Here is a 144,179-nt window from a genome sequence, read left to right on the forward strand (position 1 = left end):
CACAGTGACCCTGGACCTTCTTGCCCAGATGCTTCCGCACAAGACCCAAATTCTGGTCCAATGCTTTTGGTTCAGAACGATGACCGGGGCAGCTGCCTGACATCATCGATCACCTTACATCAGGATGGCACACAGCTAACTGACCCCTGACTAAATCAGTGATCCTCGGAGTGGGTTCTGGAGCTGGGAAGGGAAGGGAGCAAGAGCAAAGAGGAAGGGCCCCTTGATCGGAAGTCATCCTAAACATTGTAATAGCATTGGCTCGCATTCCAGCCCCTCAGATTCCACAGCTTCACTTAGTCCAGATTTGATCAGCCTGCTTGATGCTTTAAAAGCATCCTTGTTATCATCCCTGGATCTCAAATTAGCCCCCTTTCTTCATCGCTTGTCAGCTATTGAAAAGGATCTTAAAAAGCTGGCGGCAATTCACTTATGTTACCTACCTTGTCTTTAAGCTCAACAGCCCCGCCTGCCACTGCGTGTCATAGTGTGGGTCGAAGTGTGCAGGAGCTTGGTACAAAGATCCCACTTAAGGCAGCAACGGAGGGTGCATCTCAGTGTACATGTCGACAAGCGCCTTCCGCACACTCATCTACACTGGCTACAACTTTGAACATGACTTTGCTACCAGCATCGACCACTTATGGTGGTGCCTCTTCAAAAATAAGCAGAACCCAAACCCAGGAACTATTGCAAGCAGGTCCAACACGATGTCTGACGGAGAGTCAGGAGCACCCATCCAGGGGACTCAAGCGACCCTGTCCCAAGCTCTTGCACTTTACACCACCCACCAGAGTCAACTGCTCTAGTAGTGGTTTTAGCAAATGTACCCCGACTTCCTGCGGGCACTAAGGAAGACTTTGAACAGCCAGGAATAAAGTTGTGCATTGTCTAAATTCTAACATTGGGACTGGGTTGTGGGTAGATAGTTACATCATTATGCTGCGCAGACCATCTTGGGTGGGCAGAGTCAAGAAAAATTGGGATAGGGATTGTGTTACCATTAAATTCAATAGCCCCTTTGTGGCAAATAGCATCCTCAGTATGATTTCCTAACTTAAACCCAGGGGTCCTAACTCGGCCATTGTGGCTCTTCCTCTAGGTTACTTTTATAGGCCCCAGACCCATCCACTGGTCCCATACGGTAGGTTCTAGGGGGGCCATCGGACTTGGGTCAGGAAAGTCAGCATGAGGGAACTTTAGGTATAGCCACATCTAATAGGTTTGGGCCTTTTAGCTCATTAGATTTCTGTGATAATAATGCAGATCGCCCCAAACTACCTGCACCTCCCCTACAGTGCTCAGGGGGACTTTTGGGTTATTATTTCCTGGAATGTTGCAGGGCTGGCAAGTACGTGTGATAATTCAGACTGTGTTCTTTTTAGGAAGGTTTGATGTGATCTGCCTCCAGGAGACATGGGCGACCGTAAATAGTTTTTATCTGGAAGGCTATAAAACCTTCTTTGTGCCAGCCACACCCTCTACAGCAGGAAGAGTGAAGAGGGGTTTGATCAGTTTGTTTCTTAAGGTGCCCAAGTCAGCTCTGTCATGTTGCCTCCAGACACCCCCACCTTACAGGTGCTGTCGTTATCCAGGAGGACAAATAAGTTATTGCTTTCAAATTTCTACATCACGACAGTTAGTCTTTCAGAAGTATTCAATATTAAACGGCTGGGTTGGGTTGTTGTCTGAGAAACATGACCCGGAGTAAGTAGTTGTGCTTGAATGTTCTAATTGCAGGGGACTGTAATGTCCATATATGTGGGGACACCAGGTCTGGGGGGGTTAAAGACATGGGGTGTGCACACCACTCTGGTCTGAATATGGAACACACCTAACAGGGCTTTATACTTAACGATATCTTGAATGAGTTTGATCTGTTGTCTGCTATGAATAAGTTGCCCCTGGACAAAACAGATGTTGTTCCCACTTTCACTATGAGAGGGTGTGATTTTATCTCTGTTTCTACGCATTTTGTTACTTATATTTTGGATTTTATTATAAAGGAGAGCATGTGCAGTGACCCTAACCCGGTGTGTGTCTCGACTGGATGGCCCCAGGTAGAAAAATTAGCTAATAATGGAGCAAGGGGGCACTTACAGCCGTGGACGGGGGGAGGAAACTGAAGTGGGTACAGATTATACCAGACCAGTTCTATGAGTCCCTGCTCACCCAGTGTTCCAAGGATTTCACCACTTGCTTAGACAGGGCAGCAAAACCTTCAGACACCCTGGAGGCTTTTAAAAGTATGTCAGGAGCTACAGCCAACCTATTGCGGTCCTCAGGCTGGCCCCCCTCTTGTACTGGTCCAAGATGGTTTGACTGTGAGTGATCCCGCACCTATAGGAGATTGAAGGAAGCTTTGAGCACCACACCAAGAGATTCCCTGGCTATCAAGAGGAATCGCAGACAATATAAGGCCGCCTGAAAGAGGAGCCCTGTTCAGAAATGGTAGAGGCCAGCATTGTGCGCAATACCTCTAAGTTCTGGAGCATCATTAATAGCCCATTTTTAGCAGGCTACAGAGCAATATACTGGATGCCAATATTTACGAGGATGATTGAATAAGTCATTTTGAGGGCATGTTCTAGCATGAACCCCAGTTGAGGGTAGTCATGGATATCGGTGATGGTAAATCTGGGATCATATTGAGCGCACAGGAGGTAAGAGCTGGTATAATGGGTTTAACTAAAAATAAGGCCCCTGGCCCTGATGGGATTCCAACAGACCTCTATATTTCTAACCCGAACATTTGGGTACCCATACTCACTGCAACTATTAATGCTGCAGTCATTATTGGACGCCCAGACACTTGGGCATTATATACCATTGTCTCGGTTTTAAAAAAGGCAGACCAGGGCAGCGCTCACTGTTATAGGCCCATCTCCCTTTTGGATTCTGTTGTAAAGGTGGTGGGCCGCATGGTCCTTGATAGGCTCGCTACCTGGATAGATGAGAATAATATCCTGACCAAGGTCCAATATGGTTTTTGACTGGGCTGTTCAATGGTGGACCAGGGTTTAAATTTGTATATGCTCTTGAACAAGTATACAGTCGCCTGTACTGGCACCATCTACTTAGTTCTCATGGATCTGTCTTCCGCATTTGATCGCAAAAACAGATCCAAGTTTCGGCAGATAATGCGCTCTATTGGCATTGATAGAGACATTGTTCTATTTTTAAGGGATCTCCATAGAGACACCAAAGCTGCAGTACGCTATTTTAAGAATCTCAAAGTATTCCGTCCTTCTGTATGCTGATGATGCTGTCCTCATGGCGAGGACAGCAAGGGATCTACAATGTTTACTGAACTCCTTTGTATATTTTATGGAGGACTTCGACTTGTTGGTCAATAACAGAACATCATTTATCATGCAGGTGGGCCAGCGTTCAGCTAAGCCTTGCACTTTTTGGTAGGGGTTATGCTGGTCCCGAAGACCAACGTCTTTTCATACCTAGGGGTGGTTTTGATGTAGCCCTGAATTGGTGCCCCTTGACAAGTCAAAAGAAAGGGGATATTGCTAGGGCTATTGAGTCAGTTCTTAACTTTACCTCCATACTAGGAAGTAGACCGATCAGGGCACTTTTGGAGATTCACAAAGTTAAATTTATATCGAAGGTCATCTATGGGAGAGAGATTTGGGGTTATATAGAGCACGACGCATTGCAATCTGTTGAAAACACTTTTCTGAGACGGATTATCTGCTTACCCCAGTGTATTCCATCGTTTATAGCCCACAAACAAGTTGGGGTGGCTTTCCTCTCAGATGTGCTGGCCTATCATCCATTGTCATTATGAATGAAAACCTGGATGAAGAAGGGAGCTAACCAAAGTAAAGAATTCCTGAGGTATTGTCTTTCCCTAACTGTATTTGCTGGTTAAATTATATCAGAGAAAGTCTTTTCAGCATGGGAAGGTCTGATCTATTTGAGAATCCAGAGGGAATACGTAGAAGGGATATATACTGGGTAAAGGAGAACTTCTTCAAAATGCGCACGTGGGCCAGGGAAGAAGAGGAGTTGAGAAATCCCAGTCTTCGTAGGTATTCCCTGTTGAAGACTATGCCATTCACTGAGCCCTATCTCTTATGGTTCAAAAGTTCCCATTACCTCTTTTTACTGACTCAATTTTCATTTGGATTTATTTTATTATCTCTTAGCCCATCCCCGTGGTGCATATAGAGGGCAATGTCTCTTACCATGTGACTATGGTGGAAAGTCTCCACAGGATATGATTCACTTTTTAATGTTTTGTAGTTTTTATGAGATTCCAAGAAAGTCTTTTTATTATTCCTATTCTTAAGAAAGCTAGCTTTAGGCAGGGTAGACAGACATTTATCTTTTTACAACTGATTTTAAGCAACTCGGTATTACACACTCTTAGGTATTTAAGTGCTGCAACTAGGCTTAGGTCCAGCTGCGATACATTTTTATGGTTACATTTGGGTTACTGTGGTAATAGGAAATCGTTTTTACTATGGATCCATCAAAAGTGTTTGCTATTTAACTTTGTATTATGCTAAATTATTTGATGGAGTCTTTTCAAAGGTGTTTGTTTGACTTTTATGGTTTTCTTGTAAAAACCGAATAAAGTTGATGATGATGATGATGACTAGCTATTCAAGAAAGTGAATAGGTTTATAAATGCTCATGTATGAACCTATATGTATTGGTTACTAACTGCAGTAGTGCCTTCTGGGGTGTGTAACTGCCGCTGCAAGTGACTCTACTAGTGATGGATACATAACTGCTGCATGGATGTGTGAGTACATGTATATGTGTTTCTGTCTAACTGGGTTTGTGAGTACTTCTATGGTTTTGTAAATAGCTGCATAAGTTGTTGCACAGATGAGAGACTAAATGTTTAATTGAGCATATGGTTGTGCAAGTGTGATCATTGTATTTGTCTTCATTTGCTTTATATCCTGTCTTTCTTTATACTCTGTTAGTTCTCCTAAACATCCTACTCACATCCATCCACCTTTTATGCACACACTTGGTCTTTATCAAATACTTTTTTATGCTAAAGCTAAATTCACATACCTTTTAGATGTGATTGTTGAACTGTTTTCACAAAGTACACAGACACCGAGCACAAGAATGGTATACCGCTCTCATACAAGGGAACCATTACTGGCAAACGTTTCAACTTTGCTTTGAAGTTTACACATGCTGTGAACAATTCATATCATACCTTTCATATTTTAGTATTATAACACCTCTTCTGAGTGGTCACAATTCTTAACCCTTTCTTACCCTCCTTTAAAGAAAACCTAATTTGGTAGGTGTTTTCAGCAACTCCACAGATCCACAGCAGTGCTCAGCGCACCCCCACCTGTAACCACATGGGGGAGCCAATGAAACATGCGGGAAAACGAAGTCTTTTTAATAAACTACTTACAGTGACCATCTCTTACACAACAATTAGTATCAGTGCCTAAATGTGGACCCAAAGACATGTCATCCACTAATTTTTCATGAACCACTCTCCCTTCACAGTTACCTTGTAGGCTTTTAGCGACTCTTCCCACCTTGTTCCTGTAGCTCTGTTGCTATGCTGACCAAAAATGAAACATTCTCTGCTAACAGAAGGTCACAAGTTCACAACACTTTCTAGACTAGTGTGCTAACTCCAAAAACAAGTGTATGAAGAGTGGTTGAGTGTTTGGAGTTTCAGCCATATCTGATACTTCTTAACCTTTTGTAAACATCAGAAACACCATCACAATTTCTGCTTAAGTTTCACAACTTCTGCTTATGTTTTTCTCAATATTACATCCTACGTTTAACCACTACCATATTTAATACCAGCCAATTAATTTTCTTCTTCTGACATTTTAGTGACTATCATTCTTTTTAACTGACTTCTTTCTCAACTCTGTGTCATTCCTCACCAGCCTTCTTCTGTTTGCTGCTTATCCTTCCTTTGAAAATGTTGAGTGTGGATTTTGGGTCATAGCTATGTGTTTTGGGCCAAAGAGTCTTCTAGAAAGAGTCATATTGACAGGAACCTGGGTTTGTCTAATGTGGATAATACTTGGGTTGGCCAGAGAGGCTTAAAGTGACATCTATTAAATTTAGCCACTCGTGATTTACACTACTTTGAAATGAACTGTTGTCTTATATGTTGTTGCGATATACGTCTCATATGTGAATGCGATTTCATTATTTTTTTTTACATGTGTCGGTATATTGTTTGTGATGTTATTATTATGCCAATGTATTAATATGTCAATATGGATGTTGTCAGAATTTTAACACTTGTATGAATAAAATAATTGGTTTTTAACTGTTTAATGGTAGTACACTGAGCCTGTGTTTATCAAGTACCATGTATATGACCTGATTTGTGCTTGGTCCTTAGTTGCCTAGGAATGTTACTATAATAGGAAGGGACATTTCTATGCATCATTGCTAGCCATTTCTCATACATTGTAAAATGAAAGTTCCTGAATTGCTCTTCACCATTGCTTTGCTTACCAAGTGGCAAACACTCAAACATGGAACATGTTGCAGTGCCAAAGTCATTAAAGGTGTCGCCCAGCCTACTCTCAAGGAGAGGTTTCACATCTGCACCAATTATGCTAAACACTTGGCAGACAAGGGTGTTTTCAGACCCTAGTTTTTTTTTATGATGTCCACTACAGCAGTTATGTTTTCCTGTAAAAATCTAAGAATGCAGTAGAATGTACTTTATTTTCAAATCACTATCAATATGTGACCAAATATCCTCACATTTCTTGTCTTTGTCATCATCACTCAGCAAAAATTCTGTATACGGTTGCCACATGGATAATATAGCATTCATAGCCCCTTGGACTGAGAACCATCCGCTAAGGGACACAGTTGGGATAACTCTTTCTTTGATGCCACACAAAGCACAACATGATAAACATTAGCACTTGAGTTCCTGTGCATAAGAAAACAGTGCACCAGAATGGACTACAAAGTCAACAGCATTCCTCATTAACTCTGAAGATTGTAAAGATGCTTTCAACATACCATCGAACAAGTTGCAATGATCTCTTACAGGGAAGCACTTCAGCTCAGGTATCAATTGCCTGTGTGGGCATGTAAGTGGGTGTGTCAGTGTGTGTATGGATGTAGGTAGGAATTTGACAATATGTGCATGGGTATACAGAGGGTGTCAGAGAGTCTATATGGGTGTAAGTGTGGGTGTGAGAGTACCTGTATGGCTCTGTAAGTTGGTGTGTAAGTGTCTGTATGGGAGTAGGTATGAACTTGACAGTATGTATATAGGTATGTCAGACCATGTGAGAGTGTCAGTACGGGTGTAACTGTGGGTATGACAGTGCCTGTATGAGAATGTATGTGAGTTGACAGTCTCTGTATGGGTGTAAGTGTGGGTATAACAGTGTCTGTATGGGTATGTGACTGTGTGTGAGAGTGTCTGTATGGCTATGTAAGTGGCTGTGAGAGTGCTTCTATTGGTGTAAGTATGGTGTGACAGTAGATGTATCAGTATGTCAGAGGGTGTTAAACTGTCTGTATAGATGTAAGTGTGGGTGTGAGAGTGCCTGTATGTGAATGTAAGTGGGTGTGACAGTGTCTGTATGGATGTATGAGACTGTCTGTATGGCTATGCAAGTGGGTGCGATATTCTCTTTATGGGTACAAGTATGGGTGTGACAATATGTGTATGGGTCTGTCAAAGGGTGTGAGAGTGTCTGTATGAGTATAAGAGGGGTGTAAAAGTAGTTTTATATTTTTTTTGAGTCACACTGGTTCTGCGAATACCTTGCAGAGTTAAACGTGGGACTGGCTGGGCCCCCCTTGCTGGGCCCTATGAGGGGTCTGTGGAGCTCACGAGGGGGGAAAATGGATTAGGTTATTTTGTACCCCCGTAAACATGCTAGTTCCTCTTTTTTAAGATACCCAAGGGGTCAGGGAAAATCTCACCTACCTACTTACTATCCAAACCACTTTTTATAATGGAGCACCATTTTCCAACATATACATTTTTTTTAAATTTGTTTTTATTTCAAATTAAAGACATATGCAAAAAACGATGTTGTATGATATTTCTACCTCACACGACAGTACAGTAACGATTAGATATTTCAGTTTTACAGTACAGATCTGAAAGATACATTAGGTAAACTGCATCTTATAGTATGTAAGCAGCCCTCTGCACCCCTCAACACCAAGAAGCTATAATACAGCTCAACCCTAGTCACAAAGCAACACAAAGTCAAACTACATATTGCTAAACACCATAAGATCCAATATCACAACAAAACATCCCAGAGCACTCAGAATCAAGCTTCCTACATCACTGCCCAGTACGATTGCGTGCATTACCAGTTTGGCTTTCCCCTTCTGTAGTTTTGCCCTTACTGACCCTGGTGGCATTGCATGTACTGTGCAGGACCCAGAAGTTCTTAGTTCTATTGCCAGGCCCACATGGGGCAGCCAGCTGCACCATTCCAGCGGGGCCTGGGAGGAATACATGGTAGCTCCAGATTGTAGTTTCAAGAGGTGGTGCCATGCGTGTATGGCCGCGTTGACTGAATCTAGTATACAGGTCCTCCGATCAGGCGAGGAGAAAAGCAGCATAGGCAATGGGCGAGGGGAGGTGACTGCTCTCTCAATGCGCAAATGAGGAGTGTCTACCGAACTGTGCATCCAATGATAAGCATTTGCACATTGCGCCACCCTGTAGTACAGATCGAAGTCAGGTGCTCCCAGGCCCCCCATATGATAAGGTAATGTGAGTATCTGCCATTTGACCCTGGGTTGTTTGCCCGCCCAAGCCAGCCTAACCATCAGAGATGTGAGCTTCGTAAAGAACACACCCGGGAGGACCATCGGAATGTTAGTAAAGAGGAACAGGAGGCGAGGTAAAACAATCATTTTCATTATGGAGATTCTGCCTAGGAGGGACAATGGCAGCCTAATTCATCTTTCCACTTCATCTTCCAGCCCACTGATCAGAAATCCATAGTTTTCCTTCAAGACAATGTCAGCATCTGAGTGTATTTGAATGCCTAAATAGCTCACCGAGTCCGTCATCCACTGCAACGGGTAATCGGGGTTGAACTGAGTAGTGGCCAGAGTAAGCGGAAAAATGATGGATTTTGCCCAGTTGACCCGCAATCCGGACACTCCTCCAAAATGCACTATTTCTCGGAGTACCGAAGAGAGATGGCGTTCAGGGTCACGCACGTATAGGAGGGTGTCAACGGCATAAGTCGAGACAATAAATTCATAGCCTGGAATACGAATACCCTTGTACCTGTGGTATTCGCGGAGCACGCAGGCTAATGGTTCAGCGACTAAGGCATAAAGCGGATAGCCTTGTCTCGTGCCTCTAGTGATATATATCGAATCAGTCCCCAATTTGTATTATGGCTGTGGTCTTGTAATACAGCACTCCCAGCAACTGCAGGTATACCTCACCCAGGCCCATCCTTGACAAGACCTGCCTCATAAAGGGCCATTCAACGGAGTCGAAGGCCTTCTCCATATCAAGAAAGACCGCAACTGCCGTCACGTCAGGCTTAGTATGTTGGAGCACTCCGAACACCAAGCGAATATTATAAGTGAGGTTGCGACCTGGGACAAACCCTCCTTGTTCCGGCGCGATCAGCGTCGGTACCAAGGGTAGCAATCTGTTTGCCAAAATCTTCGCATAGATTTTAGTGTCAACGTTGAGCAAAGAGAGGGGGCGATACGACAAACAGTCTTCCGAGGGTTTGTTCGGCTTCAATATGGCAACAATAATAGCTTCTCTCATTGAAGGTGGCATCATGCCTGAGACGCACATATCTTCAAAAAGAGTAGTTAGGTGCGGTAAGAGTAAATCTAAGTATGCCTTAAAGTAGGCAACAGTCAGGCCGTCCGCCCCTGGGGCACCACCTGGCTTCATACTGGCGGGCGCTAAAGTAATTTCCTCTTTCTCCACAGGACGCATCAAAACTCTCAGTGAGTATTAGAAAGCCAGGGAAGTTTAATATCAGACAGATAGTCCAATATATCTTCCTCCATACCTGTACTACGAGAAGTGTACAGGTTCAAGTAAAATTGCCGGAATCTCTCTGCTATGTCTGTGCTAGTAGTGAGTGTCTCCCCTTCAGCAGATTTGATTTCCGATACTGCTGTGTAGTTCCACCGCTTTTTTAGCAAACAAGCCAGTACCCCATCCGGGCGCTCACATTCGCCGTAGGAACGAGCCATTGCGTATTTACCCAGGTGCTTAACCTTGTCATCAGCGATATCATGATATTCCTTTGATTGGGCCTTAAACTCCCCCATGACCTCCTCATCATTTCCCAGCAACAGACGCTTCTCCAGGTCAGCTAATACTGACTCCAGATCCGTAAGCTTTGTGTGCAGTGCTCTGAGGACTCCTAAATGTTTAGACATAGCCACCCCCGTATATAAACCTTAAATGCTTCCCACACAACCTGGAAGCTCTCAACCGAGCCAACATATTTTTCAAAGTATATTTCAATCGCCTCTGCTAGCTCTTCTATAAAGACCGGGTCTAACAGGGAATACGGAGGGAATCTCCAAGTAATTGGGGGATTGTTTTCTGAGTGCATCCAAGACCAGCAAGACAGGGGAATGATCCGAAAGTATACGGGGTAGGACCTCACATACTCTTGTGTGACTGTACAAGTGGTCAGAAATTAGCCAGTAGTCTATGTGTGTGTGTAGCTCGTGAACCCCCCTTTGTCAGGGAATTTCTGCCTCCATACATCTTGTGAATCCGCTTGGGTCATAACATCTATAATCGGTTTGGCTGATGCTGTAGGTCTTCTGTCTGGTTCCCCCAAGCGATCATGGTTAGGGTCTAGAACCAGGTTAAAGTCACCGCCCCAGAGTTGCTGTTCTGCCCCACAGTCCGTCACCCTGTTGTATAGTGCAGTGAAAAAGTCAGGGTTGTCGTAGTTAGGTCCATATACATTAACTATCAGGGTATCTAGGTCTTGCCCTCGGCATCTAGAAACGGTATATCGGCTGCCTAGGTCAGTAAGCAAAGGTTCAAGGGAGAAGGTCTAGGTCGAACCCAGATAAGCACACCACGGGCATGTGTAGTAAATTCAGCCGCATGGGCAGAACCATGCAAACCTTTTGTGCGAAGCATGGGACTGTCAAGGGGTAGGTGCGTCTCCTGCAGGAGTACGATATCTATGTTATGCCTTTCTAAATACGCCAATACTTTTCGTAGCTTCCTGTGATTATTAAGTCCTCTCACATTCCACATGAGGGTACGTATTGTCATCGGCACAACAAACTTATGGGAAGGCCCACTAGTAGGGTCAGGAGAAGGTGCTGCTGGTCTATTTATGTCGACCATAGGTTCTGACTGCGTGTATACTCATTGTGTGCATAGCATAATGTCTCCAATATACAACAAACCAACCAAGTCCCCAAACCATCCATCCCCCCACCCACGCCAGGCTATTCCTTACTATGTCCCGTCGGTAAACTGATAGCCCGCCCTCAATTTGGCATCAGAAGAAAGTGTAATCTAAAGAAATACAAGAAATTCAAAAAGAGAATGATCCCCCCTCCCTAACCCCATGATTCAAATCCCGGGTGTGTAATTCATGCGGGGGCCGAGGTTGCTTGTTCTACTGCAATTAGAGAGACTAAACTGAACAACTTCAATCCGGCCACCGCCCCGCACACCATCAGCAACTTTGAAGTGTCTGAAATAGATAGGGTAACTCCAGCCTCTTCTGAGGGCTACACAGTATTTGTGACAGAGGTTATCCATGTGGCCAAAAACATCATCAATCTTCGCAACCAGCCAGAACCCCATATGCAAGCTCCAATCTATACTTGTAATGTAACAATGAACATAGAAAGCATAGCAATTAGCATGATCAGGGTGATATAACCAAGGGATCATACAACAAAAACCCCATGAGCGGTATGCTTATCTGTAAGAAATTAAGGGAAAGTAGTTCAGTCCTGGTCACTCAGCTGGCCACCGACTGCCCCTTCACCGGAGTCCCTCTCCAGGCTACGTCGTTTATCCTTAGCTCAGTCTTTCAGGGCCTTCTGCAGGGCCTTAGGGTCGGTGAAGATTCTCGACTGGCCTTGACGGTTCACTCGAAGTCTAGCGGAGTATAGCATCGCATAGTCAATACCTTGTTCTCAGAGCTGCTTCTTCAAGGGAGCAAACTGTCTGCGGGCCTCTTGCGCCCGCAACGTGAAGTCAGGAAACAGCGAGATGGTAGAGCCTTCGTACAGCGTCAGGGTGTATGTTCCTGGCAACCTTCAGCGCCACATCTCGATCACAATAGTTAAGTAGTTTAGCTATGATTGCTGGTCACGGGGTAGCGCCAGGCGGGGGCCCAAGGACCTGTGAGCTCTCTCGACCACAAACATAGCCGAAAACGTTTCACTGCCATGTAGTGTGACCAGCAGTTTTTCTACAAATTGCGCCATGGTGCCAGTCGGGGTCGACTCTGGCAGACCCGTGATCCGTAGGTTGCAGCGCTGGGACCGCGCTTCCAAATCCTCCATCTTATCCTGAAAGATCTACATCACTTTACCCAGTTGTTTGTGTTCAGTATCTAGTGCAGTCTGGGCCTCCTCCACTTCTGTAACCCGGCGCTCTGACATGTCCAATCGTTCTGCATGTTTGTCTAGCCTTTCAGACATCCTGTCCATGCGATAGGAAAGGGAGTCCATTTTAGTGCCTAGGACAGAAAGGCTGCTCTGTAATCTCTTTTCCATTGCCGCCAGTAAAGTACGGATATCACATTCAGTGTCTTCATGGGTAGCATCCTGCGCATTCGTCCATAGTAACGTCGCAATTCCTAGATTTACGCTGATCAAATGATAGTTTCGGCTGTGTTTTATGAACTTTGCCCATCGCTGCAGCGGGCGCTTCCTCAAGTTAGACCAGAGGTAAAATATCGGTGCAATAGTCACAGCACGACCCTGCAAGCGCAGCAATCCAGAAGGGCGAAGATTAATTGATAGGACAATGCGCAGTGCGTCTGTCACCAGGCTCCGGGTTCAAGTGTCTAGGCAATAAGGGGCTCGCAATAGCGCTAGGCTCAGTACAAATTACTAACAGACAGATACAACCTTCATCCAGTGCATGGGAGAGAAAAATGAGCCAGGAGTAGCGCCACCGCTCCAATTCTAGTGCCAAGAGCATTGTACAGATCCTCACATGCAGTGGGACGAAGAAGATAGGTGGGGCTCCCAATTAACAGGCGCAAACTTCACCACAGCACACGCGGCCCGCAGGCAAAGCACACGCTACACCGTCTCTTCTAAGGGGGAAAAGACCCTATGGCCTCGTCAAGTGGTTCGCCAGTTCTGCAGCATGCCTTTCACTGTTCCCGAGTCACCATAGCATGCCAAAGCTGGTGGAGAATCTGAGTTTCTCTCAGAAATAGGCGCAGAGGTCTACATCAATTATCGAGCTCCCTGTGAGGGGTGGGTGCCGTATGATAGTGGCTTCGCAGTCACTGGCACAGTCTAAGCAAACAGGGAAGGTCGTCGCTCCCACGCACTAGATGGCGGACCTCCTCATCCCGGTATCGCCGCACTCTGTGTACACAGGCCAAGGTGTCAGGTATCCAGGCCGCCCAGCCCACAGCGCAGCCACAGAAATACCGCGGCCTCACCTCAGATAGCATATACTGGTGGCAGAGCCGTCCTTCCAAAGTCACTGCGCTCCGGACTCAACACTCCAGTAGCGCTTCTCACCCAGCACAGACCGGATTTTCTCAGGTAAGCAGCTTGCCTAGAGAAAATATTTGTTCTTCCCCTAAACCTTGTGTGGAGGGAGAGTTGCAGCTCCGGGTCTCACCACAGTGGGCAATCTGTGTTCTCCACACCACAAACTCTGCAGGGCTGGTCTCCTGGATAGCTCGATGCACCGAGCCACTCCACCCAAAACTTGAGCCCGGGGATCGCGGCCCCACACAGTGTCAGAGACACCAAAGACTTCAGCTGCGTCGACTAGGCAGCTTCAGGGGCCAGAGTGAGCCCACACTGTACCGGGGCACCGCCAGAGGCGACGACTGCTCCAACGTGGTAGGTAGCACGCTTCTAATGCTGGATTTATGCTGAATATGATGATGGTCATACGGAGCTTTGCTCTTAGGCAGCCATTTTCGCCACGCGCTAGCTCCGCCCCCAACATATAAAATTTTGGCTGCAACTATTCTGTGAAGTTGTGCCCTTACAATCAGGGTGCTGCTATGGAACGTGGACCCACGGATTCCTTGCAGGAGATCCACTGAGGATCCGTGCTCCAAATATACAAATTTGGATTTCAGTTAATGTCTTTAAAACTACTGAACAGATTTATACCACACTACCCAAAGGCACTACTCTGGACCAAGATCTAGCTTCCTGTCAAATTTGGTGTAAATCTGTTTTGTGGTTTGAGCTGTAGACCTTTTTAAAAAGCTATGGGAATTAACATGGGCAAAACATGTTTTGGGACCCCCCATTTTTCTCAGCCCCCACTTGACGGATCATCCCAAAACTTTCTGGATAGCAGCTGAAGTGAGTGTTCTATTAGTTGTGAACATTTTGTTAAGATTCGTCAAATGGAGCCAAAGATATTGGCAAAAAAGATTTCCTCCTATGGAAACTTGGTCCTAACTATAACGACCAAATGGCGACTGCCAGTAGGTAACATATGCATGGGGCCATGACGAATAGCTGTTTAGGTTGAAATGCGTAGCCTGTAATAAATCATTTTGAAAGAAGTACGCTTAGTGCCATCATCTTTGTGCACAGCTGATACGTGAGGCGCAGCCTTTTCATTGTTCACAGACCCGTACCCGCTGCATTGCACCAGCCCCATCATGGGGACGTGGCCGGGCTCTTACGGGACATACGCTTCTGATATATATATATATATATATATATATATATATATATATATATATGAGAAGAAAAGAGTGCCCCTAGGCGAAGCGCACTCCTCCAACAGATCAATACCACAGGGAGCAGTTACTGGAGCATCGCACCACACAGCAAACAGATGCCTGACGCGTTTCAGAAGATAAACTTCCTTTCTCAAAGGCTGCATACGTAGAAAGACTGCGCATTTGGAAACCACCATTTAAAACACCAGAATTTATTGTCCTCAGGTGAGTATTTCTACAAGTGCAAAGCATTCTGGGGATGGTGGTTCAGAATAATGCCCATGTGGGTTGCCAGTCTCTCACCGATGTAAAGTACATATCGTTGCAAATGCGAACTCTCTCCAGACGTCGCTCCATCTCACAGGGATCTGTTAGTCCGTGATTTCCGCCCCCATTAAGCAGATCACAGCCCACTTAGATTGCGTGGGGGGTGCGCTTCACGACCGGACCGGCCGCTATGTATGAGAAGAAAAGAGTGCCCCTAGGCGAAGCGCACTCCTCCAACAGATCAATACCACAGGGAGCAGTTACTGGAGCATCGCACCACACAGCAAACAGATGCCTGACGCGTTTCAGAAGATAAACTTCCTTTCTCAAAGGCTGCATACGTAGAAAGACTGCGCATTTGGAAACCACCATTTAAAACACCAGAATTTATTGTCCTCAGGTGAGTATTTCTACAAGTGCAAAGCATTCTGGGGATGGTGGTTCAGAATAATGCCCATGTGGGTTGCCAGTCTCTCACCGATGTAAAGTACATATCGTTGCAAATGCGAACTCTCTCCAGACGTCGCTCCATCTCACAGGGATCTGTTAGTCCGTGATTTCCGCCCCCATTAAGCAGATCACAGCCCACTTAGATTGCGTGGGGGGTGCGCTTCACGACCGGACCGGCCGCTATGTATGAGAAGAAAAGAGTGCCCCTAGGCGAAGCGCACTCCTCCAACAGATCAATACCACAGGGAGCAGTTACTGGAGCATCGCACCACACAGCAAACAGATGCCTGACGCGTTTCAGAAGATAAACTTCCTTTCTCAAAGGCTGCATACGTAGAAAGACTGCGCATTTGGAAACCACCATTTAAAACACCAGAATTTATTGTCCTCAGGTGAGTATTTCTACAAGTGCAAAGCATTCTGGGGATGGTGGTTCAGAATAATGCCCATGTGGGTTGCCAGTCTCTCACCGATGTAAAGTACATATCGTTGCAAATGCGAACTCTCTCCAGACGTCGCTCCATCTCACAGGGATCTGTTAGTCCGTGATTTCCGCCCCCATTAAGCAGATCACAGCCCACTTAGATTGCGTGGGGGGTGCGCTTCACGACCGGACCGGCCGCTATGTATGAGAAGAAAAGAGTGCCCCTAGGCGAAGCGCACTCCTCCAACAGATCAATACCACAGGGAGCAGTTACTGGAGCATCGCACCACACAGCAAACAGATGCCTGACGCGTTTCAGAAGATAAACTTCCTTTCTCAAAGGCTGCATACGTAGAAAGACTGCGCATTTGGAAACCACCATTTAAAACACCAGAATTTATTGTCCTCAGGTGAGTATTTCTACAAGTGCAAAGCATTCTGGGGATGGTGGTTCAGAATAATGCCCATGTGGGTTGCCAGTCTCTCACCGATGTAAAGTACATATCGTTGCAAATGCGAACTCTCTCCAGACGTCGCTCCATCTCACAGGGATCTGTTAGTCCGTGATTTCCGCCCCCATTAAGCAGATCACAGCCCACTTAGATTGCGTGGGGGGTGCGCTTCACGACCGGACCGGCCGCTATGTATGAGAAGAAAAGAGTGCCCCTAGGCGAAGCGCACTCCTCCAACAGATCAATACCACAGGGAGCAGTTACTGGAGCATCGCACCACACAGCAAACAGATGCCTGACGCGTTTCAGAAGATAAACTTCCTTTCTCAAAGGCTGCATACGTAGAAAGACTGCGCATTTGGAAACCACCATTTAAAACACCAGAATTTATTGTCCTCAGGTGAGTATTTCTACAAGTGCAAAGCATTCTGGGGATGGTGGTTCAGAATAATGCCCATGTGGGTTGCCAGTCTCTCACCGATGTAAAGTACATATCGTTGCAAATGCGAACTCTCTCCAGACGTCGCTCCATCTCACAGGGATCTGTTTAATACTCACCTGAGGACAATAAATTCTGGTGCTTTAAATGGTGGTTTCCAAATGCGCAGTCTTTCTACGTATGCAGCCTTTGAGAAAGGAAGTTTATCTTCTGAAACGCGTCAGGCATCTGTTTGCTGTGTGGTGCGATGCTCCAGTAACTGCTCCCTGTGGTATTGATCTGTTGGAGGAGTGCGCTTCGCCTAGGGGCACTCTTTTCTTCTCATATATATATATATATATATATTTTTATTTTTTATTTTTTTTCACTGAAAAAATAAAAGATTACAGAGACGTTATAGTTAGGCTCACGTATCACTCATACAAAACCAGTGAAATTCAGCAGTTATAGTTAGCTGAGCTAACTGTAACTCGTGCCCCCGCAATGCTCTATTTATGACCTCACATATTACATCACTCATGACATGGTCAGTGACATCACTGATGACATCATCCAGTGACTGTGTTTTTTATTATAAACTTTGTGAGTGTTAAATATATATACCAAGGTTTATTGATGAATCATTGGGTGTATGAGGGCCTGTATGGATGATTCAGTGGGTGCGTGACTGACTGAATACATGAGGTATTAGGTGTCTCAGTGAATGTATGGGTTAATTACTATGTTGTCTGAATGCCTGTATCAGTCTGTCAGTTGGTGTGTAAGTGGATATATGGCTTGGTGAGTGAGTATGTGAATGGCTGTATGGGTGATTCATTGGTTGTCTGAGCACTTGTCTGGGTGTATGAATGTCTATGTGGGTGGGTGAGGGTGTGTGTGTCTGTCTGCATGGATGAGTGATTGGGTGAGTCAGTGGCTATTTGGGTTAGTGAGTGTATCTGAGTTGTATGTGTGACTAATTCTGTGTATGGCTGTGTTGGTGAGTGAATGGATGTGTCAGTTAGTAACTGTATATGTAAAAGGCAGTATAGGTGAGTGTTCGAGTATATAAATAACTGTATGATTGTGAGAGTGGCTGTATGGATGAATGTGTGCTTGTGTCACTGACAGTATGAGTGAGGGAGTATGTGTTTGTATCTGTATGAATATGTGAGTGTGTGTGTATAACTGTATAGATGAGTAAGTGGCTGTGTGATTGACTCTATGGGTGAGTGAGTAGGAGTGTGAGAAGCTCTATGGGTGACTGACAGTGTGTGAGTAGCTGTATAGGTATATGAGTGGATATACCAGTGGTTGTATTAGTGAGTATATTGGTGCATGAGTAGCTGTATGTGTGTATGAATGTATGAGTGGATGTGTGTGTAGACCTATGAATCAGTGAATGGGTGGTTAAGTACTGGTATGAGAATGGTAGTGTGGAAATTGGAGTGGGAGTATATGAAAGGTTATATTGGGATGTGAATAGGTACGCCAGTGATTCTGTGGATGATGCCTTCAGTGATATCATAAGAGATATCATTAGTGATGTCATGAGTGATGTAATAGGTGAGGTCAGAAGCAGGGTATTGCAGGGTGTGAGTTATACCTGCAGAATTTCACTGGTTTTGTAAGAGGGAAATGTCAGCCTAACTATAAGGTCTCTGTAACCTTTAGTTTGTTTCATTGAATTTCCACGTTTAAAAACATATTTTCTAATTATAACGACCCCGTAACCTTTGATTTTTTTAAATGTATTTCTAAGGTTTTTTTAATAGTTAATTCCTAACTAAAATGTCCCTGTAACCTTTGTTTTTTTCAGTGAAATTTGAAGGTATTTTTAATTTTATTTCCTAACTGTAACATGTAAACTTTGAGAGTGGTTGTGTGAGTGGCTGTATAGGTCGGTAACTGGGTGTGTGAATGTGTATGGGTCTGTGAGTGAGTGTGTAGTCTGGGTAATTATGTAAGTGCATGAGTAGTGCCTTGGTGATTGCATAGGTAGTGCCTGTGTGATTCCATGATGCAATTGCCAAAGACACACTGCGAATACCGGAGGTTTTTAGCAAAGTGTGAAACACATAAATAGACATATTTTACATAAAATTTCAGTGTAGCTATTCAATAAGATACTAATTTAATTTTCCCCTCTGTATTTATTTGTCAAAATAACTACATCAGAAATGAATTTTCCTTCATCACAGCAACATCAGAGGTCGCCATGGCGTCAGTAGTCACGAATATAAATGACAAAGTGTAAAACAGATATATAGACATATTTTACAGAAAGGTTGAGTCTAGCTGTTTAGTAACATAATGGTTTCACTTTATTTTAACAATACATTTGTAAAACCAACACATTAAAAACAAATAACTACCAACAAAATATGCGTAATGCACAATATATATTACACAACATTGCCAAGGGATACTAATAAAAAATATTCTTGTGGGACTACATACATGCTTCCTCATCTAAAAGCATACCATGGCAATCGTGTAAAAGCAGCAAGAAGGCAACGAGAGGCTGAAGGACCCTCAACTTCAATAGCAGCCGCAACAACACCAGGGCAAGGAGTCCCTTCAAAGGTCCAATCTCAACTTCAATATTTGGCTTCAGAGTTTTCCCAGATGGCATCATACTGCATTGATTGTGGAGCTGTAGTGAGTGGTGGGGAGTAGTCCATAACAGCCCTTCGCAATGCTGTAAAATTTCAGAAATGATGATTTATTTTTCATTTTTGGCCCTTCATTGTTTTTCTACATTAGCAGTTATTTCACTAGCTTCTAATTTATTGTAACAAAACTTACATAAAACTTGCCATATGGACAAGTCAAAGTATTCCTCTACAAATAAATACACAGCTAACTTTTTCCAGCTATTATTATTTTCTTTTTCATTTTTTAAATACAAGTCAACAGTCCATGTTTGAATCTTGTAGTGAGTGCCTCAACAAAATATACGAACATACTCTGTTTTTTCAGAACACACTGTGTTATATTTTGTAATCTCTTCTCCTAAACTATCAACTGTAATATCTGTGTCCTGTTCAGCAATTCCTCCTCTTAACAACTCTTCATTTTCCCTAGAATCCTGCTCAGGGCCAAAGAAACAAAACTACACATCATCACAAACCTTTTCTACCTCTGCTACAGTACCATGCAAAAGTGCTCTATTCATTTCTACTAAACAGCCTCCTAACTAAAGTTTGCATTGTTGAGTGATTTACAGATAACATCCTGAAATTATGAAGGTGCTTTGGTACACTTTCTTTGAAGAACAAGCTAGTTCCCTGCAAACGTGTATGCTTTCTAATCTTGCAAGGATCTAATCCTTGAAAAGTACTTATTTTGTGTTTCAAACTTCACCTTGGAAAGATACGTAGAAATGTACTTAATATATCAATGGATTGCTGTTGAATACTACAAACACTACTACAATTCCATTTGTATACAGGCGCCTGACTCCACCTCCCTTGTAGCTTTTCTCCAATAACTTGTTTTACATTTCTAGGAACCATCACCTCTTTTGCTATAGGAGTGCCATTCTTCATTTCATAACAGCGTCCTCTGTAACCAATGTCATGAAATAATCTTGTTAGACGGACCGGGAGGGTCGGCCGAGGACAAGGGGAGAGGTCTCCGGGGAGAGCCGTCTCCAGCGATCGTACAGACGAATAACTTCCCCCCACCGAGGTACACCACACAATGATAAGGTTTAACGTTCTTTATAAGCAATCTTTAGGTACGATAGAATGGTACAAGGAGGTCAGGACTCAGGGGTCCCCTCGATTCTAGTCTCTTGGTTGGGAAAGGGGGTAGCGGGACAGTCTTGTTACCAATCAGGTAGATGCGATGGTAGGATGGATAGCTCACAATCCTCGAGCTCGGCGTTCGAGATGGACGGACCGTGGCAGCGCCAGCAGGTCCCGGTGAAGGTGGTAGTTACAACGGTCCGCGGCAGCGCCAGCAGGTCCCGGCGAGGATGGTAGTTACAACGGTCCGCGGCAGCGCCAGCAGGTCCCGACGAGGATGGTAGTTACAACGGTCCGCGGCAGCGCCAGCAGGTCCCGACGAGGATGGTAGTTACAACGGTCCTCGGCAGCGCCAGCAGGTCCCGACGAGGATGTAGGATGCAGAAGGTTGCGGCAGCGCCAGCAGGCAGGATGATAGTTCACAAGGCAGGGCTACGGCAGCGCCAGTAGTCCGTCAAGGATGAGTTCTTCACGGTGTCTCTCGACTCCAGGATACAACTGCCTTCCTGCTCTGGAGCTGCCCCAGTTATAGGTCTGGCGCCCTTTGATGTCCGGACCCTCGCACTTGGAGGTCGGGAGGTCCGGGATGAGGGAGTCCAGACACCCAGCAGGGGGGTGGAGCCAGCGCCCGGGGGAGCTGGGGGTGATCGGCACCTGGCGGGGGAGAGCCATCGACACTTCTTTCTTCCATTGACCTGCCAAGTGGTCCGTTCACCTCCTGGGTGGATGGTGGTGCTGGGATGTCGGGGCCTGGCCAGGCCCAGGGTTAGGGTCGAGCTGAGGCCATGCGGCCTCGTGGTGCAGTGTCCAAGATGGCGGCCGGGCCGGGCGAGGGAGCCGGTAGTGGTTCGGCCCCATGATACAGAGATGTCCGGGGGCAGGAATCCCGTCTTGGGACGGGGTGCGGGTTGCTTCTGTGGGTAACACCTGGAGGGCCGGGGCTCGGGCCCTGTCATGCGGGGAGGGAGCAAGCCCTTCATGTGGCCTGTCCAACATGCGTCCCCCCCAGCTGAAGGCGGGGAGAGTCACCCATCCTCTTGGGGACTCTCCTCGTCGAGGCGGAAAAAGCGTGACAGGCCATCCGCGTTGGCGTGGTCTTGGCCCGGTCGGTGTTCCACAGTGAAGTCCATCCCCTGCAGGGAGATGGACCAACGCAATAGTTTGGGGTTTCCCCCCGCATCTGCATTAGCCACTGCAGGGGCCGATGATCTGTTTGCACCCGGAAGTGGGTACCGAAGAGGTAGGGCCGGAGCTTTTTGAGGGCCCACACCACTGCGAAGGCCTCCCTCTCGATGGTGCTCCAGCGCTGTTCTTGGGCCAGGAGGCGTCTGCTGATGAAGGCCACTGGTTGGTCAAGTCCCTCGGAGTTCAACTGGGAGAGGACCACCCCGATGCCATGGTCGGAGGCATCTGTTTGTACGATGAATTCCCGACTGTAGTCGGGGGCCTGGAGCACAGGGACAGTGCACATGGCGGCTTTCAGCTTCTCGAAGGCCGCTTGGCAGTCTGGGGTCCAGTTGACCTTCTTCGGGTGGTTTTTGGATGTGAGTCCCGTGAGGGGCCCCACAATGCTGCCATAGTCCCTCACGAACCGCCGGTAGTAGCCGGTGAGCCCCAAGAAGGCTCGGACCTCGGTCTGCGTGACTGGAGGTTGCCAGGACTGGATGGCAGCGATCTTGAGTTGTAGAGGGGCCACCAGACCGCTTCCCACCTGGTGTCCGAGATAGGTCACGGACCCCTGACCAATTTGGCACTTGCCGGCCTTGATTGTAAGGCCGGCTCGTTGGAGGGCCTGCAGGACCTCTCGGAGGTGGTGGAGGTGGTCGGACCAGTGGCGGCTGTACACAGCGATATCGTCCAGGTAGGCGGCGCTGAACTCCTCGAGCCCCGCCAAGACCTGGTTCACTAGTCGCTGAAAAGTAGCTGGGGCATTCTTCATGCCGAATGGCATGACTTTGAAGTGGTAGTGGCCATCGGGGGTAGAAAAGGCGGATCGTTCTTGGGCCCGGGGTGTGAGACCGATCTGCCAGTAGCCCGCTGTCAGGTCGAAGATGCTGAGGTAGCGGGCAGCCCCCATGCGGTCGATCAGTTCATCCGCTCGGGGGATGGGATGAGCGTCGGTTCTGGTGACAGCATTCAAGCCCCGATAGTCGACGCAGAATCGGAGCTCAGGAGTGGTGCCGGGGGCAGCAGCTTTGGGGACCAGCACGACCGGGCTGGCCCAGGGGCTGTCCGAGGGCTCGATGACCCCGAGCGTGAGCATCTTTGATACCTCCTCTTGGATGCAGGCCCGTACCCGATCTGGTACGCGGTACGCCCGGTGTCTGATAGGGGGTCTGTCCCCAGTGTCCACGTCGTGCAAGCACCAGGGGGTGACCCCTGGGGTGAGGGAAAACAAGGTCGCAAACTGCAGCAGGAGGTCCCGGCAGCCTTGGCGCTGTTCCGGGGTGAGGGCATCTGAGAGTCGGACCCCGTCCACGGAACCATCTTTCTCACGAGTCTTCAGGAGATCAGGGAGATGCTCGGAGTCTTCTTCCGCTCCACTGTCTGTAGCCATCAGGAGGCTGAGCTCCGAGCGCACAAAGTGGGGTTTGAGTCTGTTGGTGTGGAGGACCCGGAGGGGGTTCCGTGGAGATTTCACATCGATGAGATAGGTGACGGGGCTCTTGCGCTCGACCACTTTGAAGGGCCCCGTCCACTTGTCCTGCAAGGCACATGGCTCGGTGGGGGACATCACCCACACTTGTTGGCCAGGTTCGAATTCGATGGAGGAGGCATTTTGATCGTACCATTTTTTCATGTCCTCCTGACTGGCCTCAAGGTTCGCTTTCGCTTTTTCTCTGAATCGCCTGCTCTGATTGCGTAGGGTCAGGAGGTACTTGAAGACGTCTGGAGGGGTCTTTAGGGGGGCCATCTCCCAACCTTCTTTGACTAGGCTGAGGGGCCCTCGCACAGGGTGCCCGTACAAGAGTTCGAAAGGGCTAAAGCCGAGGGACTTCAGGGGGACTTCTCGATATGCGAAGAGGAGGCACGGAAGTAGCACATCCCACTGGCGACGGAGGGGCTCTTCCAACCCCCCAATCATTCCCTTGAGCGTGCGGTTGAACCGCTCGACTAGTCCGTTTCCTTGAGGGTGATAGGGGGTCGTGAATCGGTAGGTGACCCGCACTGTTGCCAGAGGGACTTCATATATTTCGAAATAAAGTTTGTGCCTCTGTCGCTGACGACTTCTCGGGGGAAGCCCACCCGGGAGAAGATCCCCATTAAGGCCCGGCCGACCACCGGGGCTGTTACAGTTCGCAGGGGCACAGCCTCGGGGTAGCGGGTGGCGTGGTCCACCAGTACCAGGATGAACCGATGTCCTTGTGCTGTACGGGGGTCCAGGGGCCCCACAATGTCTATTCCCACCCTCTCGAACGGGGTGGTGACAACTGGGAAGGGTTGCAGAGGTGCTTTGAGTTTGCGGCCGCTCTTCCCGCTGACCTGGCACGTGGGGCAGGACCGGCAGTGGTTGAGGACGTCGTTTCTCATCTTTGGCCAGAAAAAGTGGGTCACCAGGCGACTGTAGGTTTTGTCCTGGCCCAGGTGTCCAGCCAGAGGGACATCGTGGGCCAAATTTAACAGGAAGTCTCTAAAACGGAGGGGCACCACCAGCACTCGACTGGCCCCTAACTCTGCGATTCTCTGTTCACTGTACAATAGGTCGTTGTCCCAATAGATCCAATGGGCTCCGGTGGTGTCCCCTGCGCTCTGGGCGAGGGCTTGCTGGCGGAGTCCCTCGAGGGAGGGACAGGTCTTCTGTTCTTGACGGAACTGTTCCTGGGTGGGCCCCCCTTCTTGACGCCACTGAGCCAGGTCGGGAAGGTCCTGGGGCTGGGGCTGAGCGAGCCCTTCGGGGGTTTGCTCTGGGGGGTCGGTATGGTCGGTGTCCTCTACTGGAGCGATCGGGGGAGGAGGTGCTGGCCATTCTGGTTCTTCTGATCGGGGGATGGCCCGGGCGGCCATGGACCGGGTGGTTACGCACGCCCAGTCCGGGAGGCCCAACATCCCCAGGTGCTCTCTTCTTTCTACGGCGGCCCACGGGGAACTCTCAAGATCATTCCCCAGGAGACAGTCCACGGGGGCATCATCTCGGACCGTCACCTTCAACATGCCGGAGACTCCTCCCCATTCGAAGGGGACGCAGGCCATCCGACATAGACTCTCTGAGTTGTCGGCTGAACGGACGGGGCAGAGAATGTTCGGCAGGATCTGCTCTGGTTTTACCAGGTGACAGCGGACGGCCGTCACACTGGCCCCCGTGTCACGTAGTGCTTCGGCCCGGCGTCCATTAATGTTCACCCACTGACTATATTTTCTGGTGTTGGCGGGTAGGGGAGCCCGCGGGACCATGTCTCTTCCCCCTAGGCACGCTAGAACCATGGCGGCCGGTTCCCACTCTTGTCGTTCCTGTTCGCATTCTTCCTGTTCTTCGGAGATTTGTTCTCCCCCCAGGGCGGCGGCAGCTACCTTGCGGGGTCTCGGAGTTTGGTTCTGTGGACAGTTCGGGTCATTGGTGTAGTGGCCGACTCGCTGGCATCGGTGACACGTGACATTGGCTCGGAACCCCGGGCGCATCGGGGGGTTGCCCCGGCTGGCCGGGGGTGGGGTGCTGGCAGCGGGAGCGGCCGGGACGGTGTCTCTTCCTCGTCCCTGGCCTCCTCCTCCTCCTCGGGGACGGTGCTGACCTTGATTGTTCCGGTTCTGTTCGTGCGGCCCTCTCCGGCCTACTCGGGTGCTTTCCCACCGGTCAGCTTCGGCGGCGAGTTGCCGTGGGTCAGTCAATTTACTGTCGAGGAGGTGCTGCCTGAGCTTGACGAAGCAGTTGTTAGAGAGGTGCTCCCACACCATGAGATTAAAAAGTTGCTCGTAGGTCGTTACGTGGCTTCCCTTGATCCAACCCTCGAAGGCTCGGCTGAAATAGTTGACATATTCCACCCAAGTTGTACCCGGGATCCGGGTGCAGTCTCGGAACCTCTGGCGGTACATTTCGGGTGTGAGCCCATATCGGGTGAGGAGGGCAGCCTTCATGTGATCATAGGATGACATCAGATGGTCTGGGAGCTGTAACAGGGCATCGCGGCCTTCATTGACGAACCTCCCCCATAGACCGGCTCCCCAGTCACTTCGATCGATCCGGTGGGAGGTCATGGCGATCTCGTAGGCCTTGAACCACTGTTGTATGTCGTCCTCTCGGACATACTCTCGAACGACATCCTTGGGGATGTGGACTTTCTTTTCTGTCGCTCCTGGGGTGCGCGGTTGCTCGGGCACCTCCAGTTCTTTGTTCTGCTTCCGTAGGTCTATTTCTGCCAGTTTGCGCTCGTGCTCGTACGCTAATCTCTTTTCTTCGAGCTCTCTCTGCCTCTGTTTTTCTTCCCGTTCTTCTCGGAGCCGCAGATGTTCTAGGTTCAGTTTTTGTTCGGCTAATTTTAGTTCACCGTCCATTTTGAGCCGTGCCATTTCTAACTCATGTAGTCTGTTTTTCTCTCTCTCTTGGATCTTTTCCTGCGAGAGGCCCGTTCTTCGCTCCTCGGGAGCCGTGGTGTTCCTCTCTGATGCTGTAATGTTTTGGTCCGGGGGTCTGGCGGCCCCGGTTTCTGCCCACGACTCAATGGCGTGCTTGAAATCGTCTTTAGTACTCAGACCGGTGGTAGCAATGCCTAGTTCAATGCAGAATTGTTTCAACTCACGATGGCTGTACTCTTCCAATTTCTCCATTTGGAATTTCTCGGTGGATCCGCTCTCTTTGGTTGTCATTGTGGTTTCGTCGTGGGGTGAGTTACTCTCTGTACGATTACGCGTTGATTCGGATCGCGCCGCTGGCCACCAATGTTAGACGGACCGGGAGGGTCGGCCGAGGACAAGGGGAGAGGTCTCCGGGGAGAGCCGTCTCCAGCGATCGTACAGACGAATAACTTCCCCCCCACCGAGGTACACCACACAATGATAAGGTTTAACGTTCTTTATAAGCAATCTTTAGGTACGATAGAATGGTACAAGGAGGTCAGGACTCAGGGGTCCCCTCGATTCTAGTCTCTTGGTTGGGAAAGGGGGTAGCGGGACAGTCTTGTTACCAATCAGGTAGATGCGATGGTAGGATGGATAGCTCACAATCCTCGAGCTAGGCGTTCGAGATGGACGGACCGCGGCAGCGCCAGCAGGTCCCGGTGAAGGTGGTAGTTACAACGGTCCGCGGCAGCGCCAGCAGGTCCCGGCGAGGATGGTAGTTACAACGGTCCGCGGCAGCGCCAGCAGGTCCCGACGAGGATGGTAGTTACAACGGTCCGCGGCAGCGTCAGCAGGTCCCGACGAGGATGGTAGTTACAACGGTCCGCGGCAGCGCCAGCAGGTCCCGACGAGGATGTAGGATGCAGAAGGTTGCGGCAGCGCCAGCAGGCAGGATGATAGTTCACAAGGCAGGGCTACGGCAGCGCCAGTAGTCCGTCAAGGATGAGTTCTTCACGGTGTCTCTCGACTCCAGGATACAACTGCCTTCCTGCTCTGGAGCTGCCCCAGTTATAGGTCTGGCGCCCTTTGATGTCCGGACCCTCGCACTTGGAGGTCGGGAGGTCCGGGATGAGGGAGTCCAGACACCCAGCAGGGGGGTGGAGCCAGCGCCCGGGGGAGCTGGGGGTGATCGGCACCTGGCGGGGGAGAGCCATCGACACTTCTTTCTTCCATTGACCTGCCAAGTGGTCCGTTCACCTCCTGGGTGGATGGTGGTGCTGGGATGTCGGGGCCTGGCCAGGCCCAGGGTTAGGGTCGAGCTGAGGCCATGCGGCCTCGTGGTGCAGTGTCCAAGATGGCGGCCGGGCCGGGCGAGAGAGCCGGTAGTGGTTCGGCCCCATGATACAGAGATGTCCGGGGGCAGGAATCCCGTCTTGGGACGGGGTGCGGGTTGCTTCTGTGGGGAGGGAGCAAGCCCTTCATGTGGCCTGTCCAACAAATCTATTACCCTGGAGATAGATTTCTTCATTAAAGAAAGGCTCCGAACCCACTAAAAAATGTACAAAAGTTACTCCTATTCGCTAATCTTTTTTTCTGGTATTGTCTCCACATGCCCAACACCACTTTGTCAAGAGTCTTCATTCTATTTATACTCAAAATGAAAAGCTACCTTTTCAGTGCAGAGGCCTTATCAACTACTCTCTCAACTCGTTCTTTCTGTTTCAGTGGCTCTCTCCTTCTTCTATACTTTTTCATAGTTCTCAGTAGATTATAACTACTCTACTACAAAACATTCTGGCTCTGATTTCCTAAAACTGCTTCTGTCTCCTGGTTAAGGTGTGTCATTCTTTGTTACATTCTTTACTGTTCTTGTTATATAGATCTTGTTCATTGTTATTCATTCTCATAGTTTGAATTTTATATTAATTAATTTGGAATCATTAGAAAAATCCACATATTTTTAAGAAATGACTTTGTCCTCTTACCAGCAGCTTTTTTCTTTCACCACTTTTCTTTATTTTGCCCCTTTTGGGTCTCAGTTCTGCATAGATCCTATAGTTTCTTCTATTCCTTTTTCCTCCGAGCTTTTGTAGGCATTCTGTCTGTAGTTATGCAGATATTGTTCAGTAAAAAAATTAAGTATATTGGAATGTTTATTCTAGCCAATGTACCAACTACTTTACTACTGCCATACACATAACACAACATCTGTTTTTATGTTATCTTGCAATTTTAAATCTATAGATGAACCTAGCTACATAACTGCAAGCACTTACTTTAATGTACCAAACCCAAAACAAAACACAAAATTTAATTTATTATTTACCTTATATTATTCTAGCACCCTCTCCTACAGCACAGCTGCATCGTATATCAGTTCTCACATATAAACACTAAAAGACCACTTTATCCTTTTCGTAGGAAATTTAAAATAAACATCAACATTGTGTAAATGTACGCACAGTGTCTCAATACTGTAAATCCGAAAACACACCATAAGAGTTATTTTTCAATGTCTCTCTACCACTGCATCACTGGTAGATTTAGTTTTTCAGAATTTTTCTACTCAGATGTGTAAGATTACAATTTTAAGAAACACTGTATATAAAATCTGCACATTAATTTGTATCACAGCATATAGCCCATTAATTCTTATGAGTACATGTATGACAGGTTCCATATATAATTCACCAGATGGTTCTAAAAAAGTACATATTCTTCACTAAAACTTACAATACATGTGTTTGTGGTTGAGTACAACAATGCTGATTGAATGAGTGCATGGATAGTGCACAGGTGGTTCCCTCAGAATATAGGTAGTGCCTGGAAGATTCCCTGAGTAGGTAGGAACTACATCCGCGGTTCCATATGTGTATAGGTAGTGCCTGTGTATTTTCAGTACTATATTACTACTATCTGGGTATTTGAGTGCTGCCTGAATGATTAGATAAGTGCATAACTAATGCCTTAATGATACAATAAATTCATAGATAATGGTTGGATGATTAAATGAGTGCTACTCTAGTCCCTGGGTGGTAACAGGACTACATGCATAGTATATACGTGATTTATTCAGTGCATGCATAGTGTGTACATCATTGTTTAAGTGCATTCATACAACCTGGCAGATTGCATGTGTGCATGAGTAGTGTTTCCGTGATTTAATGAGTACATGACTGATGCCCATGTGTTTTTTGTTAATTGAACAGGTAGTACCTGGGTGATTATAAAAGTACATGGGTATTGCCTGGATAATTGAATGACTGCATCAGTAGTGCCTGGCTGATAAAATGCGTGCATGACTAATGTCTGAGTAATTTTATAAGTCCATTGTTAAAACTTGAGTGATTGAAGAAAAGTGAGTGTGCTGCTGTGGTGATTATATTAGTGCAAGAGTATTGCCTCAGTAATTGGATGAGAGCATAGATACTGGATTGGTGATAGGTTCACTGCAATGGTACTTCTTGCATAATTGTATGAGTGCATTACTAGTTCCTGAGTATTTGGATGAGTGAATGGGTTGTGCATCAGTATTTAGAAGAGTGCATGGGTTATAAGTGAGTGTTTGGATGAGTGCATGAGTTGCGCATGGGTGTTTGAATAACTGCATACATACAGCTGTGGCGACTGTATATGTGAATGGTTAATGCCTGGGTGATTGGATGAATGCATGGGTGTTGCCTGCGTAGTTCAATGAGTACATAATTAGTTCCTCCATGATTGGAAGAGTGCATGTGTAGTGCTTGGGTGAATGGATAAGTGCATACATAGTGCATGAGTGCTGCCTGAGTAGTGGCTGAGTTATCCGATGAGTGCCTAAGTAATGGTTGGGTGACTGTAAAGTATGTCCATCGCTGTTACATACATAAAAGTTGTGACTATATCTGTAACTCATTGTTTAACTCCTTCTGTCAGTATCAATCTATCTGTTTTAGTGTATCTATCCTTTTCTAATGACCTATGTGTCAGAAAAGTCTAGATATCACACGTTATATATATTTGGACACATGCCTCTCTACAAGCATACATTGCTCTTTTACTTAACACGCACATGCATCTTTAAGTTCTAGAACAGAAAACAACAAATCTCACTTTTTCAAAGCACATAACCTTTTCTTAATGGCATACCTACATCATTTCTCAATTTTTTTCTTCTGTGTTTAAAACATATATTCAGCATTTCTTGAAGAAAAGTTACACACCAAATACAGGTAGCACAAGAACTCTCAACAGACATTATACACTATAAACTTTCCTCAATTTTAAACAGAGCATTTTTAACTAAATATATCACCCTGGAATGTTGTATATATGTGATTCCATAAAAGATATACCCCTGCAAGCCATCTTTCCCAAAATATATAGTTCTCTACATTTTTAAATAAACTCAAGAGTCCCACAGTACATATAACTATCTTCAACCACAAAAAATCCCAACATCTAAGCATATGCAAACCACTCATATAAGTAAAAAAACACATTGACAAACACTTCCTAATACATACCTAACACATATTACTTGTTTATAATACATACACAGGCGCTAGACATTTTCTTATGTTTTACTTATGACTATACTACTCCTGTGTAATACTGTGACCAAAAGTACCACAACTCACAGAATGCAAATAACATAGATGTATCTATTATGCACATGATGCTTAGATGTTTAAAACATTCTTAGTTTTACATTCCTCATTACAACTTTGAACAATACTATACTGTTATTTTTCTATAAACTACACAATGGAATAAAGGCACACTAATTCATTATTCTCTTACTTACCAAAACATTTCGTACTAACATCTTAAACACATACCCTCTGATAGATACAGTTCATCTCATATATTTTTTTCATATCACTGTGATACTCTTTTTTTATCAAACTTACATTTACATCTTCATTTCATGTGATAATTTTTTTAAATAACCAAAACATTATGTACAAACCAGTGAATAGAGTTTGTAGATTATATTGTTGTCTAAGCTCTTTTTTCAATAGGTTTGACACAGTTAGGATTTGTAAAATACCGAGCACAAGAATGGTGCACCACTCTAATACAAAGCAACCATAAAATGACAACCTCTTCAACTTTCCACTCTATGATAATGAGAAAGGCAGCAAATGAAAACATATCTTAAATTTTCGACTTGTTATCTCCAATTGTGAATGGTTAGCGTCTGTTAACCCATTCCCTCTCTTTCAAAATGAAGTTCCTGTCGCCGCGTGCTCACAATTTTTTCGCGATGATCATGAAAATAAACGGGACTCCTAACATAAATGTAGCTTAATTTTTGGGAAATTTAGATACTGCACAACCGTTTTTCCCACAGTCCTCAATTGGAAATTAAAATTTATCATTAGTTAAATTATGTCATAACTTTTCAACTATACATTTTTTTTATCTGTCTCTTTAACACCATTCCCCTCAATTCCCCCTTAGCTTGGTGTATCTAGCAACCCAGGGGAACCAGTAGGTCACAAATTCACAGCACATTGTAGAAGGAACAAGCTACTTCCAAATTAGATACAGCAGGTGTGGTTTACTGCACAAATTCAGAAGCATATCCATGTCTGTATTATATTCCTTGTTTAAAAAAAACAGCCAATAATAGGACTTCTTACTAATGCATCCAACATACTTCCTAATTTTATTCACTCACTTACTGGCAGAATCCAATGAAATATACCTTGTTTTCAAAAAAAGAAAACACCTCAATTTTAACTGCTTTAACTGCTTTTCATTTGGACATTCAGGTCCAGCCTTCTCCTGACTCCTTCACTTCAAAATGCTTAGAGTGTGGATTGCTGGCCACAGCAATGTCTATTGGGCTAAAGAGGCTGCAAAAAAGAGAGGCATTGACAGGGACTTGGATTTGCCAAACATGGAGATTACTTGATTACTTGGTTTGGCCAGCGAGGGTTAAAGTTTTATCAGTTGCTGGCTTTGGTTAAAACCATGGTGAATTGCCAAGCTCCTCAACTCATGATTGTGCACTGTGGTGGCAATGACCTAGGCACATTGACTGGGGTAGGGCTGGAAATCCTAATGAAAGATAACTCTGCAGAACTGATGCCGCTTTTCCCTCACACTGTCTTGGTGTACTCTAATATATGCCAAAGACAGAACTTGAAATGGTCAAATCAGTTCTGCTCACAAGGCCAGGAACCATGCTCATAAAACTGTTTCTACATTCCTCAGAGACCATCGTATGGGCTTTATCTATAACAACAATCTGCGTTTTGACATGCATAGAATTTATAGAAATGATGGAGTGCACTTTACAGATGAAGGCAACAGGGTGTTTCTAAGCAACCTGAAACTCTGCATTGGTCTTATGTGTAGTATACACACAATCAACACAAAGGGTCAGAGCCACACTAGTACCTGAAATATTGTTTTTGGGAAGAATGATTCACTGATTCTTTTTATATTTCCACCAATATTTGTGGTGTCGCCATGACAGTCACGACGTCCCCGTGACGGTACACAGGAGACCACGCTGGCGTCGGGGTGTCACTGTAAATATCGCACTGGATTAAAAAATCTATTTTGGACACATAACTAATGTCACTAACACTTATATTTCTGAAACAATGGTTCAGAGTACCTTGACCCTTTATGTTTGCTTTCACAGAAAATATTAGCGCCAGGACCCCTTCCCAATAGAAAAAATGGCAGCTGCAACTTTATGTTCAGGTTGCGTCCAGCCAATCACAGCATTCCTGTTATTGCGTGCAGGAACGATTAATCGCGAAATCGTCAGTACATATCTGCAACCAGAGATATCACTATAAATTTCAGCTTATTTGTCAGAAACTACTGTATGGATTTGCACCAAATAACAAAAAGCACAATCTGTGTAACAACATCTAACTTTGGTGTAATTCGTCCAGCGGTTCGGGCTGTAAGTTCGACAAAGCGTTCCTATGGGAATTACTATTACAAATGCACCCTTATTTTGCACCCCCATTTCTCAGTCCCCACTGCAGGGCTCACCCCCAAGCTTTCCATAACACACAGAACCTACTTTGGCACTTTTTGGGGAAAGTCTCATGCAGATTGGTCAAATTTATATGTATGTATATATCCAAGAAAGAAGTGACTCAAAGAGATGGACTCACCAAAGAACAAAAATATATTTCCACTACAACTTTTCAGCTTGTTAAGGCATGCATGGTTGTATTATATTACCTACTGGCGATAGCCAGTAGGTAGTTATAGTTAGGACCACGTTTCCATAGGAAAACCTCAACATTCTATTTTGAATAACTTTGGCGCCGGTCGACGAATCCTCGCAAATTTTTCAAAATAGGTGGGGCGCTACGCTCCGCTCCTACCCTGAAAGTCTCGGGGGGATCCGTCAAGCGGGGGCTGAGATAAAAGGGGGGTCCCAAAACGCGTTTTTCCCATGCATTTTTCCATAGGACCTTTAGAACGAGCTACAGCCCGAACGGCTGAACAGAATTACTCAAAATTTGGCAGAGAGGTAGTCCCTAGGTCAAGGAAGTGCCTTTTGTAGGTTTGGTGTAAATCTGTTCAGTAGATTCTGAGAAAATAGCCTTTAAATCAATATATATATCTGAGCCAGCTTACGGTACGCTTACCGTACGCTTACCGTACGCTTACGGTAAGCGTACGGTGGCGTGCGCGAGCGCGATTCTGATTGGCTCTTAGATCTTAGTAAACATTCGAATCGGCCGAAACCAGGAAGCGGCGGCCGCCATTTTGTCTCTCGCACTGAGAGTGATTTTTAAAATATCAAGCCCAAAAACATGTAAAGGGGCTGTTTTGACAACTCCCTCCCACATAGTCATGTTGAGGGAGTCCCCAAACATCCCCCAAGTGCAAAAACGGTTTTATTTTTTTTCGGCAATTTCGCGGGGTACGCTTACCGTACGCTTACCGTAAGCGTACGGTAAAAAAGATAAAAATAAAAAAAACACTATCCACACTTACCCCACCCCCTGTGCTTTTGGTGGCCGAAGGCCACCAAAAGCACAGGGCTTATGTTAAGGGCAAAAAACACTATCCACACTTACCCCACCCCCTGTGCTTTTGGTGGCCGAAGGCCACCAAATGTACAGGGCTTATTATAAGGGAAAAAAACTTAGCATTTAAAAAACCGTACTAATTCACTGAAAAAACCATAGGTTTCACACACGTTATAGTTAGGAATTAGCATTTAAAAAACCTTGCTAATTCACTGAAAAAACCATAGGTTTCACACATGTTATAGTTAGCGGAAATTTTACTGATAAAAAACCAGTGAAATTCCCCCGTTATAGTTAGCGCAGGCAACTATAACTCACGCGACTGCAATCTTCTGCTGATGACATATGTGTCTTTATGAAAAAAAAATATTTGTAATATATGTATAGCTAAAAATGTATGGAAGAAGACATGGGCAAATAAGTGTCTAAATACAGTATTAGCATCAGCAGAGGATTGCAGTCGCGTGAGTTATAGTTGCCTGCGCTAACTATAACGGGGGAATTTCACTGGTTTTTTATCAGTAAAATTTCCGCTAACTATAACATGTGTGAAACCTATGGTTTTTTCAGTGAATTATATATATATATATATATATATATCATCAGTGATGTCATTTGAGATGTCATCAGTGATATCACTGACCATGTCATGAATGATGCAATATGTGACGTCATCAGCAGTGCATTGCGGGGGCGTGAGTTATAGTTAGCTGAACTAACTATTACAGGGGAATTTCTAAGGTTTTGTACAAGTGAAATCTCCAATTAACTATAACATGTCTGAAACCTATGGTTTTTTTCAGTGAATATATATATATAGCGTCCCCGCAATGCACTACTGATGACGTCACATATTACATCATTCATGACATGGTCAGTGACATCACTAATGACATCACTGATTACTTCATCCAGTGACTGTGTTTCTATATAGTTTAAATATGTTTTATATATATGCCAAGGTGTATTGAGGAATGATTGGGTGTATAAGTGTCTGTATGAAGGATTTAGTAGGTACGCCACTGACTGTTTAAGTGAGTTATTACATGTGTCTTATTGAATGCATGGGTTAGTGACTAAACTGTGTGAATGTCTGTATCAGTCTGTCTGCTGTTGTATAAGCTGCTCCATGGGATGGTTAGTAGCTACATGAGTGTCTATATGGGTTATTGATTGGTTGCCAGAGTATTTGTATGGGTGCCTGAGTGTGTGTGTGGGTGCGTGGGAGGTGTGTGACTCTGTGAATACATGTTTGAGTGATTGATTCACTGGCTGTATGGGCTCAATAGTGCATGTGGAAACAGCTGTATGGGTGGGTCAGTGTGTGTACGGGTGTTTTACTGAGTGAATGGATGTCTCAGTGGTACATGTCCAAGTAACTACATATGTAAAAGGCAGTGTATCTGAGAGTTGGAGTATATAAATACCTATATGTGGGAGTCAGTGATTGTGAGAGTGGCTGTATAGATGAGTGTTTACTTGTATCAGTGATTGTTTAAGAGAGTAATTATGTGTTTGTTTCTGTTTGAATAAGTGATCTGTTGTGTGTATAACTCTATACATCAGTAAATGGAAGTGTGATTGATTCTTTGCATGACGGACTAGGTGTGTGAGTAACTCCATGAATGATTGGCGCTGTGTGAGTGTCTGTATAGGTGTATGGGTGCATATGATAGACTTGTATTCATGAGTGACAGCATGTATGAGGGACTGTATGGGTGAATGAGTGGATGTGTATCTAGACCTAGGAATCAGTGAGTGTGTATGTAGTAACTGGCATTGGTGTGTCGATGGTTTTGAAAATGATACTCTATATTTTAGAGTGGAAATATCAAAGTTTATATTAGAGTGTGAGGAGGTGCATCAGATTTTCACGTGGATGATTTCATCAGTGATGTCATCAGTGATGTCATTTGAGATGTCATCAATGATGTCACTGACCATGTCATATGTAATATGTCAGTAATATGTGACGTCATCAGCAGTGCATTGCTGGGGCGTGAGTTATAGTTAGCTGAACTAACTATAACAGGGGAATTTCTATGGTTTTGTACGAATGAAATGTCCAACTAACTATAACATGTCTGAAACCTATCGTTTTTTCAGTGAATTGCTAAGGTTTTTTAAATGCTAATTTCTAACTGTAACATACCTGAAACCTATGGTTTTTTCAGTGAATTTCAAAGGTTTTTTAAATGTTAATTTCTAACTATAACGTGCCTGAAACCTATGTTTTTTTCAGTGAATTTCAATGGTTTTTTTAATGCTAACTTCTAATTATAATGTTCATTTAAACTATAGTTTTTTCCGACACCCAAGAAGGACACAACACCCACTGCCACAACCCTAAGGACCTCCCCCCAAGTACCACCTCACTCCCTACCACCACCAAGGCAGTGCAGAACAGGACAGCGAACCCTCCAAAAACGGCATGGTCCCTCAGCCATATATTAGCTCAATGTTGGGAAATGTGGCAATCGTTTTTTCAGTAAATTTGAATGTTGTTTCTCAAATACTAATTTCTAACTTTGATGTTTCTGAGACCTATTTTTTTGTGAATTTCAAAGGTTATTTAAATACTAATTTCTGATTATAATGTTCATAAAACCTATGTTTTTCTCAGTAATTTTGAAAAAGAAATGTGATATTTTGTAAGTTTATCCTAAAAATAGTTTTTGTAATGTTTTTCATTTGTTATTTAAACTATATAATGTCTTCTTGTTTTTTAAATATTAAACAACTACATACAGTATGAAAGGGAGCCCAGCCCAGAGCCACATCTGAAGACCAACACATGTCATAGACCTACTGATCAAGCAGCTCCGACACCTAAGAACGCCACAACACCCACCACCTCCCCAGGACCCCCTCCTCTACCATCGAGGCAGCGCAGAACAAGACAGCGAACTTTCCGAAAATGGCATGGCCCCTCAGCCACACAATAGCTGAATATTGGAACAGGTGTGAACAAACTTTATGTGAAGGAAGCAATTCACCAATGAATAACAATGCACAAAATGCAAAGTGTAGCGGTGATGTGCTGGACACATCTCAGCATGCAGAACACACACCTCTCCATGTGCACAAATACTACTGGTGCTTGTAGTGTTGTGGTCAGTGGACCCAACCATGTTACGTCAAACACTAGGGAAGATCTCAGTCATGTAGCTGTGTCATCCCCCCTGTAAGCATAAGCGTAACCGGAGTGGGCTGGTCTGATGTACACCACTTCAGTGTAAGAGTGTGAATAAATAGGCCGGGGCTCTGGGCGTGGTTCCCTTGTGAACTGTGAAGACCAACGAGTGTGCCAGAGCGCCGGGCCTCACCCTGCCATGAGGTTGCCGCCATGAATGCAGGTCTCCTCGACACAGGCCCCCTGCGAACCCAGCGGCACAGCACCGCAGACTTTTGTCTGCACAGACTACTGCCTTCGATCTACACTGCGGACAGCAGGCATCACAATTCAGATGGAGTAGCAATTGCAGATAACGCAGTCCAGTACGCAAGATACATTGCTCCCAGTGTGGCCCTCTTGGATCACGCATTATTGCAGGGTGCACACACGCTGAGTGCATCAGGTGCCACTACCTCAGTGCACCACAAGTCATCGCCACGTGGCCTTACTGAGGCATAATTCAATAGACAAAAGACATTGCTCCAAGTGTGGCCCCCCCAGACCACGCATCATCGCAGAGTACGTACACGCTGAGTGCCAAAGGTATTACTAACTCAGTGCACCATAAGTCATCGTCATGTGCCCTTATTGAGGCAGAATTCAATAGAGAAAAGACATTGGTCTGAGTGCGGCCCCCATAGACCACGCATCATCGTAGGGTATGTACACGCTCAGTGCCAAAGGTACTGCTAACTCATTGCACCACAAGTCATCGCCACGTGGCCTTATTGAGGCAGAATTCAACGCAAGCAGCAACACATGGTGTCACTAACCCTGTTCAACACAAGCTGTGACACGTGGTGCCACTAACCCTGTTCAACACAAGCCGGCGACACGTGGTGCCACTAACCCTGTTCAACACAAGCCGATCCCACATGTGGAACTGTGTCCTGAGTCCTGGATGGCAGTGACGCCAAGTCAGTGGCCGCGACCACAGCACCAGGCTCCCTATGATCAGTGAGGCATATTTCCATATGCAAGGCCGGTGACACGTGGTGCCACTAACCCTGTACAGTACAAGCCGATGCCACATGTGGAACTGTGTCCTGAGTCCTGAATGGCAGTGACCCCAACTTCGTGGCAGCGACCACAGCAACAGACTCCCTACGATTAGTGAGGCATATTTGCATATGGAAGGCCGGCGACACGTGGTGCCACTGAACCTAAACTACGCAGGCCGGTGGGGCCACCAACCTATGCACGTGGCTGTGGGCCCTTGCTCACCGCTACCTCTGGCCTACAAGGCGATCAGCAGGGCTCACAATTCAAACAGATAGAGTCACGATTACAGATGACGCAGTTCAGTAGACAAGAGACATTGCTCCAGTTCGCCCCGTCCGCACCACGCATCATCACTGGCTCATACACCCTCAATGCTTCTGGTGACACTAACTGTGCACCTCAACTCAACGCCACGTGGCTATGGGCCCTTGCTGACCGCTACCTCTGGCCTACACTGTGGTCATCAGGGCTCACAATTAAAATTAAGTCTTTAAAATTAAGTCTGCAATGCACGAGGGGCCGGTGCCCAGTTCCAACTGTGGGCTCCTTTTTGGAGCAGTCTGGGGGGCAGATTTGCGCGATGTCGCTGTTCTTCGGATACAGCCAGTGGACCAGTGAATGTCTAAATGGCCTTTCTGGAGGCAGATGGGTGTCATTACCTCACGTTTAGCAACAGGCAGAGGTGTCACTTTCTTTCTCTTGCAGGGCCGGCCCAGTAACCTATACATACCTACCAGAGCAGGGGGCCTGAGCAGAAGTGGCTTCACTTGTTTTTAAGTCACCACTGTAAACAAATGTGTGCATTTTTTGTATCTCCCCCACCCCCCCTTTTTTTAAATAAAATTTCTCCGAAGCAGTGTTTTGAGGAAAGGCAATATGCAAATGTGGGCCATTTTTTTTAGCATGCCCGGAACGATTTTGAATCCTAAACCAACCCTACCATTACTAAATCTGTACTATCTTTTAGATGTGGGAGCTTTAGGATACCACTAGGTCGCGGCACATGGTTAGAGACACAGCGCTGGCATAAAAGATGAGCTGTGATGATTTTGTACACAGTGTGCGCACTCAGTATCCATCCTCATCTCTTTATTTCTCTCCCTGACACTCTTTCTATCTCCCTCTTACACTGTTTCTCTCTTCTCTCTCTCACTCTTCCTTTCTTTCTCTGTTCCTCTTTCTCACACTGCTTTCCTCTTTCTCTCTCTCTCTTCCTCTCTCTCTCACTATTTCTCTCTCTCTCACACTGTTTCTCTCTCTCTCTCTCTTCGTCTTTCTCACTCTTTCTCTCTGTGTTCCTCTCACTTTCTTTCTATTCTCTCTCTCTTCCTCTCACTATTTCTCTCTTTCTCTCTCTTTTCTTCTCTCCTTTCATGGACGCATGACACACAATTTTATCTTGCTTTTTATCTAACAGGCTGTGAATCATGAATCAACGTTCACCCCCCAACACCACCAGAGCTGAACGCGCGACAAATCTGCGATGATGCATGGCCTTCCTGACAATCAACACCCAATCTGAATTGTGAGTTCAGCTGGACCCGGTGTACGCAAAGGCTGAGGAGGTTGCTTTGGCACGTGGTGGACCCTCTTACACAAACGCCGGTGCAGAAGGTGAACAGAAAGACTTCTTTCCGCAGCAGCGGGCAATCACCTCTGGGCGGTGGGAGTGGATAGTGTGCAGCAGTCTGTGTGCACAAGAGCGCACAGACACCTCCAAGCAGTGGGAGTGGATGGGGTCCACCACCCTTATTGCGCATTACCGAAAAATAGAATTACACGCGTGCAGTTGTATGTACTCTGCAATTACTAATTCTATACTATCTTTCAGATCACTAAACTTGAGGGCTGCACTTTCTCCCGGCATGTGGTTGGAGACACACCTGTGGCACAAAGGTGAGCTGCAAAGATTTTCTCCAGTCTCAACACTCCCTCTCCATCTCTTCCTTTCCCTCTCTCACACTTTCTCTTTTTCTCTGTCTTATTCTTTCTTTCTCTCTTCCTCTCTCTCACTCTTTATCTCTCTCTCTCACACTGTTTCTCTCTTTATCTTTCTCTTCCTGTCTCTCACACTGTTTCTCTCGTTGTCTTCCTCTCTGTCTCACTCTTTCTCTTTTTGGCTGGATTCCTCTCTCTCACTTTTTCTCTCTTTCTCTCTCTCTCTCTCTTCTTCTCTCTCACTCTTTCTCTCTCTCTTCCTCTCTCCCACTCTTTCTCTCTTCCTCTCTCACTCTTTCTCTCTCTCTTCCTCTCTCTAACTCTTTCCCTCTCTCTTCCTCTCTCTCACTCTTTCTCTCTCTTCCTCTCTCACTCTTTCTCTCTCTTCCTCTCTCACACTGATTCTCTCTTCCTCGTATCTCACTCTTTCTCTCTCTTTCCCGTTCTTCCTCTCTCTCACACTGTTTCTCTCTTCCTTGTCGCTCACTCTTTCTCTCTTCCTCTCTCTCACTCTTTATCTCTCTCTCTTCTTCTCTCTCACACTGTTTTTCTCTTTATCTCTCTCTTTCTGTCTCTCACACTGTTTCTCTCATTGTCTTCCTCTCTGTCTCAGTCTTTCTCTCTTTGGCTGGCTTCCTCTCTCTCACTCTTTCTCTCTTCCTCTCTCACTCTCTCTTCTTCTCTCTCACTCTTTCTCTCTCTCTTCCTCTCTCTCACTCCTTCTCTCTTCCTCTCTCACTCTTTCTCTCACTCTTTCCCTCTCTCTTCCTCTCTCTCACTCTTTCTCCTCTCTCACACTGATTCTCTCTTTCTCTCTTCCTCGTATCTCACTCTTTCTCTCTCTTTCCCTGTCTTCCTCTCTCTCACACTGTTTCTCTCTTCCTTTTAGCTCTCTCTTTCTCTCTTCCTCTCTCTCATTCTTTCTCTCTCTGTCTTCCTCTCTCTCACACTGTTTCTCTTTCTCTCTTCCTTGTATCTTACTCTTTCTCTCTCTCACTCTTTCTCTCTTTATCTTTCAGATCACTAAACTTGAGGTCTGCACTATCTCCTGGCTCGTGGTTGGAGACACACCGGTTGCGCAAAGGTGAGCTGCAAATATTTTTCCAGTCTCAACACTCCCTCTCCATCTGTTCCTTTCTCGCTCTCACACTTTCTCTTTTTCTCTGTCTCATTCTTCCTTTCTCTCCTCCTCTCTCTCACTCTTTATCTCTCTCTATTCCTCTCTCTTACACTGTTTCTCTCTTTATCTCTCTCTCTTCCTGTCTCTCACACTGATTCTCTCATTGTCTTCCTCTCTGTCTCACTATTTCTCTCTTTGGCTGGCTTCCTCTCTCTCTTCCTCTCTCTCACACTGATTCTCTCTTTCTCTCTTCCTTGTATCTCATTCTTTCTCTCTTTCTTTATCTTCCTCTCTCACACACTGTTTCTTTCTTCCTTGTAGCTCACTCTTTCTCTCTTCTTCTCTTTCACTCTTTCTCTCTCTGTGTTCCTCTCTCTCACACTCTTTCTCTTCCTCTCTTCCTTGTATCTTACTCTTTCTCTCACTCTTTCTCTCTTTCTCTATATTCCTCTCTGTCACTCTTTCTCTCTTCCTCTCCCTCTCTCTCTCACTCTCTCTCTCTCTCTCTCTATCTCCTTTGCTGGATGCATGACGCACCATCTTATCTTTCTTTTTGTCTTGCAGGCTGTGAATCACAAATGGACCAGCGATGACACGCCATGGCTGTACATAGTTTTATTCGTTGTTGTTTTGATTAAATAAAATGTTTTATATGTAAATCTATATATGACTAAGATTCTTGTTTGTCCAACCGCACAGGGACAGTTCTGGGCCCAAGAAGGTTGTTGGGGGTATGTTGGTAAGAGGGTGGGTTACCTGCTGATGTGGGGAGAGGCAGCGTGAAAGGGGTATCTCTCACAGAAACAACTCCGGTATGTTTTCAGAAATGCCTCGGACAGAAACCAGCTGACGGACTGAATCAGAAATGGCTTTTCAATGCTTATGTAGTGTGACTTATGAACAGTTCGCACCCATGCTTGCAGAGGGACAACTGCGGCCCATCCGCTCGACTCACAGATGCAGAACTACGAGTCATCCGCTCCCAAAGGAACAGCAGAATAGTAGCTCGCAGAAGTACAGGCACAGCAGCGTACTAGCTCGCAAAGGTAGAGAGCTGCGAGCCGATGGACTGGCTTCTAACAGCATAGCTGCGAAGTGGTGGTGTTGGGCACAAGAAGTGTGAAAGGGTTATCTTCCTGCTGCTGTCCTGGAGTGGAAGTCGTACTGCCTGGCGCTCACCTGTTCTCCTTTATTGTTAATAAATCTTAAGCCTTAACTGCGTCTAAATCATCATTACACAGAGCTCCGCTATATTAAATTGCCCCCGGAACCTTTCTTTTATATTTTCACTCGATGCGAGGCTCAAGATGGCTGCTAACACTTCCTGGTTAGAAGTGTCAGCAGCCAATCAGACGCAAGCTCATGCTCAGCAGTTAGGCACCATCCAGATATATATATGTTTTTCCTTTAATATCTCAAAGCACTACTGAACGGATTTACACCATTTCTACAAAAGCGTGCTTTCTGGACCAAGACCTTTCCCCCTGCCAAATTTGGCGTAATTCCGTTCAGCAGTTTCACCTGTAGCCTTGTCTAAACTTTCGTATGCATTGAGAAAACACGTTTTGGGACCCCCTTTTTTCTCAACCCCCCCTTGACCAATCACCCCTAAACTTTCAAGCTAGGAGCTGTTCAAAAAGGAGTAAACATTCGTCAAACGATGCCAAAGTTCTAAGCACATGAAGGGCTCCAGGAGAGGGCTCGCGCAGCACCCCTTCCAACATAGTAAAACCCCGAGTTTGTGAGGACTCCAGCGGGCCCCCGCAGCCCCAGCAAGTCCCCGCAATTTAAAAAAAAAAATAATTCCCCCGAGACGTAGCCCACCCCGGGATCTCATGAAAGTAAAATGCAGGAACCCGCAAAAAGTTATAACCACATGGAGGGCTCCAGGAGAGGAGCCGCGCAACCCCCTCCCTACATGAGTAAAGGCGCAGGACTGCAGGGACCCCAGCGAGCCCCGGGACTGCACAGAACCCAGCAGGCCCCTGCAGTCCCAGCGAGCCCCGCTATTTTTTTCTAAAAAATTCCCCCGAGACCAAGCCCACCCCATTGTCTCATTAAAATAAAACGCAGGAACCCACGACCCCAGCGCGGATTGCGCAGATTTTAAAAAAAAAAAAAATGTTTTTGGGGCCCTGGGGGTCCTTCTGGGACCCCCTGAGCAGGCCTAGGGGGTCAGGGTGTTTCTACCCTGCCCCCTTCTCTTGCGTTCTACCTTTGTTTCTCTGTTTTCTGGTGACTCGCTTCTACTGACAAACAATATGGCTGCCAACACTTTCTGGTTTGGAGTGTTCGCAGTCAATCACAGTGAAGCTTGTATACGGCACTTAGGTTCCACCCAGATAGCGAAACTTTTATTTTTGTAATTTCTCAGCAACTACTGAATGGATTTACACCATTTAAGAAAAAGGTCACTTTCTAACCCATGCACTACCTTTGTGCCAAATTTGGGGTAATTCCGTTCAGTAGTTTCAGCTGTAGCCTTGCACAAAGTTTCCTATGGGAAATTGATTTTTTTACTCTTATGTTTTGAATTTCTGAAAAACTACTGAACGGATTTACACCATTTTAAAAAAAAAGGTCGCTTTCTTAACCAAGTTATACCTTTCTGCCAAATTTGGGGTAATTTCGTTCAGCAATTCGGGCTGTAGCTCCTAGCAAAATTTCCTATGGAAATTAACATAGGGAAAATGCCTTTTGGGACCCCCCTTTTTTCTCAGCCCCTGCTTCACGAATCATCCCAAACTTTCAGGACAGGAGCTGACCTGGATAGACTTTTTTTGGGGAGAATTTCACAAAGATTCGTCAAACGATGCCAAAGTTATCTGCAAATCAAAAAATGCTTTTCCTATGGAAACTGGGTTCTAACTATAACTACCTACTGGCGTAGGTAATATATATGTGCGTGTGTGTGTATATATTATATATATATATACCTTATTTCCTCCATTTTTGTTTTTTGCTGAATTTGTTTTTGTTGGCTGTGGGACTCTCTGCACTTTACCACTGCTAACCATTGCTAAACTGCTTGTGCTCTCTCCTTTAAACTTGGTAAGATTACCTTAGACCTGATTGTCGTATTTAATTTATGTATAAGTCCCTTGTACAGTGGTATACCATGTGCCTAGGCCCTGTAAATTCATTGCACTAGTGGGCCTGCAGCAGTCTGGACCTGTGGAAGGACTCTCTGAATAATTCCTGCTGCTGAGTACTCCACAAGACTGTTTTGCTGCCCCTAGGAAGGATTGCTTTGCTACCTGGAGCTTGCCTTAAACCCACAGAGGTCAGCCCTGCTGTTTAAACCCCACATGTTCACCTGAACCAGGGACTACCAGAATGAATCCAGGGCTTAGTTTGCTGGGCTCCTGTTCAGAACCATAGGGACCTAAAAGTATCCCACCATCCTTAACCTTCAAATGGACACAGCCTGAGTGAGTCCTGAACCCCCAAGTGATGTCTCACCAGTCCAGGATCCTTGATTGTAGTGCTAAAGGTGCCTAGATAGCCAAAATCTAAAACTTGGGACTTGGAAAATGTTTGGCTAAAGACTGAAACCAACCTGCTTGTCAATCCAACCAAGATGCATCGCCAGTCGCTCTGAACTCACTGCGTCTCCATGGACGTTCGTCTCCACAGCATCAAACACTGTTCTGCAACTTTGCCGAATAGGTATCCGACGTCCTGAAATTGTCTAAGGCTACAGCCTCCTGCCTCATCCCGCTGGGTATTTTGGATTCCAAAGAAGTAAAAATCTTCACTTCAACTTCATCCAGAGGCTACCCAGCAACGAGGCTCCCTCCTCAGAGAACGCCTGCAGCCAAGCCCCGTTGAACTTTACTTCCTCAGAACATTTTCTTCAAAATGTATTCTAAGTACTAAGGTATGCGCTGACTAGGGCCAATCCACTTGTATCTGATCCGCGCTCCATCGCAGTCAGCCACATTTTTCGACTTTGACCCGGTCTCGTGCAACTAGATGTCTGCAGTTTTCACTTTGATCTTTTAGGCACTAGTTTTTAATATAATCTTTAAAAAATCACTACTAATTGGATTTTGTCGTTATGGTGTCACAACATTTATTAAAATGTACTTTATGTTTCTGAATTGGTGTGGGATTTTTCTTGTGTTGTCACTTTATCACTGTTTGCATGCTGCATAAATACTTTACACATTGCCTCTAAGATAAGCCTGACTGCTTTTTGTGCCAAGCTACACAATTTTAAGCACAGGTTAATTTAGTGACCTTTTGTGGTTCACCTTGCCAGATATTTTGGCTATGCTTGACCAGGGCTCACACCCCAGACAACCAACAACTCAATTTCCCACATATTTAAATGTACTCTACTTTTAAAATGTTGTAAGTAATAATTATAAATATTATTATACTTATTGAATTATTGCTTAAATAACCCGAACATGTTTATGATAACATAAAAAACAAAGTTCAGCAAAAAAGAAAGAGAAATCTAACATATATAGTATTCACAGTCTTCTAAATAATTAATAGAAAGAAAGTGTGTGGGGGTGAGACAGATTTACTAATGTAACTGTATTTCTGCTTCCATGGGGAAAAGCTAAAAAATTGGTGGAGGATCAGATGTACTATTCTAACTTCAGGACCACAAACATTGGGGAACTTGTATATATTAGGGTGATCAATATAACCTTCTAACTCTAGTCTGACTTACATTGGGTAAAACTGATAATTTGGTGGGGTCACATTTGCTATTCTAACCCCAGGCCCACTTACAATGGGGATATATTTGGGGAGAGATTCAAGATTACTTTTCACAATTGGGGTCCTTTAACAGTGGGGTAAGAATAGTTTTTTCAGGGAGGAAGTAGGATTAAGTTTCAATATCCAATCTGAAAATATTATACAATTTGTAATTATCTATGTATAATAATTATATATGTACATCATCATCAAGCATGTATATAGATATATATTTTGTAAACATGTAATATAAATTAGATATTTTAAAATATTTAAAGTAAAAGTTCATTTAAATGAATTATACATTTTCTACAAATATTAAATTTATTTAAAATACTCATTGGTGAAATTTGACAAATAGTTGAATGCAAATACATACCTAAATATATTTAAAAAGAAATATATCCTATTGTGCTTTTGATTCAATAATTATTTCCTTTCATGTGTATCTTAATGTAATAATTGCATACCAATATTCTATTAAAATGAGAAAACATTAGGTTTTAAATATTAAATATGGCGCAGAGTTATGGGGCCACCAAAATTTGACAAAATTATCACAGGTGGAGAACCAATATTTAAGACAGTTATTTAGATTACCTCGTAGTACCCCGTTGGTTCCGTTACGTCTGGACACAGGTATAATACCAATAGCTGAAGTAGCGAGCCTCAAGCCCATAATGTATTGGCGTCGCCTTTGGACCTCCCCCGAACTTATACCCTATAGGGAGGAATTATTAGAGGTATTGAGGTCACGGGGTGCTGTAAAAATTCCGTGGCTTGACCATATAAAATTCCTCTTATCCAGCATGGGTTTAGGGGATTGCTGGCTTGAACCTGAGTCAGCCTGCCTGTTAATATCTAAGGGTCATATGAAGGCATGCTACAAAGATTACAGACTAACCCAACTTAATACCTCTTCTGGGATCGGGAAATGTACTAGTGTTTTTTTTAGAAATAAAAGATTTCCCTTGCTTTGAATTGGCAATAGATCTCATTACTCCACCAGCGGCTAGGAAGCTCTATTTACAATTTAGATATGGGGTACTCCCACTCCGCTGCTTTACATCCAAGTGGAGAGACCAACAAATGACCCAGTGCCCGGCTTGTGACCAACCCGAGGAAACAGAGCTCCATGTCTTTTTTAGTTGTTCTGGCTATCAGAAGGCAAGGAGACGTTGGTTGGCTCAGATTTGCAGGAATCTTGGCAGTAGGCGCTGCCTTGAAACATTTAGGATACTGAAATCTGACTCAGGCATTCCAATAGTATACTCGGTGGCTGTTTTTTTGTTTTCAATGTGGTGCACTAGAAGGGCTTATCTGAGATCTCGTAATAATGAACTGATTGCCCGGTAGCAAATGTGCAAATCCATTAACCCCTTTGCTGCTTCAGGTATAGTTTTATATATAGGAACTTTTTGCTTCCTTTTATACAGAGGTTCTTTTTTAGCTAATTTATGTATTTATTGCACCATGCACTTTCCAAATGTAATTGTGTCATCTTTGTCCAAATCCTATATCCCAAAACTTAATGTATTTATAATCTGAAATTGTGTGTCTAACTATCATTGCTTTTTATTATTATTAACCATGACTGACAATATGATGGAATTTTAGATATAAAATGTTTGCTCTGTGATGTACTTTTTAGGACATTTTCCGAAATAAAGTTTTTTTGAATTGAATTGGTTTTAAATATTTAAATAAGAAAATGAATTATCACATTCCAAAACAATAATCTACGTTTATACCATGAGTAAAATAAAGTACAGAACCAATACCCCATAAATAACATGAGCCCATTAAAAATATGAACTATTTTTCTCAACATATTACATTTAATAAAACAAACCCTATTTTATTAAATTTGCTCATGTTATAAATAATATGTACAATATTACTATGAAATAAAGAAAAATCTCTTTTAACAAATCTGTTAAAATAGCATACTAGAAATAAAATACTCGAAAACCATTCCCTCAAAAAACTTCACCCTATAAAATAGTTAAAATAAATTAATTACAAATTAATTAATCACAAATAAAATAAATGTATAATAAGTAAAAATGTTAGAAATATTAAACAATACCCACTGTAGCCTCAAATGTTTCCACAGCCCCAAAAATGTAATCCGATGTAAAAATTTTATTTAAACATTTTAGCACATATTTTAACATTTAAAATAAACACATAGAACATAAAGAATTAAATAACTTGATATTTTAACACACAATATTATGATTGATAATATTAACATAGATAAAAACGTATACTTAGCCTTGATAAAATATTCCATAATATTTCAGCACTGACAATATTTTGGCTTCAATCTTATGGTCAAACGAGATTTTGGACTCGATAATCACCTTCCATAACCCAAATTTCGAGTTTACCTGTGGTTCAGCATTATCTGTCTCACAGGCAGAGATTGTGTTCTCTCTAGATGCAGGGCTTTTACTTTATGGCTGTTCTTAGCATGATTTAGTAGTTTAGTTTTATTTGCATAGTTAATTAAAACCATTGCAATACAAGCTTTAAAAATTGCATCTACATGTAAAAAAAACAATATGTCACTACAAACTTTAAATTACATCTATATACAAAAGAGCAATATGTCACCACTCACAATTTTTCCTTTCAAATTAAAATCATAAGATCTCAAATTTTGAATGACCGTAAATAGATATAGATTATATCATAAAATTATCTAAAAGACAATTAAGAATCAAGTGTTGGCAATTTCTTTTCCACTACCTTCATGAACTTCACAAGACTACATTTCAGCTGAGGATCGTGGAGTATGAAAATTATCTAAAAGACAATTAAGAAACAAGTCTTAACATTTTTTTGTCCACTGCCTTCATGAGCATCACAAGACCACAGTTCAGCTGAGGATCGTGGGGTGCGAAGCAAGCAAGAACTGCCTGTCTTCGTGAACGAATTCCACGTTGGTTAAAATTGAATTTTAAGCTGATGCTTTCGTTCTTCCAACAATTTGTCACAGGAACACAGCAAATGCGGCATGTCGTCAGACACCGTACCACATAAGCGACAGAGGGAGCCCGCCTTATCCTTTAACCAGTGTGGAAGGTGCCAGATACAGGGTAACAGACCCAGCCTGTACTTTAAAAATGTCATTTTGGTTGTTTTTGAGTAGCCCAAATCGAGGGAGCTCTGTGATGCCTGTGTGGAATACGAGTTCAGGATCATCCAGCCGTGTGACCTTTTTGCGAGTGATGCCTTGTCTTCAACCCATGAGAGATGTTTAATTGTTTTCCTGACCAATCTTTTAAGCGTAGTATGGCTTGTGGGGGTGTCCCAAAGCTGATGTAAGCCAAGATTCGACAGGCTCCTTTTGAGAAACTTCGCAGCTGGTGAGGCTGGGTGTTGTTCTAGTTCCTTCCATAAATAGTCATTTAAGGTTCCTTGTTTGGTTTTTCGCATTTTGTCCCAAACAGTTATATACGCCCCCTGTCTTGCCAGGAGCTGTTTCTGGAAGCCAAACTCTAGCCTAATTTGAGCCGGTGAGGTTTGTTTGGGCAGGCTAAAAATAATCCTATACGCAGCTGTGACTGTGTTGTCCAAAATCTTGGCATCTCTACCTCTCAGTACTTTGCTCCCATAAGTTATTGTTGGCAGCAGTTTAGCTCATATTACTTGTCTCAGAGGCAGGAGAGACGGGCCAGTAAGTTTACTGATTAATGCTTTTAGAGCGATTGCTGAGGCAACGCCTTTACCTCTAATGCTAGTTTTCTGTACAGTAAACTGGCCACTGTTATCAATTTTTACACCTATTTATATACTGACCTATCCTCAATATGAGTATTACTCCAAAACCAGGTGTATGACTTATTCCTTTTCTTACTGATTGTCATTGTCTGTGTTTTCTACAGGTATACTGTCAGTTCATTTGCATCCGAGTATCCCTGTGTTGCATTCATTCACACATGTTCTTGGCATGATGGTGGTCAACCTTGGAATAAATTGGGGGCAAATGGTTGGCAGTCTTGGCATGTAATTGTGATGCATTGGCATGTACAGCAGAATTCCCATATGAGTTTGCAGCAGTACGTAGGAGTACTTGAGTAAAATAACACACTCATTTTTAAGGTCCCAATTATATATTAACTTTAAAGGGAAAATATGTACTGTTCAATAAAAATAGTCTTTTTATTAAAACGGGGTTTTGCTTGGGTGGAGTTAAGTTTATGAGCACAAAATAAAACCTATATTTTATAGTTAAAAGTGTGAATTTTCAGAAACTGACATGTTTTGTTAAGAACAAAATTGTTGCATTTCAAAACATATTTAAAGTGATATCTTAGTGGTAATTCATACAGAGTTTGGAAGATATTGCAGCTTATGACTCTGGTATACGTATTTTATTAATTATATTCATGAATGTTTTATGTCACTATTGAGATTATTCTCTGAAGCGTATACTTACAAAACTGGTGTAACATGTCTACTGGCCATGCATTTATAGTCTCGATAACAGACGTGATAGATTTACTGGAAAAGCCCATAAGTGTGGTCTATTTCCACTGACTCTATGCAGCGTTTGTCTTTTCCATCTGGCTCATCACAAAAGGATAATTGGAAGGGACCACAAATTGGGTGGAATGTAGAACTGAAAAATGAGAGGCCATATGAAATGATAAAACAGATTCGTTCAACAATCTGTAACACCTATGAGGTTGTGATCATTTCTAGTGAAATTATGCTAATTATCAACTATTGCCATGAGTGTGCCAGGTTTGCTTCAAAGCATTATCATATCAGATTATTTCATGAGTGCCCTGTCCAAACCTATTGCTTCTTTCAATTTGTGTGGAACACTTTGCTAGGAAATTCACAATTTGTCCATTTATTTCTCTGAGGGAGAAGCTCTCTTTTCTCTGGCTGGCCCTGGGCAAGGTTAGATTTTCTCGCTCTCTGTTTTTAAGAGGCCATTTCAGGTACAATATTCTAAGACAATAGTCTATGTTTACTTTTGAAAATCAGGCCCACAGGTATTTGTGTTCTAAGGATAGTGCAACCTTCTCCATTGCCAGTATTTTCCATAGTCTGCGCAACCAGTTCCCCAGGTTGGGAACTTTCGGCCCAACCGAGGGTGCCATGATCATCCTAAATGCTGTGATCAAGGCAATCATCTACATCTCCTTCAGCGATCTGTTGGATTTTTCTCCAGGGTATTGCATGCCTAGCAGGACTACCCATGGATCCCTTGCAATATGACCTTGTCAGTCTTCTCTATGATGGATTACCTTTATCTATGTAACTTGGGACATGTCCAAAGCAAGTGCATAAGTGTTCCCTTTGCACCATTACCCCTCCAGTATTGATCAGATTTCAATGTATTCCACCTTTCTATTTTATCTGGGGAGTGGTACCAGTGTGTCAGGTTTGAGTATTGGTTTCTCTGATTTTAGCATTAGGAGCTGAGATACGTGCTCTGTCATATAGCAATTCCGTCTAAGTGATACCATCATTCCAAGATTCTCCTCCCACGGTTTCTGACCTGGGATTTTCCCTATTGGCTTGGGCCCATCAAAAATTGGGTTGGATATCAGATGGCTCTTGTGGGGTCCATCCTTGAGCCATTTTTCAAATGTAAACAGTCTAGAAGCCAGTGGCAGACTTATGTATAAGCTAATCTATCAGCTTCAGTCAATTAGCATTGGTGTTTAATGCTCTCAAAGGATTTAATCTGGTCATTCTTGAACAGAGATCTTATCATTATCTACACATTTGTTTTGCCTCCAATTTTGGGAAGTATGTGGGGAGTGAGACAGTGCAAAATCTGAATTAAAGCAAACAGGTGTTAAAGGTGAGGGATAAGAGGCTAGCCCACAACCCTTAGCCTCCAATTGTTCAAAGCCCAGTATATGCAGAACCTTCGTCATGAAGGACCAGTACACTCAGTCCAATGCCTTTTTGGCATCAAGAATGACTAGAAGGGTATAACTTCATTTTCTTTGGGTGTGTTCTATGATGTGAATGAGTTCTTTGGTATTGTTTCCATATTTGTGACCAAAATAAAGCCTGAAAGGTCTGGATCAATCAGATATGGCATACGCTTGCTTAGGTGTGCAGCCTAGATGCCTGTGAATATCATAGGGTATAGGTGTAAGAGAGATGTAACCATGTAGAAGGAGGAAAGCTGCAGATACTTGCCCTGGTTGTGAAATAATTGTTGTGTCCCTCATCTAGGGAGTTAATATGCTTGTATTCCCAAAAATTTGAATATGGCTAGTCAGAATTGGGGCCAGACCATGACCGAATATTTTCTAGAAGGTCAACGTCTAGCCATCTGGCCCTGGCGCCTTACCAATTTTCAACATAGCTATTGCTGTATTAACTTCTTCCTTTTGAAGTGGGCTCATCTAGTGCAGGTATTTGATTCTAGCGCAGGCTCAGTTTTAGGTTAGCCTCTACATAAGCCTCCACCTGAGATGAATCCACATTCTCCCCTTTGTAAAGATTTTGACAAAAGAGGAGAAAAGCACTGGCGATTTCCATTTCTTTTGTTACCCAGTCACCGTTTTGGGTTACCCTGTCTTTTGTTATACATGCTCTGAGTTGGGAGGCTCTTTGTATGTAGCAGTGTTTCTCATTGGTATAATTTAGAAGGTTAAATAACCTAATGCTAATTGGAGAATCGTCTTCCAGTACCAGATTGGATTGTTGAGCCTGCCTTGCTGCCATGCGCAGTTCTGCCAATTCCGGCTTGATATTGACAACCGTTCCATGTTAGCTTTTCATATTTATCCTTTTCTGAGGCAATAATAATAGAAAATTCTCCAACCCTCCACTGCTCTATGTTAATTTTTTTTACTTTTCCATCTGAAGTTACTTTCAGGGGGTTGGCCCCCCTTGAGTAAGTACTTCCCTACATTATCTCCCATATTCACTGAGGTGAATCTGTTGTCTTTACATTGTATTCATACTTTAGCATTCCTTCTTATTAATTAGGATAATTCAGATGCCCCCATATCATAATTATTCTGATGAGACCCGTCTAACCTTGCGAGGGTCAAAACGTTGTCGACACAGATGAGTAACAAACAAACCAGCAAAGGAATTATCACTTATTGAACTGATTTGAGAACTCTAAGTGGTCATTTGTTACTTGTAAATCAGCCTTTTTGAATATTTTAATTGATTTATAGCATTTTGTATTGTGGTGAGCATCACACTAGGGTCACATTGCACTATCTTGGTTGTCTGTTTTTTTTGTCTTATGGATGAACAGAATAATCAACTAGATAAGATTCATTTTCTCTTTATCTGTGGTGGCTCATAAAAGCATTGATTTCATGAGGGTGTTTAACCTTTAAAAATAAATAGGGTCTGATGTAAGAAATGTTTTTTGCTTGCATACGGCCCAATTCGGAAAACGGACTGCATTTAAAAAATAAAAAAAAGATTACTTCATTTAAAAGCAATCAAGGACATGGTGGTCTGCTGATCCCAGCAGGCCACCATCCCCGTAATTTTAGCGATTAGTAATAGGTCACAAATTGCGACCTACTAATTAATGATCATGAGATAGTTAGATGTGCGACCCACTAGGAATTGCTAAATGAAACTCATGGAGTTTTTTTACATTAGAAATCTCAAATAGGTAATCTCTATTTCCAGAATTGATACATGTGGCCCATAATCCTTTCTAAATGACACCACTGTTGCACCCATTTTCCGACCCGACGACGTGTGGGGATATTTTCCCAATGCGATTCGTATGGACTTTTTCCCATGCGAATCGTACTTGGCAGTTTGTACGCTACTTGTACGATTCGTACGGTAAAAATCCCGGATACGATTCGTACGGGGAAAATTTCTCCAGGATCGGAATCGGCACCCCACTGTGCCTCTTGTGCTGAGGTGCGCAAAAGTTGCAGCTGCCCTCTGTCTGGTGGGGCAGCTGTGAATCAGAACTAGCCCTGGCACAACTATGCCCTCTAGTAAATATGCGCAAAAGCTGGAGCCACACGGGGCTCTAAAACAATCATACCCCCAACACGTGGCAGCTGCCCTCTGCAAGCGGGGCAGTGGTAAATATGGAAATGAGGCATTGGCTCCCACGGGGAAGTACAGCCCCCACTGGCCCTCGGGCCCCCCCACTGGGGCCCTTTAAACAAATAGCTCATCGTTGGAGCGGCCCGCTGCTTTGCGGGGCCTCTCGGAAAGAAGTGCGGGCATTGGCGAGCACCCACACGGTGCCCGTTGGAGTCCCGCTCGGGGCTCTGACGTGACATACACAAAATGCCCAAGACATGGCAGTGCACTGGCGCTTAAAACAAAATATGCCCCGATGGCGTGGCCCGCAACGGCGGAACCGCTCAGGACAGGCACTCGCTAGTTCCAGCATGCAGTCCCACTCACCAGGCTGCAGTGCAGAGACTCAGTTTCCTCTCTTCTCTGCAGCCTACGCCCTCGGCATACGGGAGCCCTGCAGAATCAGACTCCACCTCTCCACTTCACCCGGGCCCCCTCCCGGGACCCGGGACTTCGCAGGACTTCGACTGCTACTGTGGGGCTCTCCCGTCCTCATGGGAGCCCCGCATCAACGAGCCACACCGGCCTCTTCCGGCCGCTTCACAGGCCCCGCCCATGTCACGGGCAGGGATGCCTGACTTCCTGGTTTCGATCGGGCCGGCGACGGTGAACGCGGGGTGGGCACCCGCTTCGTTTATAAATCACAGCCCCTTCTTTTATACACACATTTCCCTTTGTGACAGCACAGGCAAGGGGGGAACCAGATACAACTGGTTCAGGAGCACTTGAGCACTTTGTTTTGCTCAGCCCCTCTCTTCTATTCACAGGACAGGCCAGGGACATCAGACGCACCACGGGGGTGGGGCCAGCATTGTGGAGGGAAGGCCCAGCCCTATTCAGGTCCCAGGTGCAACTCCTCCCTCCCATCTACATGCAGATCTCTCCATTCACCACCGGGCAGACTCACCCTGGCTCCTGGAATTCCTCAGCCCTGTCACTCAAACTCCAAACAGGCAATTCACATCATACAGCACACAGACATGCCAACCTCTAGAAGTCGCATTAGATGCAATGTCACCGCTGCACCGTTGGTAACGCATTATAGAGAATGTAACCACTCTGAAAATGATATGATATGGCAAGTCATTGACCGACCACAACTGTCTATCCGCGGAGGTAACCTCCAACTTCTACTTAATAAGTGCGAATGTAGATGGATTACCCGCTGCAAGTTGGTAATGCATGGTTTAAATTCCCTTGATGAGTGGAACGCAGCTATTGTGTACATCTAAGACTTTTTCCCCATAACTTGGTTCAGTATGATATGTTTTCCTCTTTACTGTGAAAGGTTTTTCGAAGAAACTGGTTGGTTTTGCTCTATTATTATATAATTCATTCTCTTCCCTGTTTTCTGTTGTTGTTACATTATACAAATTTACATTTTTTCTTTGTCCTCCAAAAAGTGTCTTGTTTATAATATTAATTCATCCTTAAAACATATGTCTCATGTTTTATGATTTATGTCTGTATAAATTGTATGTATATTTTTGGTTTAATTGTTATTGTAAATGTCATACGTTTGATTTTAATGTTTAACGAAAACGAAGATCTTGTAAATACTTTCATAACTTGTTGTTCTGCTGTGTTGTTAGGCCATCTTTCTAGGCCATTCACACTTTCACTATTTCCCCTGGGGCACCATTGCGCGTTTTCTCTTCCCCGTTCTAGTTGTATCCCCTGGCTCTGATCACGTGATACCGGCTATCGCCGGTTATACTCTGCTCCCAACGTTCGCGAGCTGAGCACGTTTCATTCGTGTCCTGGGCTAATTGCATATTTGATTGAGTCCGTTTTTCCCTTGAGTTATTTGAATGGATAGCGTGTCACTCTGATTTGACTTCAGCCAGTAAGCACTTTAATTTACGAATCACTCGCGATGTAATCAGACGCGCGTGCTTGCGTTTCTCTATATATGATTCCTGGATCCTTAACAGATCCATTTTGTATTTTTGAACAGCTGCTGACCTAAGCTCTACATACTTCGATTATTTCCCGAAGTTACAACCACCCTGGTTCACTATGGGTAAGCGCTTATGTGTAAAGTACCTTAGCTTGGGTGTCGTTTTTGTAGTTTAAGTCATTATCAGTAATACCTTTCATGTTATCCTTTAGAGCCTTCCTAATTACGCCTGGAACCCTATACCCCACTGGGATTGATACAGCGCTTTCCTCACTTCGGGATATCATAATTTCTACTATTACATCCCCAGCGTTGTACCTTGCTGAGACTGGTCCAGTTTCCCCTACTGGTGGATATCAGGTAGTCTCTTCATCCTGTCTCATCTCGTCCTTGATCTATTTCCTGGGTCCTTTACTGATCTCTTCTTTTCCTTCTTATCCTTTAGAAGTACTGTTTGAACCAATTGTAACCGTAGTACTGATGATGAACTCAATTTAACGAGTTCGAAATGCCGTCGACCTTTCAACGTTATTTGCGGTCCTGTAAAGGGTCGTGCCCAAATCATGAAATAATGTTGTAATGATTAATATTTTGTAAATATTGTGCCCGACTCTTAGTGTTAATTTAATGTTGCGCCGCCTCACGTTGCTCTTGCACCCTTGTGTCACTGCGCCGTCTTCACCTATCACTTCACTCTCAGTGTTCACGCGGTTGTTATGGTTACTGTAATTATGTTCTTGTACTTCTAATTATAAATAACAACCTACATTTTTCTACCCGGTCTCCCTTGTCCTGTTTGTTAAGATGAATTTCTCTATGATAATGGTTCTCCTTACATGATTGACCAGTTAAGACATTATTTCTTGTTAGTATAAATTGCCCGGTCTCAATTGGGCTAACGGGTTCACTCCTGTTTTGTTTTGCCTAACCTCTAGAAGTGGTACTTCTCCTATAGTTATAATAAATCCGCGCACATCCTTGCGTAGCATTTATTCTCACGAGTTCGCACATACCAAACTTGCCCCTGCTCTCCTCTCACATCAGGAACTACCATTGACACAAATGTCCCCCATGCATTCCTATGGGAGGGCAGGCCAGTCTCACTACATGTAACACAGAGCGCATGCACTTTACACTGGGAAACAGTGCTAAAGTGCCTAGAGGCCTAAAACTACTAACACTACATAGGGAAAAAGGCCAGGATAATTGCTAACGGTTTAGGGGTGAACCTGCCAAAAGGGCCAGGTCCAACATATGCTGTGACAATTGTTAAGGCGGTGCCCCCAAAATTCCCATGAACCATCGCGTAACGCCCTTGGTTATCTTTAATTGAGTAAATATGGTGAAAGAGAGTGCCACTTCTAATTAGGATCATCACTCCCCTAGCGAATGTGGAGTATGATGACGCCATCTGGTACAATGCCCATCGTGCACCAAATTCTACCCTCTGTAAGGTCCGTTAGGTGTGTCTCCTGGTGGCATGCAACATCAACTTTGTGCAGTCTAGGTATGTGAAGACCTTGCGTATTTTCTGTGGGTTATGTAGTCCACATACGTTCCATGTTATAAATGTTAAGGGGCTTGTGTGTCTACTTCTGTGTTCTGCACTCATTGATGTGTCTTAAGTGAGTTCAAAAGCACTTTGTGTGAACGCTAATGTCTAAGCAAACTGGGATTGCTATTCTATGGCTGACCAGGCTTTTCTGTATTTTCCCCCTCCCTCCCCCCTCCCACTTCGCCAGTCCCTCGTTTGTAAAGCCAAAACCCATACAAGTACAACTTCCCCAAGCCTCCTCCCCACCCCACAACATTGAACTAACTAAATGTGGTATACACAAGGTGGTGGGAGCTACCAGTCCGATGCCCAGTGATGTAGATCACATGGGTGGTCGCCTGCATAACATGTAAGCTGCTGCTCACCGTGGCCTGCAGGACAGTAGCCAAACTACAAATTTACTATATACCAGAACAACCAAACATATCCGTTAACACAATAAACCTTGCGCATATGCAGAATATTCAAACATATTGAGTCAACACTGTTGCGTAGCTCTCGGGTACACTTAGCTGTTGTCCGTGGTTGGGTCAGCATTTTCTTACAGGCACATTGACCATGATCGGCAATTTGCAGACACAGTTCAGTGTCTGTTGCAATCGGAGTCCTCATCTCCACAACATCTTTAGTCATTGCCACACAATTTAGCCCTCGGGGCCCATGCCGTGGAACATTCCTTCGCCATAACTCGCAATTCCTGCTATAGACCAATGGGCGTAGTCTCGTAGGTGGCATGTGACCTGTCCATGCAATCTTATCATTCGACATCAGAGGTGGCAGACTGTTCTTCCATCTCTCCTCTCGGCGACCTCCTGTGTGCGCTCCAAAGACCTCTTTGCTGTAGGAACTTGAGCACATCTTTTGGGTCGTTATAGACAGTATTCTTGCCGCCATCAGTAACCTGCAATCAGGCTGGGTAGAGCATTGCATATGGTATATTTTCGTCTCTAAGTTTCTTCTTTACAGGCACAAACTTCTTCCGAGCCTCCTGAACCAGAGTCCGGATAGATAGTAATGTCCATTCCTTCGTGCGACAAGCTACCTAGTTCTCGAGCCCTTTGTAGCACCGCGTCTCGATCTCTGTAGTTTAATAACTTAGCTATTATCGGTCAAGGCCTGGCTCCGGTAGGTGGTGGGGGAGCCAATGATCTATGCACTCTTTCCATAATAAACACATCAGAAAAGGACTCCATACCCATCAGGAATATGAGTAGTTGTTCAATATAGCGTTCCATTGGCCCCGTATTTGTTGTTTCTGCTAGGTCCATGAGGCGTATGTTGCTACGTCTGGAGCACGCTTCGATATCTTCAGCCTTAGCCAGTAGGGTTGTCAAGCTTTTGTCCATCTTCCCTTGGTGCACTTCCATTTGCAGGTGGGCGTCTCTTGCTTCTGAGATTCGTCGCTCCACCATATCAAAGCGTTCTGTGTGCTTGTCCAGTCGCTCAGACATGCGGTCTACCCTGTATGTTAAAGAATCTATCTTCCCATCGATACTTGAGAGGGCTGCCTGTATTGTGGAGAACATGGCCTGCACATCATCTGTCATTACACAACTCGCCCCTCCTTCCGCTTGGTGCTGATCCTCGGGACCGGTCTCAGACGATTTTATTGGTAGTTCGAAGTGGAGTTTGGGATGATTGCGATCTGGTTTGCCCATTTTGTCAAGGTCCGTCCTCCCAACACGAATTGAGCACCTCACCCACTGGGCGGCCTCAGAGAAGTTCAGGTTGTCCAGTGCCTTTGACACGGAGATAGGGTAAACGTGGTCTAGAAGAGCTGGAGGCGACCCACTTAGCCACGTGTTCCTTATGGGGCCCGCGTTTCTGTGTCACAGCCCCCTCGGTGTGGGCAGCCCGCGCTGTAACCCTTAGTAATGGTGGTTGGTGATTACGCCAATCTTTTAGCGCCTCAGCTTGTGCTTGCATTCCTCCAGGTTAGCTTGCGAGGGTCAGCACTGCAGCTAGTCGCCCATGTGATCAGCAGGGGTGGGTTGGCAAGGGTGGAGTTTTGCTCGCTGCACCGCCGTCTAATATCGCAGCAGTGCCTACATTCCCAGGCAGTGCCTTCTCTCAATGTCCAGTACTGTCGCGGCCCGAACAGCGCGTTGTTAGTCCTACTGGTGTTGGTCCCCACAGTTGAAAGCTCTCAGCGTCCTCCCTTAGTTGGGCTGCCAGCCTGCACTACACATGGGGCTCACTGCCGCCAGCGGCCGACTCGCATCTGGCACCTCACCTCTCTTGATGTAGAGCTCTGGACACTCTTAGCGGTCCGGCCGTCACTTACATATCGCGGCCCGTCGGAGCAGGATAGCAGCCTTCGCGGCCTTGCGTGCCTTACGTCGCGGGCTCGCCTCTGCAAGCGCGGGGCTTCGTAGTTACACCTTCCGACACAGGCCTCCTCAGCGCAGCACCGCCGGCTCTCTCAATCAGCAAACACAGCGTTTCAAAAGCTAAACACCGATAGCCCAGGTGTTCCAGTGTACTCGTTCTTCAAGTTCAGTGCCCTACACACACCTAGTGAGCAGGATAATGACAGGATTGTACAACGACCGGAGGAGCTTGCTCAGAGAGCGTCCATCTTCCGTCGTGGCTAGCTCCGCCCCCCTCATATTGCAGACAAGTTGTCAGCAATGAGGAAGCTTGCTGCTTTGGGCAGTTGAAGATGCCACATAATTTTTAGACAAAAATGTGGTAATAATAAACTACTAAATAAGCAGAATTTGGATGTGCATATAATATTGCCTCTGGCAGTTCCATTAGTACCAATACGTAGGAGTCAAAGTGTACTCTAACCCCATTTTAAAACAGTTAATTTCTCTTCTAAAGATGTAGTGTAGCAAAATAAAGTAAACAGGTGAACAGGGTTATTTACATTTTGCATATTTCACACCTTTTTCTTCCGCTCACCCCTCATTAGCAAGTTGAAGGCTAGCGAGGAGAAAACTTTAGGACAAGGGCACATCACTGTAATATTATTGAAGTGGGGTCAAAGGGTGTGTTATGTCACTTCTACTACCCTCAGCCAGCTGCTTGGTGAATTTAGGTCCCCGTGTGTCCCTAAACCCTCATCTGCAGATGCACTTTTATCAGACTGCCTTCCATATGCATCTGAAATTCCAATGGATGCCTCCTAATGACAAAAGACAATGATAACATGTGAAAAGAGAGAAGGACAGGTTGCGCTCCCTAGGAAAGCCACACTGAATAATGGAGGGTTTAAACAGCGGAAACTGACACAGGTGTATCCCGCTTTCTTTCTTCCGGCTTGAACCACATGTACACCATTATCCACATCGTTTTGGACACAATTGTGCCAGGTTCAGATGAGATCACATGGTAGGTCATAGAACATTGTGACTTTCCGATGTATGCATTTCTTAGCTAAGGCTTGCCTGCCTCGTGTTCAGCTAATCCTCCTTCAACTGCTAGCTATCCACAAGTAGTCATTTTTCCAGCACTGAAAGGTTGTGGTTTGTGCCTTCAGCCAACATCTCCCAGAATCAAAACTGATTTCCACCTGTGCAAAAACCACTTTTCTTTGGGCCCATAAAGTGGTAAAAGCTTATCTCCTTAACTCTCTGACGTTCCCCAGGATCTATCACTAACAAGTAAATCTATCTTGATCATTAACTTGCTGAAAATCATATGTTTGTAGTTGGTAGGATAGAACTTGTCAATCCCAGTAATTGGCACATACCTTCAGACAGCACATGTAAATCCATCGGAGGGAGGAAATGACGAGGGGCCATACAGCGACCAGCTCTTGGACAGCCAATGTTAGCACAAGCGTCCTGAATCCAATGTTGTCTTCGGGTCTTTCTTTCTGTGGCGATGATTTCATTAATGAGACCAACTGGATGTGTTCCTGTTTGGTGAAGGAGTCACAAATCGCAAAGACCAGGGTAAGGGTGAGGTTCAAACCCATGTTTATCGAAGTTCTTTAGGACCCAAAAGGAATGGGAACAGGTGCTGGCAGTATTAAAGAGGCCCCTGAGGAGAATATAGCAGTTGATAATTCAACCCATGCTGAAGAAAACTTTCACAGAAAAAACACTAACAAAAACAGGTATCCAAAGATTAAACTACATTGGGAGCATACGTAAATTAGCAGCAAATTAAATTTTATAATTATACTTTCTCTTCTAGGTATCTCCCTTACAAATTATGTATGTTCATATATTGAAATACGTAATTTCAAATGTAAATGCAGACTCATTAATGTTGTTTTTCATTCCTGTGTTATAATTCAGGCTTCTTGAATATATTGATGTTTGTTTGAGTTGTCTTTCCCATGATTGTTTTTAAATAATGAGCAAGGCTTCAAAGAAATCTATATATTTACTTCTTATTTATGGTATTAAACAATAAGCAAGATTTCACAGAATGTAAGTAAGTGAAAGGTCATAAGGTATTAACTACTAATTGTTCATTTAAAAAATGCTGAACAATTTTCAGACAGAATATATAAACTAGCAAAGAGCATTATCAGTTAGAGAGATACTACCAGGGTTTCAAGACTGAGAGTTTAGAAGCTGTTATATATATATATATTTTATTAAGCATAATTATTATAGAAAACTTACATTGGCAAACAAAAAAATAGATTTCACAATAAATACAGTTGCTTAAAGCTTGTACATTGACCATTTTATAATTTCATCTTTAGAAAACATAATAATATCCAAACTTCAAACTAGACAAGGTGCTATTAATAAAGTGCAGTGCATTCCAGTTCTTTAAAATACCAAATCCCCTTATAGTATACATAATAATCTAATTTAGAGAATTTAATAACTCCTATTCCTTCAATTATATTCATTATTACCTCTAATCCCAAAATAATAGTCCACCTTAAAACACAACATACAACATCACTCTAATTAAAGTGCTGTGCATGTTCAATAAGGTGCAGTGCAGTACCTTTAATAATTCCACAGTTGTCATATTTAAACAATCTAGCTTGAGTCAGCTACTTGACTTACTACTTTATCCATATATTTCAAGACAACTGAGAATCTTTTTGTAGCACCTACCCTTTTTGCATTGGCTTCCTCAAATATTTTAGCACAAATCATTTTATTGTGCCAATTTAGACAGTCTGGAACTTTAGTTGTCCTCCAGTTCTGTAGAATCAGGGTTATAGCTATAAATGCTTCCTCTCCTTTAAGGAGTGGGGAGTTTTGTATTTGTCTTACTACACCAAAAAGTGCTATTTCCACCTTCGGTTGTAGTTTCCTCTGTAGACCATCGCTCAGGGCGGAAACAACTTTCTCCCAGAACTGGACCAATGCCAGCCAGGTAAAAAAAATATGAAGCCAGCCCCCTTGGTCCAATTGAGGCCACCGAATGCATCTGCCCTCTATTCCTGGGTGCATTATATATAGCGCAATAGGGGTATAGTAAGCCACCCAATGTGATAAAAATGACATTCTTTTAAAATGTTCTGCTTTTAGTTTAATGCCTTGTTGCCATAATGCGAAATCGCCTGCCACTCAGACTCTGATAAAGTGCACTGTGTTTCTTGAGTAATTCTATCTAAAGAACTTGTTACTGTGGTGCACTCCCTTTGGCTTCGTAAAAGCCTATACCAATTCCCACCCCCCTTAGCTTGGTTCTAAAGAGGGCAGCAAATACAGACACTGTGGTGCCACTAGATCGGGGGCAATATTTTTTTATGAGTTGGATAATTTGGAGATACCCTAAGAAGAAGAGCTTGCACCAAACTCCACACCTAGCCTGAATCTCCTGCCAATTTAGAAACCTCCCCCCTAATAAACAAGCATTGGCATAGCCAATAGGTCTCACTTGTGGCACCTTATAAGTATTTAGTTATGCAGCACAATATCCTTGGTGCAACAACATTAACTGTTGCATGGTTAAACACTTATAAGGCCCCAAAGGGGAGACCTATTGGCTATGCCAATGCTTGTTTAAATGGCCTGACAGAGCTGCTATGCATCACCTGGGAATAGACCAGCACCTGAATGTGCCATGCACTCTACAGTAATAGGGAATGCAGAACTGTGCTATCCGTCCCTTAAGCTACAATGACAGCAGCACTCAGTGACAGAGGTGAGCCTCTCTAAGGCATTATTTGGTCATAACATACATGGGTGGTAGCACTTTTTTTGCAGCAAAGAAGCAATGTCCAAAAGAACGGGGATGGCAATTAAGGAATGAGTAAGACACAGAAATAAATGCTGGGGTGGAAGAGTATGAGGTAAGATCCCAGATGAAAGAAAAGTATGAGTTAGATGCAGATGAGAGAAAGGAAAACAGGGGAAAATGTCATCACCTTGTCTAATGTCCATTTCATTACCTAGCTCAGGAGTAGTGGACGAGGCCTCCATATAAGCATGGACAAATGCTGTCCACCAGTTTATGAGATTTACATGCCAAAATAAAATAAATGGAGTTAAAGGCAGTTAATAAATTGAGGAAAGAAGTGAAGGAGAAGGTAAAGAGAGGAAAAATAATTTGATGAGCCAGACTGTGATGTGATCAAATTAACAGATTGAGTCTAAAGCCATGACATGTTAATCTGAGCTCGGTATATTTTGCTGCGTGCAGGGGATAGAGTAGGAAAGTCTGCCACAGTTCTACAGCCAACCACAATGAGAACAGCAACCTGCATTGGACTAAATGATGCATTTTGTACTGTGAGAACATAGATTCTATTATGGCTGTCTTGCACTTTACAATAATAAAAACAGCTTTTGTTTCACTATTTACTTTGGTCGCGCTATATGAATCTGTAAGAAACATTTCAAAAATGTTATTCACTTGAGTTGGAGCATTTGCAATTTCAAATACATTTTTAAGGGGGAAATGGCGTCAGAGGATTTCAAAATGTGACATGGCAGTTTCTCCTTCAAATGTGGATTATCTGGCATGAATTTTAAGTTACAAATGCCTTTTTTTAATTTGTGGAAATGAATTCAGAGTTTACAGAAAATTCCCAAACATGGTGTAAAAACATTTCTATAATTTATAAATATCAACCCCGGGTTGGTCGGTGGACAATGCAATGGTTGTTTTTTTTATGAGAGGGATCAGGTGAAAGGTGCGAGGATTAAAGCATAGCTGGGAGAACAGTAACATTTCCTTTTTCCCCTGCAGCAAAAATTGTGTATTTTTCTCATAACATCTGCAAGCTGCAATAATGTCCTAGAAATATAATAAGCACATTTAATATTACGATGCCATAAGAGCTTTCAAGGAGGGAGGGTGGGGAGAGGGGAAAGTCAAATAAGCTACAGCGTGAAAAATGACAAAAAGCACAAAAGGACAAAATGCAAACAAACAACAAGCAGTGGCCGCGCGGCCTTGAAAGTGATGCGGCCGCACGGCCGCGAAAGTAAAAGATAACAAGCACGCGGCGGGAAAAGTGAAAGCAGGCTGGCGAGTGGTGTGCGATGTGCGTGCACCATGATGAGAGAGGAAAGCCAGATGGTGCCTCTGCTCGTCATTGTGCGCGTAACCGCACGCTGGAGGCCAGCAAAAGCGTCTGGTAGGACTTTTAAAAGCCCAGTTACTAAATGTCTTGCCAGTGCAGCGCATGCACTGGCTCAGGCGAGACCTAAAAATGACCGAGTTCCTTTAAAGCCCTTACTTTCCCAGAACTTTTATCAGCTATTCTGTATATGCAGGCCCAGACTTTTGCATTCTGAAAGCTTCAAATATTCATATCCAACGGTATAGGTCTCCATGGAATAAAATAACCAAAGTCTGACAGCGTACTGCTGTAGTGTCTTGTATCTGGTTTTCTTTGGGAGTTTGGCGGTTTTAATAAAAAATGGAATCTGAGATCTTGCTTCCTGCACCATTCTAACCACAAAAAAAACTGTCCATAGAACCCTTATAATCTATCAAAAGAGCCATTATATCCAAAAAGGAAGCTTTGTAATAGGTACGAGCTGGAGGGAGTGCCAACCCCCCTTGGCTGAGGTCTAGTTGAAGCACTGAAAGTTTTACCCAGATAAATTGGCGAAAGATTGCCTCTAACTCTTTAAAATACAAGATATTGATTTTAATCGGGACATTTGAAAAAAGAAAAACCAGTAATGGTAGAATTGCCATTTTTATAAGAGCAAATCGGCCACTTAATGTAAGCGGGAGAAGGGTCCACCTATCAAGTAAATTTCTAATCTTGGTAAACATTATCCCATAATTCAATTTAAAAAGATCTTCATAGCGATTAGTAAGATATAGCCCCAAATATCGAATTGGTTCAGGGGAACAAGCTTGCCTTTGAAGTTTGCGAGGGAAAATTTGACATCGGAAATTAAATAAGAGGAATTCAGTTTTATCATGTTTAATTTTATAACCCCCAAGTGCTTAAGCTGCACAAACTCTGTCAGCATTATTTTAATATTCTGCTCTTCAGGTCTAAGATAGAGAATAATATCATCTGCAAACAGTTTTAATTTGGGCATACACCCTATTGGTGCTTTTATCTCATGATTGTTCCTGATCCTGACTGCGAGTGGTTCTATAAAAAAATAAACAGCACAGGAGATAGGGGCAGCCTTGACGGGTTCCTTGATTATTATCAGCCTTCCCTACGGAACGAAAATTTATAAAAACTTGAGCCTGGGCCCCATGATATAAAATCCATAGCATATTAATTATTAGTATTGGGAGCCCTATTCTTCCAAGAACAAAAAAAGGGCATCACAATTTACAAGATCAAATGCTTTTTCAGCACCAACCGTCATTATTCGTGCTGGTGTTTGGTTAATGTTAAAGAAATCAAGTGCTTGAACTAAAAACCCGGTGTTTGATGACATTGATCTCCCTGCCATGAATCCTGTCTGATCCTTATGGATCACCTTCTGCGCTAATGGGGAGAATCGATTCGCCCAAATGTTCATCAATATTTTATAGTCAACATTCAGCAGGCTAATCGTCCTGTATGCATTAAAATCTTTAGGGTTCTTATTCTTCTTTACAAAACTGACTATAATGGATTCTTTAAAAATAGATGGAACCTCGCCTCCCTCTTTCACGAAGTTAAACAGCTCAACCAAGAATGGTATTAATTCACCTGAGAATGCTTTATAAAACTCAGTAGGAAGGCCATAGTTGCCGCAGGCCTTCCCGTCGGACTTTGAGGTGAGGACACGTTGAATTTCTGCAGCTGTAATTTCAGTTGTTATTTTATTTGCCTGGATATTAGTTAGTTGAGGAAGCTTGGTGCCATAAAAGTATTTACTAATCGCCTCATTTGATGCTGTATATTTTGTTGCATAAAGCTTATGATCTAAAAAGATTTTTGCAATCTTTTCCTTATCCATAATCAAGACCCCGGACCCTGGTTCCTCCAGTTCTGTTATTGCTGTGGCCTCCTGCTTAACTGTACTTGACCAAGCCTGTGGTTTCCCCACCATCTGACGAACAAGTTACTTACCTTCGGTAACGCTTTTTCTGGTGGATACAGTATCTGCCTGTGGATTCCCCACCTTGTGAATATCCCCTGCGCCAGCATTCCATGGAACTTTTTTCCCCAGCTCTCTACGCCGACGTGGACGACGTCATAATGCATCGGCTCCGCTCGCGACTCCGTATGACGTCACCGGAGCCATAAGAGAGCCACGTCGGCGTGATGACGTCAGTTCCACCCATTTTTTCCGTGCCCCCGAGGCGCACAGGTGGACAACGACAGATTCAAAGTATACACAGTATACAATATACCATCAAATATACATAGAACATATACAAAAGGAAATCTAAATAAAACAAGCATTTCCTACCAATGCACCAGAAAGCATAACAACATCTCAAACAAGACAACTTTTAAGGTATACAAAGGTGGACAACGGGGAGGCGGGTGGGCCAGTGAGGAATCCACAGGGAGATACTGTATCCACCAGAAAAAGCGTTACCGAAGGTAAGTAACTTGTTCTTCTGATGGATACATCTGCCAGTGGATTCCTCACCTTGTGAATAGATTCCCACAGCAGTCCCCACTCCCGGAGGAGGGTGTCCACCTTCCTATACCAGAAAGTCTTGCAAGACAGAGCGCGCAAAGTGGCCCTCCCTCCTCATCTCAGAGTCCAAGCAATAATGCTTTGCGAAAGTATGGAGGGAGGCCCAAGTCGCGGCTTTACAAATATCTGCCACAGGAACACCCCTGGCCAAAGCAGATGTAGATGATTTAATTCTAGTTGAATGAGCCCTAATACCCTCAGGAGGAACCTTACCAGCCAGGGCATAGCAGATCTTGATGGCAAGGATGATCCATCTCGATAAAGTGCGCTTGTGCACCGCTCTTCCTTTAGAATGGCCAACATAACCCACGAAGAGCTGATCGTCCAGACGAAAGTCTTTCGTTCTATCCAAGTAAAAGCTGGCAGCTCTTTTTGGGTCCAGACGATGAAGCCTTTCCTTCTCTTTGGCAGGATGAGGGGGAGGATAAAAAACAGGGAGAGTAATAGACTGCCCCAAATAAAACGGAGTAACTACTTTAGGCAAGAAAGCAGCCCTGGTCCTAAGAACCATCCTTTCAGCATGTAATGGTAAAAAAAGGGTTTTAGAACTAAGAGCTTGAAGCTCACTCACCCTCCTTGCCGAGGTTATGACTACAAGAAAGACCGTCTTAAAGGACAACAGCCTCAGAGGACAACTGTGAAGAGGCTCAAACGGAGACCCCATCAGAAAAGTTAAGACAAGATTAAGGTCCCACTGTGGCATTACAAAAGGAGTAGGAGGAAACTTGTTTTTAAGGCCTTTGATAAACCTTAGTACAATAGGAGATTTAAATAAGGACGGTTGATCAGGAAGACATAAAAAAGCCGATAAGGCCGATAGATAGCCCTTGACCGTGGCCACAGCACAGCCCTGCTGAGCCAAGGAAAGAGCAAACTGAAGCACATCCGAAAGGTGGGCTTTTAAAGGGTCAGTGGCTCTCTCTCCACACCATTTAACAAACTTAGACCACCTATATGAGTAAATGGACTTGGTGGAGTGTCGCCTGGCCGATAAAATAACGTCCACCACATCAGGCGGGAGAGAGAAAGAACTCAGGTTGCCCCGTTCAATCTCCAGGCATGAAGGTGTAACCTCTGGAGGTGGGGGTGTAGAACCTGCCCCTGCGACTGCAAGAGGAGGTCTGCCCTCAGAGGGAGATGGAGCGGAGGGCACGAGGAGAGGTGGAGAAGATCTGTATACCACACCCTTCTTGGCCAATCCGGGGCGACCAATATAACTCAGGCCCGGTCTTGGCGAATCTTCCTCAGAACGCGAGGAATCAAGGGTATGGGAGGAAATGCATAAATGAGTTGCGAGCCCCAACTCAACTGAAACGCGTCCCCTAACGCTCCCTGCATCGGATACTGGAGACTGCAAAATGACGGGCAGTGTGCGTTCTCGCGGGTGGTGAATAGGTCCACCCGAGGTGTCCCCCACATCCGAAAGACGTGACGAACCACCTCCGGATGGAACCTCCACTCGTGGTCGGCGGAGAACTGCCGACTGAGACTGTCTGCACACACGTTCAGAACCGCGGCCAGATGATTTGCCATCAGACAAATCTGATGGTCCTGGGCCCAGGACCATAGACGCAGGGCCTCTCTGCAGAGACAATGCGACCCCACTCCTCCCTGCTTGTTGACATACCACATCGCGGTAGTGTTGTCCGTCAGGACTTGAACAGACTGACCGCGAAGGGAAGGGAGGTTGTAACAGATTTCCAACCTCGCAGAAAGTGGGACACCCGACCCCCCACAGATCTTACATGATCTAGGATGGGGGATCCAGGACTGCTTCCCTGAAGCTTCATTGGGAGCAGAGGAGGCAGAAGATGAAGATGGGTTGCGGCCAGAACCTCTCCGTCCTCTTTGTCTTCCTCTATAGGACCTATAGAGGGGATTCTGCTGCTGCTGTTGCTGCTGCTGCTGAGGCTGCCGGAAGGAGCGAAATGAAGATCTGCCAAAACCTCTGAATTTCCTAAGCCCAAATCCTTTAGCAGGAGTCTGCAGACCCAAAGACTTCCCCGTCACCCTGCTCTCTTTAAATCTCTGCAAGGAGGAATCAGCCTTTTCGCCAAAAGGTTTTTGTCCGTCAAAAGGCAAATCTACCAAGGTGGCCTGAACATCCGTAGAGAAGCCAGATGAACGAAGTCACGCTTGCCTCCTAGTGGCTATAGACGACCCCATTATCCTTGCCACAGAATCAGCCGTATCAAGCCCCGAATGAATTACCTGCCTTGCAGCAGCCTGAGTGTCAGTGACCACCTCCATAAAAGACGCCTTATCACCTTCTGGCAACTTAGGGGCTAAAGATTTCATTGAGTCCATAAGAGCATGAACGTAGCGCCCTAGTAAGCAGGTGGCATTGGTGGATTTAAGCGCCATGCTCCCAGAAGAAAAGGTCTTTTTAGCTGCCTGATCCGCCTTCTTAGACTCCCTATCCGCAGGAGTCTGAGGAAAAGCTCCTGAAGCATGTTTCGAGCATGACGCCTGCACCACCAGACTTTCTGGAGAAGGGTGGGAAGAAAGAAAACCTGGATCCCCAGGAGCCACCCTATATCTTCTTGCCACCTGTCTGGAGACTGCCGGCGAAGAGAGTGGCTACGCCAGACGTCCATAACTGGCTCCAAAATAGCCTCATTAAAAGGCAACAAAGGCTCACTGGTCGAGGTAGGCGAATGTAGCACCTCCGTCAGAAGGTTAGGTTTATACTCAGCAGAGGGCAACTGCAAGTCCAGCAACTCTGTGGCCTTCTTTATTACAAGATGATAAGGAGCCAGTTCCTGCGGTGGAGAGGATCTAGTGGAAGAATGCTCCCACTCCGGAGTTGTATCGAGACCGCTAGCCTCTTGAATCCCCTCAAAGTCGTCAGAAGAAGTATCCACCTCACCTTCTTCCACCTCTTCCCTATAACGCTCCTCTTCCAAGACTCTCAGGGCCTCTCTCCTTGAGCGGATCCGAGGGACCGGCGCCGGCGGCGCCGTACGCGGAGTTGGTGGAACCGAACGTGGAGCCAGAGGTGTCAGAGTCGGCGGCGCCGGAGTCGGAGTCGACGGCGCCGGACGCGGAGCCGAGGGAGTCGGCAACGGCGTCGAGGAAGGCTCCGAAGAAGGTCGATCCAATCGAAGTCGAGATGGATCCCCAGAGGGCGCCGGAAACTGCCACGAAGGCGCCATCGGCAGAAAGGGCATAAACGGGGCCTAAGCATAATGCTGCGGCACTCCCAGGGTGTATGCCATAGGACCCACGGGACCAGTAGGTGCGCCGGATGGGAAGGCAGCCCGTTGGAAAATTGCATACATAGCATTTAAAAAATGCGTTGAATCCGCACCCGGAGTCTGCGGGTACTGCGGATAAGGGATTGATCCCAGATCCGGCTGAGGAGTACCTGGAACCCGAGCCGTAGTGTCCTCAACAGGTGCCGCAGGATCATCCGGCTCTGGAGAAGGCTCTTTTCCCTGTTCGTGCTCGGCCTCAGAAGCAGAAGACTCCACTGGAACCGGTGACTGCGCCGGTGACTGCGCCGGGGACTGCACCGGGGACCGCGCCGGAGTCCGCTTCGGCGAAGGAGATCTCTCTGGAGACTTAGATGGAGAAGGAGACACATGCTTACTTCAACGTCGAGGCGAAGTCGATCTCGACGCCTTGCTCTTCGAAGACCGGCGCCGAGAGGAATGCTTCCTTTTCTTATGGTGTTTCTTCGACTTCGAAGAATGCGAAGTCGACGACTCCGGTCTCAATCTCTCCTTCTTCCTACCTCTCTTCTCCTTCTTAGCCTTGGCCATGGAGAGCTTCGCCTCTCTCTCCTTCAAGGCCTTGGGATTCATCCTTCTGCAGCTGGAACAATCCTCCACATCGTGGTCAGAAGAAAGGCACCACAAACAATCTTCATGAGGGTCTGTCATCGACATGTGGCCCCCACATTCCCTAAAAGGTTTGAAACCCGACTTCCTAGTCGAAGACATGGCAATTTTTTCAACAGTAACTCACTACACGACTACAAAGTAGCAGGAGAGTGCTGGAAAACCGTTGCGCGTCAACGGAGCGGAAAAAAGGGAACTGACGTCATCACGCCGACGTGGCTCTCTTATGGCTCCGGTGACGTCATACGGAGTCTCGAGCGGAGGCGATGCATTATGACGTCGTCCACGTCGGCGTAGAGAGCTGGGGAAAAAAGTTCTGTGGAATGCTGGCGCAGGGGATATTCACAAGGTGATGAATCCACTGGCAGATGTATCCATCAGAATTTCCTCATATACATACTGCTGGAACATCTGTGAGCTGTTTATCTCTTCGAGAATTAAAAATTCTCTTAACTCTTGCTTAGCTTTGGTTAAGTGCTGCTCAGCTACAGGGCACTGCCCCAAACTGCTATTTCTCTGTACTAAAGGTTAATCAACTTCCTGTTGGAGTTCTGCTATTCGTGCCCTTCTATTTTCAAATTGGAAGGTGGTAAAAGCCAACATCTGCCCCCGTATTGAGGCCTTAAAGGCCCCCTAGATAGGCAAAAGTGCTGCGGTGCCCTTATTCTCCTGAAAGAATACTTTTATCAATATTTTCATATTCTACACCTATTGGGGGTTCGAGAGGAGGAGACGATCCATCTGCCACCGGGACTTTTCCCTCCTCCTTGCCTCTATTTCGATTTCCACTCTGACTAAAGAATGATCTGAAAATGAATTAGCCCCAATTTCTTCATTTAGACAATTAATATAACAAGAAATAAGAAGAAAATCGATACGTGAGGCTGAATGAGATCGACGAGAGTAGCAAGTGAATTGTGAAGCTTCTGGGTGGGTCGTGCGCCATGGATCGATTAGTTGATAATTCTGCTTTATAAAGTCCAAAACTCTTTTAGTCTTGGGCTTCAATTGTTTTTTTGTTTTGTTGGAAGTATCCCTTTTCAAATCTTGAAGAAAATTTAAATCACCTAGCATTACAGGACCCACTGCCCCTCTAGCTATCTCATTGATCTTTATAATGGATTTGGGATCGTCTTCTATCGGGGCATAGTAATTCATAAAATTAAATAGAATCCTGTTCATTCCAGCGACAGCCCAAATCCACCTTCTCTGGGGTTCTCTCTAGACTTGCGAGATCTCCCAGTCGATCCCTTGCCCAAAATAGAAAGCTACCCCTCTTATTGCCAGCCCAGCAGAGCCAAAGTACATCTGAGAGAAATATTTGGGGATGAAGAGTTTTGGTGTATTTGTTTTTAAATGGGTTTCCTGAAGAAATACATTTTGAGGAGAAAGAGAAGTTAGCCATATAATCAATCTGCCATATTTTTGCTTGTTATTGTTAACTGAAACTATACGCACTTTAGGGTAAGATCAACAAGCAGCATTTCAAAATTAAAGCTTCCACATAATAGATCCATATATTTAACTTTTTGCTCTCCTTGCTCATGCTAACGTTTTCTGCTGTAATTCTGCTCTTTTTTATTATTGCTCCTAAATGTACCCTCCACCCCATCCCCCTCACCCTCCCTACCGCTTGCCACCCTCCTGTGCCCATCCCAACTCTTGGCAATTGGGGAATTACCCAGCATGCCCCTTGCCTCCCTCCCCTGATTAGACCTTAGTATGGGTCCAATTGTAATGAACCCTGGGTGGGCTACCCCTTCCCACTCATCCCGTCTACTCCAAGACAATTCAAAGACCATCCCTGGTTGTCCTTTCTTGTCTACTTTTCAGTAGTAATTTCCTGTAGCAATTTCTGAGCTTCATCATGATTTGCTAACATATGGAATTTCCCTTGCACTAATACTCGTAGCTTGGATTGCTGGGAAATAGCTTCCAGGGCACTCTCTGCCTTGAACAAGTACAAAAGTTTACCAGATTTCTTGCGACGGCATGCAGCTGCTGCTGACATGTCAGAAAAGATGAGGCAACTAGGTACTTCACTGGTTGAGAATTGTCTCTTTTGAATGGCCCTGGAAAGTATCTGTTCTTTCACCCAGAAATCTGCATAATTGACTAAGATTGTTCGAGGCAGCTTAGCGTTGGGGTACGGCGGTGCTTGCCCCCTTTGTGCTCTTGGGATTATTAGATCTCCTGTAAACTCTGGCAAAACGCTGTTTTCAATAAATGTCTCAATCCATTTATGAGCTTGCGAGCCTTTGCATTCTTCTGGGACTCCCACTAAGTGCAAGTTGGAGCGTCACAAATTATTTTCCAGCTCTTTGAGCTTGCTTTCAAGGAAGATTTTCAGTTTTTTGTCTGGTTTGGCCCGATGCTGCATCGTACTCATTTGACCCTCACGCTGGGAGATACGGCCTCTTGCATTCTGGCCGGATAACTACCGACTGCCTCTTCAATTTTCGACAGGCGGTGATGTAAGGATGCAATCTCACTTGCTTGTGTTGCTTTAAGCTCACATTTCTCATCGAGAATAAGATATAACATGGTTTTAGTTTCATATTTAACGGTATGTCCTCTTTCTTGCTGCGTTTCCAGAGCCTGATTGTCTGAGGATGCATCTGATGCTTGCCACGTCTGGTCCTGCTGTCGCGCCTCTGGGAATTTATCTAAGATAGAAACCATGGGCCATGGCTGAGAGTCCTTTGAAGGAGAATTCTGAGGCTCTGAAAATCGAGGAACCCCTTTTTCTTTTTTCAAAATATGTGGCAGAGATTGGTCAGTTTGCAGCAATCCTGATCGCAAATTAATGGTGGATCCTTGTTTTTGTACTTGTGCTGCAGTCATTAACGTTGGAATTGTCTTGGATTTCATGAATAAAGGATATTCCTTAGATTTTCCTTGAATCGGACTAGAAGAGGCTTCTTTTAAGACCACTTTATTCGATCCCTCATCTTGATTCGGCCCCTCGTCTTTATTCTCTGCTGCCCCGTTACCTTCATTGGAGAAAGCCATTTTTCCAGCTAGAATAGTTTGAGCTAGAGGTTGCCCTTCCAAACCTGGTGCTTCTGCCAACCTTGCTTGAAGAATAGTTTTAAGGGTTTGGCCTCTAGCTTTAACCTCCATTGCATGGTTGACCATGTCTTCTTCTGAGCTCAGGGGACTTGAAACTGCAGCGTGCCCTTGATGAGATTTTTGGGGGCACTCAGCTCTTGCCACTGCTGAAGCTATCTTCATGGGGGCTGCTCGCGATTTGGACTTAAGGCCGACTGCAGAGTCAACACGAGCCATCACATTAGAAATTTTTGAATGCTTCCCCATCATATCAATCTTCAAGCAATTCTGTTGAAATGGATTTTAAAGGAGCAGCAGCAATGTAAAAAAGAAAAATTCTATTTTTTTCTTTTATTTTTCTTTCCTTCCCCTTTAATAACGCAGACGGGAACTTAAAGAGGGAAATGGCAATTCCAATTTTGTGAGGCTTAAAAGGCTGTCTGCGCTATATTCCTTCTGCTTTTATTAGTGAGCCGCTAGTTCAATTCTCTATAGCACATGTCTCACAGCCTGGACTAAGGAGCCAGCAGTACAGCCTCAGCAAAGTCTCCACAAAACTGGCAATTGATAAAAACTAAAAATCCTCCTGGGTTTAGCTGCCACCCACTATTGGGACCACAGCCCCTGTACCTGAAGTCCACGTTGTTACTATTGTCCAGCGCTGGCACTTGCCAGTCCAAAAACTCCTCGCCACCATCTCCCTCTTTTCAGGGATGTCTCCAGATGGCACTCAAGCCTTCCTTACCGAGCTCAGGGCTCACCTCCAGACAGTAATTCTGCCGTTGCTGCGATAGAAAATGACTTTCGGGCATGACAAACACAGCGTGGCATCCTCTCATCAGCTGCAACAGCGTCTCTGCACCTCACACATCGCTTCGGCATCGGTGCTCCGGAAGCAGAAACGAGGGGGAGTGGAGAGGCTCACTAGCGGCCGACCATGCTGGGTTGTCGGACTAGAACCTGGTATTATCTTGTTATGCTGAAGGCTAAGAGGAACATCCAGCCTCCACTTTGCTTATCAGGTTAGCTTAGGTAGCCAGGAAAAAGGAGGGGTTGAGGATATTGATGTAAAGAGGCTTTATGATGCGCTCATAATGGTTCTAATACTCTACTTCCTGACCAGTATTTATGGCACTATCTTGATTATGTTTATAATAGTTACTATTCATTTGTGTGCACTAGGATAGGATTTTGATTTTGATAAATCTTTAAAATATATTTCTGGTATTCTAGTGTTCTTGAGTGTATCTCGTCATAATGAAAGAGTGTTTTGGGTTCCAATAACTACCCCTGTGAAAAGTTGCAGGACTGATCATTACCTAGAACACACATCACAGAAGTAGTGATCAGTGGGTTGTAGGATGGTTCAAGTCTACTGGGTTCTCTGTCTTAGGTTAGTATATTGACTAAGTCCTTTTTACCAGAGACTCCAGTAAATACATCTCTGGAAAGAAATTCTGAATACATACAACGAAGGCCCCTGTAAATCGTAAATTTACTTTTGTTGAGAGAAACACGTCACTTTGGCTTAACATTCTACGTACATTTGCTGACTCTGAAAAACATCAGAAGCTGTTCATGATGCCATGTTACAGGTTGAAGCTATAAACTAGGATAGTGTTTTGAGAGGATAGGCTTTGTGGAACTTTGCAGCAGTGAGCAAAACCGGAGATGGGGACAGTGGTAGAGTAATTGTAAGTTGGGCACAAGTAGTTGAGCACATGCCCAGGATCATGAGGAGTCATCTTTCACAGTTAGACAAGATCCTCTCCTTGGACCTGTTGTGGTGATAGATCCAACACCCTGCAGCTGGAGGAAGAATGCTGTGATCCTGAGATGTTTGGTATTGTGAATTTAACAGGCAGTTGATCTCAAGTGCATTGTTCAGTGCAAGACAAAGTCAGTCTTTGAGTTTAAATTTCCTAAGTAGTGGCCCGCATGGGCAATTTCAGGAGTTCCAGAACACTGAAGTATTGTGTCTTAAACGGTTTTAGGGGTCTGTTAGACCTGTCAGCCCTTTGGGTGGTCCCTCCTCATCATTATTTATTTTGTCCCACTTTTGCCTCAAACCCTGTTATAATTTTTCCTTTTTGGGAACCACCAGACTTTTTAGTGTTGATGCAGGGTCAGGGAGCCATTTTCCCTACCCCTGGAACTTCTGTCTGAGGGCCTGAGACACAAAATGGTGGCCACCCATTGTCACCTGTGACATCACCAGAACCCACTGGAGGTTTCCAGAACATTCTAGAACCCTGTGACAGTGAGAGGCAGTTTAGAATGTTGGGAGGCCATCTCAGAGTGGCAGTTGGCAACTGACTGGAGAGAAGAGAGGACAGAGTTAGAAGGAGGTCGGAGTAAGGCAGCAGAGGTGGAAACCAGTGCTTGGAGTGGGGTCCAGAAACCCACCCTTGATGCTAGTCTCTACTGACCAAGCCCAGCCTAGAGCCCTGTGTGGGATCAAGTCCAGAAAAACCATCTTAAGGAACTGAATATTTGGAACAGGCCTTAAAGAAGAAGAACAGCAAGTTCCTGACCTGTTCAGCAGTGTCCTCCTGGAGTCCTGACGTCGAGAAGCCTGGAGACCTGGGGCCGGAGGTAGAGAAGCGGCGCTGACAGAAAGCAGACGTCGTACCCGGAGCCGCCAGAGGTCGAGAGAGGGCGCCGACGGAGGTCGTGGAGAGTCACCGGAGGTCGAGTAAGGAGTAACCCGAGGTCGAGTGAGGGCGCCGACGGAGGTCGTGGAGAGGCGCCGGAGGTCGAGTCGGGAGTCACCTGAGGTCGAGGTGAGGCGTCGACGGGGGAGTGAAGTCCGCCCACCGGAGTCGCCGGAAACTGAAGTGAAGCGCGCCGGAGGTCGGGAGTGGAGATCGCACTCCGGAGACACCAGGAAGTGGGGAGTCCGAGTCCCTGCGACGCCGGAAGGCGACATCGAGACGAGGCCGTCCAGCGACATCGAGTCGAGACCGCCCAGCGACATCGAGCCGAGGCCGCCCAGCGACATCGAGCCGAGACCGCCCAGCGACATCGAGTCGAGACCGCCCAGCGACATCGAGCCGAGGCCGCCCAGCGACATCGAGTCGAGACCGCCCAGCGACATCGATCCGGAGCCGCCTCACAGCGTCGACACGGTGCCTAGCGGAGCCGATCATCGTGAAAAGGGCAGTAAGTGGTAGAGGGGGCGTCTAAGGCCCCGTGGAGCCCAAAAAGACCATTCTAAGGGCTAGAGGGGTGTTAGAACCAGCCTGGGAGTGTCAGGGGTGAACTAAGACTGGTGCAGTGACATCTGTGAGGGGCTGTGTAGTTTGTAGGGCCAGTTCTTTAGGTTACCCTTGCTCTGCCTCAGCTTAGGCCCCAGCCTTGACCAATCTAGGTGGGGCACCCCCATGCCATCCAAGTGTCCTTAAGTTGTGTATGGGCAAAGTAAGACCAAGTGACCTCATGAAAATGTTTTGAACTGTAACTGTCATTGATTGTTTTACCTTATTTATTGGAGGTGCTTTATTTATTGTCATCCACTAATTTATTCCTGCACTATATTTATTGTCTGACTGTATTTATTTGCCATCTGTATTTATTGCACAACTATTTATTCTTTGCTTAATGAGGACCTGTACCTATTTATTGAAATTCCAATGTAGTATTATTTATGTGACCTGCTCTTTTAAGGAAAATCTTATTGTCTTGTATTTATGTAATGAAACCTGCAACTAAGAGAAAATAAGATAAAGACATATATATTTTCAACTTGACTTTTATTATTTTTACGGTGTAGTGTCGTTTTTGGAACGGATGAACGCATGGTTATTGTGTGGGTATGACGTACGCTTAACACGGTGCCTGACCCCCAACCGCTCGAGCCAAGCTACCATTGTGCTGGGAACCTGGTGACTGCTAACCCGGTTGCCCGGTTTCCAACATAAAATTGGTGTTCAGTGGTGGGATAGAGCTATGCTTGCGTCTACTCGACAATAACTGTGGGTAGTCCATAGGCCTACACCGGGAGTTTTCTCCAAGCGGACTTCCTAATTTTGAGTTTTGTTTTTTCCAAATTTACTTCTGGTGGTGGGAGGAGGTATTACAAAAGGTACCCCCCTGCATAGCTTCTGTAAGCAACTGTCTTCTATCCTGAGTGGGCAAAATGGAGTTTGTATTGGAAGATGTGGAAACTTACACTGTGGCCCAACTCAGAGAGTTTTGTGAGCGAGAGGGGGTGTTTTGTCCCCAAGGTGCAAAGAAGGGTGAGCTCCAGACCAGCTTAAGGGCTTGGGGGGAGGCACGACGAGAAAGTAAGGTTGAGAAGGAGGACAGGGATGGAGAGCCTGACAGCTAGGAGGCTGGTTTGTACCAACCTGAGGTGGGGAACCTAGTAGCAGGGCCCAGAACACTTTCAAGGAAGGGCAGCAGTGTCTCTAGCAACGGCTTATTAGAAGCAGAATTCACTGACCGGAGGGAGAAAAGATAGCTCACATGGGATTTGGCGAAGCTGGAGAAAGAAAAGGAGGAACGGAGGATGGCTCACGAGTTGAGGCTCAGGGAGATAGATCTCCAGATCCTACGGGTCGGGGCACACCCTGTTCCTAGTGGTGGCAGCGAAGAAAGAGAAATCACCAGGGAACCCAAACCCTATTTGCCGAAAGACATAGTAGCCAGCTATAGTGCGGGAGATGATATCGCCAAGTGGCTAGCGGCCTATGAGATCTCATTAAGAGTCCATGGGGTTCCAGAGAAATATTGGGGAGGGGGATTGTATAAATACATGCTGTATAAATACATGCCTCCAGCTGGCAGGGATACATTATTGGCCCTGGAGCAGGATGAGCAGACCCACTACCCCACCATGAAAGTGGCGCTCGTGAGGAAGTTTGGACTAACACCCGAGAAGTACAGACAGAAGTTCCGGGGTAGCCACAAACTGGGCACACAGAATTGGGTGGATTTCCTGGACTATGCAAAGAAGGCATTGGAGGGTTGGACATAGGGCAGTGAGGTGAGGGACTACGAGGGGTTGTTTGATTTGATGTTGAAGGAACACCTGCTCGAAAAATGTTTCCCTGAACTGCGTCAACACCTGGTGGATAGCAAGCTGACCAATCCCCGGAAGCTTGCTGAGGAGGCGGACATTTGGGCTAGTACCCGGGTGTCCACAAGGGGGACTGGAGGGGACTCTCAAAGGACCGGACAGGGAGCCCCCCAGAAGAAAGAGGGAGGGGAAAAGAAAACAGAGTTCTCTAAAGGCCCCCAAAATAGTTTCCGAGGGAAGGGAACAGGATTCACCCCTAGGGCTAACCCACCCAGAAACCCTAATCCTGGCCAGAGTCAGCAGCCAAGGGTTGTCCATTGCTTCGAGTGCGGTGGTGTCGGACACTATAAGGGAGATGTGAAGTGCCCGAAAAGACCACCCCCTCCCATCGGAGGAAAGGCCCCCGGAGTAGCTAGTGTAGTGCTCGGGGAGGAGATGCCCTTAGATAAGGGAAGGGAGTGGGCGGGTGTCACTTTAGTGTCCCTGGGAGAAAGTGAGATGGTTCCTAAGATCCAGGTGCCCGCAAATACCACAAAGTATGGGCAGTGGGTCACCATCAACGGCCAAAGAGGGGAGGCTCTGAGAGACACAGGAGCCAGTATGACTATGGTACGTAGCCAACTGGTGTCTCCAGAGCAGGTGATTCCCGATGTGCTCCACCCTGCCGCGATGGCTGACGGCAGAATGGGCCACTATCCGGTGGCCGAGGTTCCATTTGAATGGGAAGGGGTTGCAGGGTCACTTCGAGTTGCCGTAAGCCCTGCCGTGCCAGTCGATTGTCTGCTGGGGAATGACATGGAGCATAATGCTTGGAAGAAGGTGGAATACCGGACTCATGCTGAGATGCTGGGTACACCTGACTGGGCCTGTGTCAGCACAAGGTCTGCGACTACCCGGAGAGGGAGTTCGTTTAGGCGGGAGCCTGGAACAAAGGCACCGCCGGCTGCCGACCAAGGGAAGAACCGAGGGCAGGAGGAGCCTGCCTCGGCATCCGCGCCCCGTGTGACAGATAGGCCACCGGAGGTGGTGGACCAGGAGTCCGCGGAGGGGGATGTTACCGAACTGGAGGACCTACCCATCCCGGCCGAGTGGCACGTGGAGGGAGGGCCGACCAGGGAGGAATTCTGCAAGGGCCAGAGGGAGTGTCCTACCCTTGAGGGACTGAGGCGACAGGCCGAAGCCCAGGCAGCAGGGAACGTTGAGGGGAACTACAATATTTACTGGGAGGATGGCCTCCTCTACAGTGAACCCAAGGCACCCATGCACGGATCGTCACAGGCCTTGGTTGTCCCTCAACGTTATCGAGCCTTCCTCCTGGAATTGGCTCATGAGATCCCCTTGGCAGGACACCTGGGGCAAGACAAGACCTTTTCCCGGCTTGTCCCACACTTTTATTGGCCTCAGATGAAAGTGTCGTCCGACACCTACTGCCGGACATGTGTGTCTTGTCAAGCCAGTGGGAAAACAGGGGTGAAGCTGAAAGCTCCCCTGGAACCACTTCCTGTCGTTAGCACCCCCTTTGAAAGGGTGGGCATCGACATTGTGGGTCCATTAGATCCGCCTACTACAGCTGGTCACAGGTTTATCCTGGTTCTGGTGGATCATGCCACACGGTACCCAGAGGCCATACCTCTGAGGACCATTACTGCACCTGTTGTGGCTAGGGCCCTGATGGGAATCTTTAACCAAGTGGGTTTTCCCAAGGAAGTTGTGTCCGACAGGGGGACCAACTTCATGTCAGCATACATGCGGGCGATGTGGAAGGAGTGTGGAGTGACCTACCGGTTCACCACTCCTTACCACCCCCAGACCAATGGTCTGGTGGAGAGGTTCAATAAGACCTTGAAAGGCATGATCAGAAGTCTGCCTGAAAGCCTGCGGAGGAAATGGGACGTCCTCCTACCCTGTCTATTGTTTTCCTACAGGGAAGTGCCACAGAAGGGAGTGGGCTTCAGCCCCTTCGAGCTTTTGTATGGGCACCCTGTGCGTGGACCTCTCAGCCTGGTGAGAGACGGATGGGAAAGAACTCCCAGAAAGCTTCCCCAGGACGTGGTGAGCTACATGCTGGCCTTCCGGAGCCAAATGGCTAAGTTGTTTGACAACTTGGAAGCCAGCCAAGCAGTGATGAAGGCGTGGTATGACCACAATGCTCACCCGGTGGAGTTGGAGCCTGGCCAGAAGGTGTGGGTGATCGAACCAGGAGAGCTTAGCGCCCTCCAGGATCGCTGGTCAGGACTCTTTGAGGTGTTGGAGAAGAAGGGTAAGGCTACCTACTTGGTGGATCTGAAGACCCCTCGCCATCCCCTACGAGTGCTGCACGCCAACCGCCTCAAACCCCACCATGAGAGGCCCGAAGTCATATTGTTAATGGTGACTGACGGAGCAGAGGACGTGGAAAGCGAGCCTCTCCCCGACTTTTTTGCGTCTCAGGAGAAGGATGGGTTGGTGGAGGGAGTGATTCTCTCCCCGTCCCTAACTCCTGAACAGCAGGAGGACTGCCGCCAGGTCCTGGGGCAGTACTCTTCGTTGTTCTCCCTTGTTCCGGGTAGGACTCACCTGTGCGTCCATGACGTGGACACAGGAGACAGCCCACCTGTGAAGTCAAAGATCTACCGGATGACAGACAAGGTGAAGGCCAGCATTCACAGTGAAGTCACTAAGATGCTGGAGCTAGGAGCGATTGAACCTTCCAGCAGCCCCTGGTCCAGTTCGGTGGTACTAGTACCAAAAGCTGCACCACCGGGTGCCCAACCGGAACTGAGGTTCTGTGTGGACTACCGGGGACTGAATTCAGTAACCAAGACTGATGCTCATCCGATCCCGAGGGCGGATGAACTGATTGACCGGCTGGGAGCTGCCCAATATTTGAGTACCTTTGACCTTACATCCGGGTACTGGCAGATCTCTCTGACTGATGGAGCTAAGGAAAGGTCAGCCTTCTCCACGCCCAAGGGCCACTACCAGTTCTGTGTGATGCCCTTTGGGCTCAAGAACGCCCCTGCCACGTTTCAGCGTCTGGTGAACCAGATCCTCGCCGGAATGGAGAGTTTCTCTGCTGCTTATCTGGACGACATTGCCGTCTTCAGTAACAGCTGGGAGGATCACTTGCGTCACCTGCAAGCTGTTCTCCAGGCCCTGAAACACGCTGGTTTAACGATCAAGGCCAGTAAATGCCAGATCGGGCAGGAGTCGGTAGTGTACCTTGGACACTTGGTGGGTAGGGGAGCGGTGCAACCCCTCCAGGCGAAAATCGAGGCTATTATGGCCTGGGAACCCCCCAAGACTCAGACTGAGGTCCGAGCTTTTCTGGGCCTCACAGGATATTACCGCCGCTTCGTGAAGGGGTACGGGACCATTGTGGCCCCCCTCACGGAGCTTACGTCCAAGAAGCAACCTCGACGGGTAGTCTGGACGGAGGCTTGTCAGCAGGCCTTTGTGAAACTGAAGCAAGCCATGTGCGAGGCCCCGGTCTTAAGGGCCCCAGATTTTTCCAAGGAGTTCATTGTCCAGACGGATGCATCGGAACATGGCATTGGGGCAGTGTTATCGCAACTCAATGAAGAGGGTCTGGATCAACCTGTGGTCTTCCTATCCCGGAGACTACTTCCCAGGGAACAGAAGTGGAGTACAATAGAGCGTGAAGCCCTTGCAGTGGTATGGGCTCTGAAGAAGTTGTGGCCATACCTGTTTGGTTCGCACTTCCTAGTTCAGACCGACCACAGACCCCTTCGTTGGCTGATGCAGATGAAGGGGGAGAATCCCAAGTTGCTAAGGTGGTCTATCTCCCTACAGGGAATGGACTTTCAGGTGGAACATCGGCCTGGAGTGGACCACGCCAATGCAGACGGTCTCTCAAGGTATTTCCGCCTTAGTGATGAGAACTCCCAAGGGGTTGGGTAGCTCTCCCCACTTTCAGCTGGGGGGGACGCGTGTTAGACCTGTCAGCCCTTTGGGTGGTCCCTCCTCATCATTATTTATTTTGTCCCACTTTTGCCTCAAACCCTGTTATAATTTTTCCTTTTTGGGAACCACCAGACTTTTTAGTGTTGATGCAGGGTCAGGGAGCCATTTTCCCTACCCCTGGAACTTCTGTCTGAGGGCCTGAGACACAAAATGGTGGCCACCCATTGTCACCTGTGACATCACCAGAACCCACTGGAGGTTTCCAGAACATTCTAGAACCCTGTGACAGTGAGAGGCAGTTTAGAATGTTGGGAGGCCATCTCAGAGTGGCAGTTGGCAACTGACTGGAGAGAAGAGAGGACAGAGTTAGAAGGAGGTCGGAGTAAGGCAGCAGAGGTGGAAACCAGTGCTTGGAGTGGGGTCCAGAAACCCACCCTTGATGCTAGTCTCTACTGACCAAGCCCAGCCTAGAGCCCTGTGTGGGATCAAGTCCAGAAAAACCATCTTAAGGAACTGAATATTTGGAACAGGCCTTAAAGAAGAAGAACAGCAAGTTCCTGACCTGTTCAGCAGTGTCCTCCTGGAGTCCTGACGTCGAGAAGCCTGGAGACCTGGGGCCGGAGGTAGAGAAGCGGCGCTGACAGAAAGCAGACGTCGTACCCGGAGCCGCCAGAGGTCGAGTGAGGGCGCCGACGGAGGTCGTGGAGAGTCACCGGAGGTCGAGTAAGGAGTAACCCGAGGTCGAGTGAGGGCGCCGACGGAGGTCGTGGAGAGGCACCGGAGGTCGAGTCGGGAGTCATCTGAGGTCGAGGTGAGGCGTCGATGGGGGAGTGAAGCCCGCCCACCGGAGTCGCCGGAAACTGAGGTGAAGCGCGCCGGAGGTCGGGAGTGGAGATCGCACTCCGGAGACACCAGGAAGTGGGGAGTCCGAGTCCCTGCGACGCCGGAAGGCGACATCGAGACGAGGCCGTCCAGCGACATCGAGTCGAGACCGCCCAGCGACATCGAGCCGAGGCCGCCCAGCGACATCGAGCCGAGACCGCCCAGCGACATCGAGTCGAGACCGCCCAGCAACATCGAGCCGAGGCCGCCCAGCGACATCGAGTCGAGACCGCCCAGCGACATCGATCCGGAGCCGCCTCACGGCGTCGACACGGTGCCGAGCGGAGCCGATCATCGTGAAAAGGGCAGTAAGTGGTAGAGGGGGCGTCTAAGGCCCCGTGGAGCCCAAAAAAGACCATTCTAAGGGCTAGAGGGGTGTTAGAACCAGCCTGGGAGTGCCAGGGGTGAACTAAGACTGGTGCAGTGACATCTGTGAGGGGCTGTGTAGTTTGTAGGGCCAGTTCTTTAGGTTACCCTTGTTCTGCCTCAGCTTAGGCCCCAGCCTTGACCAATCTAGGTGGGGCACCCCCATGCCATCCAAGTGTCCTTAAGTTGTGTATGGGCAAAATAAGACCAAGTGACCTCATGAAAATGTTTTGAACTGTAACTGCCATTGATTGTTTTACCTTATTTATTGGAGGTGCTTTATTTATTGTCATCCACTAATTTATTCCTGCACTATATTTATTGTCTGACTGTATTTATTTGCCATCTGTATTTATTGCACAACTATTTATTCTTTGCTTAATGAGGACCTGAACCTATTTATTGAAATTCCAATGTAGTATTATTTATTTGACCTGCTCTTTTAAGGAAAATCTTATTGTCTTGTATTTATGTAATGAAACCTGCAACTAAGAGAAAATAAGATAAAGACATATATATTTTCAACTTGACTTGTATTATTTTTACGGTGTAGTGTCGTTTTTGGAACGGATGAACGCATGGTTATTGTGTGGGTATGACGTACGCTTAACACGGTGTCTGACCCCCAACCGCTCGAGCCAAGCTACCATTGTGCTGGGAACCTGGTGACTGCTAACCCGGTTGCCCGGTTTCCAACAGGGTCATTTTAGAATATGTCAATGTTCATAACATCCTTTGATAGGTTACCAGTTGGATGTATTTAGTCTCATCTTTTCTCCATCTAGCATGGTGTAAGGTTGAGGGCTTGGAGTACAGAATGCCTACTTTGCGTGTTAGGATGAAGACACAGACTTAAGGCTTACTTAAGGCTTTCAAGAATGTGTATTCTGGAAAACACCAGTTGCAATATCAGGAACAAGGCTACTATATAGGATGTAGCGAGGAGCAATTTCATATCGAGTAATGTATAAGACAGCAAACATTATAGGACAGCTAAGGAAGCTATCTTGAATCTATACAGTTAGTGTCCCTATGTGTCCCTATTTCATGGTAAATCATTTAAGGAGCATTTGCTATCACTCTAATATGACTAAATCATGCTCTCTTTTTATCCACCTGCCCTCCATATCTCTCTTTTGGTTTTCTCTCAATTTCTCTCTCAGTTTTTTCTTCCTCTCTCCATATCTTTGTCTCTGTCTACTTTTGTCTCTCTTTCTCCCATTTCCGCGCTTTCTTTCTTTAGCATTGCTTTAGGTGTTTTTCTCATCTTAAGCAGAAAACCCCTTTGTGTTTTCATTTGCTTCAGTGGTAACTGCTAGCTGCAAACAGCTGGCTGTCAGCAGTGGGTGTCAACAAGACGTGATGCACCACGGACCTGAAAGGGCGGTCATGATGATCAAGGAACTTAATGAACCATAAGAAATGCCAAGGTGTGACTGTCTCAAACACTCTAGGTTGGGTGGCAACTGTCCCGGAATAGATCTGAAGATACATTTGGCCGACCTTTAACCTAACATAATCCTGATTTGGAGAAAGCAGTATATCAGGCCTAAGGAGCCTCATTTTAAACAAATAATTGGCTTTCCATGTTGTAACAATCATTGATTTCTGCACTATTCTTGATTTTGTTTAGAAAAATTACACACATCAGGATAGAGACATCTGACACCATTTTAACAGGCAGCCATTTACAGTCATGTGCCTCGATATAGAGCCCAACAAACAATCTGAACAAGAATAAGTATGTGGAAAGAGAAATAAAAAAAGCTTAGAGTATCTGCTGCAATGTGAACATCAGGTAAGACAATCTCCTATTCAGGTGAAGGTGCAAGTAAGTACTCACTGTGTAATATATACAGAAACCCTTGTGAGCGAATTCGTAATGACTATGATTTCAGCCTTTTAGAGAATGGTCAACCCAATGCTGACAGAATGCTATGAAATTAGAGGACAGTCGAACAGAGCTAGAGGTAGTGGAAACAATTACATTCACTCTAATTTCCTACTCTGAAAAAAGATAAGAGTTTATATGTTCTTAGAATGCATGACAATACAAAACTGTGGAAACTCCATAAAATGGTGAAGGGAGTGGATCAGGGTGTGAAGTCCATTGGTCATCCTCAGCTTATTTTGTGTGCGTCCTTTTCAAGACCACAATAGATTTTGGTATGTGTTTATGTATACTTTCCGTGGTCATCAATTGTGTGTGTGTGTGTAGAAAGAGAGGCAGAGAATGTACGAAAGAAAGAATGGGCGACACAGTGGAAGAGGGAGAGTGTGCAAGAAAGAAACAGAGAGAGAGAGACAGAGGGTGGGGGAAGAGAATGAGCCTTTCAGTTCTCTTTATGAATGAAGTTTGGGCCACTGCCTTGACCTTGGGTTAACCAGCAGGAAGCAGCAAGAAAATGTCCTGTTACAAATGGGGTTCCTGGTAGTCTGAGGTATGCATCCTGGCCAGGTAGGAACGCCCGCTCTAGTCAGGGTAAGCTAGATACACAATAAGATATCCAGTGCTCACCCTGTGGTAGCTTGGCACAGAGCAGTCAGGCTTATATACAAAGGCAATGTGTAAAGTTTACTCAAACACACACACACACACACAGTAGCACAATGAATACAACATGAAAAGACTGCACACAGGATTAGAACAATATAGAATATTTATCTGAGCAAAATAAGACCAAAATGACAAAACTCCCATCAGTAGAAATCGAGATATGAATTAGAATATATCAAAAATAGTACTTAGAAGTCACTAGCGGTCAAAAGGTTACTTGAGGTTGTGAGGCACTTCTGCAAATCCAAAGTTCAGGCTGACCTTGATTGAGGGCAGGCTGGTTACAGAGAGGACCCACGCAGGGCCCACTGAGAAAGTACCTTGGATGGAGCAAAGTGTTGATGCTGAGAACTCGATGTTCAAACTTTTCCACACAATCTGGTCATTGCGTCGTCATCGAGCTTCTCAAAAGTGAAGGCAATGCTTTGACGTCGAGCGGCACAGAGCGTCATCGTTGAGCCGCACAGGCTGTGGAACCACTGATGTTGGGCAGCTGCTGTGTCAGCGTTGAAGAGCGATACGGTGGATTTTTTTACGCAGTCTATTCAATACATCGGTTTTTGGTGAAAACAGCTGCAGAACCCACTTCTGAGGCCCAGAGCTTGTAGGGAGCACCTCAAACAATGATAGGAGTCACAAAATGCAGAGTCCAGCATCACAGCAGACCTATTGGATGTCTTTTGTATCCCTCAACCTTCAGAAGAACAGAAGGCAAGCCAGCAAGCCCATGGAGATCACTTAAACGGAAGGTGGAGTCCTTCCAGCAGAGTCAGGGAGCAGCAGACAGCAGGACAACTAGCAGAAAAGCAGTGCTTCCAGAAAAGCAGTTCAGTTGAGTCCTTTAAGCAGCACAACAGTCCATCTGACAGAGGTTCAGTTCAAGATCCAGATGTGTCTGATTTTAGGGTGTCAGAGACTCAATACTTATACCCAAAAGTGCCTTTGAAATGGGGGTGTGACTTCAAAGGACCTCTCTGAAGTGCACAAGAATCCCTTTCAACCTAGTCCTGTCTGCCAGGCAAACCCTAGGGGATAAATCAATGCTTTGTGTGAGAGGAGGATACAGCCTATTCAGATGTAAGTGTGAGCCAGCTCTCCCTCTTCCTGCCCAGGAAGGCTATCAGAATGCAGATGAGTCCTCTGTCACACCCAGCCCTTCCTGTGTTTGTGGCTGTCTAGGGAGAATACACAAAGTGTAGCTGTCACCCACCCCAGACGTGTATTGGAAACAGGCTGTCAGGCACAAAGAGCAGTAAGTACAGAGAACTGTCCCCTTTCTAAAAGTGGCATTTCTAAAACAGTAATGTTAAATCCAACTTCACCAGTAAATAGAATGCATCATTACCATTTCATACATATAAACCATGAAAAAGCTACTCCTCTCTGAACAGGAATTACACCTTAAAAGTATATTAAATAATTCCCAATGCTGGGCTATGAGAGGGGTAGGCCTCACAGTAGTGAAAAACAAAATTGGCTGTTTGTCACTATCATGACATGCAAAACATAAAGGTACAGGTCCTACCTTTTACTAACAGGGCACTCTGCCCTTAGGGTTACTTAGGACCTACCTTAGGCGTGAATTATATGTAATAAAAATGGAGTTTACGGCTTGGCAAGTAGTTTTAAACACCAAGTTGAGGAGGCAGTAAACTGCACTCACAGGCACTGCAGCGGCAGGCTTGAGACAGGTTTGAAAGGCTACTTCTATGGGAGGCACAATCAGTGCTGCAGCTCACTAGTAGCATTTAAAGTACAGGTCCTGGGGATATGGTATACCACTTTACAAGGGACTTCCCAGTACAACAAATATGCCAATCTGGTATACAGCAATGTCCTTGTGTTTAGGGGAGAAGCGCATGCACTTTAGCACTGGTTAGCAGTGGTAATGTGCTCAGAGTCCTAAGGGCAACAAAAAGAATCAGCAAAAATGAGAGGCAAATGGAAAAAATGTGGGCAAAGCTACCCTAAGGATGACAAGTCTAATAATTCCTTATACAGAAACTTATGTTTGCATGTTTTATGTTTTTTAGTGGTGCACATTGTTTGTGTAACTGTGCTATTCTCTGTCATGTTCCATTCGTTTCTGACCTTGAAAACTGATGTAGTTGACAGATCCGAATGAGTATGGACCAGGCTGCCAAAGATCTTTATTGTGTGTGTTCATATCCGAGTGTCAAGGGGCCCTCAGTCAACTGACTCTAAGGGAAAGGTGAAAGGGTGATTGTAGAATTGCCATCATACTTTACATATTTAAAGGGGTACCTATGTGGGGTTGGAAATCTTAGCAGAATCTGGGAGTAAATCAGTGAAAATGGAGGGATCGTCCCTGTGTTCCCTCCCTTAGGTCTCAATAAAAGGCAAAGGGTAAGACTCAACACTAGGGCGTCTTAAGGTCTAGCATGTACACAGGGAACTGAAAAGTCTCAGAATTTCAGCCAGCTGACTGAGAGGACGACACATGAGCATTCTGATTCACCAGGATCTTGATGTTGCACGCCTTTTAGGAACTGTGCACGGTTCAGAGGTGCCCATGTATAACAGTGAAGAAAGGGGTTGGACTGTTGTGTATGGATTCACATGTTTTGATGCCTGAGCATGTAAAGTTGGCACATCAATGTTAACAACATTTACGGACCTTACACCTAGTACAATGTGCTGATTGTCTGATCAGCACATATTAATAAATACGAGCACCCTAACCCATAATGTAACTGACTCCATGTAAACCGCATACCATGGTTCTAGTGCTGGGCACCTTTACTCTATATCTGTCTGAGTCCAAACTTAGCTGTAACACTGGCGCGGCTTCAGAACTCTCCCCCCCCCCCTCCCCTCTGCCCAAAGCCTCACTGCAGCCCTAACTGAACTTGCTCCACACCACCAACCAATGGGACTTCGTTCTGTGGTGTTCTGCCAAATCATATGCTCCCTGCAGCCCTATCTTTCCTCCTCTGGAGGCCTCCTCCCACTCCTGCGCTATGCCTGACGATGCAGCTTCCCAAGGCCAGCAGATTGTGTGTGGGCCTATCTCCATCAGTAAAACTAAGTGGATCCACTGGTATCTGCCACAAAAGTTGCACTTTCTGGTTCCTCTGCTCCTTTCTCTGTTACCTGTGCTGGAGAACAGGGGCGGTTCTAGAGTTTTAAGGGCCCTGGGAAAAAAGGGAATGTGCTAGGCCCCTCAAATTTTACATTCAACCTGGCACATTCAGGGCTGTATGCATCTCAGGATATGGCCTTTCTTCTTTAGCTGCTTGTGCCACCCCCTCATGGGTTGCAGCCCCACCCTCTCAGCCACCTACAAGCACCACTTAGCAGCTCATAAAGAGCCGAATGTGTAAGAGTTGCTTTTTATCAGAACATTTAAAACTGCTGCGGGACAATGGGCAGCAGGGCATGATGCATGATTGCAGTGAAAACCTGCAAAATGTCTCTCCTTGCAACTGGTCCCATAGGATGGCCCCCTCTCTGCTAGGTCTCGCCTCCTCACTATGCTATGGTTGCGAGACCCAGGGGAGGGAGCCTCTCCCCTGTGCATAATTGCATGGAGGCACCTTGCTTTCACAATAGATAAGCAGGGGTCAGGAGAGGACCAGTGTGCCGTGGCCTGGCTGTGACGCACTGGTGCAGAGCCCCGTATTCGTGGGCTGAGAGCAGGGCCCGGACAGCTGCCCACACTGCCCATGCCTAGCGTTGACCATGCTGGGGAATCTCCTTAGGTGATTCCTCTGAACTGGTTATATTCCAGCAGTCCATAATTCCTCAACCAGTGAATATTAAGGCCCAGGTTTACAAAAGATTGACACCAAGCAGTGTAGCAACTAAGGTTTCTGTCCAGCTTTGATTCAAATGGAGAGAACAGGATAGCGATATTTTTGCTAAGATATGGTGCTGTTTTCCTCTCTTCATGGGCTGGTGCACTTTGGGCTGCCATGCGTCAACACATACTCCTATGACTCACAGTGCAAGGGTGTCTGTTCTGTAAGGAATAGATTTTGTACTGGATGGGGAACCTTCAGTTCAAAACTATCCTTTAACACTTGTCCTACTTTGTATGCATGCTGTACAATGCAGCACATGGGCAAAGTAGGGAAAATAAGGAAAAATTGAAACATTTCTCCTTGTTATGCCTGCCATACAATCGCAATTGGGCTTAGTGGTATGTATGAATGAAAAACAACCTTGCAAAATAAGGGATCGCAAAATTTGCGATTCCCTATTTTGCGATTGCATTTAAGGAATCGCAAATTGCGATTCCTTAAATGCAATGTAAGAAGCACAGAAAAAGTGCAATTTGGCCTTCTAGAATCGCAAATTACCACCAACTTCAAGTTGGTGGTAATTTGCGATTTCTATGAAAAATGCGCTTTTTTGCAGTATTCAAAGTGCCATGTGGCGCACCTATGTGCACCACATGTGCACACATACATATTTCAGAGGTGCAACAGAGTGTCCTTTTGACACCCTGGCACCCTTGAAATTGCATTTTCAACTTGCGATTCTCTAATTGCGAATCACAAATTGAGAATGTCTTCCCATTCATTCCTATGGGCCTTCTAGCCCATAGGGATACATGGGAAGGAATTCCTTAATTGTGAACCTCTATTTGCGATTCGCAATTAAGGAATATCAAGGAATCGCAAATTATTTGCAATTTTTTATTTACATCTCGTTTTGTGATTCGCAAATAGCGATTCTCTAAGAATCGCTATTTGAGAATCGCAAAACCAGTCTTTGATACATATACCCCATAAAGTTTTGGTGCAAATCCCTCTCTACAAATGTTTGTAGATAGGGATTGCTCAAGATGGAATTAGTTTAAATAATATGGTTTAACATCTCTGTCTTACTCAAACGGGGTTGGTGCCTGCTTAGTAATTGTTTTTACTTCTCTGTGACAGACCTTTGCAGTCATTTATGAAAAGATCAGGAGCTAAGCATCGCAAAACATCATGATCACAATTCTGTTTTTAAGTTCACTCAATAAAAAGAGTTTGAAATTAGTTTTAAGGGTTTTTATTTTCTTTAAGAGTATAGTTAAACTACTTTAGTCAGTTAGCTAAATATTTCAGTCAAATAACAGAATGGATAATAAAAATATTATTCAGCACCACATCTTTTCATTATACAATGACGGAAATAAGTTAAGAGGGGCAATAATCCTAATCATACCTTGTATTTTGTGTGAAATAAGTTTTCATGTCATCTAACGATAGAGAGTTTCTATCAAACATTTTCAAAACATTATTATTATTAAAGTGTTTTGCTGTATTATATGAAGCTTTCATTAAAGACATGTCAGGTTATGGTCAGCCTTTAAACATTTAAGTATGTCTTAGCACATTTGGTTAAGGCTCTGGTAAACAAAGCTTGCTTTAGGCATTTTTGAGGCCTAGAACTATTAAGTATAGTTACACACTAAATTTTTCAAATTTTAAATATTGTGTCAGTTCAATAAAATGTTAACGTTAACATTGCACATATGAGTTTAACTATTTTATTTTTGTATTTTTAGTAAAACTATCTTTTTGGATTTACATTAAAACCCATGGACGGTTGCATAGGAACGTCTATGTACACCAAAGCAACACACCTGGACACCCCCTGACGCCAAGTAACTCAAAGCATCGCATAGTGCAACTTTGTGTTATATTGGAAAACCATCCAACGCAAACACTGATTTGCGTTGAATAGTAAATCTCAGCATGACACTGCACTGGGATTGAGTTACAAAAGTAACACAAACCTAGCACAAAGCGTTAGTAACACTGGGCCTAAGTGTGTTAGTAAACAGTGCTCCCCCAGAAGTCCAGTGGTACTGCCACAAGGCGGTGCGTTGAGCAATTTCTGCTGTTCTGTACCCCCTCAAAGACCATGAATAGAGGGGTCTGCGGGCTCAGGGGCTGGCCGCAGGGCATTCCTAGAGGCCATGCTACCTACCCACAGCCCAATGTGCTTGTTGCTTCATCTATGCCAAATGGGCACACACATTTACGTCTGGATTTGCCATGATCAAAATCCGTGTGCCCTCACAACCCTCTGCAGATGGCCTGTTAAAATCTGCTGTTTACTTCATGAACTTGGTTCTCTTTTGACTAATCCTCAGGAATATGTTGCAGCACTTACTCTTAAAGTGAGTCAGCTCTTTCCTCTTCTGCTAATGTCTGAGGCCTGAGCACTGAGACTCCCAACACATGTCTACTCTATGATCCTGACTACCTTCTGTAATCAGAGTGGGAGCAGGGCTGCCTGAGCCTGGGAGATCTCTCTACTTCCAATGTCTAGGGCTTGTAGTTGTGACAGGTGTAGAACTTCTTGTTTTAACCCTGCAACTTCTAAGGAGATTTCCGATCATAAAGTATTACTATTAATCTATTTGGAAGGAGCATGATGAGAAATGGAATTTAGGACTGACGAAAGATGCTAGATAGGTTTTCAAAAAAACATCAGTCAAATGAAAATTCAGATGACTGACGTTGTTCTGAAAAATGTTTGAGGAAAGATTTTGGAAGGAGAAGCCTCACTAAAACCTCTGAAGAAAGTTAAACATGTTCACTTTTCTTACACACTCGGGGGTGGGCGGGTATGAATGGTGACTGAAAATCAAGATCAGCCCTGGCAAAAAAGTACTCAAACCAGCCCCACTTGGCAGATGCCACGGCTACAACGAGGCCCTAGCTGCATGGTTGGGTCATCTATCCTATAGTCAACTGGAAAAAGGCCAGACTGACACAATGGCCAGTAAAGCCCTGTTCTTAGTTAATCTTCCCTGTACACAAGCTTGCCGTGCATGCACTTGTACTGGAGAGAACACAGCATTGAAAGATGCAGTGAAGACTTTAAATTGCCTTTTGGAGAGGGGCCAGAACCCTCCTGGAAGGCATGTACTATATGACTGAACACCCCATGGGAAAATTAGTAATCCATGGCCCTGGCTATGCCAGCTCCACCAACATGGGCACCACTGGGGGATGCCCTAATTGTGTGCCACTTCATAGTTGATGCAATACCACACCACCTGAGAGTCTCTTTGACCACGTGCCTGCATCAATAACATAGCTCAGGCGCACTGGTGAAGACTAAACCTCATTTGGAAAATGCCATGCCTCCATGGAAACCAGGGATGTCCCAGAATTAGTTCTTTGCAATACACCTCTCATCTTTCAATCAAGGCTCCTAGTTTTCAATTTTTACTGTTTTTTGTAGATAAATGTAGCAGAAAACCATCTTTTTCTATGTATTTATTTCAGCTATGTAAAAAACCCTAAAATATGCATTTTTTTGAGTGATCGTTGATGTTATAAACCATGATTGCCAGAGCAATAGCTTCTAGGCTGGCGGGCTTAATAATGGGACAAGTTCCCCTAATGGGTTTTGGAACAGTTGCAGATGTTCATGTGTTTATACTACAATGCAATTGTTTTAGCAGTGTATGGCTTCCTGCAGTACTAAAACCTGTCAGGCATTTCAATGTGAATGTTTATATACATGTTGAATAAATGTAGAAATGTACTGGATAGACATTATTTTCCAGATAATCCCAAAAAAATATGTTAAATATAGATTAAAAAAATAAACATGGCTAAATACAAATTCAAAAGTAATGCTATACTATCAAAAATAGGTTGTAAAATGCATCATTTTTAAATGTAAAAAAAATCTTGAGCTTGTAAGAAGCCCCCAAACCATCCTTGTGGTATTTAAGCTTGCTCGCCGTTCTTACCCGTTTTGTGCATTATGTGGGCTGGTCAGACATTTTCCATGGCTGCTTTTGGTTTCCAGTCTGGCGCTGAACAAAACCTACTTGTGAACATCATCAGCAACACGAAGAACCTGCAGAATGCAGAGAACTTCGCCCCTACACATCTGTCACCGAGCTGGGCAAGGCAGCCATGCTCTCAACAGCAAGAAGCTCTGCATGAACGGTTTTCCTTACTGGTGCCCCAAACCCAACAACATACGTCACCCTTTCATGACGTCATGCCCTCTTACTATGTATCATCAGGCTTAGACTGCTGAGCTGTGCGTATAGTTGCTATTTATCTGTTTAGGGCCAGTAAATAAAGGAGTGTTCTTTCATAGTTCATGTTTTTTTATGATTGTGTATACAGAGAGAACTTTGCACATGGCATTGTTATTGCTGGTATTGCACAGCTCCCTTGTTGCAGGTATTCTGCTCAGCCCACAGCTCCAGGCCCTGAGGCGAGGTGCACTCATCCAGCACAGATCTAACACCAGGGAGGACAGCCCTGTGTTAATACTCCTGAGAGGAAGCATCGACGTCCCTATTTCTTTCTACGGAGGTCACCTCCTGTCTCACTGTGCGCGTCACTCCCATTGAGGACACAGAGGAGGAGCACGTGTTACTCACCCCATCTCCCATCCTGCTCTTTCTATTTTGTTTAACTAGCTTCTCTCTGAGCTACGTCGTGGATGTTTCATCGTGTGTGTCATAGGAAACCGCACTGCGGCACGTTGTCCACTTTCGGCCCTTACAGGCTTCGTGGCGCACAAAGTGCAGCATTTGAAAACAGCGGCATTATAAATCACATGTGAAGCCGCGCGCCATATTCTACGTCTGAAGAATGTAAGCAAGGTACTGTTGGAAAACAAGGACTTTATCAAGGGAGCGGTACTCACTTGTGAGGCGCAATGGGGAAGCGGCCCCGTATGACCGTGGGCCGGATGCTGCTCAGCTGGGGTTACTGCTGCACCCTTAATCAGGGCATGAAAGACGCCGTTCTCTATGGTTCTGATGACAGCACAGCTGGCGCTGTTCACTGCGCGCATTCCCGGCCTCGTCGCCACAGCTAGGCGCTCCATCACACCCCTGACTAGCAGCCGTTCTCGGAGGCGGAAGGCCCCTCCATGTCTCACAGCAGGCAGGCAGGTATATGGGACTCAGCTCTGCACAACTATCTGTAAGTGGGCGACAGCTCAGTCCAGTCTGGACAGCACCGGTCCCTTCTACTGGCGGGCAGGAGGTGTCTGCTGCTCTGTTCACCAGCCTTAAGTAGCCCCCAGACAGCCTCGACTCCTTCATTAAAGAGAAGCGTTCTCGAAGTTTGAGGTAATTGCCACCTTGCCTCACGAATCCCCAAGCTGAGCAAACTGATGGCTGCAAGAGGCAAAGATAGTCATTCATCAGAAATGTGGCCCTGGGGTGTTGGAATTAAAGAGGGGGTACGTGCTCGGCTGGTGAAGCTGTGCTGTGCCATGGGCCTTGGCGGGAGCAACACCCAATAATTACAACTCCAGCAGAACAACCCAGGAGGCGCCCTCTGGGCACGTGGAGGCACGAGATGATGGCACCTGCGCCCAGTGCACGGCTGTCTTGGTCATTTGTTACTGGTCTCAATTGAAGGTTTTGATCGGCCTGTTGTGATCTTTGCACTGGTGTGAATAATAAAATCATATCATTGGTTGACCTGCCTTGTTTTTGATTAGAAAAATGTCGGAGGCGGACTAACCTAAAGGAAAATCCTTTAAAATGTCTATGCGGGTGTCTCCAAAGGGTAGCAAGCTCGGGGAAGAGCCAGTCACATGTCAAAAGAAGTCGGTCACCTGTAATACTGAAATATCTTTGAAGAGGAAGTGTCTGTTTTTCCACCAAGTTTCCCTACAGCACATCATATCTGCTATTCAGCTGACACTAGTCATCCAGCTGCTGGCTACATAGCAGACATTATGGAATATTTGACTTGTTACCAGATGTACAGTGGGAAGGAGATGTTTATTTATTCCATGCCAGGCCCTTAGATTACAAACACAGCCTGCTAGCTCCTGATAGGGCTCCATTCTCTCTCCACCTGTAATCAGCTCCTAGGCTTCTCCCATCACACAGACACCCATATTCCACGCACCATCACATTCTCACCGCATCCGCTCTCAACGTTCTACTGCATGCACACTCAGCCCATGGATACGAAGACACATGACATCACTACATCATCCCCTCTCCTTACACCCAGGGCAATTACCAGAGAAGCCATATTACTCTATCATCTCCTTTCCTTACACACAGGACTAACATCAGACAAAGGCACCAATAACCCAGAGACAACAAGACACATTCACACACCGTCTCCATCTTTTACAAGCAACACACACTTGCTGACAAAGACAATGCACCCCATCACACTCACTCCCACACTCAAAAAAGTGCAGCCCAGCACTTCAACACACCCAACACCTAAACACACAAGCTGGAGAAGCCAACATAACAATGTTTGAGATGGTAGAAAGCACCAGCATCACACCCTCTGAAAGCTGTGCAGCTGTGTGCTGTACCATCTCCCGCACACAATGATCACTGCCTCCAGTACGCGCAAACTGAAACTTTTGAAAACACATCATCCAAACACCTGTTAGATTCAATGCACGTAATCACCGGCACAAACAAGACTATAACCACAGTACTCTGCCGTCAGTTCAACGCATCCCTCAAAATAATCCCATTTGAACAAAATGACGACTGTTCCAGGGCACATATAGTTGAAACAAACACAACAGAAAACAAAGGCACACTATGCCTCGAACCGATGTACTCTTCCTACAGTACCACATACCTGGTGAAACTTCTGGTTCATTCACAGTGACAACTAATCCCAGCGCACACTCATGCTAAACTTGAGGCTTAAACCACAACACAATGGGTATTACAGTTCCCCACATTTCCTCTGATGAAAAGGTTCTTCTCATTTGTACACCATGGGGTACTACCCCATTTATACTCACTTGAGATAGTACTACTCTTTTTAATTTTGAATTCCACAGGATACTCCCCCATGCATCCTCATGTGACAGGGTAACTAAAGTACTGCTCTGACCCTACTTGCACACCACACACCCATTTCCACCATAAGCACATGCTGATAACACCATACATCACACCTGGATGCAGGGCACCCCCCTTTCTTATCTTCACACTTAAGAATCCGCACACTAAGTGTGTGAATCCAAAACACACAGTTGAGAACTAAAAATCGTTGCCCGAATCTGTCACCCAGATTCCACCTGTAATGCACAACCTGCAACTTCACACAACTGATGTCCAATTCTGCATAAGCTCTAAATGCCCATAGGATTGCAAAGATAAAATGGAGTATCCAGCAAAAACATGACATTAAGAATCATTGTCACCCCATTTAGCATAACCATCCCAGTTTTCACAAATGTTAACTTTGTAAATATTCCTAAACCATAGCTCAGTGATTTCTAATACACATCTCAAATACAAAGTCACTTTCAGCTAAGTGAACTAAGCCATTGATCACAGAGACATCCACTAAATGTTAAGAACAATCCTTAATTTGACCTCTCTACACTAAGCTGAAAATAAAATGTGTCACTACTTTAATTTATTCCTACAAAACTAAAAATACCCTGTCTTTGACAGTAGTCCATCTTCGTTGATGATATTGCTCAAGAACTCTGCTATTAAAGTCCACATTCTAATTTTGTCATGATAATTGGTAAAACTTGTCCAGGACAGCGATCCTTCTTTGCTTTTTATTGCTACTGCCGTGTCCACCTCATTGAATTCTGAGTCTCTCACTTTGGAGTGACAACCTTTCACCATGCCTGTACATCTAGTGCCTCCACACCAGTGCTCATAGGCATAGTAATCTGCCACTGGGTGCCTGAGGCATCCAGCCAATGTAGGCATGGGCCACGTTTCCTCCTTTTAACTTCACTGGGAAGCAGAACATTTAAATACCAAGCACCTACACACTGTTTTAAGAGAGTAGCTGCGCTGAGAACCATCAAATGAAGACTGTGAGAATGTACTTCTCTTTGCGTGGTCCTTCCCATTTTTTGTGTACTGATGCTGCTGATTTTGCAACTCTGGCCAATGGAACATTGGTAACTAGGCCCGATGCATAAGCCCTGGCCCCTAACACAAGTCAAAGGCTAACTCCTATTTGGCATATTTGACGTTCCTATTAGGCCATAGCACATGGTGCTCACAATACACCCATGGCATAGAAAGTTAAATGTCACTTATGGAAAACATCATAACTGTGCCATCCACTAGCGTGACCAGGCAAACATGAGTCCAGGCCTACCAGTGTAGCCGGGCTGTTGGAGTTTAAAAGCTGCATCCAGACCTGTCAAAATAAGCCTTTTTGGCAGAAGAAAACCTTTCACTTAAAAATGAATAAGTCACCTCAATGTCAGGTTTGTATTCCACAAGGCAGAGTGCATGGTATTTACAAGTAGGACAAGTAGAAATTTAAAGTTAACTGGTCCTTACAGGGACTATCACTTAAAGCTATTTTCACTGTAGCAAGGCTGGCTGGCCCATAGAGAAACACTGGGAAGCAATGTTAAATATTATTTCTGCTTTCTCTGGTTAGGGACCAATTAGATAAATTATTAAGCAACATTTTTTTATATTAAAAGCCACTTTCAATGATGAAATCAGATGTTTAATAAATATTAATGAAAATTAATTTTGAAAGTTACCTTTTCGCTGACTGAAGTTCATGGGGGCTAATTTTCATTAGCCCTCCAACTTTAACTGAGTCACTGAATAGAATCTTGATGAGGTGTGAAAACTGTTTCCAGAAAAGAAGAAAGGCTTGGGTATGGGAAGATGTTTTTGTTCCCTTGTCAGGAAGACTAGTTGGGGTGGGTCCAGGGACTTAATTTATTTCAAAGGGGACTTCCAGCTCACAAACAAATGTTAGGTGACAACTGGGAAGGCCCCAGATTTTGTCTTTCTAGTCAGCTAGGCACCAAACAGTGGTGGGAAGGCTGTCCCCAGAACTGGTTTGAAATGACCTAAGAGGAGTGCACTGTTCATTACCCTGGCCACACCTCTTGGTGGACACACAGTCTGCACAAAAAGGGGGTACGTGTTTCTCCATCTTGGAACTAACAAGACAGTGATGGTATTTCTTGTGGTAGACCTCAATCCACCCCAGCTAATAGAACACTTTCTCACAAGGGTGTTCAGAAGCCAGGTTCTGATGGCTCACAGAATTAGCAGAATACCTGCTTTGACGTTCTTAGGACAGTTTGCTAATATGCATAGACTTTCCACTCTCATAAAAATGGTGATGTAGAGAGAGCTCCCACCTCAGACCACAGATTTTGCTGTTTGTGAGCGCATGAAGCAAATACTTAAACAGCGTGACTGTCACTCCATTAGGCAGCCCACACTAAACAAGGCCACCATGGTGATTTCCCCACTAAAGTGATACAAGCTCTGCATTTGTCTCCTTTCTTTTACTCATCTGAGTGACTGCAACCATCGCTGTATACCTAACACTCAGTTCTGAATGCATTCCTCTTATAAAGAAGCACAATGCTTATTTTTACTGCTCACTATGACATGCCTGCCAATTCTTCTTACTACATCAGAGTACAGACCATAGGCTTTTGATGATGACTCTTCAATGAAGTTTTCACCTCACTCAGTTGGCGTCTTGTCCAATCCTCCTGGTACTTGGCTGCCTTCCTCACTGGGCTTTGCCTGCCTAGCAGCAATGTTGACACTACTTGCTGGTGGAATGGAGGGTGGTGGCCACAGACTACCACTGCCTGCTCATAGGGCCTCTCTGCATCTTTAGACAAGTCTCCTCCTCTTTAAAGACCAGTTCCCATCGGCGGTCAGAGTCCTACTGCATCGCTAGACAGGTTTTTGTGGCAACTTGTCAGCACAATATTGGAATTGGAGGGCAGGGTTTTCATACAGGAGTCAGCAGCCATTCCGGTGGGAGGTAAGTTCTTTAGTCCACGGTAGGCGATTCGGTTACAAACACTGCCTGTTAGTACTTCTTAGTGCTCCATCCTCCCTTCAACTGTAACCAACTCCCAGGCTTCCCTCAGCTTTCAGACAACAACATTCCATGCATCATCACATTCTCACAGCATCCACACTTAGGGTCTGATTATGAGTTTTGCGGTGCGGGAGCTGGAACGCCCTGCCACCGCACCGCCAAACCTGTGTGTACACCGCCCGCCAGATCATGACTGGCGGGCAGTTCTTTTCCATCCTATAGTGGTACCTCTGAAATAGGCAGTGCAATGGGAATGTCAAAGGCTGTACCAACACAGCATGGACTGGTGCAGTCCATGCTGTGCAGATAGTGGGGTACATGAACACAGGGGAGCACCAGATGTGCCCCCCTGCATGCACCCCATGACCCAGAGGTAACAGTGGGTCATGCAGGACCCTCTTTGTTTCCTCTCTGCCACAGTTTTCATGGAGGAGGAACCCCCATGAAAACTGCAGCAGAGAAGAAATTCGTAATATGGCTGGCGGGACACGATGGTCCCACCAAGCATTTTGTGGCCTCAAGACCGCGGTGCCACTGCCTGTGGCAGTTCAATGGCTGTCCAACCACCTTAGTCATAATAGAGCAGTCATAAGACCGCCACAGCCGTACCCCCGCGAGTCTTGCGGTCCGTGGACTGCCAGACTCGTAATCATGCCCTTAACATTCTACAGTATGCTCACTCAGCCAATGCTTACAAAGAAACGGCACTTTACTTCTGTTATTTTGTAACAGAAAGTGATTAGCTTATGAGTTTGGTTATGTTAATGGCTGAGTAAGTAAATGGGGTAATTAATCAATGATTGGATGAATGAGTGCATGTTTAAATGAATAAGAATGCAGTTGAGTGCTTGAATAGGTATAGGATGAGTGAATTCAATTGATGAATTTTATATATATTTTTTACTTCTATTTTATCAGCTGGAAATAGCCCTATTCTCTCAAAATAAACATCAAAGTGGTAAAATTGAATTTTATAATATTAATAACAATCTAACTTAAAAAAACAAAAAAACTAAATACAGTGAAAAAGGTATCAAATACCACAATTTAAAGTAATGCCCATTTACTCACCGGTAACCTTCATTACTCCAAGTACTGGGCTTCCGGTTCCATTCCTTAACAATGAGCAGCTCGTCTGCTCCGCAGAAACCTTATACCTAGAAAATTATAAAAACTTCTCGCAATATGGCACTACCTGTACTATAAACACAAAGGGGGAAGTGCATCACCAAAAAAACCTGAGAATACCAAATAAACTCACTGAAGAAAACACACAAAACAATCACCAGAAACAACAACAGGGAAGAAGGCAAGGGCTCAGGAACGGAACAGGAAGACCAGGACTCAGAGTGATGAAGATTACCAGTGAGTAACCGGGCATTACCTCCTAGTCCGTCTTCCTGTCCTATTCCTTAAGAATACTTTCTCTATTTTGTTTTTTATGTTGTGTCTGCGGCTAGCTTTAGTGACCGTGTTGTTTGTTCTTGCTTTCCGCCTCGCCCCCTGCTCCAACGGGTGTTGTGTTTCTTTTTAGGCGGCGGCACTAAGCGTCCATTTGCCTGTTTAGCCCTGGGTCTCCCTCCTCCTCTACAGGGTTCGCCCACCTAACTGCCTTCTTTTTGTGATTGCAGCTGCTTCCTGCTTGATGTTGCCTCCCGCAACAGGTCAGGGGTGCGGGACTTCGTTGCTTATTAACAAGACTATTGCAGGAAGCACCCGTCTTCTGGTGGATTCTGTCATAGAGCAGGTTGCTTCTTGCTCCCTCCGCCTCTCAATCAATGAGGCTGTGGAGGCTGCATTCTGGGCATGGAAGGCCGACGGTCCTCCAGCAAATGTGCCTCACCCTGTTCCCTTGCCTGATGCAGTGGACCCTGAAGAGCAGGATGGTGTGAGGGGTCACTTTGTTCAGGGAGCTGAGCTCTCTGACTTATTCAGCCATGTCAGGAGTAATTTGGGGTCTCCTCCCCCTGTGGTTGATAGCCTGGAGGAAGTTTTTTCACACAATATCACCAATCTGACTCTGACTCCTTGCTTTTTCACAGGGCTGTTCGCAAAGTGCTGATCCATGATTGGCAGGATGTTGACAAGTCTGTTTTACCTAGCTTTTTGGGTAAACATTATCGATTGGAGGGTTTTTCTGAGAAGTTCCCTCAATAAGTCAAGGTTGATAATTTGATGGCTGGCCTTCCTCTCAGGGCATGGTTTGTCAGATGATGTCCTTCCTTTCAACCCAGTCATTAAGAAGGTGAAGGGTGCTGTGAAACGGTCATATGCTGCTTCCAACTTTTCAGTTCGGGCTACGGTGTATTCCAATTATATGGTCCAGTCCCTGTTGAAGGATTTCCCAGCTCTGGCTCTTCGGTTGAATGAGAGGGAGGATGCCTCCTCTCAGTTGGCTCTCATGGAACTCCAGCTGCGGTTCTTTTTGGACATTTTCTTTGATCATTTGTGTGAGGAGGCAGCTGCTTCAGTGACGCCCATTGCTGCACGTTGTCATATTTGTATGCGGACTAGGAAGGTGGAGTCCTCTCAGAAGTCTGTCCTGCTCAAATTGCTGTTTGAGGGTTCCAAAGGGTTTGGCCCCCAGCTGGAGGACTTGGTCAAGCAGTTGAATGAGAATCGTAAGCTTGTGGCTCCCGTTTGACCTCCTGCTCAGGGTCAGGGGTTTGGTTATATTCGCACTTTTGCCTTTACTGCAGCCTGGGGTGCTCAGCAGCCCTTTCGTGGCAGGGGTCGAGGCCGGGGAGCGCCTGGAGGTGACAAGTGCCAGTCCAGGTCTGGTGGTTCTGCCTCCACTCCTTCTACAGAGCAGTGACTATCTGCCTTTTCCAGTTGGGAGTCGCCTTCACTTCTTTTGTCATCCCTGACTTGGTCTTTCCGATGCCTGGACAGTTTGGACGGAGACCTCTGGTTACTGGATCAAGTTTTCATCTTGGCCCACTCCAGTGTTCAGGGAGACTCCTCTACCCCCTCATCCTTTGAGGCATTTGGCCTTGCTGGAGGGTATTCGGCTTCTCTTGGAGCAGGCTGCAATAGTGAAGGTTCCGCCCCAGGAAAGCGGGCTGGGTTGTTATTCCATCCTCTTTCTGGTCTCCAAGAAGAGTACCACAGACTTGCACCCTGTTTTGGATCAGAAGGCGGTGAATCTCTATGTTTCTCATTGTCCTTTCAAGATGGTGACTTTGTTGTCTATCCTACAGCTGGTGCACCAGATTTGCTTCCTTTCCTCCCTCGACCTGCTGGATGCCTACCTCCATTCGGTGGACCAGAAGTTTCTGCCCTTTGCGGTTGGCACCCAGCACTTCCAGTCCCAGGTGTTTCCTTTTGGCCTTTCATCAGTGCCAAGGGTTATCACAAAGCTCTTGGCCACCCTGGTGAATGTTTCCCGTTTCCAGGGCATTCAGGATTTTCCTTACCTTGATGATTGGTTGATTGTTTCTCCTTTTTTCTTTCAGACTAGGGAGGATTTAGCTCAGGGTTGTCATCTTCTGGAGTCTTATGGGTTCCTCATCAACCACAAGAAATCCTTCCTTCAGCTCTCCCAGACACTGAAGTTCCTCGGGGCTCTCTTTGGGTGGATCTGGGCATGGTTTCCCTGTCCCAGGAAAAACAATTAACTCGGTTCGAACAACTTTCTTGGGTGCTGTCTTAGTCTCAGGTGGTTGCCTGGCTCTGGTTGCAGAGTCAAGGGAAGATGGCTTCCACCCTGCATCTCCTCCCTTGGGCCCGTCTTCATTTGTATCCCCTCCTGAATCACATTCTGAGCCACTGTGATCCTGCCTCTCGAGGCCCTTATTCCTATGTCTTTGGAGATTTGGGTTTCCCTTCAGTGGTGGTTTTCCCCTCAGAATCTCTCCAGGGGTTTTGATCTTCTTCCTCCTCCTGCCATGGGGATGTTGTTGACCGATGCAGCTCTGGGGGTTTCCAAGGCCCAGGTCAGATGGTCCTGTGTTAAGAGAGTCATCAAACTGGCGGGAGATGAAGGATGTTTGGTTGGCCCTTCTTTGGTTCTCCCCTCCTGGGCTGTGCTGTTTGTGTTAAGACAAGACAACAAGGTTGTTCGTGTTTATGTCAACCGGCGGGGGGGGGGGGGGATGCGTTGGTCTCTGTTTCTCTTTTCCAGGAAGATCGGTCTGTGGGTCGAGATACATCTCCTTTCTCTCTTGGCAGTCTATCTACCGGGGAGGGAGAATGGGCCAGCAGACTCTTTGAGCGGGGTATTTCCATCCTTCGTGATCATGTGTCTGTCCCCCCTTCTGTTTCAGCAGATTCTTTGCCAGTTTGGTATTCCCTGGTCAGATCTCTTTGTCTCGGAGGACACAGCCCTTCTACTACATTTTTGCACCCTGTTTCAATCACAGTAGGCATGGATGATAGATGCTTTTCCATCCCGTGGTCCCAGGGGCTCCTGTTTGCATTCCCTCCCCTTTTCCTTCATTCCCAGGGTGCTCAGGAAGATTTGTGTAGTTTGGACAGAGGTTCTTCTGGTTGTTCCGGAGTGGTCTCAGCGGCCTAGGTTTCCCCTTCTTCTTGATTTTTCAGTATATCGCCATTGGTGGTTTCCCCTGAGTCCCTCCGCTGCATACTCCTCTTCTCAACCATGTCTTCTCTGCTTCGCCACCAGCTGGGTGTTTGGCACTTGAGAGGTTAGGTTTGTTAGATCAGGGTTGTTCTCTTGAGGTGGCTCAGAGCATCAAATTGTCTCGTAGGTCGTCCACCCTGAGGTCTTATGGTCGGCATTGGAAGAACTTTCACTCCTGGTGTCATGGTAAGGGTCTGTCTAATTCCTCATGTGATCTGGTACGGGCATTGAACTTTTTGTGTGATAGGTTTTGCATGGGTCTGGCTTCTGCTGTGCTTCTGTCTCTCCCTTGGTCCCTCACCTTTTGCAAAGTTTTTTGCTTCAGCGTCCTGTTTCAAGCTGTCCTGTTCTAGCCATGGATCTTCCCTTGGTCCTGCAGGTGTTAACTGGTCCTCCTTTTGAACCCTTGATTTCTGTTGACCTTAAGTTTCTTTCGGCCAAGGTTCTTTTTTTGGTGCAATTTCCTCTGGGCAGCAGGTTGGTGAGCTTGGGGCTTTGCTGGCTTATCCCCCTTTCCTGTGGTTTTGCTCTGTTAAAGGGATTTTGTGTCCTAGTCACTTTTCCTTCCCAAGGTTTTGTCTTCCTTCCACTGTCAGGAGGATATTGTCCATCCTGTTTTCTGAACCATCTTCTACAGAGGAAGAGGTTCTCCATTCTTTTGATGTGTTGAGGGCTCTCTGCATCTACCTGGATAGGACGCATGCTTTTCGGAAGGTGGGTTCCTTATTTGGTATGTACGGTCTCTCAGGGAGGGCCTCAGGCCTTCCTTGCCCACTTCGACTCAATGGATGAAGACTGCTGTTCTTTTGTCCTAGGAGGCTGACCGAGTCAGACAGGCCTTGGCTTTGGGAACCGAGATTGCAACCAGGCAGGTCTTCTCCTGATCTCTTGGTTCTGCAAGCCCGCTGCACCATCAGTGTCCGTCCTCCATATAGGTTCCATCCAGGGTCTGCGGACATCTGAAGGAATCTCCCTTGGAGTGAAGGAGTCACTCCCCTGCATCTGCAGGCACCACAACATAGCTGACCAATTTGCTGATCCTGGGCTCCTACGCACTGCAACTGGTTCAGTAACACAGGAGGTGGTTCTGCAGCTTCTTCGTGGCCCACACTGTCTTCAGACTGAGTCTGAGACCAGGACCCCCGCTGGAACTGAGTCCCTGTTCACCGTGTCGGCTGGCCGTTGCTAAGGCTTGGCGACTCTCGTCTCCAGAGATCTTCGGGCCCTGTTGATGGTCTTTTTGATTCCAGTAGGCTCCCCTGCTTGCTCGGGGCCTACCCTGACTTACTGGAACGTGGTGAGTCTCTTGGACCTAGCTGGTACCGACACATTACCTTTTCGTCTTCTCCCTCGAGTTGCCCTTGTCAAGGCCTGTTGGTGCTCCCGCCGAACACCTCCCCCCTGGATATAAACATGCGGCGTGGGACAGCTCACACACCATTCCTGGTCGTCCTCAGCATCACCTGGTCCATGTAGCTGCAGAGAGAAGGGCACCGTCAACTCTCCTGCAACAGTCGACATTGGTGGGCACTCGACTCCTGTGCCTCCTGGTCACTCCTGACTGACATAGACTCTGTCCCCTCTGCTTGCAGTTACTCCTCTCCTCGAATCAACCCTTGAATTCCACCGGACTCTTCCAGCTTCTTTGCCAGCCTCCCTTGGAGTCTACGACCGATTCTGACGCCTCTTTGTACCTATGTAATGTAATGTAAATATAATTTATAAAGCGCAACTCATGCCCGAGGGCGTCTTGGTGCTATAGAAGTCTGATCTAGGGCAACAGAAGCAACCACTACGGGTTAAGCAAGAGGGTAAAGGTGCTTAATCCATCCTGTGTGAAAAGTCAGTTTTTAAGGCTTTTCTGAAACTGAGTAGGGAAGGAACTGTTTTTAGAGTCAATGACAAAATATTCCAGAGCGTTGCAGTGGTCCTGTAAAAACTAATTCACATCCCCCCCCCCCCCCCAGGTGGCGTTTTTAAAAGGGGAGACCACCATATTCCTGGCGGAGCCTAAGCGTAGTGCTCTTGCCAGCATGTACCATTTAAGTTTTCTCTTAAACTGGTCAGGCCAGAGTCCGTGCAGAGATACAAATGCCAGACAGAGGGCTTTGAACTTGAATCGTTGTCTAACTGGCAACCAGTGCAGTTTTCCAATGGCTTCTCTCGCTGATTCGCATGTGGGAATTTTAAAGGTGAAACGGGCAGCAGAATTTACAAAATCTAGAGTCTATTCACAAGGCCTGAATTAGAGTAAGTTAGAGACTATTACAGAAGTCAATTCTTGTAAGGACCATAGCCATGGTCACTGTTTTTAAAAGTTCTGGGGGCAGGTATTTTTCGATTTATTTTATCAACCTTATGGAGCTCTTTGAATTTCAGTTCACTGTCTATCATGACTCCTAGGTTCTTTACCTTGGTTGAGGGTGTGGGCAGTGAGTCCAGCTCAGGTGGCCACCAATCTGGTGTCCAGAGAGAGGGTTTATTGCCGAAGATGATGACCTCGGTCTTTGAGGCATTCAGCTTCAGGCAATTGCAATCCATCCAGTTGCTTACCTTGCTCATATATAAGCTGAATGGCTCACCTGGGTTGGTATCACCGATAGTCAGTGATACCACAATTTGGGTGTCATCCGTATATGATGCTAAGGTAAAACTGGCGTCTTTGATGATTGACGCAAGTGGTGTAACATAAAGGTTAAAAAGTGTTGGGCTCAGTGCTGATACCTGTGGTACTCCGCAAGGCAGGGAAAAATGCCTGGAAACGAAATTGCCCATTGCCACATGTTGTTGTCAATTTGTTCACTTGGTACGATTAGTGCAGATTCTGAACTATGATTTTTTCTAAATCCGTGTTGTGTGTTGTCCAGTAACGACGTAACCTCAATGTATTCTGAGATTTGTTGGTTCATAATTTTCTCTGCCAATTTAGCAGCAAAAGGGAGTCTCAAAATAGGACGATAATTGCTGGGGTCCGCAGTGTCCAGATTGTCTTTTTTTTAAAGTGGGAGGATTGAGGCAAGTTTCCACTAGGAGGGGGAAAATTCCTCTGATAAACATATTGTTAAGGATTTGTGCCACTTGGGCAGTTATCATGTGCATTATGCTGGGCGGACATGGATCTTGTGGTGCACCAGACTTAATTAGCGGAATTAGGTCTATAAGTTGTTCCTCCGAGGGGGTCTTAAAGGTGGAGAAGCTGATTCTGCCCTCTAGGTCAATTGGAGCTTCCTCATCCTGGTAATTAGCTACTTTATGTGCCTCAAAGTTATTGTAAATATTAATAACCTTCACTTGAAAAAAGCTTGTTAGCTTGTCACAAAAGTCTTGATTTGTTCCTGCGTGACAAGCGCTAGTTGGTGTAACTAGCTTTCTTATTACAGAGAAGAAAGTTTTATTTGCATCGCAGGCGACTTTTATATGCTCTGAGTAATAGGTGGTCTTTGCTGCTAGGATGCCCTCTTTATGCTTTCCTAATTTAACTTCATAAATGATCTTTTCCTTTGCCTCATAGTTTTTCCTCAATTTTTGTTCTTGTCTGCGACATTCCTGCCTTGATAGCCTGAGACTCTCATTGTACCAGAGCTGGGATGTTTTTCGTTGTTGTGCTTTTATGTGTAATTGGTGCTACCGTGTCCAATGCAGTGTTTAACCAGTGCGTAAAGTTCTCAACATTTTGCTCCAGATTATCCCCTAGTTGACAGGGGGCTTTGCACCCGGCTCCCCTGGGGCAGGTAACCTGGCCTCCTGGGTATACATGGGTGGGGTGACGCTCAAACCATCCTTCTTTCACGGGGTGTTTTCCAAGTCCTCTGGAAAAGGTCCTGTTTCATAAAAATTGCAGGCGCAACTTCCCCATTGACTTAACTTGAACACGTGGCTGTATATTCATTTAGCACACGGCCTCCGTGGGGTTCCTGGGTCCTTACTTTGGGTGGTTCCTTGGTTCCCCAGCACTGCTAAGTCTTCTGGGTCCACTCTCGACTTAGTCGCATTCCACTATTTTTGTATATGGTTTGGTCTACCCCGGGAGCCCACTGTAATTTCATGTTACTTACCTGTTGTATTATCAAAGTATTGTGTGTATTGTAATTAAATCTTCGGGTAGGAGATATTGCATTGGGTTGTAAGTGTCTTACATAAATAACTATTTTTAGAACTACACTGTGTGGTTCTTTTACACTTAATCTGCCCTATAAGATTAGATAGTGGTGAAACAAGCTGCTTGACACTCCTCCTAGACTAAGCATGAAGTCTGCTCTCCACAGCTACCACTTAGAGAGCTTTCTACGGTTGACTAAATCACTAAAACACCATAACGGTTGTCTGGATACTACTGGGTGCTACATTTGAATAAGTGTGCACCATATACCAAGCCAGCCTCCTACAGGGGCTGATCCAAACCTCAGTCTGTTTGCCATTAGTTTTATATTGTGTATCCTGCTATGTTGTTTATTTTGATGGCACGCTTTCCTTTGAGGCACACATTCAGAAGGTCATTTTAACTAAATTTTAGATTATGAAGCTACTGAAAAAAGATATGTCTGTTCATCCCCAAGAGTTTTGCAACAGTTGATCCAGTCACTGGTCTTGAGTAGATTTAACTACTGTAATTAACTTTATGTTGGTCTCCGCCTATACTTGTCAGGTAAGCTACAAACCATTCAAAATGCGGCAGCGCAATTAGGAAGAACCTTTGCTAAACATCTAAGTATCTCAATGTATCTTAAATCACTTCATAGGCTTCCTTTTTAGAAAAGATGCCTCTTCAAGGCACTGTGTTACTGCCACGTGGCAGTTTACTCCACCTCCCATTAGAAGAGGATGTGGTCTCACAGCTAGACTGCTGAATGTGAGCTGATAAACCAAGGTTCGAGCCTCGGTGTTGACTCCACACTGTGCGATTCTGGGCAAATCACTTAATCTCCTCGTGCCCAATAAAAAAATATTAATGTGTCCTTGTGTAACGTAACTGGTGCTCATGTGAAGCGCTCCAATACCTTCGGTCGAGTTCGCTTTATATAAATCTGCTAAAAACAAACAAAAAAAACTATATTCCTTCATTGTTTTCAAGCTAAATGCCTCTTAGACTTCTGCTCTCTACTACTCCCTACTGGGCTTCTGTCCCCAAGTACTGTAAAGATCATCTTGGGGGGAGTTCTTTTGCTGTGAATAATAATGCTAAAGTCTAAAATGCACTTCTCTAGAAATCCTTTCCCAGCCAAATTTACTGAGATTACGCAAAACCTTGCAAACTTACTTTTTCCAATAGATGTTTAGGCGTCGTAGTCACACACTTCACAAAATCAAAAAATCTAAAGAAATTGAATCAATCCTGCATGTTGTGGTGCCATGAAATATGAAGACAAAAAGCTGTTAAACTAGACCTAGGATCACTTTTCAGGTTGTGCTGGTTAATCCCCCAGGCAATCTTCAGACTGTTAGTGGCAAACTACACATTTTAAAGCATAGGCGCTCCAATGCATTTTTTGTGGATTTTGTAAAGATTATAGGGGCATATCAGCAACGAGGCAATATAAAATTATCGCCGCTTTTGCGTCCGTTTTCGGGCGAAAAGCAGCGATAATTTTATCGCCTAATCAGCAAGGTCACGCTATTGCGTGAAACCTTGCATTAGCGCCCGGATTCTTAACGCCCTGCTTTGCATCTCTAATGACATTTCTCCTATCATCAAGCCCCACGCTATGAAGCTTAGCGGCAAGAAAAGTAGCGATAACCCCTGTTATTGCTACTTTCCTTACGCCTGCTTCAGGACTGACTTAGCCATGATATCCAATGGAAGGTGGATATCATGGCTAAGTATGTGAGACCCTATCATCAAGTTAACGCCAAACTTCGTGAGATTATCGCTGGGTTTCCAGCGATAATCTCACTGTTTGGCAGTTAGCGTTAGGATTTTTATCGCTTTTGAGATAAGCGTTGCTAATTGCACGCTATCTCAGCGATAAAAATCCACGTTAGCCGGCGATAATTATCCTAGCGCTAAGTGCACTTAGCGATAATTATCGCCAGTTGTTGCTGAAATGCCCCATAATTCCCTGTTCAGTAGTGAATGTAATCCTAGATCATGGACACAACAATTATCCTGATCCATAAGAGAAAGAGCTCTTCCAATCCAGTGAAATATGTATCTATTCCCCGTCTGGCTGGCTAAGGCAAAATCTACATTGAACGAATCATAACTATGGGTAAACTCACACTGAGAACATTCTCACCATAATCCAGTGATTTAGGATCAATTTCTTTCAAGCCTATGATAGCTCCTCAATATTGGCTCTGCAGACTCTACATACCAAAACAACTGTAAAAGTACCTTGCTGCAAAGCTAAAGAGTGCACAGAGGATGTCCCTGTAAATACTGGAATGCAGAGTGTGTTGGCTATGTTTCTTTTCAAGTGATTTTTGAATGATGGGAGAGATTATCTAGAGATTTTCAAATTTGATAGTCTAATTGTATTTGACAAAACATTGCCATTTATTGTTGTCGAACAATGTGGAACTTCTGTCATTAAGAGAATTAGCTATGCATCACCTACTTAAGTGCTTTGAAACATATCATCCACAGAAAGAATTGGTTAACAAGGTTCAGAAAACTATATATATGATTCCTAAACCTTGGTTATTGCTGAAGAGATCGTTCTCAGTTTCCAACAAAACTCATGAACAGATAGTTCTACTTCATTTATTTGGGCACATGTTTGGATACAAGACAATTCGGGATACAGCAAAAGGGGAAAACATTGTGCACACCGAAACACATTTCGTAATAAACTGTAAAGAAAGGATTGATTGTCAGCCTAGCATTGGAGAGGGTGTGTCAACGTTTCAGCCATATTTCTTGAAGTTGCTATTGCGCTTGGGACCAGGTACTCCATTAGTACATATATGACTGGAATTGGGCATTAATGATGATGCTAATGTACTTGCCCTAAATACAGTATCATATTGTACACGCTCCAAAGCAGCCCCCATTCCTAGCAGTAAAAACAGTATCATTAAGCCTTCCTGTTAGACCTGGCATCCATGGCAGGGTTTCCCCTGACTTTTTGGCTTCTGACCTGCTTTGCTGACTTTTTTTTCCTGGCTTTAGGATTCTGGGCACTCTACCACTGCTAACCAGTGCTAAAGTTCATATGCTTTGTACTCTAAACATGGTACCATTGACTCATCCACAACTCAAATATTTAATTATTAATACGTTCCTAGTAAAGTGCACTCTACGTGCCCAGGGCCTGTAAATGAAATGCTACTGGTAGGCATGCAGCACTGATTGTGCCACCCACGAAGTAGTCCTTTAAACATGGCTCAGGCCTGCCATTGCAGAGCTTGTGTGGTCAGTTTTAAACTGTCATTTTGACCTGGCAAGTTAACCTACTTGCCAGACCCAAACCTTCCTTTTTATTACATATACGTCACCCTCAAGTTAGGCCCTAGCACATAAAAATATAGCACACAGGCGTTATAAAATTACTTATAAAATGAACACTTTTACTGAGCACTCCTAAATTAACATATTACATAAGCACATCAAATATGTGAATAATTGTCAGCAGCATATATGATTTCTGCACTTTAATGTTTTCAGCTACACACATTTGAATTCAACGTTAATCTTTTCACATTGACATGAGTATATTCCTAACACACTACAAATTATGTTATTACAGTTCACGCTCTACTGTCCCAGGTTAATACGACAAAGGATTATATGCTTGCACGGACTACTTCATGATTATAATGCACCCCTACAAATGAAAAGTGAATTTTGCGCTATATCATAACCATGCACTTGCACAAAAGCTTGCTTTTGGTTCTCTTGATGATATTTATTTGTAAATGAATAGATTTGTGCATCTTCCTATCAAAGAATACACTTCAAGTTCAGTTTAAAACGTTAAATCTGTGCTCATGAAAGACTTACATGTGGCTTAGACAGCAGGAGGGGAGCACAACCTCAACTTTATCGTCAGCAGCAGGAAAGCAGACGGAGCGCATGACTTACTCCGGAAACGGCCTTGTCATGGACTGACAACGGTCCCCGTGACTAACGGGTCTGGCATCTAGTAGACACTCAGATAGCAGGAGCCAGTTTGAAAATGAAACTTAGAAACCTCAGCGTAGTTAATTCTGTTTTTAACTAAATACTAATTCCAGCACACAAAACACAAAACTAGCCCCCGGTCGGTGCAGAGACAGAATATGGAGTTGCACAAATATCGAGTTGTTAATGTCGTGGGTCAGAAATATCGACAGCAAGGATATCGTGGTAAGAATATCGAGTTAAGGTAAGTAATAATGATTTTAAAAATATTGAAGTGCTTACTATCGTTTGCAAAATTATAGATGTTAAAAATATCGTTGTTTATTATTGGTATGTATTTTACTAAATATTTTATATGTATATATTTTTAATATATGAGTTACATTTTTAGTAGGTATTAATTTTTTTTTATTTGAAAATTGCGCTTTTAGTTTCGTAGCGTGTTGTGGGTTTATAGGGGAATAGGGTGGAAAGTAATTTAATTATATTAGTATTATTATTTATTTTTAAGTTGAATTTTGCATTTTTAGTTCCATAGCGGGTTGTGGGTTTATAGGGGAATAAGGTGGGGAGTAATCTAATTATTTTAAATTAATTGATTAATTTTTATATATTAATATTTGTTTAATTGAGATGGTATAGTGTTAAATGTGTAAAGTAATTTATTATTCATTTAATTAATTATTTGTTGTTAATTGGTTAATTGGTAATTAATTATGGTAATTGTGTAATTAATTCTAGGTGTGTGTTGGGGTGTTTATATAAGTAAAAAGTGGGAAGTAATTTGTGTTTAATTACATATATAGTTGTTAATGTTAATTATTTAATATTTATTTTGGGTAAATGTTTTTGTGTGTTGTTTTTAATTTTAATGGGGTAAAGGGTGGATATTATATAAATTGTAATTATTTAATTATTAGTTGTTAATAGTAATATTTTATAATTTTAAAATAAGTTTTATTGTGTTTTATTATTTTATAGTTTAATTTAGGTGTGTGTTGTGGATATTATAGTGTTAAAGTGTGTGTAGTCAATTAATGTTTTTTTATTAATAATATTTTTTAACGAATTAATTATGTTAATTATGTAAATACATTTCATTAAAAATGTTGACGTGTTTTGTTATCGGTGTGGTGTTATATGGTAGGAAATAAAATAAATACATTTATGTTTTAATACATTTTTTTGTTTGTAAATATTTTCTAGTTTAAAAGAATTATTGTTTTGTAAATGTATTTATTATCATATTTGTAGGTTTTTGTTATATGTAATTAGTATTATAATATCTGTTGTGTTTATATGTTTAATATGTGTAATCTTTATTTTTTAAATGTTGTTTATTAATTTATTTTTTTAACATTTGTGATATATATATATTTTTCTAAGTGTTTGTGTGTGAATAGTATTTTTTTTCACCACAATCCAACACTTTCCCTACTGTTGCATTTACTAGAGTGGGGATAGTAATTTTTCTACCCCTCCACTATCCAGCACTTTCCCTACTGTTGCACTCACTGGAGTTGGAATAGTAATTTTTACCACTCCGCTATCCTGCACTTTCTCTACTGTTGTACTCACTGGAGTTGAAATGGTAATTCTTACCTCTCTGCTATCCAACATTTTGCCTACTGTTGCACTCTCTGGAGTGGGAATAATAATTTGTACTCCTCCGCTATCGAACGCTTTCCCTACTGTTGCACTCACTGGAGTGGGAATAGTAAACTTTATCCCTCTGCCATCCAACGCTTTCCCTACTGTTGCCCTTACTGGAGTTAGAATAGTAATTTTTACCCCTCTGCTTTCCCGCACTTTCCCTATTGTTGACATCACTGGAGTGGGAATAGTAATTTGTACCTCTCCGCTATCCTGCACTTTCTCTACTGTTGCACTCACTGGAGTTAAAATGGTAATTCTTACCTCTCTGCTATCCAACATTTTGCCTACTGTTGCACTCTCTGGAGTGGGAATAATAATTTGTACTCCTCCGCTATCAACCGCTTTCCCTACTGTTGCACTCACTGGAGTGGGAATAGTAAATGTTACTCCTCTGCTATCCAACACTTTCCCTCCTGTTGCACTGTTTGGATTGGGAATAGTAATTTTTACCCCTCCACTACCCAACACTTTCCCTACTGTTTCACTTACTGGAGTTGGGATAGTAAATGTAATTATTTTGCTATCCAACACTTTTCCTACTGGTGCACTGATTGCATTTGGTAATTTAAGTTTGAATATACATTCATAGTTTAATGTTTTAATTTATTCTAGATTTGTTTAATATATTTTAAATTATATATATATATATATATATATATATATATATATATATATATATATATATATATATATATATATATATATATATATATATAATATTCACTTAAAAAACCATAGGTTTCACACATGTTATAGTTAGCTGTACATTTCACTCGTAAAAAAACAATGAAATTCCACGTTATAGTTAGATCAGGTAACTATAACTTGCGCGCCCACAATAAACTGCTGATGACGTCACATATTACATCACTCATGACATGGTCAGTGACATCACTCATGACATCAATGATGACATCTGAAATTACACATTGTGGATTGCGGTCGCGCAAGTTATAGTTACCTGATCTAACTATAACGTGGAATTTCATTGGTTTTTTACGAGTGAAATGTGCAGCTAACTATAACATGTGTGAAACCTATGGTTTTTAAGTGAATTTGCAAGGTTTTGTAAATGATAATTCCTAACTATAACGTGTGTGAAACCTATGGTTTATTCAGTGAATTTGTACGGTTTTTTAAATGCTAAGTTATGTATTTATTTTTTATTTTTTTTCTGGTTTTTCACTGTGCGCACACCCTGCTTTGATTTTTACACGGCCTTTGATATATATATATATATATATATATATATATATATATATATATATATATATATATATATATATATTTTCACCAAAAAGCCACTGAACTGCCGAACAACTTTCTGGGCGGGTGCTTCCTTCGTGACCGTGGCCGTTACGTAATATTTTCCACCAAAAAGGTCCCCACCAAAGAGACCACGGAGCACACACGGTTTGGATTCTTTTCTTTTATTTTTCGGCAAACGCGTTTCAGCGATTCTGCCTTCGTCAGTGCCATCACAAATAATTCCCACATTTCACCAGGCAACATTGTCCCATTTCATTGGACAAGCGCACTGTCACGATGGAAGAAGGACTACGGGTTAATTTACTGAAAGTTCCTACCCGTGTCGGCCATCTTAACCTGCTTTTTTGAGTCCTTATAGTAAGTTGTCTTTTTATGCCTTATTTTGCATTTCAGTTTCCAAATGAATCTTGGTAGACACACTCGATGCTGGCACAAAGACATTATGGCAGGTAAGTTCCATCTGAAGCGTGGAGCGAATCCCTCGCCCTGCCGTGCTCTGACTTGTTTTTGAAGTTGCTTTGTTGGGGTGCGATTTGTATCCTCAATCCCATCCACTAAGGTAGTGACGACATGGTGTCAACAACTGCAACGAACAATAAGTCAGCGGCGGTTCTGGCAGTTCCTTCATATTTTCACCAAAAAGCCACTGAACTGCCGAACAACTTTCTGGGCGGGTGCTTCCTTCGTGACCGTGGCCGTCACGTAATATTTTCCACCAAAAAGGTCCCCACCAAAGAGACCACGGAGCACACACGGTTTGGATTCTTTTCTTTTATTTTTCGGCAAACGCGTTTCAGCGATTCCGCCTTCGTCAGTGCCATCACAAATAATTCCCACATTTCACCAGGCAACATTGTCCCATTTCATTGGACAAGCGCACTGTCACGATGGAAGAAGGACTACGGGTTAATTTACTGAAAGTTCCTACCCGTGTCGGCCATCTTAACCTGCTTTTTTGAGTCCTTATAGTAAGTTGTCTTTTTATGCCTTATTTTGCATTTCAGTTTCCAAATGAATCTTGGTAGACACACTCGATGCTGGCACAAAGACATTATGGCAGGTAAGTTCCATCTGAAGCGTGGAGCGAATCCCTCGCCCTGCCGTGCTCTGACTTGTTTTTGAAGTTGCTTTGTTGGGGTGCGATTTGTATCCTCAATCCCATCCACTAAGGTAGTGACGACATGGTGTCAACAACTGCAACGAACAATAAGTCAGCGGCGGTTCTTGCAGTTCCTTCATATTTTCACCAAAAAGCCACTGAACTGCCGAACAACTTTCTGGGCGGGTGCTTCCTTCGTGACCGTGGCCGTCACGTAATATTTTCCACCAAAAAGGTCCCCACCAAAGAGACCACGGAGCACACACGGTTTGGATTCTTTTCTTTTATTTTTCGGCAAACGCGTTTCAGCGATTCCGCCTTCGTCAGTGCCATCACAAATAATTCCCACATTTCACCAGGCAACATTGTCCCATTTCATTGGACAAGCGCACTGTCACGATGGAAGAAGGACTACGGGTTAATTTACTGAAAGTTCCTACCCGTGTCGGCCATCTTAACCTGCTTTTTTGAGTCCTTATAGTAAGTTGTCTTTTTATGCCTTATTTTGCATTTCAGTTACTACCTTAGTGGATGGGATTGAGGATACAAATCGCACCCCAACAAAGCAACTTCAAAAACAAGTCAGAGCACGGCAGGGCGAGGGATTCGCTCCACGCTTCAGATGGAACTTACCTGCCATAATGTCTTTGTGCCAGCATCGAGTGTGTCTACCAAGATTCATTTGGAAACTGAAATGCAAAATAAGGCATAAAAAGACAACTTACTATAAGGACTCAAAAAAGCAGGTTAAGATGGCCGACACGGGTAGGAACTTTCAGTAAATTAACCCGTAGTCCTTCTTCCATCGTGACAGTGCGCTTGTCCAATGAAATGGGACAATGTTGCCTGGTGAAATGTGGGAATTATTTGTGATGGCACTGACGAAGGCGGAATCGCTGAAACGCGTTTGCCGAAAAATAAAAGAAAAGAATCCAAACCGTGTGTGCTCCGTGGTCTCTTTGGTGGGGACCTTTTTGGTGGAAAATATTACGTGACGGCCACGGTCACGAAGGAAGCACCCGCCCAGAAAGTTGTTCGGCAGTTCAGTGGCTTTTTGGTGAAAATATGAAGGAACTGCCAGAACCGCCGCTGACTTATTGTTCGTTGCAGTTGTTGACACCATGTCGTCACTACCTTAGTGGATGGGATTGAGGATACAAATCGCACCCCAACAAAGCAACTTCAAAAACAAGTCAGAGCACGGCAGGGCGAGGGATTCGCTCCACGCTTCAGATGGAACTTACCTGCCATAATGTCTTTGTGCCAGCATCGAGTGTGTCTACCAAGATTCATTTGGAAACTGAAATGCAAAATAAGGCATAAAAAGACAACTTACTATAAGGACTCAAAAAAGCAGGTTAAGATGGCCGACACGGGTAGGAACTTTCAGTAAATTAACCCGTAGTCCTTCTTCCATCGTGACAGTGCGCTTGTCCAATGAAATGGGACAATATTGCCTGGTGAAATGTGGGAATTATTTGTGATGGCACTGACGAAGGCGGAATCGCTGAAACGCGTTTGCCGAAAAATAAAAGAAAAGAATCCAAACCGTGTGTGCTCCGTGGTCTCTTTGGTGGGGACCTTTTTGGTGGAAAATATTACGTGACGGCCACGGTCACGAAGGAAGCACCCGCCCAGAAAGTTGTTCGGCAGTTCAGTGGCTTTTTGGTGAAAATATGAAGGAACTGCCAGAACCGCCGCTGACTTATTGTTCGTTGCAGTTGTTGACACCATGTCGTCACTACCTTAGTGGATGGGATTGAGGATACAAATCGCACCCCAACAAAGCAACTTCAAAAACAAGTCAGAGCACGGCAGGGCGAGGGATTCGCTCCACGCTTCAGATGGAACTTACCTGCCATAATGTCTTTGTGCCAGCATCGAGTGTGTCTACCAAGATTCATTTGGAAACTGAAATGCAAAATAAGGCATAAAAAGACAACTTACTATAAGGACTCAAAAAAGCAGGTTAAGATGGCCGACACGGGTAGGAACTTTCAGTAAATTAACCCGTAGTCCTTCTTCCATCGTGACAGTTCGCTTGTCCAATGAAATGGGACAATGTTGCCTGGTGAAATGTGGGAATTATTTGTGATGGCACTGACGAAGGCGGAATCGCTGAAACGCGTTTGCCGAAAAATAAAAGAAAAGAATCCAAACCGTGTGTGCTCCGTGGTCTCTTTGGTGGGGACCTTTTTGGTGGAAAATATTACGTGACGGCCACGGTCACGAAGGAAGCACCCGCCCAGAAAGCTGTTCGGCAGTTCAGTGGCTTTTTGGTGAAAATATGAAGGAACTGCCAGAACCGCCGCTGACTTATTGTTCGTTGCAGTTGTTGACACCATGTCGTCACTACCTTAGTGGATGGGATTGAGGATACAAATCGCACCCCAACAAAGCAACTTCAAAAACAAGTCAGAGCACGGCAGGGCGAGGGATTCGCTCCACGCTTCAGATGGAACTTACCTGCCATAATGTCTTTGTGCCAGCATCGAGTGTGTCTACCAAGATTCATTTGGAAACTGAAATGCAAAATAAGGCATAAAAAGACAACTTACTATAAGGACTCAAAAAAGCAGGTTAAGATGGCCGACACGGGTAGGAACTTTCAGTAAATTAACCCGTAGTCCTTCTTCCATCGTGACAGTGCGCTTGTCCAATGAAATGGGACAATGTTGCCTGGTGAAATGTGGGAATTATTTGTGATGGCACTGACGAAGGCGGAATCGCTGAAACGCGTTTGCCGAAAAATAAAAGAAAAGAATCCAAACCGTGTGTGCTCCGTGGTCTCTTTGGTGGGGACCTTTTTGGTGGAAAATATTACGTGACGGCCACGGTCACGAAGGAAGCACCCGCCCAGAAAGTTGTTCGGCAGTTCAGTGGCTTTTTGGTGAAAATATGAAGGAACTGCCAGAACCGCCGCTGACTTATTGTTCGTTGCAGTTGTTGACACCATGTCGTCACTACCTTAGTGGATGGGATTGAGGATACAAATCGCACCCCAACAAAGCAACTTCAAAAACAAGTCAGAGCACGGCAGGGCGAGGGATTCGCTCCACGCTTCAGATGGAACTTACCTGCCATAATGTCTTTGTGCCAGCATCGAGTGTGTCTACCAAGATTCATTTGGAAACTGAAATGCAAAATAAGGCATAAAAAGACAACTTACTATAAGGACTCAAAAAAGCAGGTTAAGATGGCCGACACGGGTAGGAACTTTCAGTAAATTAACCCGTAGTCCTTCTTCCATCGTGACAGTGCGCTTGTCCAATGAAATGGGACAATGTTGCCTGGTGAAATGTGGGAATTATTTGTGATGGCACTGACGAAGGCGGAATCGCTGAAACGCGTTTGCCGAAAAATAAAAGAAATGAATCCAAACCGTGTGTGCTCCGTGGTCTCTTTGGTGGGGACCTTTTTGGTGGAAAATATATATATATATATATATATATATATTACCTACTGGCGGTCGCCAGTAGGTAGTTATAGTTAGGACCCTGTTTCCATAGGAAATCCGCAACATTCTATTTTGAATAACTTTGGCGCCGGTCGACGAATCCTCGCGAATTTCTCAAAATAGGTGGGGCGCTACGCTCCGCTCCTACCCTGAAAGTCTCGGGGGGATTCGTCAAGCGGGGGCTGAGATAAAAGGGGGGTCCCAAAACGCGTTTTTCCCATGCATTTTTCCATAGGACCTTTAGACAGGGCTACAGCCCGAACGGCTGAACAGAATTACTAGAAATTTGGCAGAGAGGTAGTCCTTAGGTCAAGGAAGTGCCTTTTGTAGGTTTGGTGTAAATCTGTTCAGTAGATTCTGAGAAAATAGCTTTTAAATCAATATATATCTCTGAGCCAGCTTACGGTACGCTTACGGTACGCTTACCGTACGCGTACGGTGGCGTGCGCGAGCGCGATTCTGATTGGCTCTTAGATCTAAGTAAACATTCGAATCGGCCGAAACCAGGAAGCGGCGGCCGCCATTTCGTGTGTTTCACTCAGAAAAAAAAGAGTGATAACAAGAAAAGGGGGCAAGGAGGAGAGTTACAGATCCCCTTACATTTGTGAGGGGGTCAAAGAAGGACAGAAAAGTACAAAGAAAACATTTATTGATTTTAAAAAAAATCACGGGGTACGCGTACGGTAAGCGTACGGTAACAAAAAAAAAATAAAAGAAATGAAATTCAGATTTAAGTGTTTAGTTATTAGGGGGCTCTAAAAAGAGCCGTTGTGTTTATAAAGTTATTTTTTAGTGGTACCTACAAGTAAGTACCGATGCAGAGTCTAAGGTTCAAGAGGAAGACTCTGTTTCCTTCATCATTGAAGTGCACACCATCTCCTCTATAAATGTCTTGCATGTCGTAACGCAAGTTGTTGTGGTAAATGGAACCCATACCATAGTCACGGAGGAAAGCAGAAACAGATTTGTTGACGTGCTTTCTTGCTTTGTCAATCTGCGGACAGAAATGATTGGACCAGTTCCATTTTTGCCTTTGGCATATGTTGGAAAACACAAAGGCAGTTTTAGGGAAAAGTGAAAACAGTTGTGCAAAGGTGTCCTTCATAAGCATTTCCAGACCTACCCCAGTCAAAGTGCCTAGGTCATTGCCACCACAGTGCACTATTATGAGGTCAGGGTGTTGGATGTGCATGAAGGATTTCACCAATGGCATCAATTGGTGCCACTTTAACCCTCTCTGACCAATCCATTTAATGTCTACATTTGGCAAAGCAAGGTCTCTCACCATATCTGTTTTCTCTGCATACTTTTCACTCCAGAAGACATAGCTGTGCCCTACAATCCACACTGTGAACATCTTCAAAGGAGAACTGGATGCACTCAGGAGGTGTCTTTCAGTAGAATGGGAAAAAGAAATGAAAGACAGTTTGGAAATGGAGGCATACATATTTTTTTCAAAAAAAAAATAACTGATTGGCTGTTTCATACCATTCTAGAATAAAAACTAGGCTGTATGTGTAAATTAATAGAAGCATGTTTTGTATTGGTTCAGAAAAATGTGTTACCAAAGAACAGTACTATGGATTTGCTGTAAGGTTTGAAAAGTCAAGCACTCTTGCTCTTTGGAATTGAAACATTGTTTGGCGAACTTCTGACCTGACTCCACACAGCAGTGTTCCATGAGCTGTTGCTATGGTAGCAGGCAGAAGTCAAGTTGGGGGAAGGGTACTAGGCAGAAGTCAAGTTGGGGGAAGGGTACTTTTGGAAAAGGGTTGGTTTTCAACCAATAGAAATGTGTGATTACATTTGAAAAAAAGGGGGAAGCACTGAGATTTGAAACTTACATGTATATGTGTGGAAAAAAAGAGGGAATCTTTGCCATTATCTGGTTCTGCTGAGAGGAGAGAGGTGTAGAGAACAGAGATCCTGGCTCTGATAATCTGCTGTTTGAGTGCCACATTTCTTTCACAACTAACTAATTTTAAAGGTGAGGTTAGAGTTTGAGAGGAGATGTATATGGTAAATTAAGAAATGAATAATAGAAATGTAATTCTTTTTGTTGAAGTTGCGTTTATTATTTTCTGTTTTGGGAGAAATTTAAATGTGAGGAACATGTAAAATAATATGGACTATGTTTTCACGATAAATTAAGGTGTATTGGTATAAAAAAAGAATAGTTTAAGGGTTTGAGGTTAGACTCAGTAATGCAAATACATTCAGCATCACTAAGGCTGGTTGCCCTTGGTGGAATGTCACCCAGGTTACACATGTTGGGAAATATAGGCAGAGATTTATTGTGTACAACTCTGGTAATTTTATATTTGCATTAGTAGGAAAAAGGGGGAGCGATTTTTTGGTGCAGAAGCAGACTCTTAGCACACACCCAGCTCCTTTCCATGTATAATCATGCACAGTATTTACAAGTGAGTGGGGTTTGAGGTTTCAGTCTGTAATGCAAATACATTCAGCATCACTAAGGCTGGTTGCCCTTGCTGGAGTGTAGGCAGTCACCCAGGATACACATGGTGGTGGTCTGAAAAAGCAGTCTGGACATGGGCTTTTAAAAAAATCTGAAAAGTGGATTCATAATGTGTCCGTCTGTAAAAGTGATTATCACTTGCCAAAAAAAAAGAACAGTAAGTGTGCATTCAAATTGGCAAAGAAATTTCGTTTTGTGACTAATGTGAAAACATGACTCTGTGTGCAAATAGGAATTACAGGCAGAGATTTATTGCGTTTTGCTCTGGTGATTTCACAGTTGCATTAGTAGGAAAAAGGGGGAGCGATTTTTTGGTGCAGAAGCAGACTCTTAGCACACACCCAGCTCCTTTCCATGTATAATCATGCACAGTATTTACAAGCGAGTGGGGTTTGAGGTTTCAGTCTGTAATGCAAATACATTCAGCATCACTAAGGCTGGTTGCCCTTGCTGGAGTGTAGGCAGTCACCAAGGATACACATGGTGGTGGTCTGAAAAAGCAGTCTGGACATGGGCTTTTTAAAAAATCTGAAAAGTGGATTCATAATGTGTCAGTCTGTAAAAGTGATTATCACTTGCCAAAAAAAAAGAGCAGTAAGTGTGCATTCAAATTGGCAAAGAAATTTCGTTTTGTGACTAATGTGAAAACATGACTCTGTGTGCAAATAGGAATTACAGGCAGAGATTTATTGCGTTTTGCTCTGGTGATATCACAGTTGCATTAGTAGGAAAAAGGGGGAGCGATTTTTTGGTGCAGAAGCAGACTCTTAGCACACACCCAGCTCCTTTCCATGTATAATCATGCACAGTATTTACAAGCGAGTGGGGTTTGAGGTTTCAGTCTGTAATGCAAATACATTCAGCATCACTAAGGCTGGTTGCCCTTGCTGGAGTGTAGGCAGTCACCCAGGATACACATAGTGGTGGTCTGAAAAAGCAGTTTGGACATGTGCATTTAAAAAAATCTGAAAAGTGGATTCATAATGTGTCAGTCTGTAAAAGTGATTATCACTTGCCAAAAAAAAAGAGCAGTAAGTGTGCTTTCAAATTGGCAAAGAAATTTCGTTTTGTGACTAATGTGAAAACATGACTCTGTGTGCAAATAGGAATTACAGGCAGAGATTTATTGCGTTTTGCTCTGGTGATTTCACAGTTGCATTAGTAGGAAAAAGGGGGAGCGATTTTTTGGTGCAGAAGCAGACTCTTAGCACACACCCAGCTCCTTTCCATGTATAATCATGCACAGTATTTACAAGCGAGTGGGGTTTGAGGTTTCAGTCTGTAATGCAAATACATTCAGCATCACTAAGGCTGGTTGCCCTTGCTGGAGTGTAGGCAGTCACCCAGGATACACATGGTGGTGGTCTGAAAAAGCAGTTTGGACATGTGCATTTAAAAAAATCTGAAAAGTGGATTCATAATGTGTCAGTCTGTAAAAGTGATTATCACTTGCCAAGAAAAAAGAGCAGTAAGTGTGCTTTCAAATTGGCAAAGAAATTTCGTTTTGTGACTAATGTGAAAACATGACTCTGTGTGCAAATAGGAATTACAGGCAGAGATTTATTGCGTTTTGGTCTGGTGATTTCACAGTTGCATTAGTAGGAAAAAGGGGGAGCGATTTTTTGGTGCAGAAGCAGACTCTTAGCACACACCCAGCTCCTTTCCATGTATAATCATGCACAGTATTTACAAGCGAGTGGGGTTTGAGGTTTCAGTCTGTAATGCAAATACATTCAGCATCACTAAGGCTGGTTGCCCTTGCTGGAGTGTAGGCAGTCACCCAGGATACACATGGTGGTGGTCTGAAAAAGCAGTCTGGACATGTGCTTTTAAAAAAATCTGAAAAGTGGATTCATAATGTGTCAGTCTGTAAAAGTGATTATCACTTGCCAAAAAAAAAGAGCAGTAAGTGTGCTTTCAAATTGGCAAAGAAATTTCGTTTTGTGACTAATGTGAAAACATGACTCTGTGTGCAAATAGGAATTACAGGCAGAGATTTATTGCGTTTTGCTCTGGTGATTTCACAGTTGCATTAGTAGGAAAAAGGGGGAGCGATTTTTTGGTGCAGAAGCATACTCTTAGCACACACCCAGCTCCTTTCCATGTATAATCATGCACAGTATTTACAAGCGAGTGGGGTTTGAGGTTTCAGTCTGTAATGCAAATACATTCAGCATCACTAAGGCTGGTTGCCCTTGCTGGAGTGTAGGCAGTCACCCAGGATACGCATGGTGGTGGTCTGAAAAAGCAGTCTGGACATGGGCTTTTTAAAAAATCTAAAAAGTGGATTCATAATGTGTCAGTCTGTAAAAGTGATTATCACTTGCCAAAAAAAAAGAGCAGTAAGTGTGCTTTCAAATTGGCAGAGAAATTTCGTTTTGTGACTAATGTGAAAACATGACTCTGTGTGCAAATAGGAATTACAGGCAGAGATTTATTGCGTTTTGCTCTGGTGATTTCACAGTTGCATTAGTAGGAAAAAGGGGGAGCGATTTTTTGGTGCAGAAGCAGACTCTTAGCACACACCCAGCTCCTTTCCATGTATAATCATGCACAGTATTTACAAGCGAGTGGGGTTTGAGGTTTCAGTCTGTAATGCAAATACATTCAGCATCACTAAGGCTGGTTGCCCTTGCTGGAGTGTAGGCAGTCACCCAGGATACACATGGTGGTGGTCTGAAAAAGCAGTCTGGACATGTGCTTTTAAAAAAATCTGAAAACTGGATTTATAATGTGTCAGTCTGTAAAAGTGATTATCACTTGCCAAAAAAAAGAGTAATAAGTGTGTTTTCAAATTGGCAAAGAAATTATGTTTTGTGACTATTGTGAAAAGAAATGTAGTAATATATTTAAATAAAATAAAGGAATTTTTTTTTAGTTTTTTTCAGGTATTGCTGAAGAGCAGTGAACAAAATTTAAGATGCCTACAAAATCCAGAGTTCAAAAAACTCACAAAAAAACCTATATTTGAAGACAACTGGAGGACCAAAGTTAGTAGAAGATGCTCATGTTGGGAAAAAGAAAAAATCTTCTGGTAAGCAGAAAAAACAATTTCTAAAAAATATATTCAAAAGAATGAAAAATGTACAAAATGTCTGTACTGGAAAGAATGTTTTGAAAAGAAAAGGACAGGAAAAAATTGAGAATTTAGTTAATGCAAATATACCTTCTGCAACTGAAAAGATTTACATAAATAGAAAAACAGCGTTTAAAGAGATACGTAGAAAAATGTTTCAGAGAAGAGTTATGTCCAATTTGATAAAGGATGTGAAGAAATATAAGCAAAAGACTAAGTTTTATAAAAGAAAAAAAGAAATTGAAGCCATTGCAGCAAAGGCATTAGAATTAAAAAGGAAACTATTCATTTTAATTTTGAATAGGATGCGTACATTAGACAAAATGGTTAATGTACTGAAATCACATAGCAAAAGGAAAAGAGTAGTGAACAGAACAAACTTTTGTAAAGTGTTTTTAGAAAAGTGGATGCATAGTTCAAGTAGTGAACCTTTTTTTAATGAAGAGAGCTATTTTCAAAGTAATAGTTTGCTGCATGCAGTTGACACCAGAGGTCGTGCTTACGAAGTAAAAAATGGTTGCATAATGGAGAAGGAGATAATGGTTCCAAGAGATGAGGTACAAGTGATGGCAGATGAGGCTATGGGGAGACGTCCTAAAGCCCCAGTGTACACTTGGAATTATAGTAGTATTTGCACTGTGCGTCAGGAATCTATTGACAAATTTCGTGAGTTTCTAAGAGAATATAGTAAAAAAAGTATAAAACAGAAGATTAAGGTGCTTCAAAGTCTGGATCCATGCAGAGTGAGAGAGAATACTGGTTTGCAGGGTCATTCTCTGGCTTGTCTATCTAGAAAAGTGTGTAATAGTGTTTTCCATCATTTTAGGATGCTGGCTGTTCATCATACTGAAATGAGAAAGTTTGTGAGACTGTTGTATTTTGCCAAAAGTCCAGCAATAAAGTTAAATGAATTGAATAGGGCTCTGTTCCGAGGAACGGTATCAGATGTAGAGAAGGTTGTTGATGAAATTCAGTTTTGTTACTTTGGTCCTGAACAAAACAGTGCAGAGAAGGACACAGTAAATGAGGAAGAAGTGGAAGAGAATGTAGAACCCTCTGTAAGTAACACATTTAATGATCACATAACAAAATTTGCAATAGTCTCTAATGAAAGACCAAATTTTACTTGTATTTGTTGCCGCAGAACTCATTATAGAAAACAAACTAGGAATGTTGATCTCTACAGAAAGAGTGAAAATGAAGATAATTATAAGTGGAAGGATTTTGCCACATATATATTTCTTGAAAATTGTTTTGATTTGGGTGAAGATCAGCGTATTTGTAAATACTGTTACAACAAGTTAGAGGAAAATAGAATGCCGACCAGAGCTGTACATAATAATTTAGAATTGGATGCTATTCCTGCTGAACTTTCTGAATTAAATACATATGAGTCTATACTCATTCAATGTGTTCATCCGTTCCAGACCATAGTACGTATGGAGCCCAAAACTGGTAAATTACCTCCTTCAGATTTACTGAGAGGTTTAAAAGATAGAGTGGTGTATTTGCCCTTGGATTTGAAAAAAAAATATGGAAACTATTGATGCGGATACTTTGGAAACTGAACCATTAATTATTCTGGTTAATGGTGTACCTACAAAGAATAAGAAGATTTGGCAGGAGCTGGTAGATGTGCGGAAAGTACAAAGAGCAAATTTGTATTTGAAAAGGAATAACAAATGGTATGAATCAATTTATATAGAAGAAGAAGAAGAAGAAGATTTACAAGAAGACACAGAAACTCCAACTGGACAAATTGAAAAAGTGGACAAGTCAAAGGAAGAAGAAATTTATGAACATTTTAGCATACATCCTCTTCATTCAAAAGAAGTTATGGGAGACAATATTGATCTATTTCAGATGAAGAAAGCAAAAGGAACTCCCGTGAGTGTATGGGAGGAGAGCTTGGAAGCTCGATGTTTTCCCCAGCTGTTTCCTAAAGGAAAAGGAGGACGATACGATGAACGTCCGGAACAGATTCCAGCTTCTGAGTATCGGACTACAAGACTATATGCTGAAGATCCCAGATTTCGACAAAGTATTCCTTATTTGTTCCATCTTTTATTTGAAAGCGACTTGTCTGCACTGTCTTATGCAGTAAATCACATTTTAAAAAGTGGAGTACATTTACAAAATGTGTCTGCTAAGGATTTTATGGAGAAAGTGCAGCACCGAGATGATCATTTGGAAACACAACTGATCAATCTGATGGCTTGTCAGCGTGGGACAAATGAATATTTGTACCGACGCCATGGTGAATTAAAATGCATGTTACGGAATTTAGGAACTCCTACATGGTTCCTTACCCTAAGCTGTGCTGAGTACGCTTGGGATGATTTACTGGATTTTCTACGAGAGGCAAATTCAAACATTAAAAACATCGAATACAAGACAGCAGGAGAACTGTGCTCATTGGATCCGGTTAATGTTTGCAGATATTTCAATCATAGATTTGAGGCTATGATGTCCTTCATCTGCAATAAAAAAAATCCACCTCTTGGAGAAGTAGTAGATTTCTTTTGGAGAAAAGAGTACCAGGCAAGAGGTGCTCCTCATATTCATATGCTGTTGTGGATCAAGGATGCCCCAAAGTTTGGAACAGATACTGATGAAGCAGTGTTATCTTACATTGAAGAATATGCAACATGTGCTATACCAAAAAGCACAGAAGAGAAAAAGTTAAAGGAGCAAGTTTTACGTTTCCAAAGTCATCGGTGTGGAAAATACTGTCGACGGAAATACAAGAGCAAAGATAAATACTACACTAAATGTCGATTTGGATTTCCTAGACCTGTTCTTTCAAATGGAAGAGTAAACAGTTTTATGTCAGCTGTGAGACATACTATCACAAGAAAATCACCTAAGAATACCTACAACCTTAAAAGAAAGGAAGAATCAAAAAATATAAATGACTACAACCCAGTCATTTTATCCATGTGGAACGCTAACATGGATATACAGTATGTAGCTGACAATTCCATTGCTGTTGCTCAATATGTAACGTCTTACATTACGAAATCAGAAAAAACAGAATTGAAGGAAATGTGGGAAGAGATTTCTCACGAGAAGACTGTCAGTAAGAAGCTGTACAGTTTCAGTTTGAAGATGTTATCGCATCGAGAAATTGGATCCTACGAATGTTCAGATAGGTTATCTTCTGCAAGTCTCTACTCGAAGTCAAGAAGAATAATTTGGGCAAGTTTAGGCCTTGCAGCAATGAGAAATCGGGTACTAAAATCTGTTGGAGAAATTGAATATTTGGCCGAGAATGACTCAGAAAGTACAGATATTTTGAAATCAAACATGCTGGACACATATTATCCCAAGAGAAGTCAACATCTGGAGAACATGTGTCTCTATGAAGTGCTGCAGAACTACATTTATTCACGGAAAGCCGCAGAAGACATCAACAATGGAAAATATAAAGTCATTGGTGAGGAAGGATGTTTGGTGAAGCAAACAAAAGGAAGTTTGATAAATCACAGGAAGCTGAGTTGCGACACTACTGACAAGAAGGAATTTTACTACTTGGCTCTTTTACAGTTGTTTAAACCATGGCGTACAGAGGATGAACTACTGGGAGAATTTCAAAGCTATGAAGATTCTTTTAATGCTTGCAAAGACAGCATACAATGCAGTACATTCTCAAGTTATCTGCAAATGTTAAATGAAGAAATTGAACAGGAAACTACAATTGCAGCAGAAATAGCTAGAGACAGTTCTCAGGACAGCCAAAGTTCAGAAACACTCAGTCAAGATCCCCTAGGACAACCAATCGTTGAAAATGAAGCATCAATAGCCATGAATGAAGTGGAAACGGCTATGAATCAAGCTCAAGAAGAATTTATAGACTTACAAAATTTGGAAAGACAACTGAACGAAGAGCAGCAACAAATTTATGAAGAGATCAGAAACAAAATTGATCACGGATTTCTACATGAAAAAAAAGAGTGCTCATGCACATCATTTCATCCAATCAGGATGTATGTAAGCGGACAAGCTGGAACTGGAAAAAGTTTCCTAATTAAAGTCATCAGAAGCTACCTACAGCAAAAAACGGATTCTACTTTGTCTTGTGTGGTTACTGCTCCAACTGGGTTAGCAGCATATAACATAAAAGGAATCACTTTACATCGTTTGCTAATGTTACCAGTCGAGCATGAGAACAAAATACAATACAACAAGCTAACTGGAGAAGCATCCTTGGAAGTTTCAAGAGTCTTGAAGAAGATGCAAGTTCTCATTATTGATGAGGTGAGCATGGTTTCAAACTTAATGCTTGCCTTTGTGCATTTAAGAATGCAGCAAATTCTGAAGACAGACTATGACATGTTATTTGGTGGAAAACACGTCATAGTTTTTGGAGATCTTTTGCAACTTACTCCAGTTAAAGGACAACCAGTGTTTAATACTGTCACACATGAAGACACGAAGAAGTCATTGGGAAGCATCGGAAATACAAATATTTGGTCCTTCTTTGAGTACAAGGAACTTACTACTAATATGAGGCAAGCAAGCGATGAAGAATATGGAAGTATTCTGAAAGATATCAGAATTGGACTACTCACAGAAGTTGGCAAAAAAGCATTACAGAGTCGGCTGCTACATAATTTATTTCCAAAGGAAGAAATAGTTGCAGAGAAGATATACAAGAACATTGCAGAAAACAAAAGTATCATCTGCTTAATGCCAACTCTACGTGAATGCTCAATATTCAATGAGGAGCTTTTGAAATTGGAAAAGGAAGAGATCAGGAAATTAGAAGCAGTGGACAAAATTGAGGATGGAAGAATTACTGTCACAGTAACAGGCACACTGAAAAATAAATTGGATTCACTAGAGAAGAACATTTCCAAAACAGCTGGATTAGAAAAAAATCTATATGTTTGCATGAACTGTAGAGTATTTTTAAGGAGAAATTTGGATGTTGAAAAAGGTTTAGTTAATGGAGCTATGGGAAGAGTTGTGGGTTTTATTAATTATCAGAAAAAAGATGGAATTGAATGTTTAAAAATAAAATTTGATCAGATAGAAGAAGTTAAAGACATTTGTCGTTGTACAGTTCGTTTCATGCTTGTGAAAGACTTATATGTACGTAGGAAGCAGTTTCCGTTTTCGCTAGCATATGCTGTAACTATTCACAAGTCTCAAGGATTGACTGTAGATTGTGCATTTGTGAACATTGGTTCAACTGTGTTCAAAGAAGGTATGGCATATGTTGCTTTGTCACGAGTGAAAACATTATCAGGTTTATTCATGATAGACTTTGATGACTCAAAAGTTAGTGCTGATACAAATTGTGTAAAGGAGTATAATAGATTAAGAAGAAGCTATGCTCCTCATTTAGGTCAGTATCCTGTGTTGGAGAAACGTGTAGTTTCTCGTAAAAGGAGAAATGAGAATATCTGTGATGAAGATGCACAGAGGAGGAAAAAAAAGAGGAGTGATGTAATTGCAAGCAAAAAGAGTAAGGAAAAAGAAGAACAGGTTGTAGGATGTCATTTTGAAAATAGCTCTGGTGTCAACTGCTACGCAAATGTAGTGCTGAATGTTGCATTTTATCTGGAAAGTTTGCAAGAGCAGATAATAGTAAATCAGGGAAAAAGATTCTGTTCAGAGCTGAGTCTCCTTTTTCAAAAGCTGAGTAATGATAAAACTCAAATAGAAAGTGCTACTGAAATTAGAAAACTTTTAGATGTATGTTCAGGACGAACACAGTTTTCTCAAAATGAACAGCAAGATGCACACGAATTTTTGATGTTTTTTCTTCAGGTACTGGAAGAAGAAGAAGTTGCAATTGATAATTTATTTGGTCTCTCTTATAAATGGGAACATAGTTGTGAAAACTGTTATAATATATGTGGCTCTAATGTTGATAATGAAAGGTTTATTTTTTTGACATTGCCAGAGACTAAAACAGTCACTTTTGCTAAATTAGTTAAAGATGCTAATCATAGCATGCAATGCGGTGAGTGTCAATCTGACATGTTTTCAACATTAATTTTAAAGGAATACGGACAGTATGTAATTTTAATGATGCAACGATGTAGAGCTGATGGTTCAAAATTGGATACTTTAATAAAGAAGTTTACAGGACAGCAATTATCAATTTCAGGAAAAACTTTTGTAACTGTTGCAATAATTTTCCATGAAGGACCTACTGTTACTTCTGGACATTACACAGTTTATCTTAAATGTGAAAAAGGCTGGACACTGTGTAATGATTCCCAATTGGTTTTTAAGCAACGTTTGCCTTTTGATTTAGCAAATTCCTATCTAATCTTCCTGAAACCTAAATTTTAGAGAGACTTGGCAAGATCTGGACAAAACAATTTTACCATTTTATTGGATTACCATTGGAATTTTCAAAAATAAAGATTTTTTAAATTATCATTTGGCCTAATGGAAAGATAACCAATTGTAATGTGGACTTTTTTAATTTTTAATGAAACTTTCGAAAACCAAAAATTTAGAGAAAGTCGGTAACATCTGCACAATTTAAATTTTGGAATGTTATTGGAGTGCCATTGGAAATTTTTTCAAAAAAGATTTTTTAAATTACTATTTGGCCATGTGGAAAGGTAAACAATTCTATTGTGGACTTAATAAATTATTAATAAATATTTAGGGAACCAATATGTTACAGAGAATCGGTGAGATCTGTACAAATAAAACTTTAGAATTTTATTGGATTACCATTGGAAATTTAATCAAAAAAGAATTTTAAAATTACTATTTGGCCTAAAGGAAATGGAACCAGATGTAATGTGGAGTTATTTGAGATATAATATTGTGATTATACTTCTGAAACAAACATATCAGACGGTATTTTAAAGAAATAAGTATTGATATTAGATTATATTTTTTTAGAATATTATGCATTTCTATAATGTTAAGTTTAAGTAAAAAGAGATTCTGGGCTTTTTTAATACAATCTTTGAGATTGTTATTTTTTTTTGCCCGCTGTAAAATGATGAATGCAATTGCTTTCACAATTTATAGTGAAATGCAATATATTCTGAAAACAGCAAAAATAAGGCAAAAATATTTTTTGATAAATATGTAAATATGTGTACTGTATTATAAAATGTTTTAAAAATATTAAAACTTTTTTCTTTTTTTTCAGATTGATATAGAAAATTTTCGAAAACTAGAACCATTTTTAAAGCAATTTTTTTAAAAAACAAATGAATAAATATTTTTTTGAGTGGGTATGGTAAGTCAATAATAATAATTGTAGTCTCTCAAAGACCTTGTAATGTGATAATTGATTTTTAGTCTTTTTAAAAAAAAAAAAAAAATACGCGCACCGTACGCGTACGGTAAAAAAAAAAAAAAAAAGTTTTTAAAAACATATATAAAAAAAAGATGAAAGATAAGGTTGGCTCTTAAAAGAGCCGTTGTGTTCATGCAGGGACAGAGGAAAGAAAGATTGGGAAAATTAGTCTCTGCGACAAGTGTGCTGATCTATTTTGAGGTTCACTAGGGAAACACTGGTCTCCCTATGACAAATTAGATCATGACAAGAGGCGCATCGAATATCAACCCTCAGAAATCGAGGGTTAATTTCCAGAGGGCCAGCAAAAGGAGATGCTCCCCCCACAGATGAAGGGCTCACCTGACCTGCAGAAGAAGGACTCAGCCCTGCATATGATGGTCCAGGCTGAGCTGCTGTGGATGTGCTTGGTTGACTTACTGAAGGGTTACCTCCAGTAAGTCGAGCATGTGTCCTTTTGTGGACATCCTTGAGGTGCCTCATCATGGTATGATTCCCAAAGGAATACTTCCTGTCAGGATTACCTCTTGAAAGTACACGCTGACACAGCTTGCAAGTCACTAAGGGTCCATTTACCTTTTGCTGGCCTTCAGGAAAAGTAAAATAATCCCATACATAAGAGGTCTTTTGTTTCCTCGCTCTCTGCCTCAAGGTAGTGCTGCTAGTGCTAGCCTCACTCTCAGAAGGGCTCTGCTGTTCTGCCATCGTATCACAAAGACAACCCAGCTCCTTCTCCTAAGGGATCACAAGCAGAAATGAGGGGAATGGGTGTGGTGTAGGAGAGTTCTAGAACTGAAAGTAGTTTCAACCAATCAAAAGTTGTGTTTCATGATCACATGACCTACGGTACGCTTACGGTACGCTTACGGTACGCTTACGGTACGCTTACGGCAAAAGTACGCATGCGCGTAAAAAAGACACGCGCTTGCGCGCATGCGCATAACAGTCACTCCCCGACACTTCCGCGTAACGTGCGCGTGTAGCGTACACGCGTACGCGTCCCACGCGGAGTACGCGCGGCTACGCAAATTGCGTAAATATACGCAAACAGCGTAGATAAATTACGGACGTAGCCTAAACCGTACGCTTACCGTAAGCTTACGGTACGCGTACTAAAAAAAAAAAGGAAAAAATGTACTGCAAATAAATTTTAGATGATTATTTTATAAAATATATTAAAAAAAACATATTAAAGAATTTAAAAAATTTAACCATAGTCTTTATAAAAGGATAGAAAATTAAAATAAAAATATGTTTAAAAAATAGAAGAAAATAAAAAAATTAGCATTTAAAAAACCTTGCAAATTCACTGAAAAAACCATGGGTTTCACACACGTTATAGTTAGGAATTAGCATTTAAAAAACCTTGCAAATTCACTGAAAAAACCATGGGTTTCACACACGTTATAGTTAGGATTTAGCATTTAAAAAACCTTAGAAATTCAATGAAAAAACCAAAGGTTTCACACATGTTATAGTTAGCTGGACATTTCACTCGTAAAAAACCAATGAAATTCCCCCGTTATAGTTAGTTCAGCTAACTATAACTCGCGCGCCAGCAATGCACTGCTGATGACGTCACATATTACATCACTCATGACATGGTCAGTGACATCACTCATGACATCACTGATGACATCTCAAATAACATCACTGATGACATCACTGATGACATCATCCTTGTGATAGAGTGGCAGACCACCTCTGCCCCTAATATAACCTTTGATACACACATTCAAAAATAGAAATTAAAATTTTAAAAACAATGGACATACCAATACCAGTTACAACAACCTATTCAGTAATTCTAAGATCCACATACACATCCACTCATTCACCAACAGTCCTGTACATTCACTCACTCATCATATGTACTCATACACGTATACATCCTGTTACACAATGCCACTCATCCATAGAGGTACTCACACACATAGTCACTCATGCTAATAAAGAATCAAACATACATTTACTTGCATATACAGTTATACACACACCGCCACACTTACTTCTACAGAAACTTACACATACTTAGTCTTTTAAACAATCACAGAAACACAAAATTATTCATACAGGAACTCTTCCAATCTCTCACTCTCACATATACTCGCTTATATACACCAATTGTCACATATACTAGTTTAAAACATATGTAGTTACTCATAGAGACACTATTGAGACAGTCATTCACTCACTAACACACCCATGCACACACTCATTCACCCATAGAGTCCTGCACACATGCTGTCTTCAACACATACAAAGAGTGAGTCATTCATTCATGCACCTATGCACTACGTAATACCCCCCACCGAACCATACAGACATCAGACACTGATACTCAAAAAAACAACTAATAACCTATATAGACACCCATGTAGCTACTCACCAACCCATGCAGCCACTTATACACAAAGTGAGAGACTGATACAGATATTTACATATTTAAACATTACTCACTAAGCCATGTATTCACTAAGATACACTTAATCAGTCAGTTATACAATCAATTTTTCAAAAACAATTCATCCATTTAGACACTTATATACCCATTTATTCTTCCATCGACCTTGAGATATACATATATAAAACATATGTAATTTTCTGAAAAACACACATTCTCTGAATGATGTCATCAGTGATGTCATCAGTGATGTCATTTGAGATGTCATCAGTGATGTCATGAGTGATGTCACTGACCATGTCATGAGTGATGTAATATGTGACGTCATCAGCAGTGCATTGCGGGCGCGCGAGTTATAGTTAGCTGAACTAACTATAACGGGGGAATTTCATTGGTTTTTTACGAGTGAAATGTCCAGCTAACTATAACATGTGTGAAACCTTTGGTTTTTTCATTGAATTTCTAAGGTTTTTTAAATGCTAAATCCTAACTATAAGGTGTGTAACCCATGGTTTTTTCAGTGAATATATATATATATATATATATATATATATATATATATATATATATATATATATATATATATATATATATATATATATATATATATATATATATATATATATATATTATCTACTGGCAGTCGCCAGTAGATAGTTATAGTTAGGACCGTGTTTCCATAGGAAATCCGCAACATTCTATTTGGAATAACTTTGGCGCCGGTTGACGAATCCTCGCGAAATTTTCAAAATTGGTGTAGTAGTCCAAGGTACAGCCCGGACGGCTGAACAGAATTACTTGAAATTTGGCAAAGAGGTAGTCCTCAGGTCAGGCATGTGCCTTTTGCATATATGGTGTCAATCTGTTCAGTAGTTCCTGAGAAAATCAAAAGTAAAATCACATACATATCTGGGCGGAGCCTAGCCACACATCTCATCGTGAGATCTGATTGGCTGTCAGTACTTCATCCAAGAAGTGTTGCCAGCCATCTTGGGACCAATATACATGATAGCACCTCATTAAAAAGCATTGCAGTTAATAGAATGACTTTACTTACATTATAAATCATTTGTTGATGGTACCATACTCATTTTAGGAATTGTGGTGTGTTCTAAGGTGATTTTACCATGTGAAAAAGTCTTCTGCTGTGATATCACGAACCATGTTTGAGAGAAAACTATTTTCTCATACTTTTCCCACAGAGGTTTGGAAGGTGATCTATAAGCTAAACTGAGAGCATATTTTCTGTAAATTCACATTATCTTTCTCAGTCATGTAAGAATGAAGTCTGACATTCTCAGTAAAACATGTACATCCAACAAGGGCAGAGACTGTCAGTTGATTCCTTTGTGTTCTACTGCAGCTTCCCAGAGTGCTCTAAAGAACAACTAGAGCGCTAACAGTCTATCTTATGACAAAGGTATGGCACACCTGAAGCCATCTTGATTGGAATACAGTGGTAACACTTAAAACATTTAATTTACAAAGGAACAAAATGAGGGGGTTCATTTTGCCATATAAATTATGATTAGTGCTGCAGAAAGAAAAACTAGGGCACATTTTGAGTTCTGAAATCCTCCTTTATTTCATAAAAACATTCTGACATGCAGACTGAAACATGCACTTTGAATACCAGCAGCAGACTTGCCTGATGAGCAGTAGCTTTACTACAGTGATCTAATGAGCAACTAGAGTGCTAACATTCAGAATTTATGGAAAATGTGTGACACATCTGAATGCCTTCTTGATGGAATCAAAGTAAAAAACTGAAAGTATTTCCTACTGAGGAGACTGCAGTAAATGAGGAAATTAGGAAATTTCATAACAAATAAATCTCCCAAGATGGCCACCAGAGACAAAAGAGCCCAAATGTAGCCCAAATATCACCCAGATGTAGCTCAAGTATAGCCCAATGACAGAAAGTCCCAGAGTGTTCTTAAGAACAACTAGAGCGCTTACTGTCTTACTTATGACAAAAGTATGGCATACCTGAAGCCATCTTGATTGGAATAAACTGGTAACACTTAAAACATTTAATTTAAAAAGGAACACAATGAGGGGGTTCATTTTGCCATAGAAATTATGATTAGTGCTGAAGAAAGAAAAATTAGGGCACATTTTGAGTGACTTCTCAAATCCTCTTCTATTTAATTAAAAAATTCTGATATGCAGACTGAAACATGCACTTCTAATACTAGCAGCAGACTTCCGTTGTGAGCAGTAGCTTTACTACAGTGATCTAATGAGCAACTAGAGTGCTAACATTCAGAATTTATGGCAAATGTGTGACATATCTGAATACCTTCTTGATGGAATCAAAGTAAAAAACTGAAAGCATTTCCTACTGAGGAGACTGCAGTAAATGTGGAAATTAGGAAACTTCATAACAAATAAATCTCCTAAAATGGCCACCAGAGACAAAAGAGCCCAAATGTAGCCCAAATATCACCCAGATGTAGCCCAAATGTAGCCCAATGACAGAAGTGTGCAAAACACTTATTTTTTGTGTTTTGCAGCTTTATATAGTGCAGACTTGTCAGGTATTGGAGTGCTTTAAATGAACATTGGTTACATCACACAAGATCAAATTCATTTTGGTTGTAGACATGGGGAGATTAAGTGATTTGACCAGAATCACAGAATGTTGAGCTGAAGCAGAAACTCCAACCTGGTTCCCCAGTTGCAAAGTCTGCAGCTCTGGAAGTAACACCACACCCTCTCCCCTTGGATGCAACATTTAATCAAGTGGTCAACTGGATAAAAAAACTAAGATTACAAATAATTTAAAAGTTCTTTGTCGCTATTTGAAAACTCAGAAAATATGTCCTCATTTTAGTTTTTTAGAGCACTAACCATAATTTTGATGCAAATAAGACCCTCTCATATATGTAATTTCTAAAGGAAATGCTCTAGGCATTACAGTTTTGATTACATCAAGATGACGTCAGGCATTCCACACTTTTGTAATAAATATAGAATGTTAGCAATCTAGTTGTTCATTGGGATACTGTTGAGAGGCAGAGGCCAGGGGCACGGATTCTGAAAATTGAAGGCAGGTAGGAGAGTGCAGAGGCAACAATTTGACCACACTAGGCAGGCAGGAAGGGCAGTGGCAGCACAACAGACTATGGAGGGCAGTGGAAAGGGGGGCAGGGGCAACAAACCAACAATACAGGACTGGCAAGAGAGGCTGTGGCAATATAATAGACCATTGTGGGCAGAAGGAAGAGGCAGTGGTCATACAACCATACATGCCAACAGACCCGTTTCAGCCAGGAAACGTCCAATGTTTTTAAGCTCAAATGGGCTTTACTTGATCTGTTTCCTGTCTACAATCTTCTCTTTTTCAATGTAACTCAAAGGGGAAAATCAATACCCCAGTTTTATTTCAAAATCTCCCTCTTACCAAGTTCAAAATGTTCGCAAGTATGGTACATTGGATCATGGTAGGCAGGAGGAATTGGGGTAGGGACATGGACTCAGATAACAGAGGACAGGAGGGACATTGAGAGGTGCACCAAACTGACCCTACAGGGCAGGCATCAGGGTTTGCAGCAGCACAATACACCAAACAGGGCATGCGGGACGGGAGTGCAGCACAACAATCCATAGAAAGCAATAGGGAGGGGACAGGATCATGCACATGGACAACAGACAACAGAGTTGAAAGAGGCAATGGTAGCTAGCTGACCATAATGGACAGACAGGAGAGAAAGCTGCAGCATAACAGACCATAAAGGGCAGGAGAGACGGATCAGGGGCATTACAATGGAACCGACAAGCCAGGAGGGAGGGAATAGGGGTCTGCACATGGAAACAGAGGGCTGGGGGCAAGGGGGCAGGGCAGGAGCAGCAAGATGACCATGGAGGTCAGGCAGGATGGGCACTAGAAACAAGACACACCATGGAGAGCAACAGTGAGACTATGATGGCATACACACAGACCATGGAGGGAAGGTGGGAGGGGGTCAGGAGCAGCTAGCTGACCACACAGGGAAGGTGGGAGGGGCCATGGCAGCACAGAAGGCCATGCATGGCAAGCGGGAGGGTCAGTGGCAGCACAATGGCTATGAGGGGCAAGAAGGAGGGTGCAGGGGCATGCACAAAGGACCATGGAGGATAGAAGGGAGGGTCAGGACCTGGGCACAGACAAGAGAGTTCAGGGGAAGGGGCCTCACAACAGACCGCACGGGGCAGGCAGGAGGAGCAGTTGCGGCACAACAGACCAGGGAGGGCAGAAGGGTGTGGCAGTAAAATGGACCATGGAGGACAAGAGGAAGGGGATAGGGGCATGGCATGTGGACAGGCAGGGTGGAGGTGGCAGGGACAGGTTACAGTCATCTGACAATGCTAGGCAGGTGGTAGGGAAGTGGCAGCTCAACAGAACACTCAGAGTAGATAGGAGTGGCAGGTCCATGGAACATGGTGGTCAAAAAGGATGGAGCAGGGGCATGCACAAAGACCTCAGAGGGCAGGGGGAAGGAGAATAGGGGCAGCAAGCAAAGCACAGAGGCTAAGCAGGAGGTCAATGATGGGCCATAGAATTGGGCAATGGAGGGCAGGATGAGTGGACTGGTACATCATGCTAAATGCAGGGCAGTGGCAGCACATCAGACCATGCATGGCAGGAGGGAGGAGGCTAGTCCATGGAGTCAGACAACAGAGGATAGGGAGGAGGTGGATGGGGCAGTAAGCTAACTGTTCATAGAAGCTGGGTATTAGGAACTTTATTGTTTTTAAAATGCGTGTCTGTGCGAACTACTTAAAATATGAACAAGTATGCAGCATAATCTCACTTTTATTCAGGAAGAAGAGGACGTTTGGGACTGTGACTCCGGGCTCACTTGGCAGAAAGATCCCCTGACCCTCCACCCCCCATCGCAAAATGTAATGCCCGTGAAAAGGGTAGGTAGACGCAGTGTTATATAGAACATAGTCCTGAGAGCACGATTGAAAATGAAAACTAGATATAGTATATGGTATAAACTATGCACCAAAAAGTGTGATATAAGATGAACCGGGGCGTGAAATATAATATGCAATACATTGTGCGCAATGACAGATTCATTGGAGGGCACGATATAGCACAGGCACTAGCGCGTGCTATGCGATATGCGCCTTGGAGTGTAATATGCACAGGGCAGTGTTGTGTAACTTAACTAGTCTCTAAAGTTGTAATATAAAATATGTGCTGGGGAGTGTAACGTTGCATATGCACTGTGACAAAGATATGGATCCCAGATTGTAATATGTATGGCATAGCGCTGTGCGTTATAACATAGGCATCGAGGAAGGCACGTTAGATGGGGCAATATAACCCGTGCGAAGGCAAGTGTGGCATGACATATTCATGGGGTGGTGTTACAGTGCACATGGGCTAGAGAGTGTCATAGCATACGCACTAGCTGGTGGAATACAACACAGAGGTGTGAGGCACTCGGCGGGCACTGGTGGGTGTAATATAGCATTGGGCTCAGCCAGGAGCACGCTGTGACTCTCAAGTGAGGTTCGTCTCCTTTCCAGAGAGTAAAATAAAAAGTATTACACATCCGGCGGTGGATGTGTGTTTTATTAACCGTGAGGGGGATTTCTTGCATAGTTTGGTCGAATTTTTGTCGATTCCCCTTTGAATGGCTTGGTGTGCGTGTATATTAAATGTGCCTGTCAATAGCTACCCATGTTTGTATAAATAAACGACAAGGGTGTCTACTTGGAGAGTACCCACCGGCGGGGGTGCCGAGATTAGGCATGGTAGGGCGTCAGACACAGCAGAGCTTCACTAGCGGTGTAAATACATTCCATGTGGATTCATTCTATGCATAGTCACCTTTTAATGAATATCACGCAAATCGTCATGGTGATAGGTACATACGGTTTGTCCAGCATGTCCTAGGTGTTTCTATAAATATATATATTTTTAAAATAATAAAAAACAAAGGCCAGCCCCGGGGGATGGGGTCACCAGGGCCATAAGTGGCCTGAGGAGGGGGGCAACGCAGCCCCCTCCTAAAGAATTTTTTTTAAAAAAGGTCATGACCCGGGGGTTGGGGTCCCCGGGGCCGATTAAGGCCTTGGGAGGGCCAAATTTATTTTTTTCAACAAAAAAAATTAGGGTGCAGGCCCTGGGGGATGGGGTCCCCAGGGCCAGTAAACTAGAAAAAGAAGGGGGCCACACAGCCCTCCTTCTTAAAAAAATAAAATAAATAAAAAAATAAAAGACCGGCATCGCGCCGGAGGCCATGCCCCCTCCTTGCAGCACTCTGCAAACGCACCCCCTGGCCAGTTGTAAGTTGGGGAATTAATTCCCCTTCAATACTGAGGGTCCCTGAGGGCCAACTAGCACAACAGGTATCTCCAGTATGCGCCAGGGAGCTGCATTGCAGACAGGTGTTCTGAGGCCACGCCCCTTTTTACACCTCTATGCAACGCAGCTCTGTGGCGCTTACTGGAGGTACAAGCATAATCTCACTTTTATTCAGGAAGAAGAGGACGTTTGGGACTGTGACTCCGGGCTCACTTGGCAGAAACATCCCCTGACCCTCCACCCCCCATCGCAAAATGTAATGCCCGTGAAAAGGGTAGGTGGACGCAGTGTTATATAGAACATAGTCCTGAGAGCACGATTGAAAATGAAAACTAGATATAGTATATGGTGTAAACTATGCACCAAAAAGTGTGATATAAGATGAACCGGGGCGTGAAATATAATATGCAATACATTGTGCGCAATGACAGATTCATTGGAGAGCGCGAGATAGCACAGGCACTAGCGCTTGCTATGTGATATGCGCCTTGGAGTGTAATATGCACAGGGCAGTGTTTTGTAACCTAAGTAGTCTCTAAAGTTGTAATATAAAATATGTGCTGGGTAGTGTAACATTGCATATGCACTGTGACAAAGATATGGATCCCAGATTGTAATATGTATGGCATAGCGCTGTGCTTTATAACATAGGCATCGAGGAAGGCACGTTAGATGGGGCAATATAACCCGTGCGAAGGCAAGTGTGGCATGACATATTCACGGGGTGGTGTTACAGTGCACATGGGCTAGAGAGTGTCATAGCATACGCACTAGCTGGTGGAATACAACACAGTGGTGTGTGGCACTCGGCGGGCACTGGTGGGTGTAACACAGCATTGGGCTCAGCCAGGAGCACACTGTGACTCTCAAGTGAGGTTTGTCTCCTTTCCAGAGAGTAAAATAAAAAGTATTACACATCCGGCGGTGGATGTGTGTTTTATTAACCGTGAGGGGGTTTCTTGCATAGTTTGGTCGAATTTTTGTCGAATCCCCTTTGAATGGCTTGGTGTGCATGTGTATTAAATGTGCCCGTCAATAGCTACCCATGTTTGTATAAATAAACGACAAGGCTATCTTCTTGGAGAGTGCCCACCAGCGGGGGCGCCGGGATTAGGCACGGTAGGGTGTCAGACATGTCAGAGCTTCACTAGCGGTATGAATACATTCTACGTGGATTAATTGTATGCATAGTCGCCTTTTAATGAATATCACGCAAATCGTCATGGTGATAGGTACATACGGTTTGCCCAGCATGTCCTAGGTGTTTCTATAAATATATATATATTTTTTTTAAATAAAAAACAAAGGCCGGCCTCGGGGGATGGGGTCCCCGGGGCCATAAGTGGCCTGAGGAGGGGGGCAACACAGCCCTCCTCCTAAAGAATAAAAAAAATTTAAAAAGGCCATGACCTGGGGGATGGGGTCCCCGGGGCCGATTAAGGCCTTGGGAGGGCCAAATTAATTTTTTTCAACAAAAAAAATTAGGGTGCAGGCCCTGGGGGATGGGGTTCCCAGGGCTAAT

General features: G+C 44.1%; 1 long non-coding RNA gene across 1 annotated transcript; it reads right to left on the bottom strand.

The window, feature by feature from the left end:
• Nucleotides 1-19,340: 19,340 nt before the first annotated feature.
• Nucleotides 19,341-96,141, bottom strand: LOC146866757 (uncharacterized). Its single transcript, XR_014965814.1, has 3 exons — nt 95,847-96,141; nt 28,115-28,231; nt 19,341-19,588 (listed from the first exon to the last, which is right to left on the bottom strand). It is a non-coding gene; the product is annotated as an uncharacterized LOC146866757 (long non-coding RNA).
• Nucleotides 96,142-144,179: the final 48,038 nt, after the last annotated feature.

Source organism: Triturus cristatus, chromosome 1_2 (assembly GCF_964204655.1).
Source record: "Triturus cristatus chromosome 1_2, aTriCri1.1, whole genome shotgun sequence".
NCBI classification, from domain to species: domain Eukaryota; kingdom Metazoa; phylum Chordata; class Amphibia; order Caudata; family Salamandridae; genus Triturus; species Triturus cristatus.